The sequence below is a fragment of the Oryza brachyantha genome, chromosome 1, assembly GCF_000231095.2.
Source record: "Oryza brachyantha chromosome 1, ObraRS2, whole genome shotgun sequence".
Lineage (NCBI taxonomy): Eukaryota > Viridiplantae > Streptophyta > Magnoliopsida > Poales > Poaceae > Oryza > Oryza brachyantha.
The window spans coordinates 18168035-18270823 of record NC_023163.2 but is presented as its reverse complement, the minus strand read 5'-3'; the positions used below and the strand labels follow the sequence as shown (position 1 = coordinate 18270823).

Below are 102789 nucleotides of genomic sequence, written 5' to 3'. Positions count from 1 at the left end.
CCAACAAATCACATAGTGAACCTATAAAGTACTAAACACATGCATTCCAAGGTAAAATCAATGAACACCGGTGAATCTTGTGTCTTTGGTCTAGCTCGTTAGGCTCGCGAGCAGCTCACGAGCCAGCTCAAGCTGGCTCGTTATTTCTAACGAGCTAAAATGCTAGCTCGGCTCGTTAGAAAAATGAAACGAGCCGAGTCGAGCCGAGCTGAGTTTGTCACGAGTCGAGTGAACTAACGAGCCACGAGCTTTCTGTCCACGCCTATGCACGGGTGATGAATATAGCCATACAAAAAGGAGGCAACAACACATGATGGCCTGATCATTACGGCATCATGTCAGTCAAACATGATTGTTTAGCATCCCTGAAGCCAAAATTTAAATTTTAACCTTAAATTTAGAGTTAATTTTGGATTTTTTTTACCGTAGTTTTCTTTTCAACCTTTACTTTTAAAATCACTAACAATACATGTATACAAGTCTTATTCACACCCTTCCAATAAATTCATCTTCGATTCTTCTATATAGGCCGACTATAATATCAGTATATCACCGAAGTCAGATCATTTTCGTATCCTACACTGAAGTCATGCTGTCTTCGTGATTTTTCATTTTCTACGTTGCGGACAGTGCGACTGTGCGAGTGCCTTGCTGACTTGTTGTTCAGGAGTTTGCAAGAACTAAGCCTTAGAGAAACCGCCAAATTGAACAAAAGTGACTGGGGTTTATGTACACTGTTAAAAGAAAATGATGCATCTTTTTGCAAGTTTTCGATCAGTAGCTTTTGTCTTGCTTCAGATTTAAGCTCAAGCTCTGAAAAGCTATATGGCTAGCCGAATGCATCAAATGAGAAAGAACTCCACGTGCTCTGCTCAAGTTGTATCTCGCAAGTTGGATTTGGCCAATTATAAATGCATGCGAGCGGGCATAGTGATGTGCGTGTGATCTAGATATGATGCTTGCCGTCACTTTTTGCATCTTACACAACATTTTCCCACCTTCATCCAATAACCTATTCTTAGTTCCGATCCCTTTCCCTAAGAGTAGGTATAATATTAGAGTATAAGCTAGCTATAAATATATTTTAAGGAGATAAAAGAGAGATGAGAGAAGAGGAATAAGTTACAGATTTATAGCCAGCTGCAGCACGTACTCCAAAGCATAATGTGTGTATGACAGATGAGTCATAGTAGTATATATTTTGTAAATTGCTATCGTATGAATTAACTATTAACTTAATATAGATAAATTGGAGCCATTAGTTGGGTATACTATTAAACTTGCTCTAAGATGTAATGTATTCTTTTATGCTAAACCCAATAATGAATGTGCCAACGGTAGAGGCTGAAGATGTAAGTCATTTTTATTATGTATTGAAACCCAGTAATAAATTTGGCATGGCAAGACTTTTTATTAACTTGTTGTTTTATAGGGACATTAAACCCATAGAATAGGTACTCCCTCCGTATATAAACGTATGACGTTGGTTATACGTCATACAAATAAAATGAGAGGGAGTATATGTTTACAACCCATAACATCATCAGACATAGAGACACAATATTGTAGGATGTAGGTCCTCTACAGTAACCGTAGAGGCTGCCGTACCTTGGTCTTGTGATTTAATGCCATGGGTAGTATAGCAATTGTCAAATTTTTCCGTGTAAGAATTTGTTTTAGCTGCAAAGCAAATATTTTGTCAATTTATCTCAAGAGAAATTCTACATTTCTTTAAAAATCTATTTATATACCAAAGTTTTACATAAAAAAATACAATACCTCTAAACACCTTCTCATAAATGATAAGAGAAACTATTTATCTCGAACATTGATATGCAAATGGATGGTATACACGAGAGCTAGTGCAGATGTGCATGTTACTATATCTAAGGGCATTCACAGTGTGAAGATAAATAGTTTATATACACAACAGTTGCAACACATACATCCAAAAGTTACAAGCATACCCTATATCTAAGGGCATTCATGGAGCGAAGAAGCCCAACCAAGTATCTCATGGACCAACTAGGATGATCACTCATCCAAAGAACAAGGTTCTACGGTGCAAGTGTCTCCAACTGAGTCTACTATTTTCATGGTAGCCCTACACTTTTCTATTTTAAACCCACATATTTTTTCTATTTGCATAGAAGTCCAAATATTTACAATAAAGACCATAAAATAAGATATTCATACTGGATCTATTCTTCTCCACTCTCCATCACTGACCTCTTATTCACCTCTCCTTCACTGATGCCATATGTGCTCCTCGCCGCCTCCATCGCGCGACGCTTCCTCCCTCTGGTGACGTGGTCCTCTCCCCCTCCACCGGGGCCTCGTACTTGATTGGGACAGCGGTGGCATGGATTCAGCCTCTCCGCTCTTGATGCAAGCTCGCCAATGTCTCCATGACGTTGCAGATTGGGGCGCACATGGTGGAAATCGAGATCGACATGTCGTAGATTAGGGCGACGCGGATTGATGAAGCAGTCATTGACAGAGCTCTGGTGCGTGCAGAGCCATTCACATTGCTTCGTCTCTAGTATCTACTCACAGGCGGTGGGGTCCATGCTGGGCACAAGGAGGCAAAGACGTGACCTCCACAACGTTGTTCCTAGTTGTCCCCCTATGCCACCCTCTGTCGAGGCCATCACGTCCTGCGGAAGACGTGACAGGCCTGGTGAGGCTACACGCTCCGCCCACTCTCTCCTCCACGATGACCGGCAATGAACGTAACCTAGTGAGATCATTCTCCATGTCTCCGCACTATGAATAAGTTATGGATCCTTTACAGTACTTTATGTGTGAGGATTTACATGTCAGTGACCATATATGTGTAGGATTTACCATAAACTACTACGGAGGATACCGATTGTCGTGAATGGCCTAAAGCTGGTCCTCTTCTCATCCGTTTCTTTCCGCCCATCTTCCTTGCCCCTGCCCGACGAGCATCCGGTCCCTTGCTTCAACCAGAGCGCGTGCCTTCGTGCGGTCCCAGATCCATCCGGCCGCACCCGCACCACCGACCGACCCCAGCCAAGTCGCCCTTCAACACCAGCCGTCCGTCCCCATCGCCCCGCCTCCAAACCAACGGCCCCGGTGAATCCTACCAACCACCCTCGCGTCGTCGTCTTCCACCTCCGCCGTCCGGCCGGGCGCGCTCGCGATAAGGCTACCTCTCGTGTCCACGAAATAGAACCCCCCGAGCCCACCCAGAAAAAAGGACAAAGACGAGGAGGAGGAGGGGGGAGAAGCTCACGCGCCTCCCACCTCGCCGGCGCCGGCTCTCCTCCGCCCGCCGCCATGAGCGCCCTCCAGGCCTCGCTCCTCCTCCGCCCCCTCCCCTCGCCGCTGCCCCCGCGCCGCCGGCTGCCCGCCCCCTCCTCCGCGTCATTCGCGCGGGCGGGGCCGCACCACCGGCGCCTCCCGCTGCCGCTCCGCGCATTGGCCTCGGAGGGACCGCAGCCGGCGCCCTCCCCGGTGCCCGAGCCGCCCCCCGAGCAGCCGGCCGCCCCGGAGGCGGAGGTCGTGGGGACGGGGACGTCTGCCCCCGAGGCCGCGAAGGAGGACGGGAAGGAGGAGGTGGAGGACCTCGTGGAGAAGGGTAAGGTTTGGGTGCTGGCGGTCGCGGCCACCGTGGTGGCCGCGGCGAGGAGGTTCTTCGACTGGGTGGTGTCCGGGGATTGGATGAGCTGGTGGCCGTTCTGGCGGCCCGACCGCGGCCTCCAGCGGCTGATCGATGAGGCGGACGCCAACCCCACGGATGCCGCCAAGCAGAGCGCGCTGCTCCAAGAGCTCAACAAGTTCAGGTGCGCTCTTCTCAGCTCAAATGAGAATTACCAAGAGGAGTTGGGAAAATGTGATTTGGATTGGCTTCGGTATGAGTATATTGGTTGCTGATTTAATTGCCTGACACCTCAATTCCTGGACTATTAAACTTATGTAAGACTCGGTTTTAGCATGAATTTGATCTAACAGTGCTGGTTCATTGACTTCGTCCCCATTGTTATGTCAATTGGGTGGATCGTGGGCCCTACATATATGTATTTTTTGCACTGATACGATCGGTACAATTAATTATAACTTGGAAGCAATATGCCTAGTGGTTTGAGATTGATTCAGTGGGATCAGCTTGTTGATAAAGCTCAATTGCAGTGCAATTGTGAAATTTACATCTGAATCACGCGTATAGCTATGTTTGGCTTCATTGTTCTGTTTTTTTTTTTTTGGCATGAGCGCTACATTAAGTCAGTGGTTTTGTTGACATGTGAAATTGAGTAAGGTTCTTTTCCCTGCCATCTTCTGATGGTATCACAACAGTTAATTAGAGCAACAAAACCCTTGTTCTTTTGGTTTTGTTTGAACACTAGTGCATTTGAGCTAATGCCCTGTTTAGAATTTAGAGAACGATAAGGTTCTTATTTTCTATATTTGGTTATACGAAAATAATGGCAGCCCAGAAGATGTCATCAAGAGGTTTGAGCAAAGAAGTCATGCTGTGGACAGCAGAGGAGTTGCAGAATACCTTCGGGCTCTTATTCTCACCAATGCCATAGCCGATTACCTTCCAGACGAACAGTCTGGGAGGTCTGCAAGTCTGCCAGCCCTGGTAAGTTTCTTTTTCAAATATCTCTTTATGACACTTTCATATTTTGTGTATTCTACTAGCCACTCAATGCATCTTCAGACCTGAATTAGATAAAATATCACCAACAAGTGCTTCTGCTACCTGGGAACTTCATTCGAGTTCCTAGCTTCTCTATTTATGACACAATGCCTATATCATTGTTTTGGATCCAACATCCAAATCCATCTAGTATACCACACAATGTCCTTATACTTTTATTGGCATGATTATATCCATGTTTATTGGGATATACACAAATGTATTGCATTATTTGAGATACTTGTCTCAATTACAATGTGTTAGCTTTGTTATCTAGATGAGTATTACTATCATGTCAAATGGAAGAAACTTAGCTTAGAACCTCCCGATAGTACTGTACTTTTATTCATTTATTCTTGCATCCATTCTCCTCCTATCTGGTTCCTGTATAATACTTTTGATGACCGCTCACCAAGTTGTTGGTTTGTGACCACTTTTCACTCGCTATAATGTCCATTAATGTCAGTAGCTGCAAGAATTGAAGCAACGTGTATCTGGAAGCGAGGAAAAGCCTTTCATGAATCCTGGTATATCAGAAAAGCAACCATTACATGTAGTTATGGTAAGTTCATTCAATCTTCTAATCATTCTATTATAGTACTCCCTCTTTAAACAAATGTGATGTCTTGGATGTTGGTACTGTCTCCAGTTTTGATTATTACTTTCTTTTGTAATAATAAATCAGTGTTCTGTCTCCAGTTTTGTAATGATAAATCAATGTTCTGAAAACTTTTTCCATAGCAAATTGAATTATACTGTTTTCACATGATCGCTATATCTACTGTTTATATTGAAAATCCTGGAAGTTCTATGGCATGCTTTCTAATGTTTCATATATTTCCACATGGAATAAATATTTGTAATCACTTTCTTAGGCTGGGACACAGGTTTTGTTTCAAATTTGTACTTCTGAATTCCTGATATTGTTTTTTTAATGGGATCTGTGTTACATCGTTAGGTTGACCCTAAAGCTACAGGTAGATCAACACGGTTTGCTCAAGAAATCTTCTCAACTGTGTTGTTTACAATTGCTGTTGGACTAATGTGGTATGTTCAACCTATCATGACACTATTTTGTTTTATTAATATATTTTCTGCTGGTACTTTCTGCATCATGTTTATGTCAATTCTCCTTGTTTGATTTTCTTGGTTAAATTACTCATGAATTACATAATTAAGTTGTGTTTGAAGTGAATTTGTGACACAATGAAACAATTCATTTTGATGACGCAATGCAGATTAAACAGAATATGATGTCCCTACTCTGATGGTTTCATGCCTTCATAAAATTGTTTGTTACATCTGGTGCTGTAAAGCTGATAGTATGGTGATATAGCATTTAGAGAATCAGGAGAACTCTTGTTCCTCCTATTGTATCTTTCTTGCAGAAATCTCATTTTCAGTTCTTGTTCCATGTGGAATTGTTTGGATCAGTTACTTTATTGAGAGAAATTCTTTGCATTGGGACTTCAACTTCATTCTTTTTGTAACCAGTGTTTAATATTGCAGGGTAATGGGTGCTGCTGCCCTTCAAAAGTATATTGGCAGCTTAGGTGGAATAGGGGCATCTGGTGTTGGTTCCAGCTCTTCATATTCTCCTAAGGAGTTGAACAAGGATATAATGCCGGAGAAGGTGAGACATTACAATATATAGAGCGTAGTGTATGAAAAGGGCAATTTTTGTTCCAATATTATAAGTGATAGAAACTGCATTAGCACATGTTAAGTATTCCTTTTTTTTTCCATATATGCTTATTAGTAGTTATTGATTATGCAAAAATCAATTTTTGTACTCTAGATGATCCCTCATGGTGTTGTTTATGCAGAATGTCAAGACATTTAAAGATGTCAAAGGGTGTGATGATGCAAAGAAAGAACTTGAGGAGGTAGTTGAGTATCTAAAGAACCCTACAAAGTTTACCCGGCTTGGTGGAAAACTACCAAAGGTAATTTCTATAATCGACATGCAGGCTGCATTCTTGTGTTCTATATCATGCTTTGCAGAATCTTCCAGATGCATATCAATATTGTTGATTGAAATCTCAATAGGTGTAAGCCTTGATGTTTAATTTGTTTTTTTTCAGGGAATACTTTTGACTGGTTCTCCTGGCACTGGGAAGACTCTGCTTGCTAAGGTAAACCTGTTCAGAGTGCTCTATTTTTTTTTGATGTGTTTGATCTTTGAACTTTTGTAGAGGAAAGAAATCCATTAGCAGAACAATTTGGTTGCAAAATTTTTCTAATTTAAATTCTTCTCCCTTGTTATGAGGATACTTCTTTTGGCATAATCCTTCTTGTAGTCTGCACATATTTTATCAAATATTAGTACATGTAGAAAGTAGGGGTAAGCCTCTCCTGTTTTGTGTTTCTTGTAAAAACTCTTATGTTGTTGCATCGGCTAGGAAATATTTTGTTCATGCTTTGAAGCTTACATAGAGCATTTTTTTTCTCGTTATTCTTTCCATCAATGCTCATTTCCTTGATAAGTTGACACCTTACTAGAGTTGGCTTTATGCTTTAGGCTATTGCTGGAGAAGCTGGTGTACCATTCTTTTATCGGGCAGGTTCTGAATTTGAGGAAATGTAAGATCTCTTTCTGATAATAATATTTTTAGGTCTCCTGTAACCATTCAGTAACTGTAAAATGCTATTATTGGCTGTTTTGAAGGTAAAAATATAGGTTTGATATACATGTTGCTACTCAAGTTCATTTTGGGATAATGTTGAAGTACTATTGAATTTGAATGTACTGTTGAACGACGCTGTACTTACAAATATGTATTTCTCCTAGCTGTCTTTTTCATGTCTTTAATCAGAACTTACCTTCTCTCGGCAGGTTCGTTGGTGTTGGTGCCCGGAGAGTAAGGTCATTGTTTCAAGCTGCAAAGAAAAAGGTTCTGATTTTTTTAGCCCTTTATGTAAAATCTTGTTTCTCTGAGCCTTACCTCAACACATTTTTTCTCTTATGAAATCTAAGATTGTAGTTTGTTGCATTGCTAAACATTGTGATCCTCATTGGGTCTTATCATAAGGTAAACGAGTGAAACTTTATTTATTTGGTAAACTGGTATAAGGCCAATGGTCTGGTGGGGACTGGGGGATTGTTTAACCTTGATTCACACCCTCCTGTGATCAAGTAGTAGGGTTATCACCATATGCCTTTCCTTTAGTGAATAACATTGCTCCTGCCATATTTTTCTAAAGGTTGTGTAAACTGTGATACAATCTGTCTTTAACTAGTAAGCACTGTATCAGGCAGCTTTTACTAATTTTCCCTTTACAGGCACCGTGCATTGTTTTCATTGACGAAATAGATGCCGTGGGTTCAACTAGAAAACAGTGGGAAGGACACACAAAAAAAACATTGCATCAACTTCTTGTCGAGATGGATGGTTTTGAACAAAATGAGGTAAACATCATCACATATTTAACAGTCCTGTCATACAGAGGACTTTATGTAAGTTGTGTTTCCTATTGATTTTGAAGGGAATAATTGTGATGGCTGCAACAAACTTGCCAGACATTCTTGATCCAGCACTTACAAGACCTGGTAGATTTGATAGGCATGTAAGTAACTGAGTAAACATTTTTTACTTATCTGAAGTATTATCAGCAGTTCATATTAATTGGAATATTCCATTCGGTTGAGTTGCTTTAGATTGTTGTCCCCAATCCTGATGTGCGGGGACGCCAAGAGATTCTCGAGCTCTATTTGCAAGATAAGCCAGTGGCCAGTGATGTGGATGTGAATGCGATTGCCCGTAGTACTCCTGGCTTCAATGGAGCTGGTATGTACAACTATAATTTGAACAGTCTCAAACTGCTATGTCGCATTTCATTCAACAAGCACTGACTTGTTTTGTGTGGAGATAAGCATTTTTAAGTTACCTGCTAAATTAGCCTGTTTTTCCTTTCATCATTTATTAAGTGCTAGCTTGCTTCAAGTATTCCACAAATCAACATTTAGAGACACTATAAATGTTCACACCAATACACGTGGGAAGGTTTGTACTAACTGTTTATTTCTTTCTGTTAGACCTTGCAAATCTAGTAAACATTGCAGCAATTAAGGCTGCAGTTGAAGGTGCTGACAAGTTGACTGCTGCACAGTTGGAGTTTGCTAAAGATCGTATTATCATGGGAACTGAGAGGAAATCAATGTTCATATCTGACGAATCAAAAAAGGCATGCCTGTTCAAGTTAATTTCTGTTTTTAAGATATAGAGTTAATAGGTGTAGTGTTTATGTTTACCTATGTACTTTTAAATGTAGATAATGTGAATTACAGCATACTGATCACCATGCCTTTCTGTTCTTTAGCTTACGGCGTACCATGAAAGTGGGCATGCTATTGTTGCACTTAACACCCAGGGTGCTCATCCCATTCACAAGGCTACTATCCTACCTCGTGGTTCTGCCCTTGGAATGGTCACACAGCTTCCCTCACAGGACGAGACTTCTATTAGCAAGAAACAGCTGTTGGCACGTCTTGATGTTTGCATGGGCGGCAGGGTTGCAGAGGAGCTCATCTTTGGGGAAGACAATGTTACAACTGGTGCAAGAAATGATCTTCATACTGCAACAGAGCTTGCTCAGTACATGGTGATTATTTTATTTACTCGATAAATTTTCTTTCTGGGTGTTTAAATGTCCTAACTGAGTTGTTGTAGGTATCAAACTGTGGGATGAGCGATGCTATTGGTCCTGTGCATGTGAAAGAACGGCCAAGTGTTGAGATGCAATCAAGGATTGATGCCGAGGTACATGTTCATATTAACATTATTTGTTTCACTTTTCATTTTCCCAAGTGTTAGTTTAAGGTGCTCTCTCCCTTCTAATGTTTTCAGTAACACGCTAACCCGTGTTGCAAATTCCTTCAAGCATCTGTAGGCTGTAGCATAGTAATTAGCGGCACCTGAGTACATGACTAATTGACTAGTATAAGCTGTGATAAGTTTTTTTTTGTAGTATATATCAGTAATCCAGTATTTGGAAGTCATTGGCTGCATTGGTGAATCTTAATAAGGGGGTGATTGTTTGGTTTATTCAGAAGAAAAAGCTAAACAACATATTTGCAAATGAAAAATATTTTGTGAATAGAAATTTTATATGTATCATGTTCTTAAAGATCTAAAAATTAAGGGTGGAAAATAAACTATGATGAATAAACCCAAAATCTACTCCAAATTTAAGGATGAAAATTTAAATTTTAGCTTATAAGCATAAGCAGAAGCAAAAAGATGGGATGTAAAACTACACTGCATTGGTTTATCTGTAGCATTTATTCGCTCATCTGATGGTCTTGTAGGTGGTCAAACTCCTAAGAGAAGCTTATGGACGAGTCAAGCGTTTACTGAAGAAGGTTTGTCCCTCAATCTTGGTGGGAGTTTCTCCCTAGAATGATGCGTTGATCCCTTACCTACACATAGAAAGTATTTTCCTTCCCCTTTTCTTTTACCCCACTGAATACTGAATCATCCTTACAAACTTCTTGTCAGCACGAGAAGCAATTGCATGCTTTAGCAAACGCTCTGCTGGAGCATGAAACACTCACCGCAGATGAGATCAACAAAGTGGTTCATCGCTACCAAGAAGAGCCCCAGCTTTCTTTTCAGGAAGAGGATTTTGCGTTAACTTAAAAGGAGTAGTTTTTTTGCATCGAGGTGGTAGACCCAGCTGTAAATCTATGTACAGTAGTAATTGGCTCCTAGCTAGCACAAAGCCTCGTTTTCAGTTCTCCTATCTTGCAAATTAAGGTGCATGGAGTTTTGCACCATGCAAACGGACAGGAATTTAAAAGATGAGAAGACCGGTTTTGCAAGGTGTGTTGCACACACAACGATAATTAGTGTGGCGAGGCTCACTATGGTGCCCATCTTTGCCCAGCCGCAATGCTCTGGGTTGAGAAGTCGTTCATACTCAGTTTAGTTAGGGAAAAAAAAGGTGAAGTGTATAATTTATTGGGACTTGTAGCATTGCATGTTTGGAGTGGTAGGATTGTGATTAGTGATATATATTTTTTTCAACCACATTTGTTGGACCCTTTTGCCCCCCAATTAATTTTGTAATTAAAACCATAAAAAAATGTATAAAAAAATGTCATTCATATGCGACTTATGGAGGCACTCAGATCTCATATGAATCCTTCCAAACCTACTGTTGCACGTATGAAGTCTGTAGACAAATTCAGATGTACTACTGTCTTGTGCAAAACAATTTAAGGTGTGTTCATGTCTTCCAAAAAGTTATCAAGGTATAGTGGAATTACCTATCGGATTCGTATGCAAATTGACCCAACAAAATTGTATAAAATTGTAAAAGATTTTAGCTATACATGCGTATTGGTAATATTTTTTACATTTATAGAGAGGTAGTAGGCAGATTTGTGTTCAGTCTTCCAAAAAGAAAATCCCCCCGTTCTGTTAATCCAAGGATGGAAGTGAATAACTGTGAGATCGGCCATTTTAGCCTCGGCTCGCGCCCAAGGTCTCCAACACTTGTCTCTGGACCCCCCTCGCAGAGGAGGGCGCGAGCGCTGAGGCATTACGCGTTTCCGCGGCCGCATCTCTGCGGTAGAGGGCCCCGGGGACTTTCCAGGGCCACAAAGAGCCCGCTCACTTCGTCGTGTGCTGGTGGCTCAACGGCTGCCCACGACACTTATAACTTCGTGATTGCAAGCGCAAATTGGCGAGGTGGGACTATTGTGACTTTGGGAGGAGGCACATAGAACTGTCCGAGCCGCCCAAAAGCTAGGGGCCCAGGTCGCGTTCGGAGTACCAGTGTTGGTGTTGTATAACCTATACGTGTGTCAAAATATTTAATGTTTCTAATATTTAAATTTTAATTTATTTCTAGCACAATACTAGTTATACTACCAATCACTAATAATTTGTCTTTACTAAAGCTAAGGCATGGATGATACGTTTACAAAATATGTCCCTATCATTTTCTAATATAAAATCACACCTCAAACAACAGCCGAAATGTGTTATCATAATTTAGCAAGAGTAATGAAAAAACATATTTACAAATAAAAATAATTTATAAATAAAATTTTTATAAACATATTAAGAATATTCTTAATGATATAAAAAATATGATAAAAAACTTAAAATTAACTTCAACTTCAAGGGTGAATGTTAGCTTATAATAATATAAGCAGAGGCGAAAAGAAAATTTTGGTTCCGGTATAACATTCTTTTTTAATAGCCAAAAGTTTGAGAGAAAAACATGACCGACAAAAATTAAATCCGTAGATATAACTTATCATTTCTCATGGAAGCAGCAGATTTACAAGTGGACAGAGTTCACTAGACCACATGTACCCATGGCAAGAACAGTTGCCATTTTATTCACCAGCCTGCAGAGATTGGCAAGCCACCGGGACAGATAACTACTACCATTTGCTTACAAATTTACAAAGAAAAAGAAAAACCTACAACAAGAGAGAAGCTGTACCCTTTTTGTATGTACCATTCGACGAACAAACCAAAGAACCAAAGAAAAACCCAAAGAATGTACACTGCGGTCAAGCGAAGCAAAAACAATGGCAATGCAAAGACATTCAGGCCTCGGTGATCAGCTCCTTGTTCCGTACCGTCACCGGCGGCGCCGGGAAGACGGTGCCGGCGATCCCCGGCCACCAGTACTGCTGCAGCCGCTCGACGCCGGGCAGCTGCCACACGATCTCCGGCTGCTTCCGGCGGCGGGGCACCCTGGTGAGCGCGTTGAGCGCCCGGAAGTAGTTGCTGGACTCGTGGTCGCGGAGGATGGCGCCCTCGGAGCCGTACGCCGACAGGTCGCTCAGCGTCTCCAGCGGGTGCGGCGAGTTGAGGAAGGCGCGCAGCGCGCTCTCCACCACGTGCCTCGCCGGCCGATCCGCGCGCCCGTCCGGGTCCAGCCGGAACAGCGCCGCCCCCTCCGGCAGAAACGGGTGCGGCGGCGACGCCGCGCCGTCCGGTTGCAGGATGTACGTCGTGCCCATCGGCGTGTACAGCATCCTCTGCAAGAGACGCAGCGGCGTTAGGCCACAGCGATGGTGCATATATGACTAGAGTGCTGCTCGACGGCGACGGCGGCGGCTCACCTGGTTGTTGAGGCAGGGGTGGTTGCGGAGCACGCCGTTGAGGCGCTTGAGCAGCGCGACGGCGTGGCCGGGGTAGCGGCAGGAGAAGGCCCGCGGCACGATGTCGCGGTGCATGGCCACGGACCGGACGTGGCCCTCGCCGACGCCGAGCGCGTCCAGCACGCGCTGCCCACCGCAGAACACGGACGGCGCGCCGAACGTGACCACGGGGAGCAGCGCCTCCGGGCCGACCACCCCGCGCGCCACCAGCATCAGGCTCACCAGCAGCGCGAGGCTGCCGCCGAGGGAGTGGCCCGTCAGCCGCAGCCGCGCCCGCTCGCCGTGCGCCGCCAGGTGCGCCGCGATCTCCGGCATTAGCTGCTCGTAGATGCCCTTCGCCGCCTCGTAGATGCCCCTGTGCACCAGCACCCCCGTCCCCTGAACAATAGATCAACCGAGACGCCGTCAAAATCAGCCCGACAGCCCTACTTCGCCATGGATTCGTTCAGTTCGAGCTCTTCTTTTTTTCTCTCTCTCTCCCTTCTTGATCTGTTCGAGTCTTCGAGGAGAAGAAAATACCTCGAACACTGTGGGCTCGAAGAGGAGGTTGGCTTGCCAGGAGGCGAGCGAGTCGGAGCCCTGGATGACGAAGCAGCGTGTGCGCGCGTCGGCCTCGTCGCAGACGAACCACTCGCACGGCGAGGACAGCGGCGAGCGCAGGTCCCGCGCGGCCTCCTGCCGCGCCTCCTCCTCGGCGGCCACCACGGCCGTCACCGTCGACGCCGCCACGTACGCCGCCACGCCGGAGTTGTACAGCCGCCCATGCGCCGACTGCGTCCGTGCCTCTCGCTCCGCTCGCGGCTGCTGCCCGCCGCCGAACGAGAGGAGCCCCCGCGCGCGGGCGTGGACGTACGAGGCGGCCGACGCGGCCACCTCGTAGGCAAGGTGCGACCGGATCGGCCGCCGAGGCTGCGGCCCCGAGGTGGCCGCCGCCTCGAATGCCGGCGCGGCGCGCGGCCGGGTGGAGTCGACGTCCAACTTGGAGCTGATCTCGCCGGCCTCGGCCTTCTTCTCCAGCGACGACGTCACGAACCGTAATCCGTAGTATTTCTTCAGCTCCTCAACCTTACGTTCCAAAGAGAGAGAAAAAAACGTTCTTTCATTCATCAATCATCACGTACTTGCATTGCATTGCATGTCCATTAATCTACGTCGTTGTTCAGATTAAAAGGTCGAACTGTAAATCTCGATTAGGAATTTAGGGCGCCATCTTCAAAGACAACGTCAAGTGACATATTTACAAATAGAAAATAATTTACAACTAATTTTTTTTATATAATAATTTACGAGTAAACTTTTTATATAGGTGTTCGTACCGATCTAAAAGTTAAGGCTGTAAAATAATTTAATAAAAAGATCTTGAAATTAACTTCAAATTTAAAGTTAAAAAATTAAATTTAAATTTATAATTATAAGCAAAAGACAAAAATAATTGTGTTACTTGTTCACAGAAGCATGATGCCACGAGCTTTGAATTGATGTGATCATCGAGCAAGCATGGAATGCATTCACAGCTGTCTTAGATTAAATGCAAGAATAGCGGCACAACTACTACTACTGTTGCTAATCCAAATCTCCAGCCAACTACCTAGAGAAATACAGAAAACAATTCGTGGCCGTTTTCTCCTTAATTCCAGAAAACTACACATCGATTTAGGGATTAAGGACACAAAACTGCTCCGAGTGGGGCACAAATTAAAGCAGAAGGTATTCTTGAGCCTTGACTTCCTCAGGTCCCAAAAACATAGTTTGGATATACGTCAAATCGAACTTTTAAAACTTTAATCGCTGCATTTATAGACATTTCGAAACATGCTACGTTAGGAATTAGCAATCTACTTTACATTAGACGGTGATCGTGTCAATTTCCAAAATAACATGTTATTGCCAAATTGGCGCAGAGGGAAGTTTACATTGGACGATGACCAAGGTCCTTTCTGGTTTGAAGGATTATCAGAGAAAAAAAAGAAATTGAACTATTTTCTTTAAAATTTCTGTAAATTTTTTGTGATACGAAGAAGCCCTAAGAACGTATGCAAAACATGCTTTTCGTTTTTTTTCCTTTACCAAAGTGAGGGATGAAGACAAATTGTTGTTAGTGGGGTAGGAGAGTACTAGCTTAATTACGAGGGGAATTAATCATGTTTGCATGGACAAATCGGAACATGATGAGGCCATAATATTCAAAGATCAATCAAGCATTCAATGCCAATCGGCGAGCGTAATTAAGACGGGAGTTCTTGCTACTGCTACAAAAATCCGGCAAACATTTAAAGGCATTCTCCAAACCAAAACGCATTAAATAGGCCCCAAAAATTCTACGCAAAATCTATTATATATATATATAATATAAAGTAACAGAAAAACGAGTCTCCACGTTGTTACTCACGCACTACAAATTCTAAGATTAATCGAAGAAAAAAGAAAAAAAAAGAAAACGCCAATCGGACAAGTAAAAAGATAAAAATTGCATTGACGGATGTGGATTCTATCTTGCCGATACGTCCATGTAGTCCGACGTAATCTCGAAGCGTCCCGCGCAGAACGAAACAAAATCGAGCCCATGTCCAGGGGTAAGGCGCCCTCTCCCGTAGTGAGAGGTCTCCAATTTGATCCTGCCTAGGCGCACGTTTAATGATAATATTATTTCCTTTTTTTGCTGCAACCGTTTTCGTCTGTTGTTTGATTTTCTTTTTCTTTTTTTTTCAGCGCTCGCCGGCCTGCGTAAAAAACTAAGAACACCTATTTGACTGTTCGTGAAAATTCAAGTTCACCTTTATTTAAAAAAGAACCTAATCTAAGAAAAAAAATCCAAGAAGGTTTTGATATAAAATTACTAGAAGTTGCAATTTTATTTTTCATAGATTTACAAGTTTCTCTCATAAACTTGAGGCTAAGATGAGTGACCCGACCCTAAACTAATGACATGTTTAGTTCCAAAATAAAAATTTCCACGCTATCACGTCGAATGGTTGGATACACGCATGAAGTATTAAATATAGACAAAAAATCAATTACATAGATTACGTGTAAATTGCGAGACGAATCTTTTAAGCCTAATTGCATCATGATTTGACAATGTAGTGCTCTATTATATACATATATAAAGTAATAGGGAAAGAAACCACCACATTCGCTCTCATGGGCTAGAAAATCCATATTAATCAAAAAAGTCTCATTAGAAATATAATTTTGGGAATTAAAAATAAAAAATAATATAAAAGAGTGCAGCATGGGTGGTCCAGGAGTCGCGTGGATGCCGATGTAATCGTGAGGCGCATGTGTAGTAGTTTTGTGCGTTTGATTAGTGGTTTTGTTGCGTGATTTGGAGAGGATCTTGAGTGGAGGTCAATTTAAAAACATCTATAATCCGATTAGAAATATAGTTTCGAAACTAAAATAAAGAAAAATAATATAAAAGAGTCCATAGGTAAATACAGTTTAAAAAATCCAAATTTTGTGTTAAAAATTTTAAAATAATTGATATTGAGGAAAATTTAATTTTAAATTAACAATTAAAAATTAATTATTATCAAGATAAAAGATTCTATGTAAAAATGCTAGCCACGCAATTTACACGGCAACCAACCATGCTAGTTAGTTTAGTTCAACCCCTGGTTGAACCGACGACGAACCTCCCAGCCTGTACGTGCAAGGACTCGCTTCTTTTGTCGCTAAAATTTTAAAAAGGCCAAGTTTTTATTAGGTGAGCTGCCACAGCGGCCAGATCAACTGATCACAGCCGTCGACGGCTGATCGGACGGCGAAACTTTTACGCTGAAAAATTATACGGTATTTTAATTGTGTTAGTGTCGAGCTCACCTTGATCTCCGGGATGACGTAAGCCATGTTGCAGAGGAAGGCCAGCTGCGCGAACAGCCGCGCTTCGCCGAGTGGGGCCCGCGCCAGCAGCTTGCTGAAGGACTCCCGGTCCCACCTGCCATCCACGTGTTCGTCGTCGTCCTCGTAGTTCACGCCGCAGCCGTCGTGGTGGTGGTATTCGTCGCCGTCGAGGCGGTAGACGTCGTCGTCCTCGTCGGCGTTGTTGAAGAGGTCATTGTCGGAGGAGTGGCGCTTGGCCGGGTCGTGGAAGCGCGACCGGAGCTCGAGGAGGCGGTCGAGCCAGTGGGCCTCGGGCCGCCTGACCTCCGGCATTTCCGGCTCGGCGTCGTCGGGGTCGTCTCCGGTGACGGTGAGGAGCCGCGATCCGTCGCCGCCGCCGTCGGGGAGCGGCGGCGGGCGCAGCGGCGCCGCGCCGAACTGGAACGGGAACACGCCGATGGACCGGCTGGTGGTGAGCGCGGCGCCCGCGGCCCCGCCGCGGCGGGAGCACCGGAGGTGCGGCTCGGAGCGCGACCGCCGGATGCCGGCGTGCATGGACGCCGGCTCCCTCCTGGCCCGCCTGCCGCCGCCGCCCGCCGCCGCCGCGGCCGCATGCGCCGCGGCGACACTCGCCACCATGGGAACAGGAACAGGAACAGGCAACTCCCTCTCCCTTTCTTGTCGCCGGCGCCGGCGAGGCCAACTAAGGCGAGCAAATATAGCGGGCGATTGGCGCGGCGGTGGTTGGCGTTTGTTAGTTTCTTGGTGGCGACGGGGGGGGGGGGGGGGGGGGGGGGGGGGGGGCGGGGCGGGGCGGTGAGCCCGTGCGTCCGATGGAGCACGGGGCGAATCGGGGTGGATGGACGATGGTGTCTTAATAGTTGAGGAGGCAGTAAACAAGTCAACCGGCCCCGGGCCCTGTGGACGAAACCGAGGAAAATAGTAGCAGCGCGGGAACGCTACAAACGGCGTGAGTACTGATGGAATAGGGAAATGGTTAGACGCCCTTGTGGTATTGACTGATTTGTTCAAACATGTCACGGCTAATGAGGCGTTAGAATTTCGAATTTTTTTCAAAATAAATATAGTTTTCCTTGATTTTGCGAACAAATAGTTGTTAATTTTTTTCAGTCATAGCAATGTCATCGTAAGTGTATAAAGGTTAACGAGTCCATGTGTCACGGATTAGAATGACAACACTCTTGCATGCATTATATAGGTTTGTTTGCTCACACTTGGTTGCATAGATATTTGGGTTGATCTTGCTGTGCAGCGTGGCAATAAGCCTATCAACTGTAGTCATATGTATTTACAATTTTATCGAAATGATTTGTTTTGTCGATTCAGAGATAAACATATTTGAAAAATCTTAAAACTTTGTCAGATATCTTTTAGAGATTGGAAGTTGGGACATCCTAACTCTAACAAAATTTACCGTATCAAAATTTTAAGATCGATGACTTAAAGAGAATAAAAGGCTATGGGGGAACCAGTTTGGCATAAAGCCTAAGGTGTTGAAGAGTCATAGTACGTAGCACTGAAGTTATAAGGATGAAGGGGTAGGTGGGATCAACGATAGAAGCAAGGAAGGCCTCTAGTGACGGCAAATTTGTCAACACAATCCGTCGGAGACATGAGAAATTAATAAGAAATTAAGATAGCAGAATTCGTTACAAAATGATGAAAATGGGCAACGATGCATATATGGGTGGAAATGAAAGAGAATTGATGAGGAAGTAGGTGTTATCGATGTTGGCGGGTCTTGTTAGCGTCAATAAAATTAAAGAAGTGAGTATACGTGGGAGCGAGGGCCAGCAACAATGAAATTGGATCATGAAAAAGAGGGCATTTGTAAATGCTGCACATATATTGGAACAATTTCTAACATCGAAAGACAACTGATATTTATCCCTATTTCGTAAGATTAAAAAATCATTTAAAAAAAACCACATCTTTCTCATAAAGTACAGAGCCACCTTTAATTCAGAATAAAATAAAAAGGATTGATAGGTGACGGTATTCCGTTCGAACGGAACGTTCTCTATACGGAGATGGGCAGGCGGAGACGATGCATACGGAGGGCCGACGAACAGAATACCGTCCCCTAGTTTTTCTCTAAAATAAAATACGCGCCATGAAGGCAGACCTAATTTACCAGCTTTATGTCACCAAATCTAAATGGCAACAGCAAGAGACATCAACCGCCCCAAACAGGGTCTGTACTTTCTCCTCTCGCACCGAACCGGAGGAAGTAAATGGCATTGTCTGTCACGGTCGACCCGTTGAGCGATGCGTACGTTGACGCATGCCTGCGTTCCACGGAACAGCGCCATGTTGCGACGCCTCCCCACTCCTCCCCGCCCCGCGCACCGTGCACGTACGTACAACCGACGGGGGTATTTCCGCGAAAACGCGCGTGCAGAAAGAGAGAAAAATAAAAACCGCATACAACGACGTCGTCTCCGGTCGAGGTCACAGCAAGCGGGCGCGCGCGCGCGCGCGCCGGGTTGGGTTGGGTAAAAAATCCGCCGTGCCGGCCGCCGAACCGAACCGATCGATCACGCGTTCACGTCGGGATCTCCGCCAAGCCGCCACCGATGGAGGGACGACCGGTCGCGACCCGCGCCCCAGAATATGCGGTTACATATGCGATTTTGCTGCAGGTTCGCTTGTTTTGCTTTGCCTCTACCGGACCGGACGCGCGCGGCATACCAATTCCCCTCGAGATCTCGCGGGATCGATCGGTCAACCGGCTCGGCTCGTACGTACGTACGTATACCGGTTTCGTTCACGGCATCCACGCGCACGTAGACACGTCGTCGCCTTGGCCGGGACCCGCCGGATGTTTGGCGTTTTCGACGTGCGCAAGTGGCGACTATTACAAACTGGTAGTTTCGTATCCTCACGAATCGCGATCAATCGCTACTAGTAACTCTAATAATTTCTAATTTAATAACATGGTTACATGGGTTAAGATTTTAAAAACCATTATTAATTATTTTTAATTTTTTAAAAATGGATTAAGATTAAAAAACTATAATAGCAGATGAGAAATTGATAGAATGAAAAGGTTCGATGAAGATAAAATATTTTTTTGAAACAAAATTATTGATAGGACAAGTAGTATTATAAATAGTAGTAGAAATATTATTTAATAAAAAATTAAATTTATAAATACTTACATTTGAAACAAACGAAGTATACCACCGGTGTGACCGACGAGCTAGCTAGAGGAATCTTTGCTACGTTGTGAACTTCAATGGAATACATCGGTACCTGGGTGCGCTATAAAAACTGACGATAGTTACTCTTGTGTTTTCTTTTTCATCATCTTCTTTTTTTCTTCACACACACAGCTAGCTGGCTTACATTTTTTTTGGCTGCACTATGTTTGTTACCACTCTACCAAACTCCTCCAAGTCTGTTTCTTCCGGACAACGGTGAGGTGGCGTCTTAAATTAACCTCATGTTCTTTGGGTCAATTTAACAAGCTGGCTGAGCTTTCTTCGGCAACGAGAGACGAGAGTTCTATCGAACCAATAGGATTAGAGGAGCAACAAATGATAGTGAATCACACGAAGAAAAATCGGAGGCAACGAGGCTGAAAACGCCGTCGTTTGCGTGGACTCCAACGATGGAATGAGAAAAAAAAAATTTTGGTAATGTAGTATACCTGAGAGTGATTAATTAGCGGACGGTCGAGCCGCAGAGATAATAAAACTATAGTATCATTTCCTTAGAAAATAACACGAGTAATTAAGCTATGTAAAGGCAGCATGCCTTGTCTTATCTTGTTGCTAATGGCAAGGCTTAGGTTTTGTTAGTCCACCGATCATTGAATTAGTTAATCAGCAATGGCTCTCTTAGATCGGGTGCATCCATGCGAGAAGGTTAAAGAAATGGCATTTTTTATGCATCGAGATCCTGATAAAAGAGTACACGTGGTCCGTCATGTGTTCTCTGCTAGTCTGCTGCTCTGCCTGATGCTTAACTGGTCGTCGGCCCACCACGATCTTGCTCTGACTCTGCTCGCCTTGAATGACGCCGGCCATACCAAAGCAAAAGAAAACAGATAGGAGTAGAGCACATCCCTGGATTCAGATCCTGCTTCCTTGGCCATTGCGAACTTGGAACTGCATGATGCACATAGCTTAGGAGGGAGATGTCACACGTACTTGACTGCTTGTAAGGTTGGCCCTCTGACCTGTGCTCATAGTAGGCATGAAGTTGTTTCCTTGTCTATGGCTCATGCGCATGGGTGTCCATGCATGCATTGTACACGTCCTATGATGGACACTGTTGCTAGACTTATACCGTATTTAAGCTACTTTAAATACCGGCCATGAATATATGTCATTCTTTTCGAAAGCAAGGTCATGAACATATCCAGAATGAAAGTATGATACGAACGCAATATGCAAGCTGGTATCGGTGTCGACTGGGCTACTGGCTACCGCGGCGGGCGAGGCATGCATAGGTACGTGCGCCATAATGGCCGGCACCGGCCGAGCGGCCGGCCATGTTACTACTCAGACGCGGCATTGTTAACATCAGTCGTTGCACGGTGAAAACATGCATGCCAGCCCCTCCTCCGTGGCGGTAGTTCTCCGTAGCAGCAGCTCGATCTGCAGTACAACGCATTCACTCCGCGTACAGTACCACTAGGACTGCCCATGCGATGCGAAAGCTGCAAGAATAGGCAGCAGGGGCGGGGGCAACGCATCCATCCACCCATGGGTCGATCTGCTGCGCCGCGCGTACCGATCACTCGTGAAAGCGCGCGCGGCAGCAGCAGCAGATGGGGAGAGCTAGCCATCAGCCGGCCATGGCGTGTAGCGGCCGGCAGGCAGGCAGGCGCGCACGCGGCAGGGTGCAGGCGCCAGCGCCGAGCGCCGGGGAGGGGGAGGGGGTCGCGCGGGCGCCGGGCGGGCAGGTGGAGCGCTGCATGCGGTGCGCGCGCCACACCGGCTGCGCGGGCGAGCCACTTGGCATTCGGCATGCGACGCGATTGCACGTACGTACGTAGGTTTGCGAGCATGATTGTACGTAGGTTTGCGAGCATGATTGCTGCACTGCTGCGTCTGCGTGTGTTGGGTTGGATGGGTGCCGCCACTTGCATCCGGCGCATCTTTGGCAACTCATTGTTTCGGGAAAGCCAGATGGGTCCGGGGTTCCGCGAGGCTGGCACGCTGTATGGTTTGTATTTGTACATATAGTACTGTACTACTCAACTTTCCGGTTTGTTGATCTGTGGATGATTAAACAGCAACTACTACTACTACATTTCAAGATAAAATATGCTTAAAGAGTTGTGACTGCCAGATGCGATTGCCCGTAAAGGAAAGAAAATATAGATGTGGGTACAATTTCAAATTTGTTCTTAATGCGCAACTTGTATGTCACAACCATTGTTTATTAAGGGAGCTAATTAAGGAGAGAGCAACAAAAGATAATTTGTACCTGCAATGACACGTAAGTGTAGAACCCAGACCGCTATCAATTTTCTCTTATCGTTTGCTATGTAACTAATAAGCCATGAAAAAATACAAAAAAAGGTACTATTGTTATGTGGCATTTACCACGACATTCTTTTCTTAATGCTCATAAACCAATAAGCAAATGGTGAGGTATATAGCTAAAATTTTGCTACAAGGAGATCTTAGATCATCTCAATTCAACTCATAGTATTGCGAGCACTACTGTAACCCACGCGCCCCTGTCGTCCAAATCTTAGGCGGCAGGGGCGACCACCTTCCCACCCTGCCGCCGCCCCTCTCCACCCTCTCCTCCCGCCTCGCCGCGGCCTGAGTGGCCGCCGGCAAGCCGGCCGGCCGCAATGACGGTGGCGGCGGGGCTCTCACCGGGGCCGGAGGGGCGCACGGCGGCGCACCGCGGTGCTCGGTGGCGCGCAGCGACGCGAGGAGGCCCTCGGCGGCAGGCAGCAGGGCGAGGAGGAGCTCTGCGGTGAGCAGCGGCGCGAGGAGGCCCTCGGCGGCAGGAAGCGGCGTGAGGAGGAGCTCGGCGCGCGCAGCAGCGCGAGGAGGCACGGGGCAGCCCACGACGGCGCTCGGCGGCCCTCACCGGTGCACAGCGGCGGGCGGAGCCGCTAGGGAGGCGGCGGATCTGTAACCCCTAAGGCCGGATCTGGCCATCCCCGCCTGGAGCTAGCGCGGCGGCGGCGCGAGGTGGCTGGGCGGCGTGGGCTGCGAGGGCGCGATGCGGCTAGGCGGCGTGACGCGATGTGGCTAGGCTGCGATGCGTGCGGCCATGGTGGCAGCGAGCGGCGGCGTCTCAGCCATGGTGGCAGCTGAGCGGCAGCCGGGCAATGGGAGCGCCAGTGGGTGGCGCCGGAGCCAGAGTGGCAACGTTTTCGACGTAAGCGCAGACCCAGATGGATGTGCTAAGGGAGTTGGCGGTGGTGGGTCGTCTTCCTCGTTGCCCGTCAGCACCCTCGCTCTTCCTGGAGCTCTTCCCCTTCTCTGCGGGGAGTTTCTAGGCTGGATTGAGGCGGCAACTTGTCAGCGGGGGAAGCTCAGGCTGCTGAAGCAATGCCATCCAATCCCGGGTTCTCCTTTGGCCAGATCTGGCGAGGAGGCCGGCGGGTGGTGGAACGGAGGTGTCCTGGGCCAGCTCTCAGGGACGGTGGTTCGATGAAGTCGACCGATGGAGGGGCATCGGTCGGGTGTGGTGGAAGCCATGTGCCGCCGATGTTCAGATGGTGGTTTTAGACTGGGTGACGTACCACGGTGGTAGGGGGTTTCGAGCAAAAGCTTAGCCCATTTCTTTGGGGCAACAGTGACTTCACTTTCGGGCGTAGTAACCCTTCTGAGGGCACTGTTGAGGTATCCCGCCTCCTTCAGCAAGGAGCTCTAGGTGAAAACCTTGTCCAGTATTTGGATGGATGACGACGGCGCCTTTTGGCGTCGCGACCCTCATGAGGGCATCGTTTTAGAGTCTTCGTATTGTAGTGGTGTCATTAGCTCGGTGGCGGTCGGTCTCGCAAAGCGATGGCTGGTTCGGTGCTTGGCTCTCCTCTCTGTAGTGTGTTTGGACGGTTGGCACATGGTTCGGGCGTGTGCTATAGTGCACATCCTTCCTCGACAGCCTGCTGTCGATGTAAAACTTTTCTTGTAACATTTTCTTCCATCTTAATTACATTGAATGACCTTCTTCGGTCATCCCAGCATAAAAAGATCATCTCAATAATCAAATGACTCTCTATATCAAATTCTAGCAATTATATTACAAAAATAACTCTAAGAGACTCCTCACATGACTTATCATGCCATTTGAATGGCTAAACATGCTCTCTCAGTAGTCAAATCTAGAAAGTCTCCCTTCTACCAAGTTGGATGGATATATATGGGTTCCATAGGGACGACCCACATTTTTTAAAGAAATATAGAGAGTAAATATGAAGAGTTTATTGGATATGTTGAAGTTTATAAAATTTGAATCATGTTAATTAGAGAGTGAGGACAAAGAATCTGTTGGAGTGCACCATAATTTAGAGATGAAACTTTTTATACATATGGCTAAATTAAAATTTAAAGAGCCAAATTTTAGCTATTCTTTTAAAGATACTCTTAGACATGATTTGATGATAAAAAAAATTGGATACTATTGTTTTGAAGGATTTGACATGGTAAACTCAAAACATGCCTTTGTATATTTCATGGTAATTTGCTAAAATAGCGAACAAGTATAACTCAACTAATTAGGTTTTTTATGGTGGAACTTGTCCACAGGGTTCAAATCCTAGATTTGGCCCATCGATAGCAAGGTGGCTATGGTGACTATCAATCTTAATATGTAATTGGATCAATAGTAGTGACTTCGTCAACTTTAAAATATGATTGGACTGGTTTTCAGATATGCTCGGAGAGGTAGGATGTATGCACGTGTTTATAGAGGTGCGTGTGGCACATTTGTATGCTAAAATATTTGATATTTTCAACAAGAACATCCTAGAATGACACTTTTACCTCATACCAAGTTCACGCTCAAAAAAAAAATTACAGAAAACACGTGAACAAACCTTTACGGAATATAATTTCTTTTGCTAATTTCAATATAAAACGTGGAAATAAAAAAATATTTCTGAAGACCAATAGAATGATGTCATTTAACATAAGGTGGAAATATGAAAAATGATGACACGTAGCAATTTTTTTAATACGTCCTACAACAAATTTTGCCACGATATTTCGCTGTCATACATGACCTCTAACATTCCCCAAGCAACCCTCGCCTAATGCATATCATAAAGGAAAAAAAAACAAAACCTTTTAGTGTGAGATTCGTGCTGACTAAATCTGCGTCTTCAAACCGGGTCTCCTGAATCCTTGATCCTACCAGCCTCCACTCCAACCACGGCGCAAATCTCTGGCGTTTTAGGGCGCAGCCACGCAAATGCTGTGATTTTGACCGTGACGCACCTACTACATACAATACACAGGCCACGGCGTCGGCATGATACGGCCGCCCCGTCCCCCCGAAGGAGCGTTAATCTTAGACCAGGGCACGCCTTGTATTACCTGCATCTTCCAATCTTTCCTCCTGCCATTCGCTCCATGCTCTCTCGGCGATGCTCATCACGAAAACGTGATCACGAAAAAAAATGCGCACAAGAAAAACCAATAGCAGGGGATACGTGCGTACGGCGCCCCAGGGATGTTCCGTACCAAGCGAAATCGTTTGATAGCACACTCCAAAGTGTTCTTCAGAGGGTGTAATGAAAAAAAGAATTTCATGGCTAGCCTGGAACCGCGAGACGAATCTTTTTTAAGCTTAATTAATCCGACATTAGCACATGTTAGTTACTGTAGTACTTATGGCTAATTATGAACTAATTAGGCTCAAAAGATTTATCTCAATATTTCTTCCGTACTTAAGTAACTGTATAATTAGTTTTTGGTTCATTTATGTTTAATGTTTTTTTGGAAGTAAACAATGCCTTAGTTTCGAACTGAGCTAAACTTACAAGCAAAAAATGCACACCAGACGAAAATATTTCTCATCGCCGTGCAAGTGCAAGGCAGCCTGCTGAGCCGGCGACAGGCAGGCAGATATAGGTCACTGCCACTCTGGCCATCGAGCAGTATATAAATCATAAAATAGTGCATCAAAGCATAGCAAGATTGAAACAGGAATACTGATGACTCTGAGGACTCTGACCTAAAAGACTTTATTTTATTTTTTTTCTTATGTGTCATATATCTTATTTAAAAAATTATAAAAAAATTTAAAAAAAATCACGTGTAAAATATTATTTATATTTTTATCATCTAATAATAGTAAAAATATTAAGCATATTTTTCAAAAATATGACAAAAAGTCAAACATTCTATCTAAAATCTAAAAAATAAACTTATGTGATACCAACATGAATGCAGCCGTGTTGAGCGGTCCATACTACTAGCCCATATTCCTTCCTTTTTTTTCTTTTCTTTGCAGTGCATACATTTCACAAACTACTACTGAACGATGTATTCTTTAAAATAAAGTTATATATGAAAGTCACATAAAAAATTCAGATTAATCATTTTTTAATATTTTATAGTTAATAATTAATTAATTATATAATAATATGTTACTTTCTTTCCCGCGCTTGTTACCAAACTCAGCTACCAAACTGGGCCAGCATTGCATTACACCAAAGCTTATGTGGTGTGGCATCCTCTAGCGTCGCAAGTACATGTACCTTTCATTCCACACTCAGGCCTTGTTTAGTTCTTAAATTTTTTTAAAAAAACATCACATCGAATTTTTAGACACCTAAATAAAGCATTAAACATAGCCGAACCAAAAAACTAATTGTACAGTTATGGAAAAAATCTTGAGACGAATCTTTTGAGCTTAATTAGCCCATGATTAGCCATAAATGCTACAGTAACCAACATGTGCTAATGACGGATTAATTAGGCTCAAAAGATTCGTCTCGCGGTTTCTAGGCTAGCCGTGAAATTCGTTTGTTCATCCGTGTCTGAAAACCCCTTCCAACATCTAATCAAATATTTAACGTGACATTTCTTTCAAAAATTTTCTCGATCTAAACACCACCTCAGCCAGGCTTTCAGCCGGGGCGAAGCCATGCGGTGGGAGGGTGAAGACGTGCGAGGGAAGGGGACAGGACGAACCTGCCCTGCCGCCGCCCGAACTATGAGCTCCGCCGAGTCCGAGCGCCGCACGACATCCGTGCGGCCGTGCCACAGGAGCCACGCTGGCCAACCTGATTCAGAATTTTTTGGATACTAGGGGAAAGTGGTGGGAGGTAGTATATATTACTAAGTACTGCCCTCCGTCCTATAATAATTTTATTTGTCGTTTTTTCATGTTCAACATTTGACCATTCGTCTTATTTAAATTTTTTTACGATTTATATTTTTATTATTATTAGATAATAAGATATGAATAGTATTTTATACGTGACTAATTTTTTTAGATTTTTGCACAAATTTTTTAAATAAGACGAATGGTCAAACGTTGGACATGAAAAAACGAAAAATGAGGTTATTATGGGACAGAGGTATAGTTGCTTGTATGTGAGAGGTTGAATATAAAAGTTTAGATCTATATGTAAATAGATAAAGTATTAGGGGCAGCCTTAAAAAGCTGAGACTACTCCGTGCATGAAGCACATGAAGCACTGTGAAATAAGGCCATTCAAAGTGCAAAAAACCTCAACGCGTAGCCTCCTAGTTAAGCCTGCCAATGGGTAGGAGTCCGGTCCAAATCCAACCTATCCCATGTCTTTTAGAAATAACAAATCAGTCCAACCCAACCCAATTTGCCACATCTATAATCCAAACTGAACCAACCCGTACAAGATTCTAGACCAATCCAATCCAACCCGATCTTCTCAAATGAACTCAAAACCATTTCCAATCCATGGGTTGAAACCATACGACATGCAGGCTTCCGCTCACCTCTCTGGCCGCCGTCTCTGCTTAATTACTGCATCAATCTTCCTTTTTCCACAAGACATCGAGCAGCAATAGCCACTACCGGTGTAAGAAACTCCTCAACTCCTGCAATTATTGACGTCTTGAGATAGAAATATTGAGAGTCAGATAGGAATTGGAACTCAAATCCAACATATACTTCTCATCGTTGGCCTTGTGAGCTGCACTCCAAATGCACAGGTGCCAAATCGAGAATGATTGACCTAACAAAATGAGTAATCCCGATCCTACCTCAACTTCTCAAGAATCAAGCAAATCAGTGAAAGAAAAAAAAAATCAGAAGCCAAATACTTGGCACCAGAACAGCCAAGGGAATCAATCCAATGAACTCCCACAAATACAAAAAGTGTTATGCCTTTTCTCTCCCTTGTGACAAAGACAAAGTCAGAATTAAAAGAATAGGGCTAACTGATGGAGTTAGCCATCTCGAGAACGGACGGGCGGAGCAGAGCACCGGCGGCGGACTAGAGGAGCGCAGTTGGAGGAACGGCGGAGCGGGAGGAACGCCGGCGATGGAAGTGCAGGCGGAGCACCTGTGGCGGAAGGGCGAAGCACGACGGCCGGCGGAAGGGCGAAGTGCGTGCGTTGTGTGGCTTCAGTGCGTTGCAGTCTTGCAAACTCTAGCTATTTGGGCCTTAATCCATGGATTCAATCCATGGATTGACTCCTTTAGTCTGGCCACATCTAATACAATCCAGACCATCCGAGTGGCTAGCCCAATCCACCCCAATCCAAAATAAAATTCTAGGCCATTTCAAACCAACCAAAACAATCCAACTCAAGATCCCATTAGATGCAAACGAATCCAGCCCATTGGCAGACTTACTCCTAGTCCAACTAGGATGAAGCAATTTTAAATGCAATTTTAAAACTACTTGATTCACAGTGCACCATATCCTCCCGTGGGCTATTGTGCAACTTTTCACTCTACTCTCCACTTTTTCCCTCTACGGCTTTTTTCTTTTGCTCCAATGCACTTCCAAGTTGTGGCTTCATGTTCTTTTCTAAAGCAGCACCTTATACCCTGATGAAGATACGTAGAACCTCTTATCCCCAACCCTCTCACCTCCACGTATACAGTGCATCTACATGACGAGTTAAAACCACTCACCATGTAGGTACACTGTGAATGGCCTAACCAGATTTTTGATGAGTAGGATATGCTTATGTGACATCTGAGACCACTCAAATAAAACTTCATGCACCGTGAATGCCCCAAGGGCCCGCTGTTTCGTTATGGCGCAGAAAAATTATACATGACGAGGGAATAGGTCAGTACAACCGTGAAAAAAATAGTTATATGAAGGATCACTGGGTTCATTTCGACTTTGACTCAGCACGGTAGTGATAATGGACCGGTCAAGATGAGCTGGCTTCAAAAAGAATGCAGCAGTCATTTTGGAACTGAAGTTGTCAAACTCAGGGAGTCAGGGGGCAGTAAAAATAGTAGTCTTGCCAAACCTTCAGCCATCGATCTGCAAAGCTCCAGTCCATCCCAAGAGCATTTTGGTTGGCTTTCAGATGCCCACAATGTAGTCTGGCCAAATCAATATCGAGCATTAGGATTATACCGATCGCAGTCCAGGAACATTGATAAGGCCCATTTTTCGAAGAATGAGTTTTGGTATGGCAGGCGGAATTGCAAGACCCATGCTCTGGCTGAACTCTTCTCCGAGCCTAACTAGCCTGGATTTGTCTCGACCAATATTCTTATTTGAGTTGTAGTACCCTAGCCATGCCTGATAGGCTGATTCCTTGCACTTTGTCTCCACTCTTCCGAGTGCATCTTGGACCTATCAAATCAAGCAGAGATTAAAAGGAGAAAACGTCAGTGCATTACCTTTTTAAGTCCAAAATTGATATCTCAAAATTGATTGGTCAATTTGAGTAAAAGCTATAACCAAATTACATAGCCAACTTGATATAATACTTACCACTGCCTGAATTCTCGAATCAATTGTAGGTACCACAGCCTCTGATACAGACAAATCTTGAACGCTATTCAGAAAATATGTTTCCCAGGGAGCCAATAATAAGAGACCTAGCCCATCTTTGCCTTTCCTTCCAGTTCTACCAAGTCTATGTATATACTGTTGTCTATCAGCTGGCACCCCAACCTGCAAGGGCAAACGAATTTCAGTAAAGGTAAATAAATTAGTTTGGTATGAGATGAAATCATGCGACCCACCTGTATGACAAGGGTGACATCAGGATAATCAACACCGCGAGCAGATACATCAGAACTAACTAATATCAGACCATTCGACTTCCTGAATTCATCTGAGACCTTTGTTCTTGCTGATTGCGACTTTCTTGAATGGATCTCTCTAATATTCAGTTTCAGCTGGGAAAGAACTTCAGCAACAAGTTTGGTGACCATTGCAGTAGTACAAAATACAAGCACCTGAAAAATTGACAGACAATGGCACATAGACAAACCCCGATATATAAGCTGGTAAGTTGGTTTGTAACTTGCTCAAAAACAAAAAAGAGAAGTTGATGAAGTAACTTACTTTGTAGTCTGCATCTTCTGCGACATGCTTCTTCAGTACATCATACAATATAGAGAAGTGTAGGTCAAGTGGTGCAACCATGTACATCTGGCTTACCTGATGCAAGAGCAAAAACGTGAGGCCTTACAAGCAGCAAAACTTAAAATTTGACCAACAGCACATGAAAGGTCACATTTCTAAACCTGTGAATGAGTCTCCTCATCACCCTCTTTAACAGTGTTAATGAACTTGTAACCCTTCTTCATTGCAACATGTGAAATTTGACGAACCTAACAGTAAGCATTAAACAAAGAAATCAAATTGCTATTGATACAAGCAAGGTATGGTGAGAAACTGACAAATAGGAGATACCTCTTCGGGAACAGTAGCAGAAAAAAGAAGTGTCTGCCGTTCTTTAGGAATAAAACCAATAATTTTCTCAATGTCCCTTCTAAATCCCATATCCAATAGGCGGTCAGCTTCATCAAGAACAAGAACTTTCACCCCTTTAATTCGGTTGGAAAAACCAGGTGTGTTCTGAAGATGATCCTTAAGCCTTCCTGGTGTAGCAACAAGAATCTGTTTGATCGACTCTTAAGTATTAGTGCATAAAACCGAAGCTACATATGAGCACATTATAGTGGTTGGGGGCACAACCTGACAAGGGTTAGATCGCATGCTTCGTTGTTCTTGAGGTACCTTTGTTCCACCAATTACAACTTGCACACCCAGTGAGCTGTGATACTTGAGAAGCTTTCTGGCTTCAGCAGCTACTTGGTTTGCGAGCTCCCTAGTGGGGCATATCACAAGCAAATTTATAGATGGTGAACGAGGTAATGTAGAGAGAAGTTCAATGGCTGGAAGCTGAAAACAAAGATAGATGCTCAAATTGGTTAGTCCCATAGAAGCATAAAGTTCAGAACGCACTAGTGCCTTGAATTGATAGGTTGGAATGAAAGGACAAAGAATACCAAAAAGGCAACAGTTTTCCCTGTTCCTGTCTTTGCTTTTGCAAGAACATCTTCGCCTGCAGGCAACAAACATTGAAACATTAACTTCAGCGCTCCCAAGAGATCGGTATCATGCTTTGGAGCGAATGAGCAAAACTATATTCGTTTGTTTGACCTTGAAGGATTATTGGCAGAGTTGCCTCCTGCACCTGGGTCATCTTTTCATATCCAGCATCTTTGACGGCTTTCATTGACAACGGAGAAATAGCACATTGATCGAACCTGTAACATGCATAACAGCAACATTGTTAACGCAGTTTAACTTTGCAGGAACCTAACACATTCAAACAACCAAAAACTATAAGTCAGCCACTGGACCTCCACCCCACCCCCCAATTCCTGATGATATCCATATCTATAACGCCTGTACACGAGATTAATCTGAACACAGCTGGTTTTAGCAATAAGAGATGGCGAACAGTATCCATAAGAATAGATCGATTTTAGTGTACCAATCCATCAAAACGTGAAGGATTAGTCAGATCAACGCATATGCCTCCTATACTCCTGGAATCAAGCCAGCACCAGAATATGCCAAATTGCTTCGTTTCTACAATCTGGGGAAAAAAAACAGAGCACATTCGAAACCTAATTTGCCGAACAAGCCATTTACCGTGTCTCGCTGAGGTACGAGCCATCCACGCCTCCCACCTCGGCGGCACCCGTCCCCGCATCCAACTCCATAGCCATCCCTTCCACCGCGTCCTCCTCTTCGCAACCTGCTCCGTTGGTCGTCGTATCAACCCTGGGCAACGAGGGGCCGTCCTCCCCGTCCTTGCGCCCCCGCCCTCGCCCTCGCCGCCTCTTCCGGTGGGTCGCGTCGCTGGGGCCGCCAGACATCATCTCCGGTCGCCGGTTTCTACCTGGGTATCGTCGTAGGCGGCGGCGGCGGCGGCGGCGAGGGATGCGGAGAGGTGGCGAACGGTATAGCTCGAACGCGCCCTACGATCCCCAAAACGCGTTTGCCCAAGAAGACACCGTGGGCCGTACTCGTCTTCCGAACCGTGCTTGCAGAAGGCCCATTTCCATCACAAAAGTAGCTCAAATTTAAAGTTGGAATTTGGTAGGAACGGATGACTCGTTCCAGTTTTGTTGCTCTTTCTGTTAGGCTCCCTACTGGTTAAATAGGCTTATTCGGTTAAAAAGATTTCCAATTTTTTTGCAGGAATTAAAACCTCAGGACTTTTTTCTTGTAAATGTCATCCGTTTCATAAGAATGGACCCTAGCCAATTCATTAGTATTGTATTGTGATGAGTTAGTTCAAAGGATTATTAGCATGAAGTGAGACCTTATGAAAAATTTCTTTTGGATTGACTTTGCCATGACACCTCAGTCATTTACTTTTTCTTTTTCTATGATTTTGCAATCCTATTTTTCTATGATTTTGCAATCCTATGAACCGAATAAGTCCGTACCTTTCTTTTTTTTCTATGATTTTGCACTTCTATAAACCGAATAAGACCATAATACGGAAGAGCTTGAGTATAGGAAAGTTCGTTGCTCATACTGAGCCTCCCTCCGTAGATGTATAAATACACGAGTATGCAATACAATCTGTGTCGATTGCTTCAACTCTCAATCTCTACAGATTTTGATTCCCCCTTCCTATCTGCTGTTCGAATATTTGGCGTACAATTTTCTTGTTTAGTGAATTCGGCTTGGACGAACTAGTTGAATTCGAATGGTTCTCGGGAAATTCAAATTCAAAACAGTAAATCTGATCACCTAGTTACCTGCCCAGTGCAATGTGGTATACAGTGAGTAAGCGAATACATCTCAAAATGGACCAGAACAATGGAAAAAAAAGAAGAAAATCCTCGTGTGTTGCACTATATGAGCTAGTGGGAAATCACTGCCTGTTTGAACTGCTCTTCGTATCGGACCAGTCAAGATTTCGCTTCAAAAAGGACACCCACCCGTAGTCGTGCTTGAATAGTTGAATTGGGAACTCCTGAACTCTGAAAGAAATGATCATGCATAGTGTTGATCGTCCAAATTGCTGACCAATATCAACCCACCGATCTGCAAAGCTCAAATATCTGCAGCATTGCAGCAGTGAGGTACATCACATAGTGTGAAGTTTACCGTATACGCCGCAGAGAGGGCACCGTGGTTGGTCAGATGCTGATAGTGTGCTCTCTGCCTCTCTAGGCTTTAGCACAAAGTGCAGCTTGACCTTCCAAGAATCAGAATTATGTAGATCGCAGCCCAGGAACATTGCTTAGTCCCATCTTTCGAAGAATTTGTTTCGGTATGGCTGGCGGAGCTGCAAGACCCATGCTCTGGCTGAACTCTTCTGCAAGCTTAACAAGTCTAGACTTTTCCCGGCCAATGGTCTTGTTAGAGTTGTAGTATCCTAACCATGCTTGATAGGCACACTCCTTGCTCCTCATCTCAACTTTTCGGACTGCATCTTTGACCTATCGAGTCAAGCAGAGACAAGAGATATATCAAGTATGTTATCTTCAAAATTGACTTGAGATTTTCTGGAGCAGGAAAAGATGGACTTTCAATGCTAATTTAATTTGTACAAGCCCTGACCTATGTTGCACAGAGAAGTAGATGAAAACTTACTTCTGTGCGAGTGCTTGAATCAACAGAAGGTGTCGGAGACTCTGAAATTGATAAATCATTAATGCTACTAAGGAAGTACTTTTCCCAGGGAGCCAATAGTAATAGGCCTTGCCCTTCCTTGCCTTTCCGTCCGGTTCTACCAAGTCTATGTATATATTGTTGTCTATCAGCTGGCACCCCAACCTGCAAGAGCAAATATGATTCGAGGATCAAAATCTTTACCACAACAGGATAAACTACAAGCCCATTTGTATTTATCATACATCGGTCGATAGAACTCACAATCTTCATAAAGGAAAGAAAAGAAATAACATAGCAATATGAATTTAGTGAGGAAAATTTATAACAGGTACCTGTATGACAAGGGTGACATCAGGATAATCCACGCCACGGGCAGATACATCAGAGCTAACTAATATCAGACCCCTTGACTTCCTGAATTCATCTGAGACCTTAGTTCTGGCAGATTGTGACTTTCTGGAATGAATCTCTCTTATATTCAGTTTCAGTTGGGAAAGAACTTCAGCAACAAGTTTGGTGACCATCGCAGTAGTGCAGAATATAATCACCTATAAAACCAAACATGAATGACACATCCAAAATCCACAAGATATAAGCTCGCAATTTGGTTAGGTAACTTACTTTGTAGTCCGCATCCTCTGCAACATGCTTCTTCAATACATCATATAAAATAGAGAAGTGCAGGTCTAGTGGTGCGATCATGAACATCTGGCTCACCTGATATACCAGCAACATAATGGTCTTATGAGCTAAAGAATTTTAGAATTTAAACAAAATAGCTCAAGAAAATGGCTGATCTAAACCTGTGCATGTGTCTCCTCATCACCATCCTTAACGGTGTTGATGAATTTGTAATCCTTCTTCATTGCAATATGAGAAATTTGCCGGACCTAAACATTGGTATTCAAAAAAGTTTGTTAGAGGTATAATTTTATATAAAGAGAGCTTAATGATATAAAGTGTTTACCTCTTCTGGCACAGTAGCAGAAAATAGCAGTGTCTGTCGCTCTTTAGGAACAGAAGCAATTATTCTCTCAATGTCTCTTCTGAATCCCATATCCAGCAGCCGGTCAGCTTCATCAAGAACAAGAACCTTCACACCTTTTAGCCGGGTCGAGAAACCAGGTGTGTTCTCAACATGGTCTTTAAGCCTTCCAGGCGTAGCAACAAGAATCTGTTTGATCCGTAAAAAGTGTTAGCACATAACTTGCACCAAAAATCCAAGATATAACCTGGCTGCTTACGGGTCCAACCTGGCAGGGATTAGCTTGCATGCTTCGTTGCTCTTGGGTTAATCGTGTGCCACCGATGACAACTTGTACTCCCAATGAGCGGTGATACTTGAGAAGCTTCTTGGCCTCAACAGCTACTTGGTTTGCAAGCTCCCTAGTAGGGCACATCACCAGCAAATTTATGGATGGCCGTAGTTGATCCCTCCGAGCATTAGGTAATGCGGAGAGAACTTCAATGGCTGGAAGCTAAAACAAGATACTTCAACTCATCAGTCAATGCGTTAATATTGTCATTGCAATTGCCTGCTAGCTACTAATGCCATAATTTGACTAACTGAGATTAAAGTTAAGTACCAAAAAGGCAACAGTTTTTCCGGTTCCTGTCTTTGCTTTGGCAAGAACATCTTTGCCTAAATGGAACAAAATATTGTAATATCAGATTCAGGATTCCCACTAAAAATACTGCTGTCACACAAGGGAGCAATAAAATTGCAACTTAGCTGACCTTGAAGGATTATAGGTAGAGTTGCCTCCTGCACCTGGGTCATCCTTTCATATCCAGCATCTTTGACGGCTTTCATTGACAACGGAGAAATACCACATTGATCGAACCTGTGTATGCATAATATTTCTAAATTACAATAGCACTAAATTTGTAAAACCTGTCATTCTCGATAATCATATGGACTGTCTTGTACTCGATACTCTGGTTAGCCAATAGCATTATAAACTACAACCCGTAGTCTCAATTCTTTTAAAAAAGAAAGAGATCTGTTATTTCATCAAGAAAAAGCTAGACCCAATTCCAAATTGCACGCTTGACATGTAATTTACAGATGATTAACGCTACATAGAAGAGGCAGTAGGCCAGTTGCAATGGAATTATACGGAGTAGAGGTAACAAACACAGGATTAATGCTGCTCAAACTTTGTCAGGACTCCCTAATTATAGAAGAACAGCCACAACTCGTCGAAGAGTTAAAGATTATGTTAATACGATGATATTATATACAGTAACTGGAAACTGCTAGGCTGCTAGCATGCGTCATTTCTACCGTTCCCAGAACATACCAGAGAAACTCTTCAATTTGCGGAGAAGGCCATTACCGTGTGTCGCTGAGGTACGAGCCATCCACGCCTCCCGCCTCCTCAGCGCCGCGCTTCTCCCCATCAAATTCCGGAGCCTCCGCTTCCACCACGTCCTCCTCGTGGACGCCTCTTCCCCTGCTCGTCACCACCCTCGAGAACGCGACGCCCTCCTCCTCCTCCTCCTCCTCCTCCTCCGCGTCCCTCCGCCTTCGCTTCGGTACGGCCGCGTCGGCCGGCCTCGCACGGCCCACGACGTCGGCGACGTCGACCTTGGCGGCGGTCAGCGGAGGAGCGCCCCGGCGGTGGCGGCGGGCAGCAGGGACGCGGAGGCGGAGGCGGCAGGGGAAGGCCCTGGCTAGCACGGGGAGGCTGCCATGGGTGCGTAGGAGGAGGTCGCCGCCGGCCATCTCCGGCGAGTGGGCCTGAGCCTCTGAGCTGAGGCGCAGGGTTTTGGGAGAGGAAGTTTCCGGGAGAGGCTTGGCGCGTGGCGACGAGAAGATAAGATAGTTCGAGCGGCCTTTAAACGGCCAAGTTTGGCACTAGTCTTCTTTTTCTTTTTTTTTTAATCCAAGGAGGTGCATTTACAATCATTTTATCCTTCTCCAAAACTATTCCCCCTCGATATTTTTTAAAAGTTTTTTTCTACAATCCTATGTAAGTATATATTAGGGTATCAAAAATTTTTGTGTAAAATTTTGATCCTATTTTTCCATTGATGATAAGAAAGCTCTTGAAAAGAAAAAAACATGTAGTTAAACTTTAGATGGCCGGTGAGGTGTCATTGGTTTCATAAACTTGTAAAATACACACATATAATATCAACTGAAATGACTGTTGGCTGTTCTTAGAGAAAAAGTGGAGCGAGATATCTATAAACGAAAAATAATTTGTAAATAAAAATATTATATATGTGTTATTATAATGGTATAAAAGCTAAGACTGAAAATAAACCACTATAAAAAAATCCCTCAAATTAAATCCACATTTAATATTACAAATTTAAATTTTAGCTTATAAGGATAAACAAAGTGAAAAGATAAGAGTGGAAATTCTCATGACTTTGGATGGCTGCATAGGAGCAACTCCAACGGTTTAGTATCCCCCTCCCCCTCCTTGAATTATCTACATCTTGGACCTTTAATTATATACAAAATCAAAATTAGGGATTTAGATGCATATTTTACAAGTTCATAAATCTATGACACCTTACGTCTTAGTTACAGGTTTGAGTACCAACAATGTAACATTTAAAAGATGTCTTACAGTAGTGCTAATGCTTATAAGATAACCAAAATCTTTAAGAGTGTTGCTGTACGTACGATCAAGTTGTATGATTTACATATGGCATCGATCAATGAAAGAAATAACGCTGCAGCCATTAGTCATATGTAAGTCCTACGCATAGCATTTTTCAATCTTTAAACATGAATAGCGCCCGGTCAAATAACTAGGGACAATTCAACGCAATCACACAACCAGCATGGATCCTGTTAAAGAGTGTAACAAGGCCTGATGATGTGACCTGGGAGTACGCTACCCTACTCGCCAATCAGCAGGACCTCAGGTGGCTCATGAAACACAACGATGATTTACTCACGGCTTCACGGGGGCACTCAGATTCCAAGGGAAAGCGAACTCGAGATCACAGAACCAACAGATATATATATATAGACGCCCCTGGGGAGGCCGTATAGGTCAAGCTGCACCATGATTGATGCCAACAATGTCCATATTAATAAAAGAAACAGAAAAGACGAAATCAACTTTGTTCGACAGACGACGCCGCCGAATCTAAGTCCATCTTATCATGGAGAAGATTTACAACGATGCATGTTATATTGTCGGTGCTTCCACGGGCAAAAGCAATCTCAGTCAGCTTCCGGGCTGCAGCCTCAGGGCCCTCCTCCGCCTTTACAAACGCAACGGCATGCTGGAGCAAGCATATTGATTACATCAGAACAAAGTCGGGAATAAACAGGTAGAGAACCTTGGTTCCAACTATTCATAGTTTATCCCCACAAAAAAAAAAAATCCCTCCGGTACACATTGCAAGAAGCTATGATATTGTCTAGATTCGTATAAATGCTAATGAATTTAAACACACATATATAGACAATATACTTTAACCAGTATATAAATCTAGGCATAGCTAAAACGTTTTACATTATAAAACGGAGATAATATATTATTAGTTTAAGTACGAGCATAACATGTTTTTAGTGAAAAGACCACCACGCGCAACTTTCAGTTACAGGAAAGCACATCAATCCACACATACATGGAGGATTTCAATCATGAGATGACCTACAATGTCAAGCTAATTGCTGTCTGGAACTAGTAATAGCTTACAAAGCAAATTTAACCTAAATCTTTGCCGTGTGAGGTTCCTAAATTGGGTTGGTCCAATAAGAATGGTACTGTTGGCCAATAATATCAAATATATAATTGATTCAACACTTCATATCCAGCAAGTGACCCTTCTTTTAGCGAACTTATGGTTAACTGAACCAAAAAAAAAAAAAGTTTGCACCAGATACTTCTTCAAAGAATGACATCAGCTAGTATGCTGTATATTATTCTCATTCAATGGTTCAGATTCATGAAACAGTGCCACCATACTACCATTTTATATATAATAGTTTACCAAAGATCAGAGGGTTTTCATTCGTGTAATAATATACAGATGCTCATAAAGGGGAAAAACCCATATATGTGTATCGAATTTGGCATAGGCATTCTAACCTCATTGGACACCACATCCCACAGCCCATCGCTAGCCAAAATCAAAAACTCCAAATCATCATCTATTTCTTGTTCCTGACAGAAGTTTGCAAGTTCATGAGAATTACATACATGATAATACGCAATTGTTTCTTTATCTTTTAACATGAACAGAAGGAAGTTCATAAACATTGCAAGATCACCTGAATCTCAGGATCTGCAACAACAAATCGCTTCAACAAACGATTACCAAAAGCCCGAGACATTGCAAGTACACCACTCACCCTCCATGTCCCTGAAAAAAACCCATTTGTATTATCAGCTGAAATGTATTTCAGAAAATAATTTGCCAACCAAGTGGATAGGCAGAAACGGGAAAAAAAAACCTTCAGCGAAAACAACACACTACATATGCCTTGCATTTCCTATGACCACTGACCGATGGTATAATACTAACCAGACCAGATAACAAGCCCTCCAGCATTCTCAATCCGTTTCTTCTCATCTTTTCTGTTTGGTTTGTGATCCTTAGAGAGTGCAATAGCTGCAAAGAAGAAATAAAGATACATAGTTAAAAAAAAGAGATTAAAATGATTTAGCAGTGTATCATAGAATGCTTCCTGTTAAGAAGGAAATCAGGAAGAGAAGTAAAAAAATGGTTCAAATGCAAGGTAGTAAAAACAGTATTTAATCAACTGCAGCGCTTCCTCAAGAAAGTATACCCATACATCATTGAAGTACAGTTTCCAATTAAAACCGTCTAAGTAAACATAAACAAAAGGATTCTCTGTCGTCACTTGCATGACACATCCACCTATAGCATACATAGTTCAACTAGTATTGTCCAAAAAGAACCTGCTTGTCATGTAGAAAAGTGCATTTCTTTTTCAATAAAGGGATTTGAATATAACAAGCATCATGATTTGTTTTCCGTAGATATAAGGTTGAAACTTACTCTGTTGTGCTATTTATTTGTGTAAGGAAGAAAAAGAATCCTAGTTCATCTAAAATATAAAGTACATAAATCATGTTGCCATATTGATAAGCAATATAAATCCAGACATTTATTGTGCCATTTTTCCATCCCTCTTACAATGAAACCCTTTTCAATTGAAAAAAACACATCTAAATGCATTCTTATCCCAAATTAACAGGAACCAAGAACACGAAGTCCTTGTGAATTGAGAATTGATTAAGTTTGGTGAAGACACTGATGCTGCTTTCACGAATGGAACATGCCCACAGATGATATTCAAATATTCAGCATTATTGGGAGATAAATGTTGAGAGAACACTTTCACCTTTGCCTGCCTTTGACATCACAGTTCGTGAATCACCAACATTTGCCACATATAGATGGTTACCAATCAAAATTGCTGTTGATGCAGTTGACCCATCCTCTCTATTAATATTGGTTTCAGCATCCAAGAAATCTGAGTCAGTTTTTCTGTAGGTCTCACCTGGGAAATACCATTAGTTAGATCTGCTGGCTGCCACTAGATGCACAAAATGATCTTGAATAACGTTATCTGAACTAACATCATACTTATTGCTAATTTTGTATCTGTAACGAAAGAAGGATGTTTCAGAAGATTTTCAAACAAGTGCTTCTTCAAATACTCAGCAGCATGTGAACCACCATGGCCTATAATGATAAAGAATTTTAGTTTGAATGAGTACATATATATTATAGTGTTTGAAAGGTGAGACTCTCACCATCGAATATCCCAAAGAGATTTATTTGTTTGTCAACAAGTTTTGATGATTTTATGTCATAGAAGTCTTCCATATTTGCTCTTCTCCCTCTAAAGCTTGAGTATCCACAACTCATTCTTCCATCATCACTGCAGCCACAGATGTCCACAAAGAGAAGAATTCAGAAAGGTAATAGACGGATTTCTGCTGCTGTGCATTGTCAAGGTTAAATAATCCATGATGATGTGAGAGGTGACAAGAGCATCTCCAAGTGATGTAACATTCTGCAGGTGCTATTGCCACATCACCAACTATGGTAGTTGCCAAACACAAATTTGGATTTAGCTAGCCGCCTAGCCTCGTCATTATCTTAACCATAAACCAAACACAGTCTTACAGACTTAACATATTTGAATTTGAAAAGCTGACAAAACCTTAAGCAGACTCTGCCTAGACAGGATTCTTAAACAAGCATAAACACTATAGTATTGATATCCCAACATAAGTACATAGCCAAAGCCCAAATACTTGTTTGTTCCCTTTGCATGAAAAACTCCCTAGGCAGAAAAAATCCTTTTGAGAGCTAAATGTCAAACACATAAAAGAGTGGCAGGTAATGGACCACTATGTCCATTGTATGATGTCTTACCATACCTGATATGTTCAATGATTTTGGGGCCAGTGATAACTTCCATTCCAAATTACACAGACTGTGATTTCATAATCTGATTTTTCAGCATTGTGTTTTTCATAGGATTGCACTTATGAATTATGATGATGGTATTAGTGTAGATAATATAGGTCTTTATACCCATTATACAATGATAACTCAAAGCAATTGATGGAACCACGTGGTTATCTAAGCGACCAATATTCAAACAAGCATCTGAGACTAAGGGCCCCTTTGAATCCCAGGAATAAAAAAATGGAGGAATAGGAAAAACATAGGATTCTGATAGAAATGTATGTGTAAAATAGAGGATTGCAAAACACAGGAAAAACGTAGGAATGACCGTTTGATTGGACCACAGGAAAAACACAGGAATTTGAGGAGAGATAAAGACACAAAGTATTTTTTTTCCAAGAGGTTCTACCTCTTGCTAAATTTCCTCCAAAATTTGTATGGAAAGAGGTGTTCCATAGGAATTTCATATGATTTCATAGGATTCATTCATTTGATTCAAAGGGCTTTGTAGGAAAAATTCCTATAGGAATGAAATCCTCTAAAATTGCTATAAATTTCCTTTGAATCAAAGGGGGCCTAAAAGAGTTCCCATGTAGTTATTTGCTTATTGCCGTACTGGACCTATTGGTCAACTAAGAATTATATACATACATCACTCCTCATGAACAATTACATCCTTGGCTAGTTTTTTTTTTCTAAAAAGTTACAGGAATCAGTAAATTTGTAGGATCTTATACACATATAGGCTCTCCTTGTGCTCGAATTTGTCCAGCTTATTACCAAGGGATAAGGATCAAGCTACAGATTTCCGTAGTAAACGTATTACTTTTACAGTAGTAATATGACTAGATGCAACTCCATATATTATACACAGTAGAAGGTAGCAATGCAAATGATTGGTAAGTTACGGAGTAACGAACAAAAAAAGCAGACCTAGCTATAAGTTGCCACCCAACGCCAGTAAATGCAAATAAATCATATAAATCAAAACAGTTTCGATTAAGAAATTAGAAAGGTGTAAGTTGCTCCCCAACGCTAACAGATGCAGACCCAAATTATTTAGACTAAAACGAACAATAGGATAAACCACTCCATAAGCTAGAGAACAGAACAGCGTGTAATGACAGGTACCTCTTCCATCCGCCGCAAATGTACCTAGCCTCCTCAACCTCATCCCCCACCTCCGGCGCAGCAATGGCCGTCGCCTCCGCCACGGTGGTCGCCTCCCCGACCTCCCTGGCGCCCGCCACAGACTGCGCGGACGACGAGGCACGCCGGGCCTCCACCATCGTCTTGCCCCCCGCGCGAAACCTCCGGTGCTTGAGCGGGTGCCGCACGCCGAGCCGCTTGTCCCTCCCAGGCCTCGGAGGCCGCGCCGCCCTCGCTATCGCCGCCACGGCCTCTGCTGCCGTGGCAGCAGGGGACGGCGAGCTCGAGCCCTCCTGGTCCTCCTCCACGCCGCCGTCGTGCACCACCATCTGGATCGCCTCCAGCCCGAGACCTACCATCACAATAAGCAAACAGAGAAATCAAACCTCTCGTACACATTCAAAACATGGAATCTCCAAAAAAAAAAATACTCCTCCACATCTCGGCGCGCGCAATGCGGGTGCGTACGGACCTTGGAGGGATCCCGATCGGATGGAGCAGGAGGACGGCGACGAGCGAGGCGGTTCGATCGGGAAGTGGAGGATCTAGAAGGTTCTAGATTCGCGCGCGGAGGGGCGGCGGTGGGGATGGGCGCGAGCCACGAGAGGGTGGGAGCGAGACGACGAAGCGATGGCAACCGAAGGGAGGAGACGAGACGAGAGGGGAGAAATTAGAAAAGCTTTTGCTTTGGTTCAAGTCTCCTTTTATTATTATTTTTACCTACTTGTTTCGTATCATTTTTTCCAAAATAAATTTATTTATGTAATGAATTGAATTGAAGTTTATAAAAGCAAAGGAATAAATATATTGAGATAGATAAAATAAAAACTAATTATATTGAGATTTGATAATTTTGAGTGTATTGTGGCCGTTTGGCTTTTATATTGTTACGGGTATCGGGGGTATGATGAGTAAAATAATAAATTTATTTGGTATGGATGCATTATTTTGTTTTCATTGAACGGCGGGTCTCAGGTTGTATGGAACCCAGCCGCATTTTGTTCACTGGCTAGCGGGACCATGCGTAGTGGCCTCATTTGTCAGCCACACCGGTTTTGACAAATTACACCCTACCATTATGCTTATAAGACAAACTATAAATATTTAACTTTATATTTAGAGTTGCTTATTAGATTTTTCATCATAAATTATTTTTAGTTATGCTTTGAGGTCGTTACAAACATATATAATAACTTTTATTTATAAATTATCTTTAGTTATAAATATAACATTTGGTTTTTCACAATCATCCTAGTCAGGTTGGCCTGTAGTACGCTGGAATATAGCTGGCCGGGTCTTCCATGCCTACGCAATCAGTCTACCCTCTCAGGTGGGCCTTTTTCCAAAGTATTAGGGCCAGCCCAAAACTAGATCGGACTTTTTACCAAACTACCGCGTGTAGCCCAAAACTAGAGACATATTTGCAAGCGGGAATAGATATAAAATTTTTACGGTGAAGTGCATCAGCGGTCTCTAAACTTGTGTGCACGTGTCGTCTAGGTCACTGAACTTGTCCGAAGGTGTCATATAGGTCCAAACGGACTCCGATTCGCTCCATCCGCTGACGTGGCATGCCGCGTCTACGTGTTGGTGGTGTCATGTGGGTCCTACATGTCAGTATCTCTCTCCTTCTTATTCTTTTCTCTCCCTTCTCGTAGACGCCACCGTGGCATGCCACATCAGCGGATTAATCGGGTCGGAGCCCGTTTGGACCTATATGACACCCTCGGATAGGTTCGAGGATCCCAAAATATATTTTGAGAGTTCAGGGACCTAGATGACATATCCACATCAGTTTAGGTACCGCTGGTGCACTTCACTCAAACTTTTATACATGTGCTCACGTTGATAAAAAGATAGGCTATGAAAATAAACTACAATAAAAAACAATAAAATCAATTCTCTACTTAAATTTAAATTTTTAATTTTGATATAAGAAAAGCCAAAATAAAAAGGGCGTGATCGTCGATTTGGGGCTACGAAGAAGTGATACGAATTAAATAAAATTGGCAATTTGTGTTCATAACCGAAAGCGAAAAAGTTTTACACTAATTTTTGGTACCGGCGATCGAAATTTCTCATCGTTTTTCCTTTTGGCACTTGACAATGACCGGACACTAATACACAATCACACAAATGCCACAAATATCAAAATAAGCGGGTAGTGCCGAAGTTGGAGAACCGACTCCCATCCCCTTCTCCACTCCACTGCGACCGCGGCGCCATGGAGCAAGCTCCAGCGGCGCCGCCGACGATGCCCCGAGTCAAGCTCGGCACCCAGGGGCTAGAGGTGATGATCGCTCACCGTCGCTCCCGTCCGGTCGCGCTGAATCGCCCGGTGAATTCGATGGATTTGATTTGAGTTCGGCGGCCCTGTAGGTGTCCAAGCTGGGGTTCGGGTGCATGGGGCTCACGGGCGCGTACAACTCGCCGCTCGACGACGACGCCGGCATCGCCGTCGTCCTGCACGCCTTCCGCCGCGGCGTCACCTTCTTCGACACCTCCGACGTGTACGGCCCCCACACCAACGAGGTCCTCCTCGGCAAGGTCGTCGGCTCCTTCCCTTGTCACCTCCCCCCTCGCATAGGTTGGAATCGGATGATGAGATGAGGATGAGCTAACCCCGTCGCTCGCCGCGCCTCCTCTCCGCTTTTCCAGGCGCTGAAGCAGCTGCCGCGGGAGCAGGTGCAGGTGGCCACCAAGTTCGGGATAAGGCGGGGCGCCGACGGCGTGAGCTCCATCTGCGGCCGCCCGGAGTACGTGCGCGCCTGCTGCGAGGCCAGCCTGGGCCGCCTCGGCGTCGACTGCATCGACCTCTACTACCAGCACCGCATCGACACCTCCATCCCCATCGAGGAGACGGTCTCTGCTGCACTCTGCCCCTTTCTTGGTTTCTTCTTCGGCTCTTCCCCCATTCCTCACACACTACACCGTAATTCTTGTACTGCCGAACTGAGAAATCATTTGCTGGAATTGCCATAGATTGGTGAGCTCAAGAAATTGGTGGAGGAGGGGAAGGTGAAGTACATTGGGTTGTCGGAGGCGAGCCCTGACACCATCAGGCGAGCTCACGCCGTGCACCCAGTCACTGCAGTTCAGATGGAATGGTCTCTTTGGGCTCGCGATATTGAACCCGAAATTGTGCCACTCTGCAGGTGAAATCCGCATCACAAGTTTTTTTTTTTTGAACGTAGTGGCATCACAAGTTTTACATACTGATTGATTGCTGATGCAAGAAAACTCATTGTAATCCTTGGGCTCCAGGGAGTTGGGCATTGGAATTGTCCCCTACAGCCCTATTGCCCGCGGTTTTTTTGGAGGGAGAGGAGTGACACAGCAATTGGCAGCTGAATCTAATTTGGTACAAGTCGAAGTGTCATTCCTTGATCTGCAGCATATACTCCTAATCTGTTTACTTAGGTATGAACTTTTTTTATTCTTTCCAGAAAGGACACCCACGATTTTCTGCAGAAAATTTGGAGAAGAACAAGCTTCTTTACCTGAAGATGGAAGAGCTAGCCAAGAAGCACCATTGCAGCCCTGCTCAGCTAGCTCTGGCTTGGGTTCTGCACCAAGGGGATGATGTGGTCCCAATACCAGGTGAATGTTAAAGCAAATACAATAGCAGGTTATAAGCAATGTGGATGAGAGAAAAATGAAAAGTAGTTTTGACACTTATATAAGAGTTAGCTCTACATATGCTCAAAGATAAATGCAATAAATACATAAGTGAGAGAAAAATACGGAAGTAAAATAATATTGCTACCCTTATACCTGGTCTATTATACATGTTAGCGTTGATATGGACTTATAGCTAGTCGTTGGTTGTATCATTAAACTTGCTCTTATAACCCCCATTCAGGCCTGTTCTAATTGATGGCATAGAATGTGAACTTATATGGCCAATGCTTTTCTAAAAAACTTTTTGAGACGAGATGGATATTCCATTTCTCTCCTTTCTCAGATAAAAGTGAAATGTGTACCTCTTAGAAGCCATTGGGTAAGATAAATAAAGAGATAATGTAAATGGAAAAGCATCAAATTTTAATTGTGATCTTCCTTTGTTTTGGAAAAAAAAAACATTTGACATTTTGGCTTAGAAACAAAGGAGAAACGCCATCTTTCAAATGCGCTATTTACTTTTATGCTACATAATGTTAACTTTAAATTTGCAGTGGTGCATTGTTTTACTAAATTGCAACACAAAGTTTATGGCTCCAAAAATGGATCAATTCTACTGTTTGTGTTCTCTAGATGCTTTGTCATTTCAACTTATTGTTTGTGTGCTCTAATAACACCGGCATTAATCACTGGGAAATATTCTGTGCATTTCTCAGGGACAACCAAGACAAAAAACCTAGATGCGAACATTGACTCCTTGAAGGTGAACCTCACGGATGATGACCTGAAAGAAATCTCCAGCCAGATACGCGAAGAAGATGTCGCTGGTGGAAGACAGTATACCTCCTTTCAACAGTATACCTGGAAGTATGCTGACACGCCAAGCCAAGGAAGAAAGTCTGCAAAATACTAGCATAATATGAATAATGCAGCACATATATTGTCTGACTGCCATTTTCTCTGCTTATGTGCCGAATGGTATTAAATATATATAACTGTGAATGTTTTGTGCCTAATAATATACTACCAATAATAAATTACTACACTTCCACTCGCCTTTGAGAACATATAAAGCATGTTTAAGCTTTGTGTGTGTGTGTGCGCGCGCGCGCGCTTGTAATCCTTTTGTAAGTGTAGACTGAGTGAAGTGCTAAGCATGGCTTGTTTGTTTTTTTTTTTTTTTGAAATCACTAAGCATGGTTTGTTACTCTATTGGCTCTATCCTCTATGCTTGTAGTACCATTTTTGTGGTGCAAGCAATCACACGATAGGTACAAGTCTCGTCTCTTCTCCTATAAATAGACCAAATAAAGTCACAACTTAATATGAATCTGCACGAATTAAAAATGCAAGAATGTTCTAACATACTGCTTTCGTCTAAGACTTTCTAGCTTTACCTAAATTAATCAATTAATGGATGTATATAGTTTATGTATATGTTTAGATTCGTCTTACATTGTGAAACGGAGGGAGTAATTGTTTGGGTACACGTATGAAACATAAATACACTATAGACATAATAAGATAAAACCATGCTAGGAGACCTTGTCTGTTAAATGGTCAATGCATAGGATTTTCAAAAAAAATCAATCTTTATTCTGAATGACTTCATATGAACCTTTTATTTATTAAAGTTTTAATTTTGAGTCGAGAAAAAAACAATCAAATTTGAATTGCAAGTTTCAAATTTTGAGTTGAGTGTTTTGAAATATGAGTTGAATGTTTCAAAATTTGAGTTAAAGCTTTTAAGTTTGTGAAAGGTTCAAATTTTGAGTTAAATGTTTCAAAATTTGCATACAAAGTGCATTAGAATTTTCCAAATTTCCTATGAAACTTTCAGTTGAGAAGGTCTAGATTACAATATACTTGAAGTTTAAAAATATTCAGATAAACTATCATCAATGTTTTAATGATCATTCAAACCTATTCAAAATAATTCAAACAGAATAAATTGTAAAACTCAATTCATGAACACGTCTAATTATAAGGCCCATGACCCATTATGAGAGGAGCCTTGCTTGTGCTTCATGTGCACGAAGACGACATGGAAGCATTTTATGGGCGCGCAAGAGCTGATACGACTTAATCTCTTTTTTTTTTCTATACACGTACTTCCTAAATTGCTAAATGGTGTGTTTTTTTTGCTAAACATGTTTTTATGAAAGTTGTTTAAAAAATCAAATTAATCCATTTTTAATATTTACAATAGCTAATATTTAATTAATCATATGCTAATGATATTTCTTTGTTTTGCATGCATCATTAAGTCCAACCTCAGTTTGTGCTACAAGGCTACAACACGCTAGTTCTCTCTAATCAAAAACGAGGGAAGGGGGAAACAATCATAAAAAATGTTTTTTTCCTCTCTAATGGGAAAAACGGAAAACTTGTGAGTGCACGTTTAGGGTTCCTTTGTGCCGAATAGCTTCAAGGCTTTGGCTCGACCTATTAGCACATTTATAAAGTTTGTGGTATGTATGTATTAATTTCTATTCCAAAAGTTTATATGTATGTATATTTTTATGTATAAAGTTTAATTCAGCCAAAGCTAAAATGGGATGCGCTGCTTGCACGTGTGATCATGAGGAGAAGAACTCAGTGATCGTTACGGAGGATCAGAACTCTCGCAGCCCCTTCTCTCGAGGTTCTACCAAGGAGCATGATGAATACGCGTGCGGACAAATGTTGCCTGGAGAGGGTTACGATGTCCTCAAGGATTTGCCCGAGGAAGACTCAACTTCGAGTACAAAGTTAGCGAAAGACCAAACTTTGATGAGTTTCGTCCAAAGATAGAACCCACTCAAGCAAGTATATAGGTCTGACCTACTCGCAAGTGTAATTCCCTACTCCTGTGTTTTGGGCTATGAAAGGACCACTAGTACAACTTTCTTGGTGTTTTTTAAGGTTTACTCCATATCTAAATTGGCCTCCCTTTACATGGCGATGGCATCTCTTTTATACCTCAAGGGACGCCTACAGTGCCAACTATCTCATTGAGAAGAGCTAGGTCTAATCTTGTCCTTACTCCCTTGCTACGAGGGAATTAACGCTGACGTCTGCCACCGCTGCGCTAGCTCATGGTTCCCGAGCACGATGGCGCAAGGTCTTAGGACATGTAAGCACGGGAGTGGCTAAGACATGTCTCAAGCCTGTCGGGTGAACCCCAATCCTATCATGGTGTCTTGTCAAATGCCTTCAGCTCGGTGTAGTGATGAGCATCGTATGACTAGGAGAAGATACGTCGCCCCATCTTCATCCCTAGGGGAGGACGTGGCCACGTAGGTGGTTGCAGTGACTGCCACCTCCTAGTTGCATGCGGGTGTGCTGGAGCCTTGACCCCGCCGTCTTCATCGCATACGTGGAGATGTCAATGTCGAGGTATGCCTGCTTCAAAACCTTGGAGAGGTAGATCTTATATGTATTCATGCTCTCCGTCTTTAAGCATGAGGAGCCAGGATGCGTGGGGGACCAAACCTATTCGGGTCTTAGGCCCCTTTTCCTGTTGTACTTTAAAGTGACAAGGCCTTACAATGCCAACTTGAAGATGGAGTTCTTGTATTCATGATTGGCATGATCTACGATGAGATCCCGATGTTAGGGTGCACCTGGTTGAGCACTTTGAAGATGTGGATCTTGTATGTCTCCATCCTCGTTACCTTTGGAGGATCCGGAGTCAGGGGCGTCGGTCCCCGATGACTTGGCTCACCTAGGTCTGGTACTTTTTGCTTTTGTGTGCCGCTGACATGGTGGGTTGTGGCATGCTTAACCCAGGGAAAAGAGGAACCATGGATCCCAATTCACCGACAATCATTTATTGATCTAAGCCTGCAGCTAGCGCACTTGGTAAGGTGTTGGGTAGGGCTAATACACGAAGCTTCACATATGTTGTGTGTGTGAAAATGCATCACAATAGCCAACAACCCCATGCGTGCAACGTTCAAAAGCACATTCATCCAACGCACAAATAGGGGTCCATGTCACATGAATCTAGCCTAACAAAAAACCCAGCAACGCAAAGATTTTATCCCAAAACGAGTTTATATATTATATATGTCACTTTATGCATAGCACACATCATACATTATAAATTTTGTGTATAAAAAAATTGATATGGATACATTGTAGGTAGAAACAAGTTTAATACATGTAAGCTGCTTGTGATGTATACAAAATTTATACATACTAATTTTATTGTTTAAAAGTTTATACATATAAACTTTATTGCATCATAAAATTTATATATAAAAATTTGAAACGAATTCAGTGTTGCCTTAGCCCATAAAAGAGTTATATACAGTACTTTATACATATATGATTATATATATAGTCTTTATACACAAATGTAAAATTTGTGCATAGAAACATTGTACATATGAATTTTTCTACTTAAGACATGCACAATGCAAATTATGCAATCCACTCAATAGAAGTGATCTTGGGTGCCACTTGGGATGAAATCGCTCTTCCTACAATGCATGCCATTTATGGTGGAAGCACTGAAATTTTAAGTTTCAGTTCATTCCATTTTCATATACCCATTTGTTTGATCTTATTTAAAGTATATGTGCAAATTTATGCACTTAAAGACCTACCAAATGAAAAGTTACTACACTTATATCCAATCCTCCAGCCCCCAACTCCCCACCGACGCCCTCTCCCTCCTCCGAAGTCGTCCTCTCCCTGGCGGCGGTGGCTTCGCTCCCCTCTCCCCCTTCGGTGTCCTCGTCTCCTTGGCGGTGTCTGATCTAGTGCGGGCGGTGGCAAATTGGGTAGGGCGACGCGTGAAGCACGACGGAGATGAATGGAGCCTAGCGACGCGGCTCCAGCCCGGGCGGCGACGGATGGAGCCCGACAACAGCGGCCCTGCAGCAGCGGATCCAATGCGTACTAGTACTAGTACTTCTCTATCCCTCCACCTCTTTGGATTTGGCAGACACATGGCAACGAACTATCCCAACGCGTCGCCTGAGCCTTTGCCCTAGCCACCTCTCTGACAAGCCTTACGAGGCATTTCGTGCCCTTCGCAAGACATGCGCGCTTCCGTGAGGGCATGGTCTACGGCTTGTAGGCACTGCAACTCCGACGTGGTTAGCTGTGGCCACTCGCCATGTCGGACAATTGTGCATGTCCTTATAGACTTTATATAAATAAATCTAAAACAAATTACAAAACAAACTTAGGCTGACCCAAGTGCTAAAGCTCAAAGATAAAAGAGACGCATGAAAAAAATAAAAAGAAAAGCAGAAAAGCACACGAGCTAGGCCGAAAAAGCGAAACCAGCAAAGTCTCTCAAGCAAACTTCTTGCTCTCCGATCGATTCGGTCGGCACGCGAACGCTGGTGCATATCGGACTTTCTGCGCGGCGTTTCCTTCCAGCGAAACCAAAATTTGGGCGATTGCACAAGACGCGCCATGCGATCCGAGATCGACTCCCGTTCGGACAGAAACGTGTACCTGCCCACACCCTTTCATATTACAAAAATAGTTTAGCTATATCTAAATTTATAATTTAATTAATATATATTACTTTTTACATATCTAGATTTATTAGGTTCCATATAAATTGAGCAATACTACTAAAATGCTAGTAATTATGAAACCTAAACATTCTGGGCTGTGCGTACGTGCATGCCACGCACCGCAAGCCCGATCTCCTACTCCGACTTGGGCTCGACCCGCTGCTAGCTATAAAAGCACACGCGCCGGCGGGCCTCCCAGCCCAGCGCGCTGCATCCGGATCGCACCGTACGATTGCTAGATTTACAGGCTAACTCATCCCCGCGATCATGTTCGCCCCGACGTTCCCGGTGGCCGCTCTGCCGGCGGCGGCGGCGCCGCCTCCGCCGCTGCGGCGCGGGAGCAGGCCTTGCGACGAGTTCGACTACTTCGTGGTCATCGACTTCGAGGCGACCTGCGAGAGGGGCAGGCGGATCTACCCGCAGGAGATCATCGAGTTCCCGGCGGTGCTGGTGGACGCCGCCACGGGGCGCCTCGTGTCGGCGTTCCGCGCGTACGTCCGGCCGCGCCACCACCCGCGGCTGAGCGACTTCTGCCGGGAGCTGACCGGGATCAGCCAGGAGGACGTCGACGGCGGGGTGGAGCTCGCCGAGGCGCTGCGCAGGCACGACGAGTGGCTGCAGGAGACCGGGGTCAAGGGCGGCGGCCGGTTCGCCGTCGTCACGTGGAGCGACGCCGACTGCCGCAACATGCTGGACCAGGAGTGCCGCTTCAAGGGCATCGCCAAGCCGGCCTACTTCGACCGCTGGGTCGACCTCAGGGTGCCCTTCGAGGCGGCGTTCGGCGTCGGCGTCGGCGCCGGGCGGCGGGTCAAGCTGCCGGAGGCGGTCCGGGCGGCGGGGCTGCAGTGGACGGGCCGCCAGCACTGCGGCCTCGACGACGCCTGCAACACGGCGCGCCTCCTCGTCGAGCTCATGCGGCGGGGCGTCCCCATCTCCATCACCAGCTCGCTGCCGCCGGCGCCTGAGCCAGCTCAGAAGCAGAAGCAGCAGCAGCAGCAGCAGGAGCCACAGCATCGGCACCCGCAGCAGCTGGTCCCCTGCGGCGCCGCCGCGGTGTGCTGCTACTGCGGCGTGGCGAGCGTCGGAGGACTGATGGCGATGCCGGGGTCGACGCAACGGCGGTGCTTCTACGGCTGCGGCAACTGGACGCCGGCGTCGGGGCCGACGTGCTCCTTCTTTCTCGTGGGCGGCGTAGTGGATTGTCAATAAATTAGCAAGTCTCTGCTGCTAGGTGTTTCTTGTAGAGAAAATATGTAATCACATACAATAGATACTGGCCCTTTTTTTTCATCTTCAGTTTCTCTCTGAATGAAATTCATTCATCATACCATTTTTTTCTCCATCAAAGCTGCTTTTATTTTATTTTTTTCTGGCCTGCTAATGATCTTGTTGTCGTTTTTAACTGAACTGTCTTCTGGAGATCAAACCACACTGGTCGTAATAAGGATTTAAAAGACACGTTTAGTATCTGAACACTGCCGTAAGCAAAGTACTCCGTAAGTTCCTCCTAGGCTTCACTTTGTAGAGCTGAAAACGCAGAACTCACTGAAGCGTCTATTACAGGAAAATACGGTCTAAAATTTTGCTAGTATGTTCCAAGATCACCTAGAAGGAAAAACAGTACAAAGAAGAAAAGAATGGTACTGTCACCAAAATCTCCACGGATCCTTGTAAGGAGGAACATAGTTTTCTGTAGGGGGTAGGAGATGAAATGATGCCACTGTTTTCTGTAAAGAAGGCCCCATCTGCGTACCAGAAGTTGATTAATTGGTCAGAAGCCAAACAAAAACACAGAAGATAGACTGAAAATGTTCCTACTGGAACTGCAACAATGGAAATGAATCAAACACCAGAGCATGCAGAACTCACAGATTCCCACTGCTTGCTGAGAGTGGAAGCATTCAAGGAGTACAGGTAACCTAGTCAAAGAAAAAGGAGAGTGAAAAGAACAATCCTTCGAATTGATGGATCGAATGAATGATCAATATTAGATAAATGAAGTGATACCATCTCGTTCGGCAGTGCAGGCTACGTTATGGCGAAACAGATTTGGTTCCGGTGCCTGAAGAAACAAATATAATCATTAGGAACGGTAAGCTGCCTTGCATCCTTGAATTAACTGACTATCAACCGATTAATACTATAATAGCATGAAAAACTTTAATGAAGTTATTTGCATCATCCTTGTGAATTTGTAAGTACATATATTTATTTTTAAATGTATAAATCCCAGAAACTTACAGATTGTGTAGGAGATTTCCGAACTAGATATTCATAGAACCAGTATGGTTCTCCATCGACCTGCAGATAAAATTCAAGATGTGTAGATGCATGTAAATTGTAGGAAACAAAATCTATTTTGAAAGCATAATTGCATGCATCATGAATATAGAGGTGATTGGCATAACTAATCAAACTCACATCTGAAGAGTGTGCATCAAGGACAGAACTCTCTGTCATGCGTTGGCCGGTCGTCACTTTCTGAAATGGGATATAGTTTGTTGTAGGAATAAAAATTAGACAATTCCACAATCGCATTTCTCCTTTACATGAACACACGAAATAAGTACCAGCGAAGATTTGTCAGCCAAAATGCAATCAGCAACATCTTTTGGATCCCACTTGCTCTTGTCTTTAAAAGGTAGAAAACGTGAATTTGGTGGCCCGATCTGCACCAATCAAATGATGCACATTACCGTGCTGATATATTTATTGTACTGTTCCAACTGATGTGATTCTCATTGATAAGAGTCTTGTCACATGACAACTTGCAGAAATGATAACATCATATCCTAATTACTCACGGAATTCAACTGAATTAGCTAGCATAAACCTAGTATTGCAAATATATGGAGATGGATTTTCAGCACTCGATTGGATATACACTCATTTCTTGCATGTCACTAAATTAGAAACAATTGAAAAAATGATTTCATATGAGACATCACTCCACAAATACAGAAGTTCAAATTCAACTTCTACAAATTGTAACAAAACAAATAAATTAAACTGAAACTAGTATAGCACATTCAAAGTTAAATTTGTTACAATTTGTAGAAGTCGAATTTGAACTTATATGTTTGTGGAGTGATAGATCTCATAGTAATCTATCTTGTATTTTTTTAAATAATAATAACTATTTAAATAACATGCAAGAAACAAGTGGATATTCAACTGAATGATGAAAATACTTTCCCCAAACATCTACATTTTCCAGTACTGCATAGTATTGAGGAGTTACCGAGACTGAGATGACAACGTTATGGATCATGTCAACTCGCTCTGATACAATACGTTGCCGTGCATCAGCTGTATAGAGTTCCAGTCAGTTTGCTTTTATCACAAACCATAAAGGATGTGAAAAGCAGAAGAGCTTGTGCTTAACAAGGTAAAGAAAGAAAGGCATTGCACATTATTGTTTATACCAGAGGCTACTCACGAGATAGTGGTGCAGCAGAGGAATACCGCTCTGGTTTTCTGGATTCTACCCTGGAATAGATAGCAAGTTCCACTCAGATGATCATGGAGAAGGGCAAAACTAACAAAATAAGCCTTGGGGAGAATGAAGAATTAGAAAAATAAATAAAGAAATAAAGAGCACAAAATTGCACTACCATTTGAACTTGAACTTCTTCCGTGGCAATTCAACTGGGTAAAGAAAAGAATATGCATTGATCTGGTCAACTACCGTAGCCATTTTCACATCTTCATCTATCTCGGCAACAGCATGCGAATCTACAGAGTCATCATAGCTCCTGAGCAAAGTACTCACCAACGCATACAAACTGGGTATTTCAAATAGAAGAGAATAGAAGGTGGCACATATCCATCATCCAAGCTATTTCAAACCATTCAGATTCAGGAAATGATAATTTGAACACATGATTTCACACTGAATTTAGAAATGGCACGTCTTAAAATCGCCATAAAATCAGTCATGTACGAATTATCCGATATTAAACCTGTCATTCCCCCAATTTCACCACGCTGGACAGGTAAAGGCAACGGCACGTGATCGAACAGCTCGCCCGATTTCCGCTTACCTGAAACCGGGAGGACGAGCGCGAAGGAAGACACGAGGCCGGACAGCAGCAGGTGCCTCCTCTCCAGCTCCAGCCCGCCGCCCCGCGAACCCGGACGCACGGAGGAAGAGCACGAGACGAGCGCCGCACGGCGTCTCCTCCCCGCCGACGGGGCGGCGCGCCCTCCCGTGCCAGCCGCGCTCCAGCTCCACCTCCTGCTTCCCAGTAAACCCCCAACAAACAATCAGTACACGGTTACCGCAGTTCGCGAGGACGAGGTCGACCATGGGTCGGGGGAGACAGAGCGGACGGCGCGTGCCTGGGGTGGAGCGAGGGCGCGGCGGGGGAGGGAGGAGGGGAGAGAAGAGCCGCCGGCGCCGCGGCCATGGCTGCGTCCTTGCTTGCCACTGGCCTCTCTCGTCGCGGCTTCACTCGGTAGAGTCGAGTAGAGAGTAGAGGGCTGGATTTTCTATCCAAACCTGTTCGTTGAGAAGACGAACTGCAAGCTCGCCACGTACATGGCCTTTTTGGCATAGAAGCCACTAAAATATCACGAAATTGAGCGCGGCGTTTTTTTTTTTCCCATTAATGCAACTGGTGGGGGGAAAACAGCTTAAAAAATCGCGCTAACAACTTTGAAAAATAGAGTTATCCATTCATGACTAACCACACTAACTACAACAAAAGAAATTAAATATTTTAGCTATAATTTATCTATTTTTATTATATACACCAATTTCAATTTAAATTCAGGGACCCATAACAACCTAAATTCACTTTAAAAAACTAAAATAACAAGTGAGCTGTCCCGTCCCCTCATGTATTTTGTTCTAGCTCCATCCCTAACCGCTCTAAAAAACTAAAATAATATTAATCTATTTTAAAAAATTTAAAAAATCATATTAATCTATTTTATATTTTTAAATTACTACGTTTTATGTTTTCCATGTGGAGTAAGTTAACTTACCTCTCCTCTCCACCGAACGTGGCCTCAATCCCCAACTTCTGCTTCGTGGGAGCGCAGGCAAATACAGGGTTTGAAAAATTATTTTTACAAGTTACATTATATCTATATTACAATTTGTATATTTACATTTAATAGTTACATGTAATTACACCACAGTCATAATATATTTACATTTAACGGTCAATAAAATATATATGTAGATAGTTCATATTCATAATACTCCAGTGTGATTTAATCCCTGTATCCCAAAGAGAAAATCTCAGAACATAAGATGGATTATATACACTGGCATGACGCTGGAGAGAAATTGGACATGATGCTACTCTCAAAAATAGTGACGTCTGGTTCGCGTATTGGCACATTTAAAATGTCACTCTCAAGTACGGGGTAACATTTCTTTTGCCATTTTGGCATTTCCAACCAAATAAACTAGGTTTGCCTACACGGTGAGACGGGAATACCCCTAGACAACGCGTCGGTATTGCCACCATGGGCCTCCAGGAGCGACGACGGCGTCACGGAGGCGGAGACGGCGTCACGGAGGCGGAGGCAACGGAGTGGTCAGCTGCCAACGGGGACGTCGAGGGCGAGGCAGCGGCACCAAGACGGGGGCGAGGATGTTGGCGGCGAGGCAGCGGCCGAGCTAGGGGCATGGGGATGGTGGCGAGGCGACGACACCAATGCGGGGGTACAGGGACGTCAGGGGCGACAGGGCCGTCGGGGGCAAGGAGGCAGCACCGAGGCAGGGCAATGGGGGCGTGAGGACGCCCGCGGCGAGGCAGCGGCCGAGTCCACAGGCGGCACGACGGTCGTCGCCCCGTCGCCTCATCGCTCGATCCTGATCTGGATCCCGACGGAACGAGCGTCGATTTGATTCAGCCCAAGAGGGTATTTTCATCCGACCGGGTGAGGAAAGGCAGCGAAATCAGTCGGAAATACCAAAATGGCAAAATAAATATTGCCCTCAGCTTGAGAATAGCATTTTAAATGTGCCAATACGCAGAGTGGCATTTTGACGGACGTCCTTTTCGAGAGTGGCATAATATTCAATTTCTCGGCGTTGGATGATAAACTAGCGCACTTTCCGGCCCAACCACACAATGAAGCCCAACCCATGAAAACCAACATACTCAAGTCCGTCCTTTTGCCACTCGCGAGCGCTCCCGAGCCCTACCATGCGCACGCCCCCGCCCTCCGCCGCGCGTTCCCGCCGCCACGCCTCGCCCCGCCCCGCCGCTCCGGCGCTCCCCTAGCCTCCCCCGAGGCTTCCTCCCTTCCGGTTGCCGGGCCAGCCACAGGACAGGGTCTTCTTCTAGGTCCGGAGGCCACGCCGCACCTCGTCGTCGGTGGCCGCACACATGGGGGAGCCGAGCAAGGAGCTCCTGGGCCTCCCCTCCGAGCCCAAGCCGCCGTCCCTCATCGGTGCTCCCCCCGCCCACCTCCGAATCCCTCCCGTGGTTGGTCTCCTTCCTCGCTCACGTCTGGGGTCTCCGTGTGGTTTCTGCAGAGTCGCTTCTTGTGCGGAGAGGAGAGCAGCGGCAGCAGCAGCAGCAGCACGAGGAGGGGAAACGCAAGGCGGGGCCTCCCACCGATCCACTCCCCAAGAGCCAAGGTAATCTTCATCTTCTAACTACCGATGTTACTAGATTGGACTGGTCTGCAGCTGCGCGGAGCTGGAATTCGCTGATTGATTCAACCTCCCAGGAAAAGAATTAAAGAAATCACGCCGCCTTTTTCAGCTTTTCTTGTTCGCTGGAACTCTGAGACTAACATGTATTACGTTCTGTCTCATTTAAAAGTTTTATACAAATATACAAAATTACAGGTCATACTTAAAGTTTCTATTATAATAAATCAAATCATAATAAAATAATTAATTATCATATGATATTTTAATACGACGAACAGTCAGACGTAAACATAAAATTCAACGGCGTCATATAAAAAAAAGCTTTTGTTGTATTGTGGTATGTAGCTGAACAGTGGATTGTATTTGTAACAATGTAATTTGTGCACCAAACTGCTCGTTCAGTTAGCTCATACACTTGCTCACCCAATTTTGCTGTTGTTTTGGGTGTCGTAATGGAGCACAGTTCTTGGAAGAGTGAAAGATTTCTTGGGAGAGATGGCAAAGGCGAACGAGAAACTGCAGCTTGATGTAAAAGTATGTTTCTAGCTGATATTACATTAGATGGGTGTTTTTGCTGTTAATGAACTACAATTTGTGTAATTTATTTGCAGAATAAGCGTCCTGAAGAGTATGATATAGAAGCGCTTACAGGAAATGAGAATGAATATATTGAGATGGTAAGCTGTCTGTCTTAGGTCATGTTTGTTTTCACTTAGTATTATTGTAATCTAGATTATTAGCAATAATCTGAAATAAACAAATAGATCATTGTAATAGATCAAATGATATTTATATGCTCAAAAGGAAATCATGGGGGTACAGTTCAATTGTACTAATCAATGAGCAAATAATTCTGTTTTGTAGGATTTGCTTCTTGGTGTAGCTGACCTGCATTCAGAGAAAGCTATAGAGGTGGCTGAAGCAACAATAAACGGTTTCCCACCTGCAGGAAGGTCATTCCCTTGTAGCTCATCTGACTCTGAAGATGATAGCGATGATAGTGACGAAGATGGTGGTGATGAACAAAACATGTCTGCCAAAGATGAAGATGAACCAGAGATTCAAACATCAAAAGGAAAGAAGTCCAATAAACGACAGAAGATCGTTGTTCTCAACTAGAATGCTAGGCTGCTAGCCACTCTTGACGAGCAAGGACATGGAGTTGTAACACAGCGGGGCCAACACCTGGTATCAGGACAGCTTGAAACAGACATCCAGATATCAGAATTACCCACCGTATTTTGTTGTAGAATGCTCTAGGATTATATGATTTTTGTCAGGGGTAACTGATGACGTGTAAGCCCTGCCCCGTGAATACACTGCGGAAATGTGTAGCAGTGTTGCATCTTGGGAAGCCCGGCGATCGATTTTGTTTCATTGAGGCTGCGATCATTTCAAGTATGGAGTTCAGATTTTTTGCGGGTGCGCTTCATAAGTTCTTAAACAACAGTGTTTTCGTGCAAAAATTTCATATAAATGTTTGTGACCTTACTTAAAAATAAGATTTTTCACTCAGCAGTAATTAATTTAGTTGTTTATCCATTTAAATAGCTATAACAAAAATCATATAATATTTTTAATCCTTAAATCTTAGCTATGTCAAACACCACCTAGGTTAGAGCTGGCAAAGAATAACTACCCATGAATATGTGTAAAGAATAAACAACATTGCTCTACCTAAGATGATGTTTGTACCATGAAATGTTTCTCTCTATATTAGACTTTAGGGCATATGAATGTCGTTATGTTTCTCTCCTAGCCTACGTGTCTTTATGTTTGATCGTACAAAGAAAACATAGTAGGCATAACATTTTTCAAAGAATAACTATCCATGCATATTTTGGGCATAAAGAGGATAAAACCAATTTTGCCACCAATTTTGCCATTTTATCTATAACCATTTGGTACGTATAAACTCCGAGAAAAAATTAAACTCATATTCACATTGCAAAAATATATTAACTTTAAATGGATCGATGATTTATTATATGAAATATTAATCATGTGCATATTTTTATCCACCTCCACGTGTGGTTACCATACTCATACTCATCAGGTAACATCTATTTTGTTTATGGTTAATCTCTTTAAAAAATATATATGGTTAAAATTAGTTATGAATATAGGTTACTCAGCACAGTTCCATTAGCAGGCCTAACCTAAGTCAAGTCATAGATCAAATGAATTGCAGTTCAAGACAAAACTATACCTAAGCTCGAACAAAAACCTGCGAGCACAATATATGTTATCAATACCTTACACCTGCACGACGACAACTCAATATGCATTGTTCAAAGTTTCACGGCAACTATAAATTCAAATAACTCCGTGCACCCTAGGGTTTTGCTCATGAGTTATTTCTAGAAAAGAGAAAGAGAGAAGTGAACAACAAAACTTTACAAACAAAAAAAGGTCCTCTTTACTGCTCCCTACGATTGGCTATTCATTTTATTCAAGATTTTTATGCAAATATACAAAATTATAAATCATACTTAAAGTTACTTTACTAATAAATCAAATTATAACAAAATAGTTAATAATTATATGAAATTAATAGCGTCAAATAAGAAAAAACGGAGGGAGTACGAGTCGATCGGCGCGTTCCTAAGCACCATATATATAGTTGCATAGTTCCTCTGCGAGTTACACAAGGCACATGTAATGCGAAATTACGTTTTGAAAACGCAGCCGTGCTACAAATGAAAATGGGCTGTCCGTGGCATCTTAAAAAGAAAAATCTGTGATAATGGACAAACTGACGGTCGTCTCAAAAGAAGAACCATACAAAAACTTACAAGTTCATAGCATGCATTACACTGTGCAACTCCACAGATACAACACTTTTACATAATATATAGGAGGAAAAACCTCAAATGGCGAGGACACGTGAAAAGGGAAAAGGAACACATAGATACGGAAGTGATCGCAGGTTGCGCCAGAGCCACTTCAAGAAATGCAACTTGTCCACCAAAAAGAAAAGGGATGGTGACTTGCCTGGTGCAGGAAACTCAGTACTTTGAGGATCTAGCTAACAAATCCGAGTACTGTTCTGGAACGAAGGATTTAATCCTCATTGGACCTTTTCCTTCCTGACTAGGAGAAAATGATTTAACACCGATGACCGTGGCCATTGCTGCAAAAGAATGAAGGTCAGTTCAAACTTTGTTTCTTAATGCTGGCATCATATCTTTACTACTATAAAAGCCTCCCACCACTAGAGGCTTGACCTACTCCCATTACATTTTTACAATTTACCCTCTTAACTTCGCAATATTAAAAATTAATCAAATCTAGATGGATATCCACATAAAATAAAATTGATATAGATATTTCCTATATAAAAAGGATGATCACATATTTCATGAAAAATATTTTTCTATTTATTCTAGGAATAACATAATATGTTTTTATCCTTTGCAAAGCACAGGCATTCAGCTAGTGTTTACTAACATTGCCATCACCAGGATTAATGCAATACAGTACATACACAGGCAAATAAAACCCCAAGCAGCATTAGATTCTGGCAGTATCGCATTGTAATTTACCCTGACTTCCCCACTGTATTCCACCTCCAAAGCAGGTCCATACTCTACACAAGTTGAATGTACTAGGCTACTAGGTTTCAAAAAAAAGATGTAGCAGGCTACTAACAGGATGAAAAATGGAACTGTCATATGGCAGTTTCTCAGTCAAGATAAAAGTTAGCTTACATATGTTTATCTTACTTATATTGTGATATAAATTTGATGGGTACTTAACATTTATGAGTGAAATGTAAGTCGCTAAAACACTGGTCAGTGCAGCCGGGGAATGGAGGCATTGATAAATGCCTGAGAACTAAAATATAGTATTTAATAAAAAAGTTATTCCCGCTAGCAGCATTTTCTGAGTAGCAGACAGGATTTTAAAAAAAAAAATTGAAGAACTTACGGGAGCTAGCCTAGGCTGTCAGTAAGTTTATTCTATTCCAGTTTACTATTTTCATTTTTGTTTTGTATCATTTTCTCAGGCTTATCAGTATTTAAACTTTGAAAGCATTAACACCAAGGCTCTTAAAATAGGCATAAAAGGGCCTCTTTCCAGACAGTATGGGAACTTCACGGTCCAAACCAGAAGATCTTGTTACCGCCTGTTACCTGTTCCGATGTAGAAGCAACAAAAGAGAGAAACACACACAAACAGTTGGTGTTGAATCCCCTCAAAAGAAAGTTGATGTCAATCATTATACTTACTGCCATGTATACGCCCATATACAAATCTTTCACCCAGCCAATGCTTCAAAGGTTCTGAGCGTATTCTTGTGCTTCGTCTGACACCGGATTGCCAAGTAAGGCCGGCATCTGATGATAAAGATACATGAAAATTGACATGTTAGGCTTCAATACCCAGCTAATACGCTTGTGTTTGTAATTTCTGAAGAAAATCTAAAAATGTTTCAACGTGCAGAAGTAAGACCTGCCAAGCTTTTTCTTCTGTTCAAATCTTGCTTCTTATTTCTCTTTCGAACTTCATTTTGCCTCTTACCATTACTCGGTGATGGTGAATGGCTTATACAAGCTGGCTGTTGCTGGAAGTCCAAAAGAAAATATGAAAGTAATCCATGTGTCAGAAGGTGAATATGTCTATGAATGTAACAGAAGTTGTGTCATTCTGTGTGATGCTTGTTTATGGCTATAAATGTAATCCATATGCTTTTGTGTTGTCAATCCGTATGATATCCATAGTACATTATACATAAATAAAGAACAGGTTGCTCACTATATATTCAATGAAAGAAATCTACCTCAACATCTGTGTCCAGTACATCAGGTTGATTCTCTGGTTCAAAATTTGGTGCGGGTATTTCCAAATCACCTGCCTCACCTGTTAAGAAAATGTGCTTCAGCAATCCACGCGGAATAATCTTAATGCCATAATATGCATCCTAACCATGTTATAGCAGCAAAAGTATAGGTAACTGAAGCATAAATTAACAATATTTACAAAGTATTTCCACCAAAATCACATTTAATGACAAATAAAATTTAAATCAGTTGGAGATATTTATGGAGCACTCAAAAGTGCGGGTCCCATCTTAGAAGAACCATTGTGGTCATCAACCTAAGCTAAAAATAGTCATTTATGGCCAAATAGATATTGGATATTAGGTCAAAACAATACTTCAACACAAATGCATTACAAGTTACTAAACATAAGCCCAAAGTTGAATTGGTACAAACCTGCCACTCTTTTTGATGGTTGCTGCTTTCTTTTTCCTCGTTCCTTGCCTTCACTTGAGGAGAGTACATTGCTTGTATCTACTGCAAGTTTCTGAAAGTCCAAAGGAGACAATTATGTGAAAAAAAAAACATACAAAGAAGCAACTCATTTTTATAATCTGACAAAAAACACGATGCAGGCAACATGACAAAAATCATTCCAATTCTGCCAGTTCCTGCCTTCCTGTACGTGACAACAAACTGGTATGCCATCCATATCGGTAGAGTAGACAGAGATAGATGTTCAACTACTTCTACTAATAGGAAGATCTACAGCAGCAGTTTCAAAGGATATGGCAAATACAAAAGGTAATAGTGATGAAAAAATTTACCTCAGTGTTTCCACGATGTATTTCAGATTGATTGTGTGGATAAGTATCTTCTGGAGGTATGTCCAATGTATGGGTTGTATTGTCTGTGAAGAAAATATGCTTTAAACCTCAACAAATGAATAAGAAACGAAAGAATGGGGAAAAAATTCTGAGTTGTTCAGGCTTGAAAAAGAAAAGAAAAACAGCTTATTTTGTAGCATTTCTCCCCTTAAGGTACTCCTTGCAAACTCCCTGAGATATTACAAAATAACAAGTTTCCAAAAGAAGTGTGATACTAGTACTTGACGAAACAGTATCTTATTGTGATGTCTTCTTAGCAATGGCTGCTATGCCATGATTGAGTTTGTAGATAAGAGATGAGAGCAAGAGTACAGATAAGAGGAATAAGGAAACTATTAGCTTGTAATAAAAATGTTTAGGATAACGTTTTATCAGCTATTTCCTAAGTTTTCAAATGTTGGTAATTTCGAGTTTGAGAAAAAATGAATGTGATTCCCATAGCTAAGAACAGTCCATTGCAGCCAAATTGCTATCATCAGATATTAGGACAAAACAATTCTGCAACACACATGTATCACAAGTTACTGAATATAAGTATAATAGGTACAAACCTCCCACTCTCTTTCCTCTCTTTGATGGCTGCTTCTTTTTCTTTCCTCTCTGTTCCTTGCCTTCGCTTGGGGAGAGCGAATTCCTTGTATCAATTGCCAGTTTCTGAAAGTCCAAAGAAGACAATTATGTAAAAATAAAGAGGACAAACAAAGAAGTAAGTCATTTCTATAAACTGAGATAAGTATGCACATATGCAGGAAATGTGACAATCATTGCAACTCTTCCAATTATGGCATTCCTGATGCTACGTGCATGACAACAAAGTGAAATGCTACCCATATCGGTAGAGTAGAGAGATATAAATGTTCAGCTAATGCTGCTAACTTCAAGTAGGAATATTTACAGCAGCAGTTCCAAGGCTATGGCAAACACACAAAAAATAGCGATGAACAATTTTACCTCAATGTTTCCCCGATGTATTTCAGATTGATTCTGTGGATAAGTATCTTCTGGAGGTATTTCCGATGTATGGATTGGGTTGTCTGTGAACAAAATATGCTTTAAGCATCAACAAAAGAATAAGAAATGAAAAAATGGGACGGAAATATCAGTTGTTCAGGCTTGAAAAAAAGAAAGAAAACAGCTTATTTTATGGCATTTTTGTCCACTTAAGGTAATCCTTGCAAACTCCCCTCTCATATTGCAACATAGCAAGCTTCCAAAAGAAGTTGGAAACTAGTGCTTGGTGAAAGCATATCCTATGTTAATGTCTTCTCAGCTATACCATGAAAGTAAGAGTTTAGATAAGAGGAATAACATAGACTTTATCAGCTTGTAATAAAATGTTTTGGCTGACATTTTATCAGCTGTTTTTTAAGTTTTTAAGTGCTAGTAATTAAGAGTCCGCAAGTAATGCTCCGGGTGACTTTGCAAAGCAAGACAGATTGTGTGGTTGTAAAAACGCGATGAATTGTGGGGAGTTCATCAAACAATGGTGGCACCGGGTGTTATGCAATTTTCCTGGTAACTAAAGGCCTTGGTTATATGAGGCAAATATTTTCAAATCAGTGCATCTAGTGAGAAAGATAAGCATACTGTTAACAAACTTGAGTTTAAAAATACATAGCTGAAGACATAAGAACATAACATTGTACAAACCAAATCTGAATTTGTTTGTACTCCCTCTGTCCAGAAATATAAGGATATCTAGAGTATGAAATTTGTCCAAAAATATAAGGACATCTCCACCTACCTTCTCGTCTCAACCAATCAAAACCATTCCTTATTTATTTTTTCTATCTACCTCCCCACCTTAATGTCTCCAAACAGCCCTAGATGTTCTTATATTGTTGGAAACAGCCCTAGATGTTTCTTATATTGTTGGAAACAGGGAGTAGATGGTACAAAATGATTGTAAGAACAAAATAATGAAACTGATTCTTCTAAATGAAGATGCTTCTCAGAGGGAATGAATTGCCATAGTCTCAGTTACTAGCTATAAAAATCTTCCAATCCCATGCAGTAAATAGTATTTCAGTCCATTGGCATTCGTTTTCAGAAAACATATGCAATTACTAAACAAGTGGAAGGCGGAAATTTTAGTACAAACTATAGTGGTATACTATTTACTATTTCTGGAAGAGCATCATTCCATGACACTGATACGCCAACATGCCGACAAATTAACATTAATGTGTTGTCATATTTTTCTTTAAATAACTCACCAATTACAAAATAAGAGATTTTCTCTGATCCTTCGAGAGGTACATATAGTCACAGAGTTAAAAGATGACTTTCCGATCCTATTCTAACATGTAAGGCTGTTTTGGTACCTCCGAATCTCTGATCATGGAGAGGTATATCTCAAATATAAGGATGTATATACCTCTCCAAGGAGGGAAGAAAACCGCACAAAATAAATAGTTGGTTTACAAAATATGCGCTTCCATTCATATATTTAAGCGGTTAAAACATAGCAATGCTGGAGGGAAAATACAGCTACAGCTACACAGAACTCCAACAGACCAGGCAACTAGCAAGCAACTTTTGCATTTCATCTGCAGTTACGATGGGAATGATTTATGGTTATAATAGAAAACAACTCCACAGGATAGTTAGTACTGAGAGGAGAAGAGATAAAGAACAAAAATTGCATAAAAGACACTGGGATAGATATAGGGAAAATCACCAAACTGAATCAACTATCACAACTTCATCAATTGTTTGAATCAAGTCAAACTCTAAATTATATTCTAAAGTTTGTTGTTGTGGTTGTATAGTAAGAACTATGAAGACACAAAATGTTGCACGTATTACAAGGTAATGCTCTGAAATTGGAAGGGGAATGAGTACCTTGGGCCACATCACCTCCAACCATTTCCTGCCATGCAATAGAAATCAAAGTTTAGTATGAATTAAACACACTTAAGTTTAATTTGCATTAAACACACCAGAATCTACATTTGGCAGTAACAGTTTCTGAAGGAAACCAGGAACTTACCTGATGTTCAGAATTTCCATCTCCATGATTCAATGGGGGTACATTTCTACTTGGAGTGTTTGACAGCACTTCAGTTGAGACACTTTCCAAATGATGAGAAGAAACCGTGCAATCTATTGGCATATCATCTTCCTGAAGTTAAAAAGCATAATATATGCAACAAAGTCATGTTTTAGAAGAAATTCCATAGTACATAAGTCAAAATAACAAGTTTAGTAACAGCTACCTCCAACAAAACACTATGCCTGCAAGATGTACCCCTTTCTTTGACAGATTCACTGTCTCTGTTGACACCAATTGGGGAACTTCCCATTGGCCTTCCAGTTGCTACACCTTCTGGAGGGTTTGGTTCAGGCTCAAGCACATGCTCTGGAGATTTGATGCTCGGACTCGGGGTTTTGATTGCAGTAAAGCCCTCATTAATTGGCAAAACGACTGTATCAGAAGAACGTCGCATAGGTGATCGTTTACACAGCAGACTTTCTGGAGACCAATCAGATTCATCATCTTTTGAAAGATCTGTGTGTTTATCTTCCCGTGCATCTTCCACAAAAACTCGCTTCTCCAATTGTGAAATTCGAGCAAGGCTGCTTCCCGGCACAGTTCTTTCTAACATATCACAATTCATGGAATTTGTATGTACAGTAGGAGGTATATCACCTGGAACATTGAAATCGGGGAGACAAACTTTTCCTGTGCTTATTTCTTTAATCTGTAGAGTCTCCCGGAGTAGGTTTTCTCCACCAGTTTCATCCAGATCTTTGAATGCGGAGAGTAAATAATTCAAGGTGAAAATGTTGTCCTTCCCAACAAATGAATCTGTACAGATGAAAATATTAAAGCAAATATACATTGAAATATTGACAACAGGTTGGAGGAGAAGAGATGAGCAACCTTTTCTCACAGAGGTATCTGGTATAGCATGTTGGCTAGATCTTGAAGACACAGGCTCTTTTGGCATTTTAGGAGCTGAAGCATGCACATCAACTTGGGCGAACTCATATTCTGTTATAGTTTCTGTTTGGGAAGAAGATGTTTCAATGGCATCTGGTGTATCGACACTAGCACTGAACTTGTAAGAATGGACTGATTTTCGCCTGGTAAATAACCACCAATAACACCAGATCAATTCCCTTTTTAATTCTGGCAGATGCTTCAAGTACATCACCCTTTGTAGAGTGACAACAGTTGGCATAAACTAGCTACAAACAGTGAAGTTGTGTACAATCCCACTGTTTGCATCAATCAGTAGGAACGACAAGCAGGAGCAAATGATAAGGAAGCACATTTGAATTAACTAAGTGCATAGCACAAGATGCTATAGCAGATAAAAAGTATGATTTTCTGCATTAATGTACCCATATGGCTGATGCTCCATCCGATTCAAATTACTTGTTTTAGTTTTGTCCTAAGTCAGGCATTTTAATCTTTGACCATCAATTGCTATAAGCTCATATAGTTTAACATTATAAGATTTATATTTATAGATTTGCCATAACAAAATTTTCATAATATACAATCCACATGTTGTTAAACTACAGGGATTTTATAAAAGCTAATGGTCAAAAATAGACATGTTTGACTTAGCACAAACCTATAACAGCAAGTAATTTGAAACGGATGGAGTAACTTTTATTAGTCGCCCAGATTTTGGAAAGAGATAACAAGCATACCTCAAAAGCCCAGGTCGCTTCTTAGGTAGTTCAATAGCTCGGTCATTATATGTTGCTTCAGTAGGAACCTCACCTCTTAACCTTTTAATCTCCTTGTCAGCTTCTGCATTGGCGCACAGTTGTTAGAGCATTGTTGACACTTTCGCTATATACCGAAATTGGAAGGCAATAACATGGATTACTTTCGAGCTGATCCAGGGTTGCAAAGTATTCATCTGGATCCTCAATGTTCAGTAACTCTGAGAAGTCCACGTTTTGCACCGGGTTGCTGGAGAACAAGAAAATGAAAACAAGTGAACTAATCTCGAACCACCACTTGCTACTAGTTGCTATTGCAGAATGTAGCTGGCTAATAAACATATCATTCCATGAGCCGCGACCAAAGCTATCAAGGAAGACAACAGTGAAACAAGCAAGAAGCTTACTCTCTGGGGGGCTTGGCATTGAACCGAAACCTCTTGCGGTCCACCGCAGGCCTTCTCCCCAACTGGTTATTCTTGCCATTCGCCACAGCAGCCACCTCCGCTCCATCGCTGTGATCGAGCTTGCCTGCGTCCCCGCGCTCCTTCATAGCCATTCTAACCTGCTCGACTAGTTCCTTGGACCCTTTCTGCTCCATAACATTGACGCATTGGTGAAATTAGCTCGAGCAATCCATGGAAACAGAAAAGCAGTTGTCACTTGTTCTTCTCTATAAATTATCCACTAAAGTAAGACAAAAACCAGAAATAATGCGGTGAAAGAAAAAAAAAACCCGCAAAACCCTCGTCGGGGCTCCCAGCGAGATCGAGCCGCGCAGAGGCCCAACGAAGAAACAACGGGCACGTCCCCCATCGGTTCTAGAGAGCGGGAAAGGGAGGCCGCGCGAAGGGGGGCGGCGTACCAGGGGCCGGTAGACGCCGTCGAGCAGCGACCCGCGGGCCGTGGAGGGGGACGCGGCGGCGGTCCCGGCAGACGCGGCGGGGCCGAGGGTTCGGGGGAGGAGGCGCCTTGGCGATGACGCGGCTACGAAGGGATCAGCGGCTGCCATACGGCTGCGGCTGCGTGCCCCTCGATCTCGCCGCCGCGTTGGGGTGGCGGCCGGCGACCGGAGAACACCGGGCGGCGGAGAGGGGACTGGGGAATGGGTGATTCGAACGGCGAATGGGGGATTTCGGGGTTCAGGAGAAGGGTTCAAAAATCGAAACGGGCAGCGGGAGGGGGTAACTGGCAATAGATTTCAGAGTTTCTTTTTTCTTTTTGTCCTTTTGCGCGATGGTTGCCTCAGCACACGAGCAGACGGGCTACAAGTTAGTAAAGGGTTGGGCCCGTTTTGGGCCATGGCCAAAACCTCTGGTCACACTTGTCGTGTAGTGAAAGGTCGTTTTTTTATCGTAAGGGTTGTGTTTAAGGCTAGGTAACTGGGAGCGAAAGGATATGTAACCTGGTGGTTACAAAGTACTTAGTAGTATCTGAAATTTTGGGTTTGACTCTTTGTTGGAGGCTTTGGAGGTGCGTCAAAGTGAATGTGATCCCCGTCCCCAATGAATTCCAAAGGCCTCGAATGGTCTCCGAAATTAAGTTAATAATCTCTCCAATCAACACATTATAATAAACAATAATGCACTAAAAATATAACCATAATTTCCTAGGGTGAATATGTTCTCGAATCTCACATCCACTCATATACTATGATAGACATATTTTGTTGCTATGTGTTAATAACTAAAAATAAAGACATAAGCATCGCATATATTTACAGCACTTGGTGGCAACAACGTCAGAATGGATTTACCTTTCAGGGGCGGGTTGAACACTTGAACTTGGAGAGTTGGAAACTTGGACGGGGCCAGGGGGTCAAGATGCCCTGATGGCGCGGGGAATGGGCGATCGACAGCGGCACGTTTGGGTGGTGGAGCACGTGGTTGGTGGCAGGCAATAGCACGCACCTAGGCGGTGGCCGCGTTAGTGGGCAGTGGTGTCAACTCCAGGTACGAGGGTTGTGGGCGTGCAACTGTGCAGGCGGCGGTGGTTAGTGTTGAGTGCCCCAGTCGCACGGGGTGAGAGTAAGAGTCTAAGAGAGAGACTATGAGAGCGATATATTATAACGAAGTTAGGTTTTACTGCTCAAATGGGCAATGACCCAAAAATTCTTACTTATTTCATATTTTTTCACAAATTTGGGACCTCGCGGGTTCCCTGTGGATGAAGTTCCTTTCACGTCCCTGTCCCCAAAAAATCCGGGGCTTGACCCCAAAGCTCCGCGGGCAAAATTTTGGCCCTAACCCCGACCCTGTCAGGGCAGATCCCCGCCCTTGACGTGGATTTTGCCTAGCCTAGTTGTTTTCTTTTCTCACTGAAGAAGAAAGATAAAGCATTATCTGATTTTATGATGATTACTTAATAGTTAAGTGATAGATAATTAATATACAATCGAAAATCTATTTTATAAATGTGAGATGATGACTTCTATATAGAACCTTTTTTGCAAAAGATATGCATCATTTAGCGTTTCAGGAGCATGCACACAAAGTCAAGGGAGAAATTAACAATAATATGGAAAAGAACACGGCCTTGACAGTATTTCTTTCTTCGTGATTTTGTTTCTGATACACTAGGGGCCATGCATATGCCCATTCTTATGAACTTTGCTTGGATTTTAATAAACGATGAGGTTGAATTGTGGACACACGTTTCACCATTCATCTTATCTAGAAAATGTTACATAATGTTTTTTTGTGACTTGGTTTATTGTTAAATGTACTTAAGCATAACTTACATTTTTGCTTATTTACACAATGTTTTTTAATTAAGATGAATAACTAAACATGTGTCGAAAAGTCAATGGCTCGTTTATTGAGTATTTGTGAGTGTATTCTATAACACATACTTCAATTGATAGAGGCTATTGGCGCATCTACGACCTCGCTAAAATCTTCTAAAAAGTGTACTTGTGTGTTGGGCATCGTAGTTTAAACCTCAAGAGCGCGGACAAGGTCCACTACGCTATCTTCCTTTTTTTGTTTATGGTTTTCATGTTATTCATCTTCCTCGGTGAGACCCGTTGTACCAATCACACTCCTATAAACAAGCTTGGTATTCACTATATTACATCATTGCAGTGGAGTGAAATGACAACAAATAGCATGACTCCCTAAAAGAGAGGTGTGGCTTAAATACTCCACCTGCCCCACTTAATCTCATATTTAGTTTCCGAAGACTCCGGCGGAAGCCATCGGGGACTCCGGTAGCCTTAGAATCTCACAACAGAGACTGTCGCCTGAGACTCTACTCTAGTGTACCTTCTTTGTTAGACCAAGGATTCCCACCGGCGTTTCTGGCTATAGTAGTCGAGTGCTCTGGTGTGATTTCTCAGTCTCACACAATCAATATACCATAGTCTCTAATATATATCACATGTACTTTGGAGATAACTCTCAAGCCCAAAAAATTAAAAACATAATCCAAGTGCATACGGTGCAACGTGTTTTGCTCAAGCACACTTAGAATCTTATGGGAGTACTTGGATTCGCTTGCGACCTTCAATTTGAACCCCTCTTAGTAGTATGGCAATCCTACGGACTCATTAAATGGAAAATTACAATTTTGTTCTTCCATCCTTTCGCCTTTCTTTCTTTTTTCTTGATTAGGGTTCATTTTTCTATCACTTTCACCAAAAGGGGACTAATTGTTGTACTTATCTTCAACACACGGGTTAGTCCCATGAATCTTTTGTCACATCATAACCAAAATCCACACGGGAAGGCCTAGATGCACTTTTAATAAGTTCATAAAATCTAATAAATTTTGAAACAAATCATTATAGGAGTTGTTAGTGATCAATGGATACTATCTAAACGTCATATACTTACGAGCGTAGAATGCAATATCGCATCCCAACTATTAACATTATTGATAAATATTATAAGAAATTATTCATGTGTTTGTATACAATGCATTTTACAATTTTATCAAATTGGTGCCCCATATGTAGTCCTCACTAGATGAATGTTGGTTTCGTAAGAGGCGTGCTTACAGCTAGTTGAATGCTGGTGAACAAGCGCGCATATCCTCTCGTAGGTTGATCATATTGAATGGCAGTGCTAGACAATACCACCTCTCTGACCAAAGATATGCCATATTGCTTATAGACCCTATTTTTTTAGCTTGTTTATCAGATGACCGAAACATATCATTAGCTCTTTGGGCCACTTGTTTTGCAAAATATTTAATTTATTCGCATAACAAACTACTTCATCCGTCCTACAATAAACTTACGTTTGCCCTTTTTTCCAAAATAAGTTCATATTTGATCGGTCAATGTGGTGGATAAGTCGGGAAGACATGCATTTTGTAACTAAATAACGTAGGTAACAATTGCTTTTTGAAAGTTAAGGGTATTTAGTCATTTTTATTTTGTATTTATATGCATGAGATGGTAAAAAATAAAGTTATTTTTGAGACATGGAGAGTACATAACCTGGGTCAATAATATGTTCAAAACCCTTAACCAAACAGAGCTTGAGTTATCCATATTCTTAATTAGTTTGTATCAACGCTCATGGTATCTAGCCTTACTAGTTTGTATCAACACTCATGTAACAGTAATACACGCCTATTCCTCAATATAGTAATTGTTTAGCTTACCAAGACCAGTCTCAGTGGAGGTTTCAATCTCACTAAATGACATGTCACATATGGCAATATGATGAAACTATACATGCATACAATTACACAGACCATGAAACTAGACTGAACCTCAATTGCGAGTAAATTTTTTTCATCTCCACACGTTTAATCAATTCTTATTGGTCACCTGGATGTAACATTTAAGTGATATGTTAGCCTATAAAACAACATTTTGCATTGAGAGCACTTGTCTAGTTTGTTGACTCAAATATGTTTTGATAATATGACAGTATTGTAAAAAACACAATGAAATCTTGCACTGATAATAACCTAAAATATAGGAAAGTGGTAAAAAATAAAACCACTTTTGGTAGATGGCATCATTAGCTTCTATTGAATTTCATATAGGTATGTTTTCACGATTAACTTATATGGTACTACTTTTTGTTGACAAAGGATAAAAGATGAAATATTATTTTTTGCGACACCTATTTAAATGTACAAATGATGGAAATAATGGCTACAAAGTTGAAAATATACTTTAGAAAGGTGAGATGATAAACTTTTATTTAGAAACCTTTTGCAGTTCATGAAGCGTGTACATAAAAACCAAAAAAACTAAGAATATTCCACCAAAATTAACGTATATTATATCAGTCATATTTCCTGTCAAGGGTATGTACAATATAATTGTGGCCAATCTCACATATAATGCGTGCATATATATGGAAACAAAAATGATTACATGACGATTCTAGCATGGTATAGCATGGTAGGAGCTATAAAAGAACCATACAAAGTTTTATAGTAACACTGTGGTCGCTTTCGACTACCCTTTTGGAACTAGATTTTCTCGTTTTTCATACACACGTTTCTCAAACCGCTAAACGGTGTACTTTTTGCAAAAAAATTCAATATTAATGTTACTTTAAAAATCATATTGATCTATTTCACATTTTTTATAATTAATAATTAATTAATTAATCATGTAATCTATTACTACCTCCGTCCTATAATAACTTTATTTTTCGATTTCTGTGTCTAAAGTTTGACCATTTGTCTTATTTAAAAAAATTATACAAAACTTCATAAAATTAGTCACGCATAAAAGTACTATTCATGTTTTACCATCTAGTAATAACAAAAATATTTATCGCAAAAAAATTTCAAATAAGACGAAGAGTCAAAACATTATATCTAAAAACTGAAAAAGAAACTTAATATAGAATGGAGGTAGTACTATGTTTATTTTGCGCCAGATAACTAACCCTCATTCCATCCTTACTGAACGCGGACTGTGAATCACTAATAATCAGCTAGGCCATTCATGTTGGGAATAATGGATGAGTTTGTCGACAAAGATACAAGCCAAAATGTTGCAATGCATAACATTTTAAAAAGTGAGGATATTTAACATGACAACAACAACCTTTCAGTGTTATCGTAGTTCTTCGCTATAAGTTTTTAGGCCACGCTAGGACAATAGCGATATGTGGAAGCAAAGTATTTAAGATCTGTTCCATCCATAGAAAAATATAATGCACATTAACTTTTTTACGTGATATCCAACCTTATACTCTGACTATAAATTAATCATGTAATATACTCTATAACCATACACGAGATAACACACATACGTTATTATCTTATTTATTATTTAGAATATTTAAGTACGGACTTTACTATATAAATAAGGTTGACTTATGTTTTAGTTTTAAAATCTTACTTAAAATTGTAGATATTTAGTTTTTTTTGAAAAACTTCGGAGGGACGGGGGAGCGAGAGAGAGAACCCATCGGTTTTCTAGCAACAGAAGAGGCGGGTAGGGTTCCTTGCGACGGAAGGGCCACGCGCAGACGCTCGCTCGCCTACCATTACACAACACCACGCCACCGCTAGACAGTCCACCCTCCGCCCTCGCGCCTCCAAAACCCTTCCCACCCCAACTCCTGCTCCCCGCCTCCGCCTCCTAGGGTTCCCGTCGCCGCGCCGCCGCGGCCATGGGCTCCTCGCTCCCGGCCAAGGAGGCCAACCTCTTCAAAGTCATCGTCGTAAGCACCCCCGCCGCCGCTCCTCCTCCTCCTCCTCTCCCCCCCAACCTCTCGCCTCGCGAATCGATCCGTTCCCTGTGGGCCGCGCTCCGCCTGATTCGCCTGTCTGGACATGGCTGGCGACTGGCGGTCGGGGTTCCACTGCCTGGTGGCTCCCAGGGTCGGTGGTCTGTGTCGTGACGGCCGTGAAGGTTTGTTTTGGTGATGGTTAGATTGCTGGTAGCACCAGGGAACCCTGCAGCCCCTGGAAGCAGTGGTTTTACCTGGCTAGTTGCTTTAATTGTTGGTCCGTGAGCTTAGCTTCATCGTGCTTGTGTTGGTTTGTTGAAGTTGCTGGTGCTAAAAACTGATGGCCAGCTACTTGGACCTTACTGATATTTGGATAGTAGCATCAGTAGTATGAGCTTGACACCAGGCTCCACTGATATCTAGAGTTCTATTGTAGTAAAGTGAGCTGAGTGATTTATTTTTCATGTTAACTTGACATCAGGTCCTTGTGTTAAGTATATCTACCACGCTATGGAATGCACTATTGGCTCACCATGGCAGTGCAGGGCTGGGATCTTGGGTTTGACTTGATGTGGTTGTGGGGACTTAAATCTCAATATTGTCCACTAACATAATATGATGATACACAGATTGAAACTTCTAGTGTATGTAGTCGGAGCTTTTTATGGTACTGCTGCCGTTTCAAAGTATAGCCAAAATACAAGTACTTCTCACCTACCTTCTCATCTGAATCAGAACATTTCCCCAATTAATTTCTTCACCTACTTTCTCATCTCAACCAATCATAACCATTCCTCATTCCAACCTTAATTCCTCCAAAAAGGTGCATAATTCTCTATTTTGAGATGGAGGTAGTTGTATGATACAATAAATATCTTACTTCTGAACATTGTATACAATCCTGCAATTCTGCTTTGTGGATTTGCAGATTCAGTATTGTTTCCCAACGACTGTTTACGTTACTCAATATGCAGTCTCCCACATACACAATATGCTCAATGCTTGTGATGTCCCACGCATAAATTTGATGCCTGTGAAAGATTGGTCCATAGTGTCATATGCTTTTATAGAAGTTTAATTGCAGTGTGTATTTCTGTCACTCTGTTAAATTGGTTAGCACTTCACGTGCTGCATTCCTGATGTTTTCACATTTGTATATGCAGAAATCCTACGAGACAAAGCAATATAAGAAGGGCCTGAAGGCAGCAGATTCCATTTTAAAGAAGTTCCCTGAGCATGGCGGTGCGTAGAAAGATATATTTCTGCTCCTGTTGTGTTATGCTATACCTCCTGCAATATACGACAGTCACATTCATACACTGTTTCTTATTCCCTTGTAGAAACCTTATCAATGAAAGGTTTGACGCTAAATTGTATGGACCGGAAATCTGAGGCTTATGAACTTGTTCGCCGCGGATTGAAGGTAAATCAGTACAATATCTGCTTTTGAGTTTTTTTAATCTATATAAATCATACAATTGCATGAGAAATGAAACTAATATACATGCTATCTGCAGAATGATCTGAAGAGTCATGTGTGCTGGCATGTCTATGGTTTGCTTTATCGATCAGACCGAGAATACAGAGAAGCCATAAAATGTTACAGAAATGCTCTGAGGATTGACCCAGATAACATAGAGATTCTACGTGACCTGTCACTTCTCCAGGTTGGTGGGACATGACTATTTGATATATTCTGCTGTCTTATCGTTATGCTAGTTTTACTTTTATATCCTTTGATCTCCACAGACTTGTTCAACCTAATACATTGCTGTATTTACTTTACCTATCTCTCATCTATTTCTTTCCCTGTATTTTTCATTGATGCTTTGGTCAATTAGCATTTCCTTTATTTGGATTCAAATATTTGCACTCAGCTGAATTTGAAGCAACTGTTTGAAACTTTGCAAGTTTTTTTATTAAAAGAATGATCATCGGTGGATCATAATATGACCAATTGTTATCTGTTCCTTCTTTTTGTTACTAACATCATTAAATATTATAATTTTAAAATGTTTTTTTGATTTTTACAACAAGTCAATGCCAGTCTTATAAAATTTTAAACGAGCATACATTTTATGATTACTTGCTCTGCAGTTGCCCAATATGCTACAAGCAGAATTTGTTTTTTAAGCAATTTCTTTGTTTATTTCACAGGCACAAATGAGGGATTTGTCTGGCTTTGTTGAGACTAGGCAACAACTTTTAACATTGAAGCCAAATCACCGCATGAACTGGATTGGTTTTGCTGTAGCTCACCATTTAAATTCTAAGTATGCCAACTTCTTTTATGCTGGGACATTATCACTTAACATAGATATGTTTGTACTTGACTTCTTTAGACTGTCTTATCAAATCTGAAGTTTGTTGTGATACACCACATGTCCACAGTGAAGACCTGATGTCCTGACCTATGATCTTAGAGTTGCACTGGATATTATTTACTAACTCTGCAATATCATGGTGGAACTTCTTTGCATGAGGAATCTTATATTCCTCTGTCACATTGGTGGTAGTTTCTGTTTGTCTTTTATTTCTTCTGTATCACATGTAGGGTTAACTTGTCTGTTTATTTATGACCTGCTTGGTACTGCACTTGTGGGATCATTGGATATTTATAGTATAACGACAGTTCCACTTAATGCATATCATTTTGTTTCCATCACACGTTTGTAGTTCTTCCAAGGCAATAGAAGTATTGGAGGCATATGAGGGGACACTGGAAGATGATTATCCCCCAGAGAATGAGCGATATGAACACAGTGAAATGCTTCTGTATAAGGTGCCTGTAGAAAACTCTTGTATTTCTCGGCTATTATCATGGTAGAAATGGTGTGGTGGTCATGCTGTAATTTTTATATTTCAATGCTGGTTGTGTAATACCTATAAATATGTAGTGCTTGCATTTAAATTCACTCTCAAATCCATATTGGTTGAAAACTTGCTGCTGGCCAGCTCTTCTTCTAACAATCACACTTTCTGAACTAAGTTGTTTCTTTACTTATGTTCTGATTTTATTTTGTCGATTTTGTTTATGAATAAGTTCATTTTATGCTCTAGAAAGTAGAAAGGATCTGCGTTGTTACGAATACTTACTTCCTACTTCCTCTATACTTGTCATGTAATGCTATTGATGTTCCACAGATTTCATTGTTCGAGGAATGCGAGATGCTGGACAGAGCTCTTGAAGAGATGCACAAGAAGGAGAGCAAAATCGTACGTTTTATAGTTCTCTATCATGCAAAGAGGAAAAACATTGCTCTTGAAATATGGGTGTAAAAATATTTTTTTCCTTCTAGGTTGACAAGCTATCATTCAAAGAACAAATGGCCTGCATTTTGTTGAAACTTGGCCGTTTTGAGGAGGCTGAGAAAATATATAGGTCCCTGCTTTTCATGAATCCTGATAACTACAAGTGAGACACCTGTGCTGCTTTTATTTCTTTGCTCGTGTATTTTGGTAAACTCTGAAAAGTATATGAGTTTTGACTTTTGACATGGCCTTATTTGCTACTATGTTGTTTACATGCAATGGTTATTTATTTTTGACATATATATGATATATGATACATGTTCTTTTAGATTTTTATTATTTTCAAAGCTATAATTTTACTTTAGCAACTTTGTTAAATTGCTATATTCCAGTTTATGAGTTGTATAAAAATCTAGCTGTATTTTATAAATAGGTAAAATCTTGGTCATATGGTTGATTCAATCAATCAGTGGTACTTGCATTTCTAGTTAATCGCTACACCAATTTATTGTCTGCATCCACATGAACTAGCCATGAGGCAAAAAAAATGCATGTTGTCACGATTGATTGTGCGCCTTCACATATTTAATGTCCATGTCCCAAAAGGCCAAAATTTACATGGAGTCGATTTAAGTTATTTTCTATATTTATCCTCTCTTTGCTTGATATGTATAACACATGCTCTTCATACGAGGATATTGGAGCTGTTCCATTATATTTCTGTAACATGATGCTGCAAATTTAGTCTGTGGGAGGGTTCTTAGTGTTAGTTGGTACCTGGCGGTGGTGGGTTTCCATATGTCTAGCCTAGTCCCATATAAACAATGGGGGAGCCATGCTTACCAACTTGGTTTACCCTTCTAGGTGAAGTGAGGATGGCAGCCTTTGGTTTTGCAGAATTACCTGCAATGTAACATGTTATCAGAAATATTTGGTCCTATATAAACCAAATTTCTGTCTGTTAGAGCTTGTACAATGCAAGAAGTGGCAAAGAAGGGCTAACATGCTTAGTGTACCATGTCAGCAAGCATCTAAGAGACCAAGCGTCCCGTGCAAGTATCTCTTGTTACATGTGCTCATATGGTTTCAGAAACAAGGTTGCATATAGAACTTGGGGTACCATCCATGCTAACTGGTCTTATCCTTTTAGGTGGAGTGGGGCTGTAACAAGTGTACAAGTTTGATGCATCTTGTGGTGCTATAATATTCCTCTGACTTAAAAGAACATTTGGATAGAATAAAACTGTTGCAGAACACTGACTAAGAGATGCACTATCAACTAAATTTTGGAATTCCCTTGTATTTAGGGAAAATATTGTAGATACTTGCGTGTATAACACTCTCCTGACTTACATTTCTTTTTACTCCCTCCAGTTTGATGCTTGTCGTTTTGGACAAGGACGTGGTCTCCAAAAAATAACTTTGACCACTGTTTTCTATTACAATGTATATAGAGATATCAACAAATATATGATCGAATTGAAGTACTTTTCAAGGTTAATCTACACGTATCATGTTTCTAAAGTTAATATTTTAAAAGTTATTTAATGTCAAAGTTCTAAAAGTTTGATGTAAGTCTTGTCCAAAACAAGTATTTTCAAACAGGAGGGAGTGATACTCAAGGAATTAATTTATTGTGCACTGGTTCTGCTCAGGTACTTCATAGCTGTTCAAAAGTGCCTTGGTCTGTACTCAGGAAATGGTCAGTATTCCGCTGATGACGTTGACCGATTATCCGCATTGTATAAATCACTTAAGGAAGAATATGGTTGGTCATCGGCTGTTAAGGTAAACTATCCCAAATTGTTTTTATGTTTTCTTTGTTCTTTCATGCCAATTATTGAGCCCTCCGTCATGGAACAATGTATCTTGATTTAGGTGTTATATATTTGTTTTATATTGCAATACTAATTTTCTGAATTCCAAGTTGTCTTTATATATTGATGGTAAGTGGGGCATGTGCTATACAAGCTGTTAATCTGAAATTGTCCCTGATTGCATCAGCGGATACCCCTTGATTTCCTGGAGGGCGAGAAATTTCAGGAGGCAGCAGATAATTATGTCAGACCCCTATTAACCAAGGTAAATTTTAGCAACATTTAGGAAGTACTTTTAGTGCTAGAAGCTGCCTCATTTATGGTTGACTTCTGTTTTTCTTTACTGTACAGCCTTAAACCCTTTTAGGCTTTGCTAGGCGGTTTTAATGTCTCTTTGTTGCAATTGATTAACACGTCTCATGTTTTAGGGAGTACCGTCATTGTTTTCTGATCTTAGTCCATTGTATGAGCAATCCGGCAAGGTAACAACATTTATGTTACTCAAAATAACTTCTTGTGCTTCTTTTTCTCTGCCTGTAGTATAAGTGAGAGGGTCACTTTTATGTAACAGTTCTGAGTCCTTTTGACAGGCAAATATATTGGAGGAATTGTTTCTGAAGCTAGAAGATTCAATTAGGACTAAAGGATGCTTCCCTGGAAGGTAATCTATTGTGCCTGGCCATCATTCCAGTCTTCCAGATGCAACATGCATCCTTATTGTTATTTTTGTTTATTCAAACTGTAATTTTGATTAGTTCTGTCCTCATTTTGGGCAAAAATTGTACATTTGAATCAGATTCTCTGTTTGCTTTGTGTAAATTTTTATTTAAAGAAAGTTTATAATGAATGGCACGTCTACTAGCACGCCTGCTTTTGTATCTCTTTCCTATGTAATGTGCATGAATTACTTTTAGCCATAATATTCTTGGAGGTAATAATATGGTGTTAGCATAGAATGCTTTCCAATGTCCGAAAATAATATTGTGAAAATTTCCTGCATCAGTAATGGATATATGTCATATTGTCATATTCATATGACATCACAGGACAACAGAGGTGTCATGCGAAAATATGCCAAGTTGCAAAATATTGATTTGCTCAGAGCTAGGATTACCATACTGGTCACAGCTGTTTTTTTTACTACTAGAGTTACTAGCATGACTTGTTTATAACTTGTAATTAGCATGCTAATTTTACCATGGAACTTACTGAACTCTTTAATCTGCTAATCTTGGCATGGAGTTTATTGAATTGTTTCTTAATGCAGTCCGCATACGGAACCACCATCCACACTCATGTGGACTCTATTTTTGATCTCCCAGGTTAGCATTGAGCACTTGGTGTTTCCTTACAAGCTACAATATAAAATCTTACAACCTACAATTTAAAACATCTCAATTGTTTTTAATTATATCATTTGAATTGACATGGCCAAGTTTTTTCGCATGTTGAATGATGCAGCACTATGACAGAAGAGGCCAGTATGATGTTGCTCTTGATAAGATTGATGAGGCTATTTCACACACACCAACTGTAATTGATTTATACTCAATAAAGGTTTTTCTCTATCCCTTCTCCTCGTCCTCCTGCATCACTCTAGCTGAGTTTCACTTAATATTGGCATTCTGTATTGTTGTCTTTGTAATTTTTCCTGTGATTGCATGAAGCTATAATTAGACTTAATTTCATTTTTATTGTTCCATTCCATGATGTTATTCATAGAATCTCTTCCCTGTTCATTTCTGTCCATACACTTCTTTCCCAAATTGACTGGTGTTGCACTGATATTTAGTTTTACCTTCTAGCTTCAGGATGTTTTTTTTTGTTTCATTTGACATTAGGTTATGTTATTTTATACTATTATGAAAGCCACATTTTATATTAATTCAACTGCTATTGTGCGTGTTGTTACTTTAGGGGAAGATATTGCAGCATGCTGGCAATTTCTCAGCGGCTGCAGCATTAGCAGATGAAGCTAGGTCAATGGATCTTGCCGATCGTTATTTAAACAGTGAGTGTGTTATGCAAATGCTCCAAGCTGACCAGGTATATCAAGATTATATCTGTACCAGAAGGGTTTTCTTCTCATACAGTGTCACTACTTTTTCTAGGAAAAAAATGAATTTTTACTGCAGTGTGCTCCTAGCGGCCCTCTGTTATCTGGTTATACTTTTAATCTCTTATTCTGCAATTTATGAAGGTTGGGCTAGCTGAGAAGACTGCTGTGTTGTTTACTAAGGATGGCGATCAGCACAATAATCTCCATGACATGCAGTGCATGTGGTATTTGCTCTCATCCCAGTATCCCCCCACCCCTCATCCTCCCTTTATATGAACTGATTTGTTGATCTTTATGTCATTGAAGGTATGAGCTCGCTTCTGGTGAAAGTTACTATCGTCAAGGTGATCTTGGCAGGGCTCTCAAAAATTTCTTGGCTGTTGAGAAGCATTACGCGGACATGACTGAAGATCAATTTGACTTCCATTCATATTGCCTACGGAAAATGACACTGAGGGCATATGTTTCTATGCTGAAGTTTCAAGATCGCTTGCATGCACATGAATACTTCCACAAGGCTGCAGCAGGAGCTATCAGGTAGCAGTTGCCACTGAACTTTCTTTTATGGTAGTATTTTGTACTTCATTTGGCAGTCTAATAAAATTGAGCCACATGTACTGTAGGTGTTATATGAAATTACATGATTCACCATCGAAATCATCCACTGAGGAGAATGATGAGATGTCAAAACTACCACCTGCTCAGAGGAAGAAACTGAGACAAAAACAGAAAAAAGCAGAAGCTCGTGCCAAAAGGGTAATCTTGAAAGCTCAGCATTGGGTCAATAACTGTTAAATATTCTGATTTTGCCCACAATTTTTGTAGGAGGCTGAAGAGAAGCAGGAGGATGAGGCAGCTTCATCGAACACAAAATCTGGGAAGAAACAAAACGCAAGACCAGTTGATTTGGATCCACATGGTGAAAAATTAGTGCAGGTATTTATCGTTAATGGTTTTGTTTGATCAGTTTCAGAGATGTTTATCACAGTCTATATTTGTTCTTCGTTTCATCAGTGCCTGCAGCATGCAAGCTAGAGCGTTGAAGATGGAACCGAGTAGTCTTATTTTCTCAATGTACCTTTCTTTTTCAGATTGAAGATCCACTTGCTGAAGGAACGAAATATTTGAAGCTTTTGCAGAATAACTCGTCAGACTCACTGGAAACTCATACACTTTCATTTGAACTCAACATGAGAAAACAAAAGAATTTGCTTGCTTTTCAGGTAATTAGTTTCTTCCCTATTGCTTAAATGTGGCCATTATGATCCTCCGTTCAAAATTATAAAGTTTATTAGGTTTCATTAGGGCAAGTCTGACTAACGATTACTCCATTAGGATATGATTATTATGACAAAAATTAATGTTATTAGATTCGTATTCCAAAGGACTTGTACTTTTGTATCATAAAAATGAGATACTTATAGAGCAATAGTTGGTCAAAACCTAATACACATAATATTTTTGAATGGAGGAAATATCTAACTATTTTGGAATATCTGGAGCTTCTGTTTTGTCCAACTTGCTGGAGGCAAGATTTATCCTATTAACAAGATTTATCCTCCTTTGCTTAGATCTTAATGCTCATAAAACTGTATACTTGACAAAATAGTTGCAAGGATATTCTACTAACCATATGCTGAGATGTAAATTCTCCTGTGTGGAATACACCTGGACTGCCACAATTAATAGTTGAATATATTTACCCTCTGATTATGAAATACCAGAGTTGCCTGATGAACCGATTGTTCTATCCCGACAATGCCATTTCAAATAATACGCCTTAACCATAGCAGCATGTATATTGATAAACAATGCAAGAAATGATATTATTTTTGAAGCAAAAAAACGCATCAATTTACTTTATTTGTCATGGTGAAATGAGCGGTGATAGATGTCATTGAATTTGAACCACTGGATATTAAATATACGTTAATTTGGGTGGGATGCTTGAAAAATGGAAGCATGGAATTCTGTGCTGCAAATGTTTTAACATGGTGCTTTCCTTTTGCATTAACTGTTGTTTGCGACATAGAGAATGTCTTTAATATACACCTAACCTTGCATTAACTGTTACAATAACATAGTAAATACTTTTTAGAAAATAAATTATTGAAACAAAGAGTGGTACATCTATTTTTCAACTATGCCAACTTGAGTTCCATTTAGAAACCTAAATAGTTGTCAATTAAGCTTTAATTATTTTAATAGTGAACGCTCTAAAAATGACATATTTGTCACAAGCAGGGTAGTATTTATTGGCAATGAATAGCTATATTATCTTAATTGATTATTTTTGTTATGTAGTTATTTGTTTACCTGAATCTTTCTTTGATTGCAGGCGGTCAAGCAGCTCATTAAGTTGGATGAAAATAACCCTGATAGTCATCGTTGTCTGGTGAGTACCCAAATTTATGGCTTTCACTCAATCTACTCATGTTTATTCTGTCAGATGTCAAAAAAATTTTGCACTTGTATATTATGTTTTAGTAGTAGATTTAATAGTGTAGGTTTTCCTTTGTAAGTATTTATGTGCCTGAGATCAATGCCTTGAGCCTGTGTCAGCTTTGGTCCATAGAAAAATGACTCTGTTTTACACTCTTGCTTGATAAGATATTTACTGGCTATCTGGCATGCACAAAGTATTTACATATGCTACCTTAATGATTCTTATTCATATTGCTATATGGATTGTTATTGGCTGTAGACGTTGTGTATTTCAATTTGCAATACCTTTTGCGTTTATGCTTATGTTGGTTTAGGTGGAAATTGATGAGTGTTTTGAGGAATAATTCACTGTCCATGATGTGCTAGTAAAGCCCAGTTAGGAATCAATACAGTGTTTCAGAAGTCGAGGAATTCTATAGTTAACCTCAACATCCGACCATGATCAAGTTGTTGCCTTCGTGCTCCTAGTTTATCATTTTTGGAAAAATACTTTAATGCTTTGTAAGCATATCATTCTTAATGGTGCTTAGGGTGTATATTAATATGACAGTTAGTTGAATCGTAATAGAAGAATGTAGCATAGAGTGCATATGCTTATTTAGTTTTCCTACCTTTTTCTAATATTTTAGTGAAATTATCAATTATATCCATTCAACTGGGTTCTAATTCATTTACTGCTTGATGTTGAATTTTGTAGATAAGGTTTTTCCACAAGATAAACAATCTTCCCTCTCCAGGGACAGATTCTGAAAAACTAATTTGGAACGTTTTGGAAGCTGAGCGCCCAGATATAAGGTTTTAAGCTGATTTTTGCCTTACCAATATACATTTCTATCAATTTATTTGACTTGCAAGTTCTTGCAGGCAGTTGCATGGGAAGTCTCTTGTTGAAGTAAATAGAAGTTTCCTTGAAAAGCACAATGGTATTATTTTTTTAACCTTCTGTTGACGTAAAGTAAATACAAGCTGTCTTCACTCTTCAGGACGAAGATAATCATTTTAATTTCTAATTGATGTGTTTTTTCTCGATCGGAGGTCTTACTCATTGTCAACAATCATTTCCTTTGCTAGCTTCGTTGATGCACAGAGCAGCAGCATCTGAAATGATGTACCTCTTGGAGCCAGATAAGAAGCTCGAGGCAATCAAGTTAATTGAAGATTCAGTAAACAGCACAGCATCAGGGTAAAGTATCACAAACAAAAGAGCACCTATGATTCTATCTACCCCACTAGGCATAGTTTTAACAATAGTTGACTATATGCAGAAACAGTATTCTTGGTCCTGTGAACGAATGGAACATTCAAGATTGTATCGATGTGCACAAATTGCTGGAGACAGTCTTTGGTGATCAGGATGCATCAAACCGTAAGCTTCCATATCTCCATACCCAAATTAGTTCACTTTGCATTAGTGCTTACTAGCATTGGGATCTGCTACCATAAGATCTGTCATCAACATGTCACTTGGTGCGCAAAGTGTAGCATTCTATTACCACTCATTATATACTGCTTTTGATGGCATGATTCATGAATCAGAATTTCTTCTGATGCCACCATTTTATTGAAATGTGAATATTTGATATAATAGGCATTTTGTACTAGTTAAACTGATACAACACAATACACATATTTATTGTTGATGTTTGCCTGACATTATACCAACTCATGCCATGCCAAACGAATGTCAATGAAATGTCTCGAGTGATAGAATTGTCAGGTTTGACCCCTACTATCTATACAGGCTGGAAGGCACGATGCGCTGAATACTTCCCATACTCAACCTACTTTGAAGGCATTAAGAGTGCTAGTGCAGCCTACTGTTCTGTTATCAGTAGTGTTGAGGATTCATCAGAAAATGGAGTTGTGGCAAATGCTCAAGTGAAAACAGCAGATGGAGAAACATGCACTTTGAATGGAACCGTGCATATTGTGGATGAACTGAGTGACCTAAGCATTAGGTAATGCGTCATATGCAGGTACCTGGTTACAGTTGGAACAAAACACATTTTAGTGCCAGTGCTTATTTAACCAGAGTGCACACAGGAAAAAAGATCTAGAGAGGAAGTGCTAAGCTGCAAAGAGGATCTTCTTGATGCTTTTCATTTGGAAGTATATTATTGATTAGGAGCTGAGATCTCTTCGTTCTTTGGCGATTTTCTCGGTTCCAGCATGTACCTTTTCGTTGTCATCTTGTAGATGGTGAAAGGATAACCTTTCATCCCAATTCCCATGAGGCTTTGCCGGGGTTTGCTGCCTGGCTACATCAGGGTGTGCCATTCTTTTGAAGCAGCGGATCTTGAATTTGTTGCACGGTTGGTTTTTTCAGTCGCTCTCTCGTTGGACTGCAAAAATTTTGGCATAAAACAGGTATAATCTCAAAACTTTTTTTTTTGTGAAATCAAGAATATGTTCTTTGCAATAGTTGAATGTACTTGGGGTTGCCCTATTCCCCGCTTTTGCAACTTTTTTGGTCCATGTCGTTGTAAATTAGTTAACTCGTCACGGACATTGATATTGTATTCCCCGCTTGTCCTGACAAATAATGATCAATCTATGTTTACCCTGGGTGTTTCAAAATGTGCAATGCGTTAAAAGGGTATACATCCACATTCAATCAGGCGACTTGTTTCTGGATGTTATTGTGGATCCTGGAATAGCAATGTTGCTTTTACATGTGCAATACGTAAGTTTTTAAAAATAATATTACCGTCAATCTGTTTTTTAGTTATTTTCTACCTGTCTCATATCTTACTGTTTTGCATATACCGTTTGGTTCTCTTTGGTTTAGAGTATTTTTAAAAAGCAAATTAGAAGAATTAAACTGTTTCTCATAAAAAAAACTGGTAAAATTTATGTGTTCCGGAGTGGCCCTTGGCTAAGATCACTCGAACGCGATGCTTTAGAGTGCTAAAGAGTAAACTCCGTTAATCTTGCTACATCAGATCCGAAGGACATTGAATGGAGGGCGTAGGTGCTTTGATGGCGTTTCATTCACTGCTTGGATATGGTTACGGCAGCTAAAGCACCTAACTAGTAAGCTTTGGTTGCATTTGGGTATAGACGTTTTACAGCTGATGCTTGCTAATTCAGCAATAGCATCTCTCCTTAAACACAGAACACAAGCATAGAAGTTTTACAGATATTGCTTGCTAATTCAGCAGTAGCATTGGAGATGTCGTAACAGGTCGGTTCTTTGGTCCTATAACCTCTGTTAACAGGTGGTTCTTTTGACCCAATAGTATCTGTTTTGTTTTTCCTTTAAAAAAGAGTAGGGATTTGGTAGGTGCGGGAGTAGTAATAGATATTGTAACATCAGCCATGTATCCAACTGGAATCACCCAGGGGATACATCTTGATATATCTAGAATAAACTTTTAAGTAGTAAATAATATATATACAATCTTGAATAAACTTTTTACCCCTTGGTTTCTTTATTCAACGCTGACCCCATTGATTTTGGACTTGTTCGTCTTATACAAAATTTTCATGTAAACATTTAAAATTATAAACTATGCTTAAAAATATCTTAGTAACAAATTAAATCATAACAAAATATTTAATAACTAAGTAGATTTTTAACGAGAAAAACAGTCGAACATAGATAAAAATCAACTGCATCAAATGGAGTAAGTTATACAGAGAGATATAGACGAAGTATACATGTTGAGAGATGCATGAACTGTCTGACGCCATGTTACACCACATGTATGTAGCAGGAGGACCGCAACTGGTAGCTGCTTCCCCCGACGACGGACGGACGCTGCAGGTGCAGGCTCACGTGGACGGGTCGCGCGACGAAGCGAGCCAAACTAGCTGCAGACTGCAGGCTTAACAAACCCGTTCGAGGCGGCACGATATCACGGCGCGGCGCGCGCTGCCTTCTGTCGCGAACCACGCTCCCGAGCCCGGCCTTGATCGATCGAGCCATCAACTGATCGAGATCAGGCTCTCGCAAGCTCGATCGCCCTCGTGCAGAACGCGCGCAGCTGCGTCGCGAGATGATCGATACGCATGCTGGCTTGGCTCGATCGTCACGTGCTCACACGCGCACGCACGCACGCACACGAGACCTGCTGCTGCCTTGTGTTGTGTTTGGATATCATATTCCATGTACAGATATCTGCACTTCAGCTGCGTTGCGTTGGTCACTGCATCTTCGCAATGCACTTCTGCTGCAGATGAGGATCACGTACGCACACGGTTTCTCTACCGAATAGAAAGTGCATCTGGTTTCCTCCTCCTAGCTGCACTCACCCACGCTTCACGGGCGCCACGTCGGCTAGCCGGAATGCCGGCCGGGCAGTACAGTAGCATATCCTAACGTAAAACGGACCAGACTACCAGAGCCCAGCCCAGCACATCACAACACTCGGGGGGACTGGGGACCTCGAAAGCAAGGGGCCGTCCACGCAAAAGCGGCGTGGTGTGCGTGCCCTTAGTAGTTCCTACGTGGCGTGCATGCATGCGCCTGAGTGTTTAGAGATAGATGGAGCACTCTGGAGCCTGGACACACGGACACGCTTGTGAGCAAAGCCGGTTATCCAGACGGTCAATCAACGGGCGGCCGCTCGGTTGTGGTGCTCCCTCCCATCATCGTTGTAAAAGATTTATTAGAAAAGTCGAGTTTTACCGTGGTGTTTTACCGTTGTGTCATGTATATTAATTAGGTGATACGTTAGTAAAAATAAATATTTATATAAAACTATGAGAAGAGAGAAGGAATTAGTTTCATGACCATAAAACGTTTGAGCACTGTTAAGTCCTTGGAAACGCATTGAAACTCGCATCGAGGGACTTGAGGTGTTCCATACAATCAAACACTGTCTGCATACAATTAAACTTTCAGCAGTAACTAAATGCTTTATTTAGCTTTGAAAATGGTACAACGAAACATTACATTGTGAGTAGTTGTTTTATACATCGTTTCATCGAGTTAACTGTTTTAAAAATTATACAGTGAAGCTAGACATTAAGACTGGCCTTAGCAACCGAGACATAATTTTTTTGTATGTATCTATTGTGATTTAAAATAAATACTCTAAAATAACTACGATGAAAAATACTTCGACATTACTTTTTAAAATTTAAATTTTGGATTGCTTTTGGTTTACAATCAAAAGAAGAAACGAAAAAGGCGCGAATCCGTGATGTCTTCTGCAGTGTCGTAAGGTGAGAACTGAAAAACACATCGTCGCATCCTTCTGTAACCCCTAATTACTGCTACCTCCATACCCTCTTAAGAAATATACTAACAACTATATATGTTTTAAATTTGCCTAAAAGTATCTTTTTTTTTATCTATATCCTTTTATCAACCGGTCATAATTTTCTTCATTTAATCCCTTCACTTACTTCCTTATTTTAGTTAATTTGAAAAGTCTAAATAAAATATAATAATTATTATTATTGAGGTGAAGGAAGTAGTATTCCAGAGTAGTCTAGGAGCAAACTAGAGATCAAAATGTGGGACATTTAACCGTTTATCATTCTTACTAATATTCATAATATAACAGATTTATCACTGGTTCCACATGTTATAGATTCGTGAGGGCCCGCATATATAGACAGCCAGTGAAAAATCTGTTTTGACCTCTCGTAGGAGTGTAAAAAGTTAAATTTCCCTCAAAATGTAACCATAGCCATTCGATTTCTATTTTTATTTTCGTTAAGACCCATTAAGCCGGCGACAGTGGGGTTTTCACCTGTCTTAGCTGAGGTAAAGTTTTTAATTGAAAAATGAGCCGTATATGTTTCCGTGTTATCCGGCATCGGATTCCATGTAGATTAGCGCACGTGTGTAATATTTGTCGGGGGACAATGGGGATTATTCCAGTAATCTTAGTCGATCATTCCCTTTAGGATAAGCTATGCACATCTTGCTCAGTTTATACTGTACTTACGTACGTGTCTGCATTGCCTTTGTCGGCCCAGCTGACTGCGTGTTCTTGTCGAGTGCTCAAGGCTATATTAAGAAATCGGGACGATTGTTTATGTGTTTTGTGTAAAAAGTCAAATAAAATATTTATAAACAAAAAAGTTTGTAAATAAAATACGTATTCTTGGTAATCTAAAAATCAAGATTGAAAAATAAACTTTGATAAAAAAATCTCAAAATCAACTATAAATTTAAGATTAAAAATTTAAATTTATGGCTTAAATGATAAATAAAAAATGGGACATATTTTGTCCTAACAACAAGCATTAATTATTGGAGGGAGTATATAATTACCCGCACCGATTTTGTGCCAGGGCCCAAGATAATTGCAAGCAACATAATTAATTATGTTTATCATTTGCGCTAGTTATCTATAGGCATGTTCAAACCCCGGTTTAGGTCGGGCCTCGAAAAAAACCCGACCAAAAAACTCAGGCCCAAGCTCAGCCCAAGTCCGACAATTGTGGAGAAAACAAAGCCTAGGTCGAACCCGATCCATGGGCTTTCTTGGACCAGGTTTTTTTTGGGCTTTGATATCTAGGCCCGAGCTTGACCCGATGCACAATCAGGCCGGACCGGGCTCAAACTTTTTCAGATCAAGTTTGAACATGCTTAATCGTTACTAAAGGAAGTGAACTCGTCGTTTGCATTATATTCATAAGCTGCAGTGGCATTGAGTGGGGTCAATCCTATGAATTTTTATCAGGTGTTTTTGACATTATATTTCAATTTCTCACGCTGTTGCAAGTTTCATTATGCTAGTACATGCAATTGTATCATGCACGGGAAACAAACGTGCGGTGTTTAACTCTCTTCCACGTTAGTAAAGATCGACAATCCCTTCTGTGTGTTATCTCTAAGTTATCTTTAGCATAATAGCAAAATACCCATGCTTTGCTATGGAATTATATTACAAAATATTATAGATATTTTTTTATCAACTTTACTGATATCACTTGTTTGAACCACTATTTCACAATATCAGGAAATACAATAGGCTAAAGAATTGTAGAAAGCAATTAATGGGATGGTAGATTCACTGCCATCACTAATAGAGACATTTAAAGTGATATAGATTTAACTTTTGCACGATTTGTATAAATTATAAGGAAGAAGAGCCCAACAAGCGCAACACGACAACGCTAACGTGCAAGTTTGTCTCTAGGGAATTCTCCCGTCCCTGTGTTGCACCGGAGGTGTGACTCCTCCACCTCCCTGGCCTCTTTCCGTCCTTCGCCTCATCACTATCCGAGCAAGATGACAGAAACCGTGTGGCTATAAGAACCATGGTGACACACCCTTCCTTTTTCCCCTAGAGGTCACAAGGTTGAAGCCCATGATTAGATCTGAGATGCTGACAATCATAGAAATGATGAGCTCAAGCTAGCGGGTAACCTCGAGCTATGGCCATTAGCGATGAAGAGGGTAGTGCTAAGAGGGGTCAGGTCCTGTAGCAACAATGGTCGTGGCAACGGGTGCTAACGTGTTGACAATAGCCCTCATGCCATCGAAGGAGATGATGTGGTTGGATCTGGCGTCTCTCCACCAAATCCCGTCGAAGAGCTTCTGTGGCGGCACGGTAGGGCTACGACGACAATGGCGCAATGACTCGGTTGGGATGTTGCGCCGGTGATGTGGTGGCCAACGACTTTGCTGGTGCATGCGACATGTGGTAGCAACTAATCGATGTCGAGCACACCAACATTGAGGATGAGCGATGAAGCTCCTTATGTAGAGGGGTGCATGGTGCAGTGGCTTCGTCACCTCACATCAAGGATCTCGATGGCATGGTGCAGGTGGCGCTGCCGTGGTAGCCACTAGAGGTGGTAGGCTGGCCTGTGGGATGTCGAGTATAGCGGAGGTGCCACATTGAGAGGTTGGCCGGAGTGGAAGGCCCCCTAACACCTTAAGTATGTAGGGGCTAGCTGGCCATTGCCATGGAGTTCGCATGATGTTGAAGGTTGTTTTGTGTAAGGTGATGGGGTTGCAACGTTCAGGGATTGAAGGTTGCAGACGAAAAGCTAGCTTAGACGTCTTTGGGTGTCATAGTCCCCATTGGGGCATTGTTGTCACACCTCCCACTTCCTCCTTGGCAAAACCCTCTGACTGAAAACCATGTTTATATGCATAATGGGTGACGGTGGTGCTTGAAGTGTTGGAGTCTCCTTGGATGTGTTGCTTAGAAAGTCCAGTTTCCACCTCTACTTGGTCTTTCAGTGATACTCTGGGATGTTGCCATAGGGTTTGCGTGAGGGGCGAGTGGATCTTCTTCTGTCTCACCTTCTCTCTTGGCAACCCTTCTCTTTGGATATGGCCAAGAGTCGGTAGGAGTTTCTTTTGCTTGGAGTTGTAGTACGACGGTGGTTTTGTGTCCCATTGTAGGGCTGGCTATGACCGGTCATGCATAGCGACATCAATATTATTAGAAGATGGTTGTAGGTGGCAGCGGCACATGTGGTTTGTTTTTGTTTTTAATCATAGCATTCTAAGGCTGTAATCTTGTAAATTTCTGCTGCTATATTAATATGATATAGTTCTTTTTTTTATTAAAGCAGCTCTATCCACATATATCGCATCTTTACTAAGAGACAACTCCATTCTCTATCTTTCATCCAATCAGCAAAACATCTACGTGACAATGCATAAAAAAAATGCATGATTAATATTCTGCATACTTAGGCGAATGCCAATCAGGTCCAAGTGCACTAGTGCACGGTGTAAATTGAACACGAAGGATTTATAACAGTAAAGCTGAAATTGATTGTGCATAAGTACAACATACAAGTACAAGTAACGGTGTACTTCTTCCTCCCTGAAAAGAATAAACCATGGTGTAACAGTGAATCTGAATTGGACTTTAGCCTAACTATTTGTTGATCATTATCCTTTCCATATACGCATAATCTATATATATCTATATACGTGAGTTGAAAAATATGGAGCTATATATCGGGTCAGTCTCTGGTGTATTCTACTGATAGTAGAATTTAATTGACATCATTGATCTATTTTTATCGGATAACTATAATTAAATTATACTACTAACAATATTAGGTGTAGTAGAAATTTAAAAGAGCAATATCATCCTTTTTATTGTGATCTTTATTGTCGAAAAAACAACATTACAAAATACTACTGATCAATTAATTAACACATTAAAAAATATTTTTAATTAATGACTGAGATTAGTTATGGTACCACTGGAGAATGCACCGGAGAGGGACCGGCATATGTGGAACCATGCATTTGTGTCTACTTGCTGATAGTGAAATTTGCCAAACTAGGATATGGCTGATGCGGCGGCGGTTTGGCAAAATTAAACTCAAAAGTCTGGGAGAAAACCAGCATTGGTATTAGCTATAACGATGGAGATTTTGGGGTCGCTTATCCCTAATAGCTGACAAACACCTAAAAGCTTTCATTATCCTTGTACCACTAGCAAACACCTAAAAGCTTTCAAGCATGATGTGGAATGCCGGTGAGCTAGCTCTTGAGCTGCTCTTGAGAAGTTCAATAGTATAGCCCAATTCTTATATAACCAATCTAATAGTCAATTCATACAATAGTTACCTACAAAACATTAGTATATGGTCCCACATGTCATAACACACTCTGTCTTAGAGTCCGTGTACAGCTGACTATAAATTAATAATACACTTCTCTTCTCTCTTCTCTTATCTCTTTAAAATATGCTTACAGCTGACTTGTAGCCTGCTATTATACCTGCTCTTACAGTAAAGCAAACCAAAACCACCAGCCCACGGTAGCCGAAAAGCATATGGTAACTGTGGCGTGAAAACCACAATAAAAACACTTCTGAAAATTTTAAATTAAAACTCCACGGTCTCTTTGGTTTTGAAATCAAAACTGTGTGGTTCGACGGTTTTCGCATGGTTTTGCCCCAAAACTGTGGCAACTTAATTCCGATGAGAATAAAAATAAAAAAAAATCCTAAAATATATAAAACACTATGGAAAGATAGAAAATAACTATTGTGATATATTTGGTCATATATGACATACTATTTACCAAATGCAAAAATTGGCATGACCTTTGCTAACCGTAGGACATTCGAACAATTATATATGACAACTACCAATTAAGCAATCAATGAAAAACACAATTGATATTAAAATTTATGGATGTAAAAAATATAAATGTTACCGTGTCCATTATAAAAATATAGTAGTGTCCACGATACTATCGTAAAATAACATTAACTAACTAAACATACCTGATTACTTGTACATATGGAACTAAGGGGTTGTTTAGATGGGGCTAAACTTTTTAGCCCCACGTCACATCGGATGTTTGAACACTAATTTAAAGTATTAAATATAGACTAATACAAAAACTAATTTCATAAATGAGAGCTAATCCGCAAGACGAATTTTTTGATCCTAATTAATCCATAATTAGTAAATGTTTACTGTAGCATCACATAGGCTAATCATGGATTAATTAGGCTCATTAGATTTGTCTCGCGAATTAGACTAAGATTATAAATGAGTTTCATTTATAATAAGTGTCTAAATATCTGATGTGATTAGGGGCTAAACTTTAGCCCCTAGATAGAAACACCCCTAAGCTTCACTTTTGGGGAGTGAAGGTTGTCTTGTTTCGGACAGGGGAGAGGGAGGAATTTATTTTTCTTTGATGGAGCGGTCATGGGCCGGTTATGTCACACACATCGCCTTTTATTCATTATTCCAATACTTAATCGGTTTTGGCTAAGACTTTGATCCTACAAAAGTTATTTTCGCAAAATTTCATCATCAAACTACTATGCGACTTCATATGTATTGCTAGGATATTTTGTAACTTTTCACAATTTTTAAATTCGTCTAAACTTTATTTCAATAATACAACGATCGTTACCACGTCCCCACAGTTTGGGCGGTTGCCTGCAGTAACCTGGGGAGGTTACTGGCGGTAATGTACATCCTAGATATCAGTATATACGTCAAATTTTTTTTCCAAACACCGGGCTCCAATTCTAACTTCTGTCAACTATGATATCATTTGCAAAATATTATTGACTCATCGTTGAAAACAAATCATGTACAGTGTAACAAGAAAGGGGCGAAACGGTCATTTGAGCCGTTCCCCCCTTATCCATTCAAGCGGCCCTACGTACCCCTGCCGCTGGCCCACGCAAATGGGGCACGACACGAAACGAGTAGGACGTCCAGCCCAGCCGCCACCGTCGTCGTATCGTACGTGGAGTGGACCACTCCTTCCTACACACTGTACGCCGTTGCCGCTTCGTCTTTTGCACACGCAGCCCGCACCCATCGCAAAGCAGCTCTCGCCCGATTCCTCCCTCCCTGCCGCTCCGTTAAAAAAAATACTTTTTATTTTTATTTTCTGTGTTTAGCGTTTAATTATTAATCTTATTTAAAAAATATATAAAAAGATTAAAAATAATTATAAGTAAAATATTATTTATCTTTTATCATCTAATAATAATAAAAAAATATTAATTATATTTTTTAAAATAAGATGAAGAGCTAAAAATTATATTAAAAACTGCAAAAATAAACTTACTCCCTCCGTTTCATAATATAAGATGTTTGATTTTTTTAGTTGCAATATTTGACCATTTGTCTTATTCAATAAATTATAGAAATATCATTTATTTTGATTGTGAATTACTTTATTATCAAAAGAACTTTAAACACGACTTAACATTTTTTATATTTATACTAAATTTTTCAATAAAATAAATAGTTAAATGTTACGACAAAAAAGTCAAATATCTTATAATACGAAACAGAGGTATATTTTATTACGTAGGTAGTACAACTTTAGCGATGGCGATGCAAATTTGCTAGCTGGGGTCATCAGGCACGCGCACGAATAGACCCGAGCGCTTTATATTTGCAACATATAATGATGATTGGTTCGATCGCCTGCGTAAGTGGCTGCGTGCGATCCAGCTCATTTAATTAATATCCGTTTTCTCCTGCAGCTTATATATAGTTTAGTACTGCCCGGTTTCATATTATTAAGTTATTTTCAATGTGTTTAGGTTTATCTATTTGTTCATGTATATTATTTATGTATATGTTTATATTTTTAACATCTATATAAATTTAGCAAATGCTAGAAATTCAACCATTCTGTCTGTCAAAATAAATTAATATTTAGTATTAGGTGTGGCATAACGTAATATTATGTACTAAGATAGATATAAGATAGATAGAGGGTCTGATTAGATTTATATTAATAGGTTGTGTAATATTCAACATTATGTTTTAATATTTTGAAACATAGATATTCTCATCGCCCCCCTTATAACTTGGAAGTATTCAGACTATTACTTTTTTTATTTTATCAGTCTTTTAATATTTGTGATTTTAGAAATAAACTCCACCAGAATTGGAGTTTAGTTTTAACATGGCCAAAAAGTTTAATATAAAAATAAAAATGGTTAGAGTTTAGTTTTAAAAATTTTAAAAATAAAAGGATGCACAAAATTAAAAAAAAAAACAGACTACTGTCATTCTCAGTTCACCCAAAAAAAATCAAGATAGAGATCAAACCGTCAATTATTCCACCAACCATATGATGCCATTGGAAGGCCCGGTTAGTTTAGTTGAACAGAACTGTGATCATTATCAATGTCTGTCACTGTTAATTATCTCATTTAACCATCGATCCTTACCACTTTAATGACATTGACCTATGTGGCTATGTGTACATATGCCGAGTGATCGCCTGGGTTTTACGCAAGCAGAGAGATTTTTATTTCTGTGGCGCCTGTCTCCGTTGGGTAATAATCGCGTCGACGCTAGACGACGAGAGCGCGGCGTGGTCCAGCGTACGATCGAGGTCGTTCGGCATGGACAATATCCTCTATATGTATAATGTTGGAGTAATAATGAATTATACTGATGTCGTGTTCTTTTAGTCGTTGTCTATTTTTATGTTTTTCAAACTATTAAATGATTTATTTTATTAAAAAAGTTTAAAAGTATAAGTTGGTCATCTTATATTTCTAAAGGAATTTTTTAAATTTGTATTATTCCTTCTGTTTCCCACTATAAAACTTTCTGGTTTTACCTAGATTTATTTATGTGCTAATAGTTCTAGACACATATATAAAATATATATATTGATATATGGATAAATCTAGACACAACTATAAAATATTATAATATAAAACGGATGGAATAGTTAATTTTATTGTCTATATATATAATATAATAGTTATAAAAACATATAGTCATTTCTCTTTTGTTTTCATCCGACAAAAGACGGATGCATTGCACCTGGTCGTCTCTTCCCGTGGCCTGTCATATATTCTGTAATACGGAGTATTTCATCCGTTTCATATTATAACACTTTCTGACCATGTTTATATTTATATATGTGCCAATTAATCTAAACACATATATAAAATATATTTATTGATACATGGATAAATCTAGATAAATCTAAAAAGTTTTATAATATGATAATATGGAATATAGTAAACACTATATACACTTTCTCCCACGGCGGAGCTACCGTATAACCACTGGGGTCATATGACCCAATAACTTTTTGTTAATCCTACTTTAAAACTGAAACTTTGCTTTAATAAACATGTTTGACAAAAATGACTCTAATAATATTATTTTTTAGCTCCGCCACTGCTTTCTCCATAGCAAAAGCAGCGGCTTGCTAGCTGCATCCTGCATGCATGCTACAGTACATCCAGCATTTTGTTTTTTTTACGCTTAAAATCCCATTATTGTTAGTTTATTACGATAGCTCATTACATCACCAAACAGATGACATAAGAAGCATCGAATCACCCGTTTGTGAAGAATAGTGACTTCATAGTGAAGCAGAGCACGCAACAACAGATGAGCAAATCGACATTGGCTTCGTTAGATCCGGACACCACTCGATAAAACTGGTGATCCTCTTCGATTGTCTCCATAGAAACAACACAATTTAGATGTTTGCTGCTGAGCCATAGATTTTGGCATGGTTTTTACTGGATTTTGTGGGATTTCTGCGGAGTTCCTTGTTGAATTTGGCCTACTTAACCTCATCCGGAATGAATTAGTGTAATTGAATTCAACATTGAATATATTATTTTGTGTTAATAGTGTTACTACATTTTTTCTAAAAAAAATGGTCAACCGGATAAGGCTTGAATTAGAAAAAACAAAATGATCTATATTGTACTACCTCCGTTTTATATTCTAAGGCTTTCTGACTTTGACTAAATTCATTGATCGATGAATATATATACTTTATATACGTGTCTAGATTAATTATCATCTATATGAATCTAGACAATGCTAGAAAGACTTATATTACAAAACGGATGGATGAAGTAATGTAAAACGGACATAGTTTTAGGGTCATGCACGTTATGATGTGTACACAGGGATTCCTAGTTGGGAAAAGAATAATATTTATTTTTGGGAAATGTTTGGCAGATAATAAAAAATGTTTATGAAAAAGGGTTCGTAATACATTTTCTAAAAGGATGAATATACTTATATAACCACAATCATCCAAGGAAAAAAATACTAAATAAATGCATAGCTCTGGGTCGTTTGGTCGAACTTATTAATCACTTTCCCTATAAGGTATAATTGCATCTGAATGTGAGTGATCAACGACGACACCAATTGACGGCAGTCCTGATGCAATGTAGCCTCGATCTGGATGTCCATGAACAGTGCCTACTTGAAAGGGAACAAATACAGTCTCTGAATAATTAATATTGTTGCAGTAATGTCATTGTTTATATATGATCCATGGATCGGATCCAATATATGTCCCACTCCATCCCAAAAAATTTATGTGTCCAACTTGTATACACCGTTCGTTTTCTCAGACAAGCTAGCTGACTGACAGTAGAGCTAGCTACACTGCAACGGAGTAGCCAAAATAATCCTATCCGTTGATCTAATTAACGGATAGACTAATGAATACGGTCCGGATAGTGACTGCATATATCGTCACGGCATCGTAATTAATTAATAATTAAATTAATTAATTAATTAATTAATTAGCGGCAATTCTGAATGCAAACGCTGTGGTCAAGATATAATAATTAGAGTCAACATCCTGAAATCAATCACAAAACCAAACGTATATGCTGATGAAAAGTAAATCACAAGGTCATTGTGTAATGTGTACTTGTCTCAGTTGTCCGGATAATATGAAACGTTCACACATCTTGGATTTTTTGGAGGCTCCAGGCAATCGAATTGGCTATAGCTGCTTATACATAATTAATAATACCTAGATTAATTTAATTATGGCCCCCTAGAAATTAACTAAACCTTGGACAAAACAAATGTGATCGGGTCCATCTAAAACAAGATGTGGCTGGCTTGGTAAAGCATTGGGAATATTGTCACCGAATGTCCATTGGATTAATTACGATTAAATTTGCAGATTAAGATCATGTAGACGTGGCAATGAGTGTATGCATTAATTCTCGTTGTGACTCCTGCAATTTGCAACAAGCATACGCTTGGTTTTAGAGTTGACGATGGAAGAAACAATGCGTGCTTCTCGTACTGAAGCTATTAAAATGGCCGAGCTCTAATAATTAAATTAAGTACAAGGTATCAAAGTCAAAAACCCTTTGAGCAATCAATATGGATAAAAAAAATAATAGCAAATCGAGGTTATATAACAGCATGTATATACTACCTCCGTCTCATAATAACCTTACTTTTCGTTTTTCCGTGTCCAACGTTTGACCATTCGTCTTATTTGAAAAATTTTGCACAAAAACTTAATTAGTCACGTATAAAGTACTATTCATATTTTATCATCTAATAACAATAAAAATATTAATAAAAAAATTTCAAATAAGACGAATGGTTAAACATTGGACATGGAAAAACGAAAATGGGACGGAGGTAGTAAACAAGTGTACCACTGATGTGTTCGTTTTGAGCTTGGGTAGCTATATATAATGATTCAACTATTGCAATATGTATAAGATATTTAACCATAATGATGATGCAACCATGCATGGCGATATTTTTGTTTGTTTGTTTTGAGGGGGTAATGAAACGGACATTACACTGGAGATTATTTGCAAGTAAACGGATTTAACGAACTTGGCGGTCACACATCATGCTCTCTGTGTAAGTCGCGTAGCTGTCTCCAGAGGACAACTTGACCATCTTTGGGATATGCATGATTACAACGTAAGGGGTTATGTTACGGCCACACTAATTTGTTGTCGGTCTCGGATTTTGATTTGTGCCCATCGCATAGGTCACTCAGCCCATATCGTTTTGGATTCTGAGATGTTCTTTTTTGTATTTTGCCAGCAAGTGGTATACTCTCTCCCTAAGATGTTTGATTTTTCCTCGTAATGTTTGATCATTTGTTTTATTTAAAAAATTATGAAAATATCATTTATTTTGCTTGTGACTTACTTTATTATCAAAAGAATTTTAAGCACGAATTATTATTTTTTATATTTATACTAAATTTTTGAATAAGATGAATGATCAAATGTTACAACCCAAAGGTCAAACATCTTATGTTATGAAACGGACGTAGTAACTGTTATACGCAGGAATGCAGGATATGTTCAGAATTTAAGAGCAGGGTTAAATCAATCGGTTTTCGATCCTTTCAAAAAAAAATATCAGTTTCAATATTTTTATCGGAGGACAGACCAAAATTTTAGGATGTTTTGGCCTGAAATAATTTAATTTTGAATATAAATAAAAGTTGCAAATTTCACAACAAAATGAAAATTCCAGGTGAAATATTTTAATGTGGGGTGGGGTAGTGTTCCAAGATCACCAACCCTGACTGAGGGAGACCATATGCTATCTCCGTATAGCTGAGAGATATTTATTATGACCCTTTTTACTAAGGTTTTTTTTATCATCATTAAAAAGTAACTGAAGGTAGGGATGGACAAATTCACCGAAAACCAAACTGAAATAACCAATTTATACGGTTACTTTGGTTTTTAAATCGGTTTTGAAAATTTATTAGTTCAATTTTTGGTTTTTAATCGGTTTTTATTTTTAGAAACCAAAAAAACCTAACTAACTCCTCACTAGTCTATATTATGTATAAGTTACGGCCCAACACAACACAATAGGCAAGTGTGAATATGGAATACAACCTCCACTACTTGTCTCCTTCTGTAAGTCTATAGTCTACTATTTATGTTGTATTGAATTTATTATTGTCATTTTATCGGTGAAACTAGATTAATCTTATAAAGACCTGTTAATAATTTTGGTTTTTAACCGATGACCGAAATAATTTGGTTATTTAGGTTCGGTTAATAATTTTTTAGTGTAAATTTCGGTTTTCAATATTCAAAAACCGAAATATTAAAAATCGACCAAATAAATCGAACCGAATAAACCGCACTAACCGATTGCCAACCCTACCTAAACGTACCATGAATTTAGTAAATTTTTGGTACTAAAAAGTGTGTTACCTAGAGTTATTTTTTTAATGATGGTAAAAAAACTCTTTTACTAGTTATTTGCGATCTATTCAAACATAATATCACGTTTCATTGGTTTTTGGCTCTAGTGAATTATGATGTTTTCATTGATTTTTAGCTATAGTAAATAATTGTGTATTCCTAACAATTTCAAAGCATAAATTGTTTTTACCACGTCATCAAAGACGGGTTGGTGAACCGTCTCCATCTATGGCGGTAGTAGGATAATCATACACGGTTTTTCACCGTCTCTGAAAACTACTAATAGGATCTTAACTTACTAGCTAGTGCTATCTTTGAAAATAGTGGACTATGTATACTGTTCAAATTAAGAAACGACATCTCTTACAGTTGTTACACAGGGAAAAAAGAGGATGCAATTTTTTTTATGATTTAAGAGTGCTAAAGAATTACCTAAGCCTTTGGATAAGCAATAGTTCGAGGAGATATATAGCTACGATGAGGAAGAAAAGGACATGATCAGGAGAGCCAGAGGATAATAAAGAGAAGCTAGATTGTGCATGCATGTACTCTAAAGAAAATTGTGTAGAGATGAGGAAAAACAAAATAAAATTTTTGTATAGTGATTATTGAAATATTGTCAGGAGACAGTTATCTCTCTCTATACAGTGAAAACCGTCACATTTGCAGCCATAGTCAGATCTTGCTTAGAACCATCTAGAATGAGTTGGTCATTAATTATACGGTTCTTATTAATCGTCCTCTGGTGAACTTAGAGATATTTCTCGTGCATGACCATACTACCCGAAAATGGTTTTTCTAGGCAGCCAAACCTATTTTTATGGGTAATGTTATTGAGTGCTAGTAATGTTATAAAATTTAT

At 41.0% G+C, this 102789-nt stretch overlaps 11 protein-coding genes across 14 annotated transcripts; 5 read left to right on the top strand and 6 right to left on the bottom strand.

Moving 5' to 3' along the window:
- The first annotated feature begins 3208 nt into the window (after window positions 1–3208).
- Window positions 3209–10697, top strand: LOC102712121 (ATP-dependent zinc metalloprotease FTSH 9, chloroplastic/mitochondrial). Its single transcript, XM_006644312.3, has 17 exons — window positions 3209–3809; window positions 4456–4609; window positions 5136–5228; window positions 5625–5713; window positions 6176–6299; window positions 6493–6612; window positions 6751–6801; window positions 7188–7249; window positions 7503–7560; window positions 7950–8075; window positions 8153–8233; window positions 8325–8454; window positions 8703–8851; window positions 8987–9268; window positions 9337–9426; window positions 9975–10028; window positions 10165–10697. Exons 1-17 carry the CDS (start codon window positions 3304–3306, stop codon window positions 10303–10305), a joined length of 2310 nt encoding a protein of 769 aa, XP_006644375.2. The 5' UTR covers window positions 3209–3303; the 3' UTR covers window positions 10306–10697.
- Window positions 10698–11990: 1293 nt separating this feature from the next.
- On the bottom strand, window positions 11991–17370 carry LOC107303685 (phospholipase A1 PLIP1, chloroplastic-like). Its single transcript, XM_040522019.1, has 4 exons — window positions 16614–17370; window positions 13311–13856; window positions 12753–13169; window positions 11991–12668 (listed from the first exon to the last, which is right to left on the bottom strand). The coding sequence occupies exons 1-4, from the start codon at window positions 17250–17252 to the stop codon at window positions 12231–12233; spliced, it is 2040 nt and encodes a 679-aa protein (XP_040377953.1). The 5' UTR covers window positions 17253–17370; the 3' UTR covers window positions 11991–12230.
- Window positions 17371–28056: 10686 nt separating this feature from the next.
- On the bottom strand, window positions 28057–32142 carry LOC102711841 (DEAD-box ATP-dependent RNA helicase 26). The gene is made up of 10 exons (XM_006644311.3): window positions 31693–32142; window positions 31195–31301; window positions 31041–31096; window positions 30727–30933; window positions 30442–30648; window positions 30273–30359; window positions 30091–30186; window positions 29766–29981; window positions 29512–29694; window positions 28057–29370 (listed from the first exon to the last, which is right to left on the bottom strand). Exons 1-10 carry the CDS (start codon window positions 31920–31922, stop codon window positions 29143–29145), a joined length of 1617 nt encoding a protein of 538 aa, XP_006644374.2. The 5' UTR covers window positions 31923–32142; the 3' UTR covers window positions 28057–29142.
- A 453-nt stretch (window positions 32143–32595) lies between these two features.
- On the bottom strand, window positions 32596–36505 carry LOC102713320 (DEAD-box ATP-dependent RNA helicase 25). The gene is made up of 10 exons (XM_006646045.3): window positions 36015–36505; window positions 35413–35519; window positions 35262–35317; window positions 34929–35153; window positions 34643–34849; window positions 34479–34565; window positions 34297–34392; window positions 34008–34223; window positions 33655–33837; window positions 32596–33500 (listed from the first exon to the last, which is right to left on the bottom strand). Exons 1-10 carry the CDS (start codon window positions 36401–36403, stop codon window positions 33273–33275), a joined length of 1794 nt encoding a protein of 597 aa, XP_006646108.2. The 5' UTR covers window positions 36404–36505; the 3' UTR covers window positions 32596–33272.
- Window positions 36506–37638: 1133 nt separating this feature from the next.
- On the bottom strand, window positions 37639–42857 carry LOC102713039 (probable protein phosphatase 2C 7). Of its 3 annotated transcripts, XM_006646044.3 has the most exons (9): window positions 42719–42857; window positions 42229–42598; window positions 40434–40561; window positions 40264–40362; window positions 40019–40177; window positions 39175–39261; window positions 38921–39012; window positions 38739–38813; window positions 37639–37926 (listed from the first exon to the last, which is right to left on the bottom strand). In XM_006646044.3, exons 2-9 carry the CDS (start codon window positions 42573–42575, stop codon window positions 37756–37758), a joined length of 1158 nt encoding a protein of 385 aa, XP_006646107.3. In that variant the 5' UTR covers window positions 42576–42598; window positions 42719–42857; the 3' UTR covers window positions 37639–37755. The 3 variants fall into 3 exon arrangements, with proteins under 3 accessions (XP_006646107.3, XP_040383354.1, XP_040383365.1); XM_040527420.1 differs by lacking the exon at window positions 42719–42857 and having other exon boundaries at window positions 42229–42620; XM_040527431.1 differs by lacking the exons at window positions 40264–40362; window positions 42719–42857 and having other exon boundaries at window positions 42229–42620.
- A 1549-nt stretch (window positions 42858–44406) lies between these two features.
- LOC102711574 (probable aldo-keto reductase 1) lies at window positions 44407–47042 on the top strand. Its single transcript, XM_006644310.3, has 7 exons — window positions 44407–44536; window positions 44626–44793; window positions 44905–45108; window positions 45229–45401; window positions 45511–45607; window positions 45693–45846; window positions 46584–47042. Exons 1-7 carry the CDS (start codon window positions 44471–44473, stop codon window positions 46778–46780), a joined length of 1059 nt encoding a protein of 352 aa, XP_006644373.2. The 5' UTR covers window positions 44407–44470; the 3' UTR covers window positions 46781–47042.
- Window positions 47043–51604: 4562 nt separating this feature from the next.
- On the top strand, window positions 51605–52611 carry LOC102712772 (ERI1 exoribonuclease 2-like). Its single transcript, XM_040523292.1, has one exon. The coding sequence runs from the start codon at window positions 51654–51656 to the stop codon at window positions 52593–52595; it is 942 nt and encodes a 313-aa protein (XP_040379226.1). The 5' UTR covers window positions 51605–51653; the 3' UTR covers window positions 52596–52611.
- Window positions 52612–52748: 137 nt separating this feature from the next.
- Window positions 52749–55928, bottom strand: LOC102712492 (psbP domain-containing protein 5, chloroplastic). The gene is made up of 11 exons (XM_006646042.3): window positions 55888–55928; window positions 55430–55623; window positions 55001–55121; window positions 54826–54875; window positions 54628–54695; window positions 53957–54055; window positions 53808–53867; window positions 53628–53687; window positions 53394–53448; window positions 53256–53305; window positions 52749–53131 (listed from the first exon to the last, which is right to left on the bottom strand). Exons 1-11 carry the CDS (start codon window positions 55926–55928, stop codon window positions 53033–53035), a joined length of 897 nt encoding a protein of 298 aa, XP_006646105.1. The 3' UTR covers window positions 52749–53032.
- A 1672-nt stretch (window positions 55929–57600) lies between these two features.
- Window positions 57601–59504, top strand: LOC102712219. The gene is made up of 5 exons (XM_006646041.3): window positions 57601–57797; window positions 57883–57987; window positions 58469–58539; window positions 58617–58682; window positions 58870–59504. Exons 1-5 carry the CDS (start codon window positions 57734–57736, stop codon window positions 59122–59124), a joined length of 561 nt encoding a protein of 186 aa, XP_006646104.1. The 5' UTR covers window positions 57601–57733; the 3' UTR covers window positions 59125–59504.
- A 1137-nt stretch (window positions 59505–60641) lies between these two features.
- Window positions 60642–69489, bottom strand: LOC102711938 (centromere protein C). Of its 2 annotated transcripts, none has more exons than XM_006646040.3 (16): window positions 69204–69489; window positions 68746–68930; window positions 68503–68588; window positions 68321–68423; window positions 67542–67744; window positions 66874–67466; window positions 66648–66779; window positions 66500–66527; window positions 64607–64689; window positions 64207–64309; window positions 63596–63678; window positions 63225–63315; window positions 62789–62868; window positions 62461–62572; window positions 62238–62345; window positions 60642–61138 (listed from the first exon to the last, which is right to left on the bottom strand). In XM_006646040.3, the coding sequence occupies exons 1-16, from the start codon at window positions 69348–69350 to the stop codon at window positions 61014–61016; spliced, it is 2262 nt and encodes a 753-aa protein (XP_006646103.2). In that variant the 5' UTR covers window positions 69351–69489; the 3' UTR covers window positions 60642–61013. The 2 variants fall into 2 exon arrangements, with proteins under 2 accessions (XP_006646103.2, XP_040376235.1); XM_040520301.1 differs by lacking the exon at window positions 60642–61138 and adding an exon at window positions 61979–62141.
- A 5330-nt stretch (window positions 69490–74819) lies between these two features.
- LOC102711302 (N-terminal acetyltransferase A complex auxiliary subunit NAA15) lies at window positions 74820–87200 on the top strand. Its single transcript, XM_006644309.3, has 26 exons — window positions 74820–74979; window positions 76152–76230; window positions 76329–76411; window positions 76506–76655; window positions 77146–77261; window positions 77665–77770; window positions 78133–78204; window positions 78288–78403; window positions 79896–80028; window positions 80245–80322; window positions 80486–80539; window positions 80648–80718; window positions 81325–81379; window positions 81519–81614; window positions 81975–82103; window positions 82258–82340; window positions 82423–82653; window positions 82740–82872; window positions 82942–83052; window positions 83208–83339; window positions 84455–84511; window positions 85259–85356; window positions 85426–85484; window positions 85633–85744; window positions 85827–85927; window positions 86303–87200. The coding sequence occupies exons 1-26, from the start codon at window positions 74929–74931 to the stop codon at window positions 86521–86523; spliced, it is 2727 nt and encodes a 908-aa protein (XP_006644372.1). The 5' UTR covers window positions 74820–74928; the 3' UTR covers window positions 86524–87200.
- Window positions 87201–102789: the final 15589 nt, after the last annotated feature.

Bases quoted from the DNA above. Each gene is read 5' to 3' on its own strand.
- LOC102712121 (XM_006644312.3), top strand. From the start codon at position 3,304: ATGAGCGCCCTCCAGGCCTCGCTCCTCCTCCGCCCCCTCCCCTCGCCG. The intron at 8,852-8,986 runs GCATGCCTGTTC...TCTGTTCTTTAG, and splicing joins TATCTGACGAATCAAAAAAG to CTTACGGCGTACCATGAAAG. The intron at 10,029-10,164 runs GTTTGTCCCTCA...ACTTCTTGTCAG, and splicing joins TCAAGCGTTTACTGAAGAAG to CACGAGAAGCAATTGCATGC.
- LOC107303685 (XM_040522019.1), bottom strand. From the start codon at position 17,252: ATGGTGGCGAGTGTCGCCGCGGCGCATGCGGCCGCGGCGGCGGCGGGC. The intron at 13,857-16,613 runs GTGAGCTCGACA...TTGGAACGTAAG, and splicing joins ACGTCATCCCGGAGATCAAG to GTTGAGGAGCTGAAGAAATA. The intron at 12,669-12,752 runs GTGAGCCGCCGC...CGTCTCTTGCAG, and splicing joins ACCCCTGCCTCAACAACCAG to AGGATGCTGTACACGCCGAT.
- LOC102711841 (XM_006644311.3), bottom strand. From the start codon at position 31,922: ATGATGTCTGGCGGCCCCAGCGACGCGACCCACCGGAAGAGGCGGCGA. The intron at 31,302-31,692 runs GTAAATGGCTTG...TGCATGTTACAG, and splicing joins TCGTACCTCAGCGAGACACG to GTTCGATCAATGTGCTATTT. The intron at 30,649-30,726 runs GTTGTGCCCCCA...TCGATCAAACAG, and splicing joins TGCGATCTAACCCTTGTCAG to ATTCTTGTTGCTACACCAGG.
- LOC102713320 (XM_006646045.3), bottom strand. From the start codon at position 36,403: ATGGCCGGCGGCGACCTCCTCCTACGCACCCATGGCAGCCTCCCCGTG. The intron at 34,393-34,478 runs GTTTAGATCAGC...CTGGTATATCAG, and splicing joins ATGAGGAGACACATGCACAG to GTGAGCCAGATGTTCATGAT. The intron at 33,838-34,007 runs GTACCTGTTATA...TTGCTCTTGCAG, and splicing joins ATGTCACCCTTGTCATACAG to GTTGGGGTGCCAGCTGATAG.
- LOC102713039 (XM_040527420.1), bottom strand. From the start codon at position 42,605: ATGGTAGGTCTCGGGCTGGAGGCGATCCAGATGGTGGTGCACGACGGC. The intron at 40,363-40,433 runs GTGAGAGTCTCA...TTATCATTATAG, and splicing joins TCTCTTTGGGATATTCGATG to GCCATGGTGGTTCACATGCT. The intron at 37,927-38,738 runs GTTAGAATGCCT...TGCTTGCTCCAG, and splicing joins GGGATGTGGTGTCCAATGAG to CATGCCGTTGCGTTTGTAAA.
- LOC102711574 (XM_006644310.3), top strand. From the start codon at position 44,471: ATGGAGCAAGCTCCAGCGGCGCCGCCGACGATGCCCCGAGTCAAGCTC. The intron at 44,794-44,904 runs GTCGTCGGCTCC...CCGCTTTTCCAG, and splicing joins ACGAGGTCCTCCTCGGCAAG to GCGCTGAAGCAGCTGCCGCG. The intron at 45,109-45,228 runs GTCTCTGCTGCA...GAATTGCCATAG, and splicing joins CCATCCCCATCGAGGAGACG to ATTGGTGAGCTCAAGAAATT.
- LOC102712772 (XM_040523292.1), top strand. From the start codon at position 51,654: ATGTTCGCCCCGACGTTCCCGGTGGCCGCTCTGCCGGCGGCGGCGGCG.
- LOC102712492 (XM_006646042.3), bottom strand. From the start codon at position 55,928: ATGTACGTGGCGAGCTTGCAGTTCGTCTTCTCAACGAACAG. The intron at 55,122-55,429 runs GTAAGCGGAAAT...ATGACTCTGTAG, and splicing joins GCTCGTCCTCCCGGTTTCAG to ATTCGCATGCTGTTGCCGAG. The intron at 53,868-53,956 runs GTACTTATTTCG...ATCCCATTTCAG, and splicing joins TGGCTGACAAATCTTCGCTG to AAAGTGACGACCGGCCAACG.
- LOC102712219 (XM_006646041.3), top strand. From the start codon at position 57,734: ATGGGGGAGCCGAGCAAGGAGCTCCTGGGCCTCCCCTCCGAGCCCAAG. The intron at 57,798-57,882 runs GTGCTCCCCCCG...TGGTTTCTGCAG, and splicing joins CAAGCCGCCGTCCCTCATCG to AGTCGCTTCTTGTGCGGAGA. The intron at 57,988-58,468 runs GTAATCTTCATC...AATGGAGCACAG, and splicing joins TCCACTCCCCAAGAGCCAAG to TTCTTGGAAGAGTGAAAGAT.
- LOC102711938 (XM_006646040.3), bottom strand. From the start codon at position 69,350: ATGGCAGCCGCTGATCCCTTCGTAGCCGCGTCATCGCCAAGGCGCCTC. The intron at 62,869-63,224 runs GTTTGTACCAAT...TTTTCTTAACAG, and splicing joins ACCATCAAAAAGAGTGGCAG to GTGAGGCAGGTGATTTGGAA. The intron at 62,346-62,460 runs GTCTTACTTCTG...CTTTATCATCAG, and splicing joins CAGAAGAAAAAGCTTGGCAG to ATGCCGGCCTTACTTGGCAA.
- LOC102711302 (XM_006644309.3), top strand. From the start codon at position 74,929: ATGGGCTCCTCGCTCCCGGCCAAGGAGGCCAACCTCTTCAAAGTCATC. The intron at 81,380-81,518 runs GTTAGCATTGAG...TGAATGATGCAG, and splicing joins CTCTATTTTTGATCTCCCAG to CACTATGACAGAAGAGGCCA. The intron at 83,340-84,454 runs GTAATTAGTTTC...CTTTGATTGCAG, and splicing joins AGAATTTGCTTGCTTTTCAG to GCGGTCAAGCAGCTCATTAA.